The 143,731-nt window shown below is 45.0% G+C and overlaps 3 protein-coding genes and 3 non-coding genes across 7 annotated transcripts; 3 read left to right on the forward strand and 3 right to left on the reverse strand.

Annotated features, from left to right (window-relative positions):
• The first annotated feature begins 9,819 nt into the window (after positions 1-9,819).
• Positions 9,820-35,094, forward strand: CHRNA5 (cholinergic receptor nicotinic alpha 5 subunit). Of its 2 annotated transcripts, none has more exons than XM_029065806.1 (6): positions 9,820-9,873; positions 26,072-26,223; positions 26,713-26,757; positions 27,512-27,621; positions 29,338-30,169; positions 34,449-35,094. In XM_029065806.1, the coding sequence occupies exons 3-6, from the start codon at positions 26,731-26,733 to the stop codon at positions 34,608-34,610; spliced, it is 1,131 nt and encodes a 376-aa protein (XP_028921639.1). In that variant the 5' UTR covers positions 9,820-9,873; positions 26,072-26,223; positions 26,713-26,730; the 3' UTR covers positions 34,611-35,094. The 2 variants fall into 2 exon arrangements, with proteins under 2 accessions (XP_028921639.1, XP_028921637.2); XM_029065804.2 differs by lacking the exon at positions 9,820-9,873 and adding an exon at positions 21,616-21,742.
• On the reverse strand, positions 30,240-30,365 carry MIR1383 (microRNA mir-1383). Its single transcript, NR_034821.1, has one exon. It is a non-coding gene; the product is annotated as a microRNA mir-1383 (primary transcript).
• Positions 35,095-37,660: 2,566 nt separating the features above from the next.
• CHRNA3 (cholinergic receptor nicotinic alpha 3 subunit) lies at positions 37,661-65,461 on the reverse strand. Its single transcript, XM_039912190.1, has 6 exons — positions 65,437-65,461; positions 51,576-51,718; positions 51,421-51,465; positions 43,915-44,024; positions 39,810-40,821; positions 37,661-38,494 (listed from the first exon to the last, which is right to left on the reverse strand). The coding sequence occupies exons 1-6, from the start codon at positions 65,459-65,461 to the stop codon at positions 38,366-38,368; spliced, it is 1,464 nt and encodes a 487-aa protein (XP_039768124.1). The 3' UTR covers positions 37,661-38,365.
• Positions 65,462-68,547: 3,086 nt separating this feature from the next.
• Positions 68,548-92,957, reverse strand: CHRNB4 (cholinergic receptor nicotinic beta 4 subunit). The gene is made up of 7 exons (XM_029064573.2): positions 92,741-92,957; positions 90,991-91,035; positions 82,430-82,575; positions 77,979-78,023; positions 77,755-77,864; positions 73,549-74,503; positions 68,548-69,479 (listed from the first exon to the last, which is right to left on the reverse strand). The coding sequence occupies exons 1-7, from the start codon at positions 92,793-92,795 to the stop codon at positions 69,339-69,341; spliced, it is 1,497 nt and encodes a 498-aa protein (XP_028920406.1). The 5' UTR covers positions 92,796-92,957; the 3' UTR covers positions 68,548-69,338.
• Positions 92,958-120,084: 27,127 nt separating this feature from the next.
• Positions 120,085-120,222, forward strand: LOC114812367. The gene has a single exon (XR_003760023.1). It is a non-coding gene; the product is annotated as a small nucleolar RNA SNORA7 (small nucleolar RNA).
• Positions 120,223-122,562: 2,340 nt separating this feature from the next.
• Positions 122,563-122,700, forward strand: LOC114812462. The gene has a single exon (XR_003760114.1). It is a non-coding gene; the product is annotated as a small nucleolar RNA SNORA7 (small nucleolar RNA).
• The last annotated feature ends 21,031 nt before the right edge of the window (positions 122,701-143,731 follow it).

A 143,731-nucleotide genomic window follows, 5' to 3' on the forward strand; every position in this document is an offset into this window, starting at 1 on the left:
TATTTGTTGTCCACTGACAATATAGGTAAGTTTCCATTTTAAGAATTTGTCCTGTAAAGAGGTTTGTGAAATCCATCCGCATCCAGTGAGAAAGTTTTACCCACTTCATACTCATACTCTGTACTTAGACTCAGTCTCTTCATACTTTGTATATATAGTTACCCCACTTTTTTGCGTAATTTTCGTAACCTTCAAGCAGGAGTGGCCGCTGGAGGAGGTGGCAATTCTAGGTCAAGTGAGTCAAGACAACCGCTAGAGCAAGAGGACGGGAAGTGGACAATTATAACTGCATCTCTTCTAGCGCACTCTCTGAAGTCCGGCACTCAACAATTAACTCCCCAGAGCCTGAGTTTTCACCCTGGTGGGGACATTTCTAAAGAGTTACCTCTCTCCACCTGAGTTATCAAGTTCCCACCCCTCCTGCTTCTCCTCTGGTGCACAGTTATCACTGCTTATAGTTAAGTGGTAGAAAAAAATCATACTCAAAAACTGAGGTGGGGCAATTATGTGAACAAACGCAGTACAGCCGTCGATTGCCGTATTCAGAAATGTCAAAGAGCCTGCACGTACTCTTTCCCTTCCGCCTTCAGATTGTACACTCTGCGAGTCAGAGATAGCGTCGTTTTACCTATTGAGCCTAGTTCAGTGCTAAGGATATAGTAGATGATAAATGTTAGTTGACTGGCATTCCACTACTTGGATGCGTAAATCCGTTAAGGATATCAGGAGAGTTGTATTTTAGTCACCCTATTTTTAAGAAGTCTACAAAAGTAATGGTCATTTGTACTCCTAATTGTATAACAATATATATTTGAATAATTCTGGGATTGTAATGCTTCCCTTCCCCTTACAGGCCTAGGTATCTCTTAGAACTAAGCCCATGGTAACAACAAAAGAAAGAGGCCAGGGTGATGACCATTTCTGGAGAAGTTCTGCGTGTTCTAAGAAAGGTATTGGATCTTTGGGAGTTCTCTCCATCTCTCCTGTACCTTCCCTCTCCCCTAAGAGAATTTTAGCTCTCTTCTGACCCTTGTTTAAATCTTGGTTAGCGTTAATATTAATAAATAGGCCTGTATCTCTAGTCATTGTAATGAGCAAACATTCCTTAATCAGATTTAGTAAAATGGTAAGCTATAATTAATCTTCAATCATTAGATTGAATCAAGTGCTTAGTACAGTGCCTTTGCACACAGTAAATACAGTTGAATGAATCAGTCCTGCCAAATTGTTTTCTCTTTTGATGGTAAATGAACATTGTTGATCACAGAGGAAACGATATAAACTAAAGTTCGCCGGTTAGCCGGGTTGTTAGACTAAGCTTCATTTTAATGGTGGCTCACTTTGTACTTTTCCCAAATCTAGATATGCATTGTACATCTCCTGGATCCCAGGGCTAGCACTCTCTCCAAACTGTCTTAGGTCACCTCATCACCAACAACTGTTTGGGAATACCTTCCTGGATGCAAAACACTGCAAATAAGCCAGAAGTAAGGCAGTTACAACCTGGGAGAACTTTCATTCTAAAGGAAGAGGCCAAAATCAGTCATATTTGAGTGCTTACAGAATGCTAGATGCTGTGCTAAGTAAGCGTTTAGGAGCCTACATAAGTCCCTTGCCCTCAAGGTGCTTTCAATTTAATGGAAAAAATTTAGAGTTGGTGAAAGTAGGAGGAACAAGGATAAAGTACAGGATAAAATAGGCACATAGCTGAAGTTAGAGAAAAATGAGTAATTTTTTAGTAGGCAGGAAGCAGCACAGCCTAAAGGATAAGCAGAGGTCTTAGGAGCCAGAGGACCTGGGTTCTAATTCCAGTTCCAGCACTTGCCTTCTGTGTGACCTTGGGCAAGTCACTTATGTAATCTGGGCATCAGTTTCCTCAACTGCAAAATGGGGATTCACTATCTGTTCTCCCTCCTACTTGACTGTGAGCCTTGTGGGACTGGGACTGTCTGACCTGATTAACATATAATGTATTTGTTAAGCACTTACTATGTGCCAAGCACTGTTCTAAGTACTGGTATCTTCCTCAGTGCTCAGAACAGTGCTTGACGTATAGCAAGCACTTAACCATAGAAAAAGAATTAATATGTACCTGAGGGGTGAGGATAAGAAAAATAAGCAAGTGGATATACGTTTTCAAATATACTGCAATGAGGAGCAGTGTGGCTTAGTGGATAGAGGGCAGGCCTAGTAATCAGAAAGAGCTGGGTTCTAATCCCCGCTCTGCCATGTGAGTGACGTGTGTGACCCTGGGCAAGTCACTTTCTGGGCCTCAGTTACCTCATCTGTTAAAAATGGGAATTAAGAGGGTGAGCCCTATGGGGGACAGGGACTATCCAACCTCATTGACTTGCATCAACTCCAGCTCTTAAACAGTGTTTGGCACATAGTAAGGAATTAAGTACCATTACCACTAAATATTATTGTTAGGTTAAAAAAACCACAATGAAATACTAAAGATTTTATTAGCCACTGAAGAATATGAGTGGTAAAGTGGCATCGGCAGAAAGGCAGAGGATTAGTCAGGTAATTCCTCTTAGAGGAAGTGGTTTTTTAGGAGGCTTTGAGCAGGAGGAGGGATGGGGTGTGGTGAATTTGAGATAGGAAGTTCGACACGGGAAAACCGTGAGAAATGCATCGAAGACAAGGATGCCGGGAGCGAGGCGGTCAGGTTAGCTTGGAAAGAATATCAGCTGTGATGTAAAATGTGATAGGTAAGGGCAGGCAATGTGCTTAATCAGTATAGTGTCAAATTCTTGTTCACAATGGAATAGTTTACTAGTTTTGGAGGTATAATACCAGGCCAAAGCATCCACGATCTGTGTAACGTGTACTTTTTTCAGTTAAATTTAGTTAACACCTTCCTCATTTTGGGTTTTTTTTCCAGTTAGTACTAGAGTACACTAATACTTGATATACATCTGGTAAAATTGTTAAAATATTCACCCCTCTATTCTCCCCGTTTGAAGAAGCCCAGATTTGTTGTATGAAGTCAAAGTTAATTTCCTCATTCCAACCATTATTAAAATGTTAATTTTTACAATCTCAAGAATACCAACTGTTAAATTTCTTTTTTTCCATTTTCTCCCGCTGTCACTTCTCTCATCCCTTCTCCTTTTACCTGTCTCTATTATTAACCATAATAATAATAATAGTACTTATATGCTTATTATGTACTGAGCACTCCACTAAACACTGGGGTAGATACAGGAAAGGCATGTCTGATACAGTCCCTGCCCTACGTAGGGCTTACAGTCCGAGTGAAGGAGAACAGACATCGAATCCCCATTTTGCAGATGAGGAAACAGGAACGGAGCAGCTAAGCAACTTGTCCAAAGTCACACAGCATTCTACTTATCCATTCTCTCTCTCTCTCTGTTCTTTTTGTCCTCTTTTCCCCTCCAAGTGTTTTCTCTTTTCTCCTTATCTTTTTCCTTTTTGTTCATCAATGTTCCTCTTTGTCTTTCCCTGTTCCTGTAATCCTCAGTCCCTGTCTGTAACCCTCTTCTGTACTTTTCAAGACGGGGGAAGCGGGGTAGGAAGCCTACTTGCAACTAAAAAAGACTAAAAGTAGGAAAATTTAATGTTCTTTTTTAGAGCTGACCAAATATACATACTTTTAAAAATACTTATTTTTGATTGCTATGTCCAAGCTTATTTTAACAACGCTTTCAAACAAGACTTTTAGGAGTTTTTGGAAAAGGTTGATTTTGGTAGCCTATAAATATTCACTAGATTTTTTTTTTGGTAAGATTTTCTTCATGATGTATGTTTCCTTTCTCTAATAGGAATGTGAGGCTCTCGTTTTTATCTTTAATTAACTTCGCAATTTGCCTTCCATCTAAAAGAACTTTCATTTGACAGCGAAATGTATTACTAGACAGTAATTGAAGTGCTGAAGGAAAGAATCAGCGAGGGAAGATGTTCTTCACAGTTCCACTTTTGGTACGTCGACCTTATTTTTTAAAATAAAAAACAAATTAGAATGAAAGACAACTCGTTCACAGACGGTTAAGTTGATCTGTGACTGTACTGTAACGCCATTCGGCCTAATACTAATTCGTCACGCCCTCTTTCCCTCCAGAGCTGCAGTGGACATCATTGTGGGTGCTGATGTATGCCAGGCAAGGAGAGATAAGAATTGAGTCGTGATTAAACATCGGCAACATCCAATCTTGGTTTTTATAGAATTAGAAAGATTACGAACTTTGTGGTCTTGAAGTGAAGGGACACAAAGATGAGGGGAATCTAGTCTTAGATGTCTTTTCATCCTTACCAGTGTTTAGTAGGCACTATCGTAGGCAGAGAATAGTATTCTATTTGGTACTATGGTCAATTTCAAAAAGAAGACCTCTCAGGAAACACTTCTGATTGATTAAGGCACAGTCCCTACCATCAAGAAGCCAGAGTCTGAGGAGGGAAATGAGACAAACTACAAAACCGCTAATACGCAATTCGATTGAAAAGGGCATGGGTCAGTGCGTTAACGATGCAAATAAAACTGGGATGGACAGAGATATACACAAGTGCCATAATAGATGACATGACCACGTTTGGAGGTTTACTCTAGGAAGGTTTCATGCTAGAGCTGGTTATTAAGTCGTCGAAGGAGGAGAGAGAGATGGATAGGTGAAGAGAAAGGAGGGATTTCCATGGAGGGGGAAAATGGGCGTAGGAGACTGTGAGTAATAATAGTAATAATGTTGGTATTTGTTAAGCGCCTGCTATGTGCAGAGCACTGTTCTAAGCGTTGGGGTAGATACAGGGTCATCGGGTCGTCCCACGTGAGGCTCACAGTTAATCCCCATTTTACAGATGAGGTCACCGAGGCCCAGAGAAGTGAAGTGACTTGCCCACAGTCACCCAGCAGACAAGTGGCAGAGCCGGGATTTGAACTCATGACCTCTGACTCCCAAGCCCAGGCTCTTTCTCCTGAGCCACGCTTGACTGGCCAGAGTGGAGAATTTGAGCTGAGGTGTAGCAGGAAACCTTTTGGTACAATCTATCTCGGTACCATACCGCGCCCACTCACCGACTCGGTCACACCCTCGATCTCGTCATCTCCTACCGCTGCACTATCTCCTCACTCACCAACTCTGAAATCCCTCTCTCGGACCATAACCTTCTCACCTGCCTCATCTCTCACACTCCCTCCCCCTGCAAATCTTCGCTACTGCCCCACAGAGACCTCCGCTCTCTCGATCCCATCCGTCTTTCCAACATCATCTCTCCTCACCTTGCCGCCCTGTCCTCTCTTCCCACTCTCGACGATCAGGTCTCCGCTCTCAACTCCACCCTCTCTACTCATCTCGACTCTCTCGCCCCCCTTTCCCTCCGCCGCTCTCGCTCCACTAACCCACAGCCCTGGATCACCTCCTCCGTCCGCCTCCTACGCTCCTATGCTCGAGCTGCTGAGCGCCGCTGGCGAAAGTCCAAGCACCGAGCCGACCTCACACACTTCAAATTTATCCTTTCCTGCCTTAACTCTGCCCTCTCCTCCGCCAGGCAAGGCTTCTTCTCCTCCCTCATCGACACCCATGCCCGTCACCCCCGCCGATTGTTCCGGACCTTTAACTCTTTCCTTAGGCCCCCTGTTCCTCCCCCTCCCCCATCTCTCACCCCTAATGATCTGGCCACCTATTTCCTCACGAAAATCAACACGATCAGATCTGAGCTCCCCAAAGTCACCCCTCCGCCTCTCCCCTCCCCCCCAACAACCCCCTCCCCTACTTTCCCATCCTTCCCTGCAGTATCCTCAGAGGAGATCTCCTCCCTCCTCGCAAGTGCCACCCCCTCCACCTGCGCCTCGGACCCCATTCCCTCTCACCTTCTTAAAACCATCGCCCCTGCCCTCCTCCCTTCCTTAACTTCTATTTTTAACCACTCAATCTCCAAGGGCTCCTTCCCCTCTGCCTTCAAACACGCCCACGTCTCCCCCATCCTAAAAAAACCCGCTCTTGACCCCACTTCCCCCTCCAGTTATCGTCCTATCTCCCTACTACCCTTCCTTTCCAAAATCTTAGAACGAGTCGTCTACAATCGATGCCTAGAATTCCTTAACTCCCATTCTCTCCTAGACCCCCTCCAATCTGGCTTCCGTCCCCTCCACTCTACCGAGACTGCTCTCTCTAAGGTCACCCATGACCTCCTTCTTGCCAAATCCAATGGCTCCTACTCCATTCTGATCCTCCTTGACCTCTCTGCTGCCTTTGACACTGTCGACCATCCCCTCCTCCTCCATACCTTATCTCACCTTGGCTTCACGGACTCTGTCCTCTCCCTGTTCTCCTCTCACCTCTCTGGCCGATCATTCTCGGTCTCCTACGCTGGAGCCTCCTCCCCCTCCCATCCTTTAACTGTTGGAGTTCCTCAAGGGTCAGTTCTTGGCCCTCTTCTGTTCTCCATTTACACTCACTCCCTCGGTGAACTCATCCGCTCTCACGGCTTTGACTACCATCTCTACGCAGATGACACGCAGATCTACATCTCCGCCCCTGTCCTCTCCCCCTCCCTTCAGGCTCGCATCTCCTCCCGCCTCCGGGACGTCTCCACCTGGATGTCGGCCCGCCACCTAAAACTCAACATGAGCGAGACTGAGCTCCTCATCTTCCCTCCCAAGCCCGGTCCGCTCCCAGACTTCTCCATCACCGTGGATGGCACGACCATCCTTCCCGTCCCGCAGGCCCGCAATCTCGGTGTCATCCTTGACTCGTCCCTCTCGTTCACCCCACACATCCTATCCGTTACCGAGACCTGCCGGTTTCACCTCTACAATATCGCCAAGATCCGCCCTTTCCTCTCCACCCAAACGGCTACCTTACTATTGCGGGCTCTCGTTATATCCCGGCTAGACTACTGTGTCAGCCTTCTCTCTGACCTCCCTTCCTCCTCTCTCGCCCCGCTCCGGTCTATTCTTCACTCCGCTGCCCGGCTCATCTTCCCGCAGAAACGATCTGGGCACGTCACTCCCCTTCTTAAACAACTCCAGTGGTTGCCTATCGACCTCCGCTCCAAACAAAAACTCCTCACTCTAGGCTTCGAGGCTCTCCGTCACCTTGCCCCTTCCTACCTCTCCTCCCTTCTCTCTTTCTACCGCCCACCCCGCATGCTCCGCTCCTCCGCCGCCCACCTCCTCGCCGTCCCTCGGTCTCGCCTATCCCGCCGTCGACCCCCGGGTCACGTCCTCCCGCGGTCCTGGAACGCCCTCCCTCCTCACCTCCGCCAAACTGATTCTCTTTCCCTCTTCAAAACCTTACTTAAAAATCACCTCCTCCAAGAGGCCTTCCCAGACTGAGCTCCTCTTCCCCCTCTACTCCCTCTGCCATCCCCCCAAGAGGCGTTCCCAGACTGAGCTCCTCTTCCCCTCTACTCCCTCTGCCATCCCCCTTTACCTCTCCGCAGCTAAAGCCTCATTTTCCCCTTTTCCCTCTGCTCCTCCACCTCTCCCTTCCCATCCCCACAGCACTGTACCCGTCCGCTCAACTGTATATATTTTCGTTACCCTATTTATTTTGTTAATGAATTGTACATCGCCTCGATTCTATTTAGTTGCCATCGGTTTTTACGAGATGTTCTTCCCCTCGACTCTATTTATTGCCATTGTTCTTGTCTGTCCGTCTCCCCCGATTAGACCGTAAGCCCGTCAAACGGCAGGGACTGTCTCTATCGGTTGCTGACTTGTTCATCCCAAGCGCTTAGTACAGTGCTCTGCACATAGTAAGCGCTCAATAAATACTATTGAATGAATGAATGAATGAATAAATGTACATGTCCAGCCCTGATCTCTCTCCCTCTGTTCCCTCTCTGCAGTTTCACATTTCCTCCTGCCTTCAAGCCGTCTCTACTTGGATGCCCCGCCAACACCTCCGACTTAAGTCTAAAACAGAACTCCTTATCTTCCCACTCAAACCCGGCCCTTCCCCCGACCGTCCCTTCACTGTAGACAGCACCACCGTCCTTTCTGTCTCACGAGCCCGTAACTTTGGCGTTATCTTTGACTCCTCTCATTCAACCCACCTATTCAATCCATCACTAAATCCCGTCGGTTCCACCTTCGCAACACGGCTAAAATCCACCCTTTCCTCTCCGTCCAAACTGCTACGACATTAATCCGAGCATTTATCCTATCCCGTATCGATTACCGTATCAGCCTTTCTGACCTCCCTGCCTCCTGTCTCTCCCTACTCCGGTCCACACTGCACGCTGCTGCCTGGATCATTTTCCCACAACAAATAATTCAAGCCATTTCCCCCCACTCCTCAAGGACCTCCAAGAGAAGCAGCGTGGCCGGCTGGATAGAGCATAGAGCTGGGAATCAGAAGCCTTCTAATTCCAGTTCTGTCACTTGACCGCTGTGTGACCTTGGGCAAGTCACTTCGCTTCTCTGGACCTCATCTGTAAAATGGGGATTAAGACTTTGCGCCCTGTGTGGGGCAGGGACTGTCCAATCTGATTAATTTGTCTCTCTCCCAGCATTTAGGACAGTGCCTGGCACATGGTAAGCGCTTCACAAATACTATTAAAACCCCCCAACAAAACACAGGGTCTCAAAGATACCACCATAGTCACCATCTTCAAGAAGAAAGAGCAATTTTGTAGGCATCTCGTGACTTGTACTCGTGATTACTGAAGACTGTCCTGGAATCACAGTATTGCTAGATGCAAGTGCTAGAATATAATAATAATAATGATAATAATGTTGATGTTTGTTAAGCGCTTACTAGGTGCAGAGCACTGTTCTAAGTGCTGGCGCAGATACAGGGTAGTCAGGTTGTCCCACGTGACGCTGAGAGGGGGAAGCAGCGTGGCTCAGTGGAAAGAACCCGGGCTTGGGAGTCGGAGGTCCTGAGTTCGAATCCCGGCTCTGCCCCTTGGCAGCTGGGGGGACTGTGGGCCAGTCACTTGACTTCTCTGGGCCTCAGTTCCCTCATCTGTCAAATGGGGATTAACTGGGAGCCTCACGTGGGACCACCCGATGACCCTGTACCTCCCCCAGCGCTTAGAACAGCGCTCTGCACCTAGTAAGCGCTTAACAAATACCAACATTATATTATCGCTGGCTTCCTATCACAGACCCGGCCCCGCCCCCTCATCGCCCGCCTCCAATCACCGGCCCGGCCCCGCCCCCTGGTCGCCCGCTCCCTATCACAGGCCAGGCCCCGCCCCCTCTCCAACCTGGCCCCGCCCCCTTATCGACTAACCCCTCCCAGACCCAGCCCCGCCCCCGCCGGCCCGGCCCCGCCCCCTCACCGCCCGCCTCCAATCACCGGCTCGGCCCCGCCCCCTCGCCAGCCAGGCCACGCCCCCGCAGACATGGCTCCGCCCCCTTATCGCCTAACCCCCAGGCCCGGCCCCGCCCCCGCCGGCCCGGCCCCGCCCCTCATCGCCCGCCTCCAATCACAGGCCCGGCCCCGCCCCCTCGCAGACATGGCCCCGCCCCCTTATCGCCTCCCTCCCTTCCCCTCCCAGGCCCGGCCCCGCCCTCCGCCGGCCGGGCCCCGCCCCCTCACCGCCCGCCTCCAATCACCGGCCCGGCCCCGCCCCCTCGCCGGCCCGGCCCCGCCCCCTGGCCGCCCGCCTCCTATCAATCACCGTCCCGGCCCCGCCCCCCGTGTCGGCGGGGCGGGGCGGAGCGGGGAGCGGGGAGCGGGCGGGCGGGCGGGCGGTGGGTGTCGGGCGAGGCGGGCTGCGGCCGCTCGGTTCCCCTCCTCGGCTCGGGCTCCATGGCCCCACGCGCCTCCGCCCGCGCCTCCGCCCGCCGCCTCCCGCCGCTCCTCCTCCCGCCGCTGCTGCTGCTGCTGCTGCTGCTCCCGCCGCCGCCGCTCCCGGGGCCGCGGGGCCTGGCCGGAGCCGCCCCCAGCGCCGCTCCCACAGGTCAGGCCGCCCCCCCCCGTCCCCCCCCCCCTTTTCCGCCCCCCTTAGGGCCGCTCGCTCTCCCCTAAGCGCTGGGGACAGGACCCCGCGGCGGAAAATGCGGATAACCGTGCCCGCCCCCCACCGGGGAGGAGAAGCAGCGGGGCTCAGGGGCAAGAGCCCGGGCCGGGGAGTCCCAGGGCGTGGGTTCGAATCCCGCCTCCGCCCCTTGGCAGCTGGGGGAGCGGGGGCCCGGCACTTCGCTTCTCTGGGCCGCGGTCACCTCATCTGGAAAACGGGGATGAAGACGGAGAGCCTCCCCTGGGACCACCCGAGGACCCTGGATCTCCCCCAGCGCTTAGCACAGTGCTCCGCACAGAGCAAGCGCTTAGCAGATGCCAACATTATGAAGTCACTTGACTCCTCTGGGCCTCAGTTCCCTCATCTGGAAAATGGGGATGAAGACCGGGAGCCTCATATGAGACAGCCTGATGACCCTGGATCTCCCCCAGCGTTTAGCACAGTGCTCCGCACAGAGTAAGCGCTTAGCACATACCAACATTATAAAGTCACTTCCCTTCTCTGGGCCTCAGTTCCCTCATCTGGAAAATGGGGATGAAGACGGAGAGCCTCCCGTGGGACCACCCGATGACCCTGGATCCCCCCCCAGCGTTTAGCACAGTGCTTTGCACAGAGTAAGCGCTTAGCACATACCAACATTATGAAGTCACTTCACTTCTCTGGGCCTCAGTCCCCTCATCTGGAAGATGGGGATGAAAACTGGGAGCCTCCCGAGGGACCACCCGATGACCCTGGATCTCCCCCAGCGCTTAGCACAGTGCTCTGCACATAGTGAGCGCTTAACAAATACCAACATTATTATTATCCTTCTCTGCAAAACCTCCTACCCCACCCTTGCGGGGGCCTGAAATTGTTCCTGGGGCTAAAGCAGAGCTCTTCCTACCACGCGATTTATTTATTGTGAGTAGCTTTGCTGATACCTGAAGGTAGGTGATGATGATGATGATGGTCTCTGTTAAGCGCTTACTATGTGCCGAGCACTGTTCTAAGCGCTGCGGGGGAGACGAGGCCGTCGGGTGGCCCCACGTGGGGCTCACGGTTTTCATCCCCGTTTTACAGATGAGGAAACTGAGGCCCAGAGAAGTTAATCGGTTGGCCCGAGGTCACGCAGCAGACAAGGGGCAGAGCCGGGATTCGAACCCATGACCTCCGACTCCCAAGCCCGGGCTCTTTCCACTGAGCCAAGCATTTATAAAAATACATATTATACATATATAATATATATATATATACTATATATAATATAGGCACACACATGTATACTCATTCGTATGTGTGCATGCCTTTATCCTTTAAGTCCCAACCCTCTTTTCCAGTTGGGCTAGGGTGGATTTAGAAGGAGCAGGTGTATTTTAAAAACTGGAACTAAAAACCCTGAAAAGAATGGAGACCGAGCTTGGAGATTTACTAATAGCGGCAGTTGCGGGGAGGGTGGGGGACTTTTTTTTTTTTTTTGGCTAATTAGTATCACACTTTAATTGGTGTGGCATTTAATTGGACCTTGAAACTATTACTTAGAGATGTTTAATGTTAGTCTTTAGAATGAAGAGAAACGTTAGGGCTCAATTATGCACCGATAATGGTTTTTGTATTGCTCCTTTTAGGGGAGGAGGTGCTGATATCTAAGTGCTGTAATTTTGGATTCATTTATTTTAGACTGGTTCATTTATCCAGTGGATGGAGGCTTTCCACCCTCTCTTCTCTTGTGCTTTCTCGTTGCTCTTCTCTCTTCCACTTTTCTCTTCCTCCCTTTTCCATTCTCTCTCTGTCTTGAGAGTTTTTTTCCAAAGCTATGTCTGTTTGCAGGAACTCTTCATATAATAGCCATTCGTATCTTTTTCCCCTTTCTCGGGCATGAAGGTAAAACTTTGTCTTAAGTCTATTTATCATGCAGTTGCTCGGAGGAAGAAAATAGACTGGCTTGTTGACTAAGTAAAAGATCGTAAATGCTATTCCTACTCCGCTACTTGCATCTTATGAAACCCGGGCAAGTCATTTGATTTTGCCCTTGCCTCACCTTTCTCAGCCAAATGAGGATAGAGATATCAATTTATCTCATAGAGGTGCTGGGGAAAATAATAACCCAAAGGTATTTGCACAGTAGTTTACAAATATTAAGTTTTTTTTAAATATCATTAACCACTGTTGTGATTCTAATTGTTTAGCGTTTGCCAAGAAATGTCCTTAGGAAGAAAAACCTGACAACCTGAAAGCTCGATATTCCTATGGTTTCAAGTTTATCTGCTGTATGAATGTTTAAAATCAGGACATCTGTCTCCTTTGGATGAATTTTTAATAGTCCAAAAACGTTTTTTGGAATCTAGAGGATATTTCAAACCAGAAAAAGTTAGTTTATGCTTAATCTTTGGAAGTAAAGAGGTGGGAGGGTCAGGATTTAAGATAGGAACATCAATGGGAGACCATTGCCCCGTGTCGGGGGTAGAGTCGCCTTGGTTGGTTCTGGTCCCGGCTCGGATTGAGCTTTGGGATCGTCCTAAAACCAACCACGTCTGGTCGGAACTGGAAAGACGCTTAATCTTTGATCCCGAGTGGTTCCGCTACTCATAATCTAATAATCTCTGGGAATTGTGGAAGCAAAACATCCTCGTGTCACCCCGCAATCTGAACCCAGCCCCGATTGGGAGCCAGTGTCAGGGTACTGGAGGTGTTGGAGCGTGGTGGGTTTTGGGGGAGCTCAATTTAGCCTTCGGGTTCAGCACCACCAGCTGACCTTGTTAAGGCAAACAGGGCTTCAACAGAAATCCTTCTTTATCCAGTTCTGCTCTAGCCGGCAGATTTGGAGGCAAGCTTTAGAAATAAATAGCATCTTTCGGATCGTGGTGGGTTCTTTGAAACTTTTGAGGAAGGCCCAGTTATCTAGAATCTGCATACAAAAAACAAGTTTTCAGTAAGGATTTTGGAATTGCCCGGCTCCGACTTCGATATAGTAGTTGTGATTTACCCTCCGATTTCAGTTTCTGTTGAATAAACAGTGCCTGTCGTTCCAAAGTATTACCAGAAAGAGCCTATGCGTTTTACAGAAGCGGATGCATGCAAACCATGAAATTATAAAAATAAAATACTGAAGTATTATAAAAATAAAATACTGAAGTACGGTCCTGATTTTATACTCGGCTTTGAAGATTTCTTTTTCATCGGGCAACCTTCAATATAAAAAACTGAGGTGGACTAAAGAATTGCAGTTCTGATGTAAATGAAAACATTTATTTTGAAAACGGGGGCAGGGGAGTGGGCAGTGAGTCCTTGTCCCAAATCCAGACTGCAGTTTGAGCCCAGACTCTCATGGAAAAGGAGCATCACTGTACTAAATATATTTAGTGCTTTGGTTATTACTATCAAGTGCCGTCGAGTCGTTTCCGATTCATAGCGACTCTGCGGATGTATTTTCTCCAGAACGTCCCGTCCTCTGCCATAATCCGTAACCTTTCTAACGGTTCTTCCGTTAGCATTGTTAAGGTCTCTCTCTAGCTGCTGGTCTGCCTCTTCCAAGTTTTCCCTGGACTTTTCCTAGCATTGGTGTCTTCTCCAGAGAATTGGCTCTCCTGATTATGTATCCAAAATATGCTAATCCGAGTTGAGTCACTGGCCTTCCAAAGACCACTTGGGTTTAACTTGCTCCAAAATCCATTTGTTTGTCTTTCGGGCCGTCCGTGATGTTTGCCAAAAGCCTTCTCCAACACCCCGTTTCAAAAGAATCGATGCTTTCTCTATCCTGTCTTTTCACTGTCCAGCTTTCGGATCCGAACGTCGTCACTGGAAGCACCATACAACACCACAGAGAAGCCGCGTGGCTCAGTGGAAAGAGCCCGGGCTTGGGAGTCAGAGGTCATGGGTTCGAATCCCGGCTCTGCCACTTGTCAGTTGTGTGACTGTGGGCAAGTCACTTCACTTCTCTGTGCCTCAGCTACGTCATCTGTAAAATGGGGATTAACTGGGAGTCTCACGTGGGACAACCTGATTACCCTGTATCTACCCCAGCGCACAGTGCTCTGCACATAGTAAGCGCTTAACAAATACCAACATTTTATAGAATTGAAAATCTGTATTTTTGTGGCAGTTGTCAGATCAGCACGTTTCATGACCTTTTTTCCAGACTCTTCAGAGCGAGTCTGCCTAACGTTAATCTGTGGTGTATTTCTTGACTACTAGTTCCATTATTATTGATTATCGATCCCAGGAGAGAAAAATTGTCAACTATTTCAGTCTTCTCTCCATCCACTACAAATGTGTTTCAAACTTCCAGTTGTCATGATCTTTGTTTTCTTGACCTTCAGATGTAGGCTCATCTTTTTACTCTGTTCCTTCACTTCTAATAATAAGCCCTTTAAATCTTCTTCACTTTCTGCCAGTAGGATAGAAAGTGCTATGGTAGAAAATTGGAAGTCCACTCTGTTGGGACCACTCAGTGTGTGTGGTAAGGAGTTTTGCAGAATTTAGCAATGTGCCTAAAGGGGCTACTGACTTGAAGCCTGGGCAGAGCTGGTTTTGGGGTGGGTGACCAGTTGGGTCACCATCGGCTGCCTTACTGAACCCCGGACAAGGAGATCCATGTTACGGTGCAAAAGTTATCTTGGGTGTGCAGCGTATGTAATGAAATCGGAGCTGCCATTTTGCGCACCTTCAGCGATCTCACGTGATCTCAGAGCGCTTCTCCAAGAGGATCCCCGAACCTCCTACCTGCTTCCAAGCCTTTGAGGTCTCCTCCCAGGTCAGAATGAATCTGGCGCAGCTCCCAAACCGTGAAACTCGAGGCAGGAGCAGTGACAGAAGGAGGCTCGATTCCAAAAATGGAAAAAAAAAATGGACATAAAAACATCTGGTACTATAGCACAACCAGACAAGGGAAGCTATGGCCCTGATATCCCGCTGACGGTGGAAAGGTTCCCCCATGCGACATTCCCTGAATAGCTCATATCCAGGTGAGCAGGGGATCCGGGGCTGCCAGATGGATCTCAGAAGGGAAGAAAGGAACTGGCCGTTCGGGAGAAGCCATGAGAGTCTCACCTGCTGAGTGTCAGACTGGGAGTTGTGGATTTTGGATGTTTGAAGATTTTTAGACACTCTTAATAGTAAATTTCAACGGTATGAAGTACAAACCATTTAGACTGTAACCTAATCAGATTCTGAACTCGGATTTGCGGAAATGAGAATCACTAGTCTATTATGCTCATCAGTTATAATAGACAAAATTGTTGAAACTTCATTTTTTTGTGTTCTTCTTTAGCTCAGTTCATAATTATAACAATGTAAAAAGCCACTGGACTAATTTTGGAGAATTGTAAATAAGAAAATCCATGTTTTGCCATTGTCTTTTCCCAAGTGGTAGAGCTTTTTCTACCTGAAAAGGGTCCCTGTACTGTGTAGGAAAAAAAGCAGGGAGATGTGTGGCACTGAGACCAGACGAATCTAGAGTAGGAGTGCAGAGTGTTCCAAACGGCTGTTTGGTAGGACAGTTATCTCCTAAATGTTTGCTCCCTGGCTACTATCTTGACATTTGCTGAGTACTTTCTGAAGTTTCAGTGTAGAAAAATCAATCAGTCGTAATTATCGGGCGCTTACTTTGTGCAGACACCGTAGTAGATGCTTGGGAGAGCAGAAAATATTCGTTAAGGCTGCCCAAAGCATTGTTTGGGCCTTCAGTGAAATTATTACTTTAAATACGTTTGCAGCCCCAAGGATATTTACTATTTGATTGGTGAGAGTTTGATCTAAGACACGATTTCAATATGAAATCAAGTTTGACTGCCCTGCTGATGTGAAAAAGCAAAATGTCTCTTGAATTTTGGTTTGACAGAAGATTTCAGTATTATTCATGTTCAATAAATTGATGTGAAGTAGAAGACTGTACTAGGAAATCAGCTCTTAGTCCGGGAGTAGCTAAAAGATGATCAGATCGGATGCAGTCTTTGACCTACACAAGCCTAACGGTCTGAGGGCAAGAGAACAGATATTTTATCCCCATTTTACAGATGAGGGAACTGAAATATAAAGAAGTTTAAATAACTTGCTCAAGGTCACACACAACCCAAATTTCCAAATTCCCTGCCATTCATTTATTCATTCAATCATATTTAAGTGCTTACTCTGTGCAGAGTACTGTACTAAGCACTTGGAAGAGTACAATATAACAATAAACTGTGGCAATCCCTGCCCACAACATACTCAGTCTAGAAGGCGGGAGACATCCCGGCTCTGCCACTTGTCAGATGTGTGACTTTGGGTGAGTTACTTCACTTCTCTGTGCCTCAGTTCCCTCATCTGTAAAATGGGGTTAAGACTGTGAGCCCCACGTGGGACAACCTGTTTACCTTGTATCCCCTCCAGCACTTAGAAGAGTGCTTGGCACATAGTAAGTGCTGAACAAATACCATCATCATTATTATTATCAATACAAATAAACAGACGTGAGTAGAAATAAAATTCCTGTGCTGTTTGTATGAGGCTACACTGCTTTCCCCTACTGCCCGACTAGGTAAATTGGGTTTAAAACTGAGAGATGCTAAAGAGTCTGTCTAGATGACCCTTCCTCCTTTCTCAGTTCCTTCCCTATAATTGGCTGCCTTGTAGATGATTTTAGCCAGTGGTGTTGACATCCTGTGTATAACGACTTTCCTTTTGGGTGGGGTCCTAACGAGTGAGTTGTTTCTCTGTTCTAGAAACTTCTGGGCCTCCCCCCCCTTATCTATGTGGTAGAACTTGTCTGGTTTGGACGGTCACAGTTCTCTGAAGATAGGTTAGAGACCCAACTTCCTGGAATGGTCACAGTTCTTTAAAAATAGGTTAGAGACCCAACTTTCTGGGATGGTTTAGGTGCAGTCCAAGGCCTCCTTCATGGGGCTTTACCTGACTAAGCCCTCACTTCCGCTTCTCCCCCTCCTTTCCGCATCACCCTTTCAATTGGATTTGCTCCCTTTATCAACCTCCCCCTCAGCCCCACATCACTTACGTACATATCCGCTATTTATATTAATGTCCGTCTCCCCCTCTAAACCGTAAGCTCACCGTGGGCAGGGAACAAGTCCGCCGACTCTTGTTATATTGTACTCTCTCGAGCGCTTAATACAGAGGTCTGCACAGAGTAAGCGCTCAATACGTCCGATTGCCGTCGGAGATGAATTAGATGACTGGTGGGGATGACTCGTAAGGCCCATAATTGTATGGTTTTTGTACATTCTCACTTGAAGAACTTTAATGACCGCTCCTCAGAATGGCCTCAAGAGCGGGGCAGAGCCTGAGGAGGCCATTACTGAGCCACATCCCACTGCAGGTAATGTTGGCCAGACGGCAACGGGGCAGGCTGTGCTACTTCTGTGCCTCGCCGGGAATTAAGAATTGGCAGGCCAGTGGAGATTTGGGGGGAAGAGTTCCAGAAGAGGGACCCATAGCAACCACTGCCATGGTTTCCTTTTGGAGCCGACATCCTCACTGGTTTCCTCTGACGAAGGCATCCCTTCCCCGGGGGCCGAAACAGAAGAGCCAGGGACAATTTAACAGCTCGCTCTCCCTCCTCCCTCCCACCGTCCTCTAGTCCTACTCATGTTCTTCAGCCATGTTGAAGATTTTTATTTGTATTCCCAAATAAATTGGATTTTGAATTCCTCAGAAGAAAGGTGCTATGTCAGTTCTAGGCGTCGATAGAATTATTTTGCATACACCTTTTTCCCGTGCTTAGTACTGGGCCTGGCACTTAGTTAAGTGCTTAACAAACAACATAATTGTTCTTCTTAGTTGGAAATCCTTCATCCACACGGGAGTATTTAATTGGTAGGTAATAAACTAGAGGCTTTATGGAATACATAGGATTTGCAGAGGGAATTTGGAGGGGATGGGAAATAAAGGATGGGAAAATTTCTTATAGACACACACGACAGCTTCAAAGAATTAAGCAACTTAAAAATTTGAGTATTGAAAGCATATACTTAAATGAAGGGTATACTGTTTAATTTTAGTGTAAAACGGTCTCTCCTGGCCCGCAAGGAAACTATTGATTGGAACTAAATTTAACCCAGCTTAAGGTTATAAACAGCTGTGTGTTCTAGCAGGTTGACAGGGAAAGATGTTAAATTAAGTTTGCTAAAGACTATTTCAGTTGCGGAGAAACTTTTTATTCTAAAATGCCAGAACAAAAATCAATATTAAGTGTGATAAAAATCTTCAAATCTGAAAACTACTGCATTTTATTTGCAGCTCATAATAGCTTTTAATAAATGCACTTGTGGTCCCATTGGAATTAAGCTTATAAAAGAAGTACATGTATTTTATTCTACTTATAAAATGCTCACTCTACCGAGCTAATGTTTTATTTAAAACCTCACGGTGTTGATTTTTGAGTAAATAGAATATTAATATGCCTAGGGCATATAAGATTTGAAACATACTTGTAAAATGTTGTTACATTTGCGTCTCTGATTTAATGAAAATGTCATCCACTATTTTTTAAGATAATCCATTTTCCTGAAACCATTTCTCAATTACTGGTACAGTGTAAGTTAGTAAAGGCTCTTATTTTTATTAAAACCAATTTTAAAGCTCATTAGTTAATATTAAAATAATTTTCTGCATCTGGATGAATGAGACATTTTTTTGAATGTACAGTAAGTACATCATGGTGGATTTTTAAGGGTTTAATTTTTAGTAACCTGAGAATGAAATTCATATGTTCTCTAAGTATTTTCTCTGAAAGGCTTATACAGTCAAATCTTTGCTAAATACCCCCCAGAATATTGGTGCAATATTTTGAACGGAGAACCAGTTGAAGTCTGTTAAGCTGCAGTTTCTTTGTTTTTTTCCCCTTATACTTTGTGTTGAATATTTTACCTTTCAATTTTTTTTTAGAATACGGTAGTTGTCCTGCTGTCCTTTCATATTTATAGTCTTCTAAGACAGCTTCTCTTTGAAGTCATTTGTTTTTCTCTCTTTTGCTAGTTTTACATGGCTCACTAGAAAGTTATCTATATTGGGTTTGGATCTCCCAGATTTATTTTGAAGTGGGCAATGAGTTACACTCCGTACGGCTGCATTAAGTCACTGACAGTCCATCAATTAATGGTGTTTTTTGAGCTGTTACTATGGACAGAATAATGTACTAAGCGCTTGGGTGAGTACAATGCAACAGAGCTTACAGTCCACAAAGAGCATATAGGCTAGAGGCGGAGGAAGACGTTAATAGAAATAATTTATAGATATGTACGTAGATGCCGAGGATGGGGTGAATACCAAATGCCCAAAGGGTGAAGATCTGAGTGCAGAGATGATGCAGAAGGGAGAAGGAGTTGGGGGAAGTAGGGCTTAACTGGGGAAGGCCTCTTGGAAGACATATGACCTTAATAAGGCTTTGAAAGTAGAGAGAGTAGTGGTCTTGCATATAGGGAGGGGAAGCATCTTCCAGGCCAGAGGGAGTTTGAGGGAAAAGGGTTGGATGAGGAATAGGCGAGACTGAGGCACAGTGAGCAAGGCGGTGCTAGAAGACCAAAGTGTATTCCTGGGCTGTAGTAGGAGATCAGTGAGGTAAGTTGTTTTCTGTGCCTCAGTTCCCTCATCTGTCAAATGGGAATTAAGACTGTGAACCCCACCTGGGACTATCTGGTAGCCTTAGAGAAGCAGCGTGGCTCAGGGGAAAGAGCATGGGCTTTGGAGTCAGAGGTCATGGGTTCGAATCCCAGCTCTGCCACTTGTCAGCTGTGTGACTGTGGGCAAGTCACTTAACTTCTCTGCGCCTCAGTTACCTCATCTATAAAATGGGGATTAAGACTGTGAGCCCCATGTGGGACAACCTGATTCCTTTATGTCTACCCCAGCGCTTAGAACAGTGCTCTGCACATAGTAAGCGCTTAACAAATACCAACATTATTATTATTATTGTTATTGTGTCTCCCCCAGTGCTGAGAACAGTGCTTGACACATAATAAGCATTTAACAAATCCTGTTATTATTATTATGTATTTAGGAAAAAAAATTATAGCCCTTTGGTTTTGATAATATTAGAGTCTGCTTATTTGCCAATTTTGCACATCCAAAGCATTCTTTTTTGAGGAAAGCAAGATTTGGAAAAGTTATCCGACATCCCCGGGTGATCATGAAAGTTCTGGATTAGACAGAGACAGTGTGAATATTCCTGGAGTGTTCCCATGAACAGTCGTTCAAACATGCCTCAAGACTTTTTCAGGCCTAGCATGGCACATTTTAGAAGACTTGGATGCTAAAATAGAGTTCACTAGGATGCACTACTTGGTTAAGAGTGGAAAAGCTGTCCTAGGTTCTGCATCTAAGAATGACCAATTAATCCTATAAACATGTAAGAAACCTCAAAGTCAGGTGTGCTTAGGTAAGACCAGCCTTGGATGTTTCCAAATTGAGGTCACTTAATCAGACATACTAGAGAAGCAGCTGGTAGAGAGCTCAAAATGCCAACGGTCATCGAGGAAGAAGGGGTAAGATTAGGGTTATTGGGATGGAAGAGGAAAGGAACAGGGGCTAAGGTGACTTTTAGATTGTAGGCTGGAAGCTCATCCTCTAAATTGTAAGCTTGCTATTGGCAGGGAAATAAAAATAATAGGCGCTTACTGTATGTCAGCACTGTTCTAAGCGCTGGGGTAGATACAAGGTCATCAGGTTGGAAAGAGTCCCTGCCCCACAGGGGGCTCAGAGTCTTCATACCCATTTTACATTTATTCAGTCATATTTATTGAGCGCTTTTTGTTTGCAAAACACTGAGTTAAGCGCTTACAGATGAAGTCACTGAGACACAGAGAAGTGAAGTGACTTGCCCAAAGTCACACAGCAGAAAAGTGGCGGGGCCAGAATTAGAACCCAGGTCCTTCTGACTCCCAGGCCCATGCTCATATCCATTAGGCCTGCTGCCTCTCCAAGTATTTTCCAACTCTGTAGTGTTTTATTCATTGTCAGTCAGTCGTATTTACTGTGTGCAGAGCACTGTACTAAGCACTTGGGAGAGTAGAATTCCACAATAAACAGACACAGTCTCTGCCCATAATGAGCTTACAGTCTAGAGGATTGTGGTATTTAAGTGCTTACTATGTGCCAGGAACTTTACTAAGCGCCGGGGTGGGTACAACTAAATCAGATTGGACACGGTCCCTGTCCCACCTGGGGCTCACAGTCTCAGTCCTCAGATTACAGATGAGGTAACTGAGGCCCAGAGAGGTGAAAGGACTTGCCCAAGGTCACACAGCAGACAAGTGGCGGAGCTGGGATTAGAACCCATAACCTTCTGATTCCCAGCCTCGTACTCTATCCGCTATGCAATGCTGCTTCTCTCCCAAGCACTGAGTACAGTGCTCTGCACAGGGTAAGGACTCAATAAATACCATTGATTGATTCTAGGCATTTGATAGCACCCAAAACAACATCTTTTTTGAAGTTTACCACAGGTATGTTTTGAAATGGGACTGCACTAGAGTATAAAATCAAGCTTAAAGGATTTTTCAGTCCCCAGAAGAGAACTTTTAGTTTTGAGGTCTCTTTCTGCTGTCTGATTTTCAGGGCTATCATCCATACTTTACCCTATGACTCTACCAGTGTAAGGTGAACTATGGTTTAGAATTTAATTGTTACTTATTCTGTCTTGTCATTCGATGACAGAGAGAACCCGAAGATGACCATGTTGATAAAAATCAAGCCTGGAGACAGATTCTAAGATACGGTGGTAATTTCTCCATGTGGGTAGGGAGTGTGTCAACTCTACTGTATTTTCTCTCTCTCTCGCACCTAATACAGTGTTTAGCACCCAGTAAGCACGCAACAGATATTATCATTGGATATGTTGTTGGTATGTACATATCGTTATATTCTGCCATTTCCCCTATCTGTACTTTATTTTAATGCCTGTCTTCACATCTAATTTCTAAAGCTCCTTGTGGGAAGAGACTGTGTCTACCAACTCTAATGTATTGTATTCTGTACTTAGCACACAGTAAGCACTTAAGAAAAGCCACAATTATTATTATTATTATTACTAAGAGTGAGGAAAAAAAACTGATGATAGTATGGGAAGAAAGGGGGAAAGGATGGCAAATGAGATCGAGAGGGGAAAAGTTAAAGAGGAACCTGGGAGGTTGAGGAGATGTGAGAAACTAATTTTTTCAAAAACAAAATGTTCAAACCTTAGTGATTTTTTTTTAAGAATATGTAGGAATATGTTATTGAAGAATGATGAGGAAAAATGGCTCATAGTAAGCACTCAATAATATTTTTAATTGGTTGATTAACTTAAGTAAGCCTTATTCATATTCATCTTTCATTTTCCATTCACCAAATAAATGGAAGTTATCTTCAGTAACCATAGTGACCAAGAGGGGATCAAAAGGATTTTAATTGCCTCACTATAAAAAAAACCAGAAAAAACAAGCAAAGTTGAAGATTAGGAGAAATGGGTTTTAGTAGGTTACTTGAAAACTGAAGCTTGTATAGAGAGCAGCGGTTCAGTTAGTGGGATTTAGGAAATTGTGGAAATCTCTTGTCCTGAGTTCAAATCTTCTCACTTCAGTTTACTTGAAGGCCTTGCCTTTGATTTTCAAGATTTTCCGAGATAGGACTTACACTCCTTTTCACTTTTATTTTGTATCTTCTATTAACATTTTTAATGTTTGACAATTGAATGTTTTTAATCACTGTCCAATTGTGTCTTGGAGGCTCTATTCTGATCCCTAAAGATCCGAATCGCCAGCCATAAGAAGAGGAAAGCAATAAGACGCAGAATAAGAGCAAAATGCATTCTAATCTTAGGAAAGTTCTTGAATCCCTCCAGCCACTGGTGGGCCGATCAGAAAATTGCAGTATATTTAACTTGTGACCTTGGCATCTTTGCATTATGCATAATCAGCTGTTGTGAATCTTCCCATGCATATATAGTGAGCTAAAAATGTATTTAGAAAGGGGAAAATTTCAAGAGCCAGCTCTTAAGATCTGTTATCTCAATATCATTCAGCTGTGCTTACTTTTTTCTAATTCCACAGTGTGCCCGTAACTGTTTAATGTTCAATGCTGTTGATGAAGTAAGCAGTGAATTAAAATGCGACTTCATTAACACTTTTTTCCTCTATCTTAAAATCAAATGCAATATGCAAATTTAATTTTCGCAAAATCTTCTTTTAAAAACTGTAGGAACTTTAGAGATGTTTAAGAAATCCCGTTTTTAGTTGAAATTTTAAGGGTTATGCATCTTTTTTTAGTAATGCTTAAGGAAGTACCAAAAAATATATAATTGTAAAATCAGCTTTAAACCGGAAAAAAAAAATTGCAGCGTCGGGTGTGTCTGCCAACTTTGCCTAGCACTGTATGTCCAGACAGAGACTGTGTCTACCAATTCTGTTGTTCTGTCCCGATCGCTGAGTACGGTGCTCTGCACACAGTAAGTGCTTAATAAATACCATTGGTTAATTTGTGCCGGACATTTCTTTAAACTTTCATTCAATATTACTATTTTTATAATACTGGTTAAGCGCTTACTATGTGCCAACTACAGTACTAAGCACTGGAGTAGATCCAAGGTCCCTATCTCACATGGGGCCCACATTCTGAGGAAGAACAAATATCTAATTTCCATTTTTCATATGAGGAAACTGAGGCCCAAAGAAGTTAAATGACTTGTCTAAGGTCACATAGCAGGCAAATGGTAGAGCTGGGATTAAAACCCAGGTTCTTAGTCTCTCTGAACTCTTTCCCCTAGGCCAGGCTGCTTCTCGTGGCCTCGTGTACTGTGCCCATCACCTTTTATAATAATTACGGTATTTGTTAAGCGCTTACTATGTGCCAAGCACTGTTCTAAGCACTGGGGTAGATGCAAGGTAATCAGACTGTCCCACGTGAGGCTCACTGTCTTCATCCCCATTTTACAGATGAGGTAACTGAGACAACGAGAAGTTAAGTGACTTGTCCAAAGTCACACAGCGGACAAGTGAAGCAACACGGCCTAGCGGAAAGAACATGGGCCTGGGAGTCAGAAGATCTGGTTCTAATTTCAGCTCTGCCACTTGTAACCTGTTCTGTGATCTGGGGAGCTTCTCTGTGCCTCAGTTCCCTCATCTGCAAAATGGCTATTTTTTAATGGTATTTGTTAAGCACTTACTATGTTCTAGACACTATACTGAGCACTGAGTTAGATACAAACTAATTAAGTTGGAAACAGTCTGTGTCCCATGTGTCCCCGTACTACAGACGAGGGAACTGAGGCCAGGCGAAGTGAAGTGACTTGCCCAAGGTCACAGCAGACAAGTCGCGGAGTCGGGATTAGAACCCAAGGTATTCTGACTCCATGCCTGTGCTCTATCCAATAGACCACACTTGCTTCTAAAGGATTTAATGCCTGTTCTCTTTCCTGCTGGGACTGGGATCTCCGTGTGGGACCTGATTATCTTGAGTCTACCCAAGCTCTTACTACAGTGCTTGGCTTGCAGTAAGCGCTTAACAGAAGCCATATTAATTGTTATTAAGGGTGAGAAAAAAAGAGAACTGATGATGGTGTGGGAGAAAGGCTAGCAAAGGAGATGGAGAAGGAAAAAGTTCAGAAGCAACCTGGGAAGTTCAGGAGTGTGAGAAACAAAATTTCTGCAAAATTTTCACATCTCAGTGATTTTTTTAAAATGTATATTTAGGTGGTCCCAGAAAGAACGATGAGGAAAAAATGATTCACAAAAAGAAATTTCCTAAGGAACCTCTTTGGCAGAATTTTTGATTCATTAAGAGATTTAAGAAGGTCAGAAGGTTAAAGGTGTTGAGAGGTCATTGAAATAGATATCGATCTTGTCATCTCCTTTCTCTATCTGATTTTCAGTACTTCAGGTAGATAGAGGACCTTTCAAATGATGAAAGATAGAAATCAAAATACTTTGCCGAACTAAATAGAGGGAAAAGTTCAAAAGTGTTATTTTAACTTCTGACTCTAAAACCACTCTTTGGTGAGAACAGAGATATTCCAATATCAAACTGAGACCAAATACCTCCAGTCCTCTGATGTTCTGAGAAATAAGATCATTAAGGGAAGAATGACCTTAAATTGTAAAGCATTTCATAGATTAAATTAGAGGCCTTCCCAGACTGAGCTTCCCCTTTTCCCTCTGCTCCCTCTCTGTTCCCGCTTCACCTCCCCTCAGCTAAGCCCCCTTTCCCTCTGCTCCTCCCCCCTCCTTTCCCCTCCCCTCAGCACTGTGCTCATTTGTAGATATTTTTATTACCGTATTTATTTTGTCAATGAAGTGTACATCCCCTTGATTCAATTTATTGTGATTATGTTGTCTTGTTTTTGTCTGTCTCCCCTGATGAGATTGTAAGCCTATCATTCGGTAGGGATTGTCTCTATCTGCTGCCAAATTGTACATTCCAAGCGCTTAGTACAGTGCTGTGCACATAGTAAGCCCTCAATAAATACTATTGAAAGAATGAATGAATTAAATTGGAATTATCTGACAGTCATGAAACATTCTGGAAAGTTTCCTCATGTATTCCATTCCTCTTCCTCGTGGCCATCTGGTCACCTTTTCTCCCTGTCTTGTCCCCTCATCCCATTTCTAGGTCTCTCCCCGCTCCTCCGGATTCTCCTCCGTCTTTCTTCAGGCTTTTCTGGCCCTTCCTAGTTCCTTCCCGTATAATCTCCTGGATTTTTTCTTTTTTCCTCTCCTTGCCACTCCTGTTCCTCTGCCACCATGGTGGTGCCTGCTTACCGTAACCTTTAAAGCATTCAATCACCTGGCCCCCTCCTAGTTTACCTCACTGAATTCCTATTACCACCCTGCCATTTGATCATATCGAATTTTAAACCTCTCAACATTTTTCAATTTTTTTAAAAAAATTACAATCTGGTAGAATCGAACTAATTTAGGAAAATACTTTTGCTGTACTATGCTTTCCCAAACAGATAATCTAATTCAAGTTGTACTAAAGCACTATAAGTGAAATGTACGGTATTATTCCTCATTTATAGCATAGGTTCTTCTGTCAATTGTAATGTTTTTTAAATGGCAGCAATAATCTAAAACAGTATAATTTTAGCACTTTTCTAAGCAATCCTTTGATGAATTAATGCTGTACACTTCTTGAATATAGGTTATGCAGAATGGGATAAAATGCTAGGTACTAATTTCTTTATGTTTGTTTAATGCAGGGATATCGGAGCCGTCCTTTATTGCGAAAAGTGAAGATAATTTATTTAAGGACTTATTTCAAGACTACCAAAGATGGGTTCGTCCTGTGGAGCGCCTGAATGACAAAATAAAAATAAAGTTTGGCCTTGCAATCTCCCAATTAGTGGATGTGGTATGTGGTGTATATTTTTACTGATATGTGGTAGTATTTATTAAGTGCTTACTTTGTGCAGATCACTGTGGTAAGTGCTGGGAGGGAACACACAGGTGGTCTAAACCGCTCACAGGGATTCACACTATTTAAACTTTTGAATGAGAAAATCTAAGGGAAAAATCAAGGATATCAAAAGGGAGAGAATCAGAAAATATTAGATGTCAGGGGCCTGAAGAGATAATCAAGTCCACCCGCCCAACTTCAGGCAAGAGTGACATCTAAACCATTTCAGAAAGATGAGCATCTTTAGGAGTAGAGGTATTTTCACAGCTTCTCTCAGTAACCCATTTACTACTAGAATTCCCCAAAACTTTTAAAAAATTCTTACCCCCCGCAGATTACTGGAGACAAGAATAGTAGAGGGGAAATGTATTTGCCCAAAAATATGAAAGTGCTATTGGAAAGGTAAAATTTGTTGAGTAAATCTGCCTTATTTTTATTTTACAGGATGAAAAAAATCAGTTAATGACAACAAATGTCTGGTTGAAACAGGTATGTAGAAGATTCAGCGTCACAGGAAGGCATAGGCTCCTGGCTCCTTTCCCTGATCCAATAAAAGGCCATGTGGTTAGCCGTTTCTGACCTTCTTCCTCCCTATTGGTAGTTGGTATTTTGCGGATCGTTGTTCCTCTGGTGGTAATAGTAGGAATGTAGTAAGTTGTAATTCTCCTTCCAGCTATTTATGTTCTCTTAATGCTTTGCTATGGCATAGTTTCCTTCCCAATTTACCCAACTTGTTTGGGGTTGTTCTTTTGTTTCCTCACTACCTTTATTCCCTGCGATGCCCTACAACTTTATCATTTGGCTATAAGAAGAAGTAGGCCCTTGGCAGGGACTGGTGAGCAAGGGGTTCACACACTAGGAAATTATAGGGTTGTCATCCCTTTTATCAATCTAAGAAATTTCACAGTCATAAAAACAGATTTAATACACTTGGAGCTCATTTTACCCTCCTCTGAGGAAGCAATTTGGGAGGGAAAAGAGTAGGCCTTTATTACCCTGTGATGGAATGAGCAGAGACGGGTGGCAATTATTTCATGAGGAAAGGGAATGCCTTCCCCCTTCCCTGTCGTGAATAGGGTGGGTAAAAGAGGCTTTTTAACTCTCTGTACTTAGAAGGGCACATATCCTGTGTCTCTTGTCTGAAGTTGGACATTAAGAGCCCATTGTCACTGAAATAAATTCCTTGTCCATTTTGTAGATATTGAGATTTTCCTTATGATGTGTGGTGTTCTTTATTTTTAAGGAATGGATAGATGTAAAATTAAGATGGAACCCTGATGACTATGCTGGAATAAAAGCTATTCGTGTCCCTTCAGACTCTATTTGGATTCCAGACATTGTATTGTATGATAAGTAAGAGTGATATTTTTAACATATTTGTGTATCCAAAGTAGAACAGAAAGCTAATAGTGATGCTTAATGTATACTTTTTTCTTGCTTTTCTTCTTTAGTAGAGCTTAAAAATTTCAATAATTTTTCAGCTGGATCAAAAAGCCATCCATCTATATTAATAAGTTCTGAAACCTTCTTCTTTCATTGTTATCATTGGATTTAAAATGGGCTGTTCAGTTTACTTTGCATCTGAGACATTCTCTAGCACCTAGAAGCTTACATACCAAATATTTATAAATGATATATTCATTTACCTAACATCGCATACCCTTTTATTTCTATACGTTTATATTTTTGGTTTTTTCTCATTCTATCTTTTTTTTTTGTCTATTGGTGTTTTTTTTTGGTAGATGTGATGTGGACATTATAGAAGAATGATGTTTTTGAGAGAAATGTTTGGAGGTATCCTTAGGATATCAACATTGGGTTGACGTCATATAGAAAGTGGATTCCGATTAGAGTTGTGGATAAGGGGATAGTAGTGGCCAGATGGGTGAAGCCATCCTGAAGTTTCGAATGAGAGCAGATTAAAAGGATCAAGAGAAGTTTACTTAGTGTAGTGAGGAGAAAGAGAAATCCCCAGGACTGCCTTTAGGCATTTGGTCATCCAAAGATGGGGAAAAATTCATCCCATCACCCCATTCCTGTTGCTCATGGAATCACTGTATTATGTTGTATGCTTGTCCATACAATGTAACAATGATATATCAAAGTTCTCCCAAATTCTTGAGCCCCTGAATCCCTGTTTTTATTTCCCAGCTGTTAAATTGTCTTCCCAGGTCCCTGTTTGGGCAAGTCACTTAACTTCTCTGTGCCTCAGTTACCTCATCTGTAAAATGGGGAATAAGACTGTGAGCCCCATGTGGGACAACCTACTTCCCCTGTGTCTACCCCAGCGCTTAGAACAGTGCTCGGCACATAGTAAGCGCTTAACAAATACCAACATTATTATTATTATTATAGTTGTCACTTCCAACTCGGATAGAGGGCACTTTCAGATTTTTCACTATGGCCGCCCTCCCTTGTTGGGAGTCACTGCGTGGGCTGCCTTGCTGACTGTTTGAAGCTGGCCCTGGAAGTCCCACCGTGAAATGAATTCCCCAGTGAGGTTTGCCTTACTTCCGAATTGGTTCCCAATCATTTGAGTTTCTGGCTAAGTCCAGGCCAGCTCCAGGAATATGGATCCAGTGATGTGGATGAGCTTTCATTATACCTGGGCTGGAGGCTTTGCTACACTGGGATTAAGTGACTTTCTTGGGCTACTCCTAGGCTGCTTTGAATTTGTCCCTGTAAATTTCAGTCAGTGCAAGGAATTCATACTTAAATTACATCTACCTCTCTGGAGAAACATAAGTTCAGGGCCCCTGCAGCAAACTAAGTTCCTGCATTGGAGAAAGAGATCCACTTGAATGCTTACAGAAAGCTAGAGGAAGCTGATCAGTTAAGTGTTGATGTCCCTTAAATATATGGCTCAATTTTTCAGAATTTAGATCGAATGGCAATTAATGCAATTAATTTAATTAGCATTTTAATAGATTTATTGTACACTCCCCAGCGCTTCGTACAGTGTTCTGCACACAGCGCTCAGTAAATACCATTGATCAATTGGTACCTTCTTAGATTTAAGATAAATATTCGGTCCCCCTCCGTAATTAATTTTTTGTCTGTGTTTTTCAGCGCTGATGGCCGATTTGAAGGGGCTAGTACAAAAACGGTCGTGAGATACGATGGCACCGTGGCTTGGACTTCACCAGCGAACTATAAAAGTTCCTGCACCATCGATGTCACATTTTTTCCATTTGATCTCCAAAACTGTTCCATGAAATTTGGCTCTTGGACTTATGATGGATCACAGGTTGATATCATTTTGGAAGACTATGAGGTAGACAAGAGAGATTTCTTTGATAATGGAGAATGGGAAATAGTAAGTGCCACCGGAAGCAAGTGGAACAGAACTGATGGAGGTTGCTGGTATCCGTACGTTACGTATTCGTTTGTAATTAAACGTTTACCTCTCTTTTATACACTCTTTCTCATTATACCCTGCATCGGACTCTCCTTTTTAACTGTTCTCGTCTTCTATCTCCCTTCAAATGAAGGTGAAAAGATTTGTCTCTGCACTTCAGTGCTTGTATCTTTGACCGTCTTCCTTCTGGTCATTGAAGAGATAATACCGTCATCTTCTAAAGTGATACCGCTTATTGGGGAGTACTTAGTGTTCACCATGATTTTTGTGACGCTCTCAATTATGGTAACCGTCTTTGCTATCAATATCCACCATCGCTCCTCCTCAACACATAATGCTATGGCACCTTGGGTCCGCAAGATATTTCTTCATAAGCTTCCGAAACTACTTTGCATGAGAAGTCACGTAGATCGGTACTTTACTCAGAAAGAGGAAACCGAGGATGCCGGTGGGTCGAAATCCTCTAGGAATACCTTGGAAGCAGCTCTTGATTCTATTCGATATATTACCAGGCACGTCGTGAAGGAGAATGACGTCCGTGAGGTCTGTGATGGTTATACTGTATTTGATTTCAAACTGATGTAGAGGGTCACACTTGGGTTTAAATTTTTGGTTCTACATGAAGGCCTGCGTTTCTTTCCGGGGGGAAGGGGACCAAGGAAAAACCAGTGAGCCAGGACTTATGGCTTCTGATACCCTCCCCATTATGAAAAAAGGCTCCATTGTGCCTTAGTGAGAATAGGGTGTAATATATATGTATGAAATGGGATGGTGTTTGACCTTTACCTGTGGAATTTACCAAAGTATTGGAAAATTAACAAGTCAGTTTCTTTCAAGTCTATGTACAGTTGTATTGCATCATCATCTGATGAAATGCTAGGCTGGTTCACTCATATTGCAAGAACACATATTTGAATAGCTTCACAACTAACAGAAAATTCCAAAGTAATTAGTTCTCACTGGTTTTGCCTAGTTCCATAAATTGTACTTGTTTGGAGAAGAGCCATTCTTAATTTTAAATTTCATTTCTTTTAGTTGCTTTTCACTTTTTAACTTTATAAAAAGTTGGTTCTGAACATGATTTGGAATGTTGCATTACATATGGGCTACTTTTGTCTAGCACATAATGAGTTAATACATATATTTTTATGCTTCTGGTAATTTTTTTTTAGGTTTTAGGGTTCAAAGGGATTATTGTATTATCAACCCGACTAGACCCAAAAGTTTTATAATCCTGGAAGGATCTCCTTAAGGAAATTTCTAAGAATTTATTAAGACTATGTGGATGCCTTTTCACATATGAGAATTAATTTCAAACCTGGGCAATATTTTCAATTAATTGAGCAAAATGTTATGTGAAACTGAGGCTGCTTTGGAACAAGTGTGTGTGTGTCTGTGTGTTTTCAGAGCATTTAATTTCAATCCTATGACTTTTTTTCCCAATTAACTGTTTGGAATTAGAATGATGAATATATTAGAAAGTGACTCTATGCATGCTAGGAAAGTTAATGTTTGAGCTTTAAAATGTAAAAAAAATCTTAAATGTCCTGGTCCAAGAATATGTATATCTCAATTCATCTAAATTGCAGTAATATTTCTATATCCATAAATAGGTATTTGATTAGCCGCCTTAAATTTGACTAAGCTTAGTTTTAAAACATCCAGTAAGGCCTGAGAAGAGGGATAAAGATTCAGCCCAAGGACCTTAGGGAAAGGAAGGAGGGATTAAATATAAAACTAAAATTAGAGTGGCTTGCTTGCCTTTTAAGCTATAATGATCAGATAACTTTATGGAGTGCCTCAAATAATGTTTCTGATTTATAAAAGGTTTTTCTAGATGTCTTAATATTGTTGAATAGAGATTTCAGATGCCGTGTGGGATTTTTTTTTTTCATAAATCCTGTGTGTTCTTGAGTTGGAATCACTGGAAGACTTTTATCTGGGGACAGTGATCATTACATCATCCAGAGATAAACTAGTAGGGCCTGAAACTACATTTGGTGACTCTTGAGAATAAAACTATGCTTACTAATTTATGGTGTGGTCTGTTGGTTTGGGCTTATTGAATTTGGATGAAAATCTTCCCAATGAAATAACCAGAATAAAGATAAGAATAAATCCAGAATAACCTGGGTTCAATTTCCAACTCTGCCATGCATCTGCTGTGTGACCTTGGGCAAGTCACTTAACTTCTCTTTGCCTCAGCTACCTATAAAATGAGGATTCAATTCTAATTTCTCCTTACATAGACTGTGAGTTCCATGTGGGACAGGAACAGGGTCCAACCTGATTGACTTGAATCTACCCCAGCGCTTAACACAGTCCTTGGCACATAGTAAGTGCTTAACGAATGTCATAAGAATAACAAAGAAATTAGATAAAATATTTTCTCCATATTAATCTTTTAGGAATTTAGATCGCTAAATACCCTTGCTGTGAATTCATCAGCAGAATTTAGCTTTCTAAATTAATAAAAGGTGTTCATCAGGCTAAAATCACTAGAGACTTGTCAAAGGCTAAAATATGTATTGTACTGGCAGTTAGAGTCAGTAGTAGCGTATTAACGGGGATAAGAGGCTAGAATGGACGAGAGTGATATGAAGCAGGGGTAAAAAAGAAAAAAAAGTGCTTCTACGGCATAATTTGTATGAATGATTTTTTTCCAATTATAACAACTTCCACTGTGAATCGTACCATTACTCTACAGATATTTTTATCTAGATTATTCTGCAGCATGTTGAATATTATATTTCATTTTAATGCACAATAGGGGCTCAGTGCCACTGAGTCTTTTCCTCACATGAGCAGGGAGCAAAATCAATCATATTTATCGAGCACTTACTATGTACAGAGCACTGTACTAAGTGCTTGGGAGAGTATAATATAACGTAGTTGGTGGACACGTTCCCTTCCCACAATGCGTTTACAGTCTAGAGGGGGAGACAGACATTAATACAAAAATAAATTGTGGATTCCTACCTAAGTGCTGTGGGGCTAAGGGAGGGGTGAAAAAAGGGAGCAAATCCAAGTGCCAGGGTGTTGCAGAAGGGAGTGGGAGAAGATGAAATGTGAGTTTAGTCAGGGGAGGACTTTTAGAGGAGATGTGCCTTCAGTATGGTTTTGAAGGTGGGGAAAATCACTGTGTGTCAGATACAAAGAAGGAGAGCGATCCCGGCCAGAGGCAGGACGTGGGTGAGAGGTCGTCGCTGAGATAAGTGAGATCGAATGTAGCGAGTAGGTTAGCAAAATGTATACTAAGTCTCTGGTGTGCTTAAGAGGTAAGATGTAAAACGAGGTAAGACTTTGTCAGTACCTGGTAGGGTGGCCAAAAGCCCAATATGCTATGGCTAGTCCAGTTTTCCTATGGCTTGCCCCGTCTGGCTCTGATACAGAACTAGACCTTTTCTGCCCAGTTTTTTTAAAAAATTTTTTGTTTTGCTTCCCCCAACACTCAGCCTCTCTGTGCCAAGACTCCTGCCACCGAATTCCACAGCTCAGATGCAATGCCAGACTTCACATGACTGGGAAGGCATTCCTAGGGGACAGAACATTGGCCTGGGAGTCAGAGGATGAGGGGTTCTAATCTCGGCTCTGACATTTGTCTGCTGCGTGACCTTAGGCAGGTCACATAACTTGTCTGTGCCTCAGTTCCCTCATCGGTAACATGGGGATGAAGACCGTGAGCCCTATGTGGGACGGGGACTGTGTCCAACCAAATTATCTTGTATCTGCCCCAGCACTTAGAAAAGTGCCTGGCACCTAGTAAAAGCTTAACAAATATCATTATTATTTTTATTATTAATGTAAAGCAGGAGATTCAGTGCCCATCCCCAGAGAAATGTGAGGGATTGTGGGAAATCTGTGTTATTCTAGAAAACAGCACCTGTGACACCATCATGTTATGCTATTTAGACAGTGAAGTGCATGTGATTTAACCTGCATCTCCTGCTTAGGATCATTCTAGTGCCTATGTGTACCAGTAAGGATAAAATCCTACCTTCACCATTGCGTATTAAATAAAACACGATGCCCTCACGTATTCATTTCCATTGAAGTGAAAAAGTATAAGACTTTCATTTAAACAACACAAATAATATCAGTAATGGTATGGATTTGAAAAAAATCTCCAAATTACTTAACTTACCAGAGACAGACATCAAAACAAGTCAACAGGCATACATCCCTTCCAAATGTTCAGTCGTCACCTTAAGTTCCCATGTTTAGATGTCGCTCCATTTTAAAGGGAAGCAACTTGGACCTTAGTATTGGCTGGGGAGCTTAAGGTTACCACCATATTTTCACAGAGAGAGGGCAACAATGGACAGTAGCCAAGGTTACGGGTGATGGAGTTAATTAATTATGATATTTGTTAAGCGCTTACGATGTGCCAGGCACTGTACCTAAAGGCTGAGGTGGATACAAGCAAATCAGGATGGGCACAGTCCCTGTTCTACAGGGGACTGACAGTCTCGATCCCCATTTTGCAGGGGAGGTTACTGAAGGACAGAGAAGTGAAGTGACTTGCCCAAGGTCACACAGCCAATGGCAGAGCCAGTTTTAGAACCCATGACCTTCTGACTCGCAGGCACGTGCTCTATCCACTACACCATGCTGCCTCTCTTATCAACTCACCCATAGAAACCATGCTTCCCCAAGAGCTTAGTACAGTGCTCTATACACAGTAAGCGCTTAATAAATATGATTGAATGAAAGAATGAATTTTAGGCTATGTGAAATGGTGAACAGAATTGATTCTGAAGGTAGACTTTAGTAGAATAAGAATGTATTCAATACGTTTAGCAATTCTTTTTTTTTTTTTCAGGTTGTTGAAGATTGGAAATTCATAGCCCAGGTGCTTGATCGGATGTTTTTATGGATTTTTCTTCTGGTTTCAATAATCGGATCACTTGGTCTTTTTATTCCTGTCATTTATAAATGGGCAAACATAATTGTGCCACTTCATATTGGGAATGCAAATAAGTGACGGTTTCCGGAAGACCCAATCTTTCATGAACTTGGTGGTCAGAAGGAATCTTCCGTAATGCAAAACTGTGAAAATATAGGTATAGTAAATCATGCTAAACTTTTAAGCTTGATATTTTCTTGTCTGCTGTAGATACTAGCCTCGTAATTAAAATCAACATCTTTCTTAATAGTCCTATAGAAGGTTATCTCTTTGCACGAATAGGGCACCAAACAGTATTATTTGAAGAATTAAGATATGAGATGCCAAGTGTTTAGCAAATTGTAATTTGAACCAGTAATTTACTGAGTATTCATCACTTGCATCCTAATTGTCCATTTATAATTGTAAGCCTATTTGGTTTTTTTAAAAGAACGACTCTTCTTTAAAATGAGCCAGCAAATGCCACTTTTTCTTTAAAGAAATGGATTTTTCAACAGTGTATTAAATCATTTTGATGCATTTGGTAACTGGATGCGCATTAAAAAAAATTGGGTTGCTTTTATCCTTGTCTTCATTTGGAAAACAGTGTTAAATTTGTCTATAGTGTCACTGGGCTGAAAATCTTGTCTGATTGTGGAAGCTGAACAGTCCAAAGCGCATCAAATCCCAACATGGATGACCAACCTGAAAATTTGGCTGTAGTTCCCCCGAGTGGATACAGGCAGTTGGACTTGATGATCTCATAAAGTTCTTTCCAGCTCTGTTAACACCTATGAAGGAACCCTCTAGATTGTCATTTTTATTTGCTGAAAAAGGGTGTACTGGCATACTGGTTTTACTCTGTAAAAATGAAGACATTTTAAATACGGGGAAATAGGAAACTTGCAAGTTCCCCCCCCCCCCACTTTAAATGCTCAGCCTGCTGTTCACAGTCAATCAACCAGGGTATTTATTGAGCACCTCGTCTGTGCAGTGCACTGTACTAAGCATTTGGGATAGTAGAGTAGAATTAGTGGACATGATCCCTGCCCTCAAAGTTCTTACAATCTAGCAGGGGAACTTTATTTTCATAGCTACACTTGTAAATCAAATAAATGCTGCACTGTGAAAGAGGTTAACCTGGAAGGAACACACATTTAAATTCCCTTTTCCACATTGTTAGGAAAATACATCCATATGAAATTAGCTTGCACTGAAGACATCAGCATGCTACTAGCTTGGTCTGACTCATCCTGCATCATTATTATATCTTTATGACAGACATCAAAACAAGTCAACAGGCATCAATATAAATAGACTTATAGATATGTACATGTATACATAAGTGCTGCGCCGGGGCCGGGGAGAGCAAAGGGAGCGAGTGGAGGTGACAGGGAAGGGAGGGGGAGCTTATCAAATGGAGGTTATCAAATGGATTCAGTCCCTGTCCCACACTGGGCTTACAATCTATCTTAAAATTGATTTCTTGAGATTTGTTAAAAGGGATTTATGGTTTTCAAATTTTATTATTTCATGGGAAAATAATGGTTCATAGTTAAGGGAAGGAGACAAAAATGTTCATTTTCCATCATTAGTAATATCTTCATCAGCAAAATGGCAAGCTCAGGAAATTAAGAAACACGGCTGCTCGTTTCTTGTCGTCACAGTTTTCCTTACCACTAAGAAATAGAATATTTTTAAGGACAAAATAAACTCAACTAGACTTGACTCCTATCTGGCAATCCTCATCCTTGACCTACCCTTTTCCAGAAGGCTAGTGTAACGATTATGCTACTTTATAAAGGGTTTGAAGTCTTTGAAAGATACTTTACAATTATTATCATAAGTGCTACTGCTGTAGGAATGTCGAGGGCTATTGCTCCCATGTTTTCTATTGTGGGGTCACATAAAAGGTTTTTCCCTCCCCACATCTTTTGAACTTGACTCCCAACCTCGTTCATCCTACCAGGTCTTTGAGAAGACCTGATGGAGACCTGAGAAGAATCGGACGCACTTTTTCTCCTCCAGACCTTATTTTATCACCACCCATGATGCCCCTAATGATGATTTTTTCATTAGGCATCATTACTCCAATCAGCTGAAATTTTTGCTATCTATACTTTTAACCCAGAACAGTCCCTTGAATATTTTAATTGTTTTCATCTATATCAAGCTGTATTTGATAAGCTTTAACTCTGCAGAAGTCCATCGGGTTTTATGAAGCGGCATGGCGTAGTGGATAGAGCACAGGCCTGGGAATGAGTAGGCCAAGGGTTCTAATCCCGGCTCCGCCCCTTGTCTGTTGTGTGACGTTGGGCAAATCACTTCTCTGTGCCTCGGTTACCTCATCTGTAAAATGGGGATTGAGATTGTGAGCCCCACATGGGATAGGGACTGTAGCCCCACATGGGACAGTGTCTGTATCCAACCCAATTTGCTTGTATCCATCCCAATGCTTAGTACAGTGCTTGGCACATAGTAAGCACTTAACAAATGCTATTGTTATTATTAAAGGAGAGAGAGAGGCAAAAAGTTGAAATGTTCAGTTTCTGCATGGGAAGTGCATCTTGGAGAATTTTACTTCTACAAGAAAAGATTCATTTTTCCTTTAATACTCAACAGGGAAGTTTCACACTAAGTGCTTATCTAATAGAGTGGAATCATGCAAAATTAACATTAATGGAGTTAATGTTAGGACCTCTGGTCCATAACTTTGAGTCCTAGCCTGCAACCCTGATGTTAATGATAATGTTGATGTTAATCTGCCTAATGACACGACATTTATTGATCACTGGCAGTGTGCAATCACTGTATTAGGTGGTTGGGGAATATACAACAAGTGAAGTGAAAGATCTCATGCTCTCCTTGAGTTACAATCCGGTGGTATTGTGTGTAGCCAAGGCTAACAGCAAAGATATGCCTTGTTAGAAAACTAAGGCTACAAAATGGAAGACTTTCTTCGATAGTCGATTCTTTGATTCTCCCAGTTGAAAACATTGCGTTCCAGGATGTTTAACGGTCGCTTTCTCCGATTGGTTCCCCTCAGGCAGCTTCTTACTGTTAGACTTAATCTCAGATGCCTTTTGCAGCCTTTTACCAATTCTGTTATTCTGTACTTTCCCAAGCACTTAGTAGAGTGCTCTGCACCCAGTAAATGTTCAAATATGATTTTATTATTAAAGATCTGATTGGGGGAAGGGAGAAGAGGACGGTGGCAGCTGCAGTCTTTTCTGGTAAGAGATTTTGAGTTTCAAAATTTAAAATGTCCTAGATTCCCTGAAGAAACCGAAATCAGGGGTTTGTTTTAAAATGTGCAGTTACCAATGAGGAGTTTGTATAAAGAAACCCTCCTGTGGCACTGATGGATGCTTTTTGTCTGCCCCAGCCCAATTTACAATTTTAAAATCTTATTGGTTCCATTTGTGCCTCAAAATTATTATTGTAAAGCCTTCTGTTCATTAATGAACTTGTTCATTCTAGTGCTATTAAAAAAACCCAACAAAAACTGGTTGGTTCCATGAACTTTTTCACTCTACCATCAGGTTTGCTTATGCAGATATGTGCACGGTTTTTCAACCCAGGACCCATATTTTCATATTATTACAAATGCAAACATTACTTACACTGTTGTCTCTCTCTTTTCTTGAAAGATACCTAGGTCCAACTCTGTTACTTCGCGTTAACATTAACGTTTTGGAAAGAGAGGTTATTTACAGTGAAATGAAGAGAAATCTTTGTGCTACTAATGGAATATTGAATGCGGAGAGAAACTTTATGTCATATACCGACCTAGAATGTGAGCTTTTGTCAGTGGGGGTAGCAACAGCCTTTTATAATTCATGTGTTTTAAATATCTACATTTCCTCTCCTGCCATCAGGGGTTGCAAAAATAACCCTGCTGTTCCTAGAATACATACCAGAATAAAAACCCATAAAAAAATGCGATCGATTACCATGGCAACGTATTTCCAATCATCTTGTATCTGAAAAACATAAATATGGAATTTAAGGCCAACGCCAAAATACGTATACTTTCACCGTTTAAACTACAAAATTGGGTAAAGTATGAATAGTTTAAAATCTGATTTTCTATCTATAGAAATATAGGTGCTACATACAGAATGGTATAGGTTTTTTTTTTCAGAAGATTTCTCATTCCAACTCCATGATCTCTGCTGTAGAAATTCCCCACTTTTAAAAGTTCATCTTGGGAAACTTTCATTAGAGAAGCGGAAATGTAAAAAGTATTTGATAGTTCAGAAGTCTTCCTCCACTTTGTAAAAAAGCTTTCATACCTTGGGAAAATTGCTTAGATGATGAGCATAGAACCTACTTTCCTAAATTCAAAGCCAGAATTATAAAAAAGGAAAAAGGAGAGATCTGTTCTTTTTAAACTATTGTGACTTAAATTGTGAGCCCCAGGTGGGACCGGGGACTGTGTCCAATTTAATGATCTTCTGTCTACCCCAGCGCTTAATACAGTGCTTGTCACGTAGTAAGTGCTTAGCAAGCACTCATTATTATTATTACTGGCACTAAGGGCTCAAAATATAGAGTACTTGACTCCTTGAAAGCAGGAATTGTGTCTGCCAACTGCATTATATTCTCCCAAGCACTTAGCACAGTGCTCTGCACAAAGTAAGTGTTCAGTAAATACCACTGATTAATTCTGGAGTAGCTGATGAAGGTAAAGGCTAGAGAAGTGCTTAGAATAGTGCTTGGCATGCGGTAAGCCCTTAAGAAATACTATTATTATTAATAATAACTAGAATTTGGCCATTTTAGAATTAGCATTTGCTTTCCATTGAAATTTTACAGCGTCCCTTTATGGCGTTCACGTTTCCAGCATATAAAATAGGCTTCCATTTGAAGAACATTTTCTTTACTTTAGAGAAGTTTGTGATTAACTTGTCAAAAAAATCCTTTTATACTTTGCCTTCAGATGGGTTTATGGAGGAATAGATTAGGTACAATTAGAGTGATGCTGGATATGAACAGATCAAATGTAGAGAAGCGGAGTGGCCTAGTGGATAGAGCACAGGCTTGGGCATCAGAAGGACCTGGGTTCTAATTCTGACTCTGCCACAAGTCTGCTACGTGACCTTGGGCAAGACACTTCACTTCTCTGGGCCTCAGTTACTTCATCAATAAAATGGAGATTAAGAGTGTGAGCCCCATGTGGGACAGGGACTGTGTCCGACCTGATTAACTTGTATCTACCCCAGCGCCTAGAACAGTACTTGGCCCATAGTAAGTGCTCATCAAGTACCGTAATGATGATTATTATATTAGGCTTACCTCTTTGGCCTCATTTTGCATTTTCATATTTTCCGCAATGTACTTGACACTTTCAATGGCTTCTTTCATTTCCGGTGACAGGACTGAAATGGAAAGCAGAGCATCAACAGATTCAGAGCTTGAGCTTCGTGTGATATTGGCACTATAGTTAGAGATCTTTATCCGCTGTTGATGGCAGTAACTGCATGCCGCATCCTGGCAAATAAAACCTTCCTTGCAGCACTTCGAACCCGAACCGCTGAAGCAGTTTAAATTCGCAAGCTCAGCACTGTAGAGCGGCCTCGACTTCTGTGCGTTCCATTCGTTGCTTCCTGGCCTGGTCATGAACATTATCTTGGGCAGCAGGTTTAAGAATATAGTCTTCACCCACTGGGGCATCGTGTGGGTCTTGGGGGTTCGGTAATGCACGTTCAGAACAAATACAGTGATGACGATGGACAGCGTCACGAAGATCATGGTGAAAAGGAGGTACTCTCCAATCAGGGGAATCACCAGAGACGTGGAGGGGATCGTTTCGGTGATCACCAGCAGAAACACAGTCAAAGACAAAAGGACCGATATGCACAGAGTCACCTTCTCCCCGCAGTCTGAAGGCAGGTAGAACACCAGTACAGTCAGAAAAGAAATCAGCAGGCAGGGAATGATCATGTTGATAGTATAGAACAAAGGCAGGCGTCTGATGTAGAGAGAGTAGGTGATATCTGGGTAAATCTCATCACAGCAGTTGTATTTGATGTCGTGTTTGTATCCGGGAGCTTTGATAATTGCCCATTCTCCACTCTCCCAGTAGTCCTTGAGGTTCATAGAAGAGCCTATTAAAACTAAGTCGATCTTAGCTTTATCGTAGGACCAGGAGCCAAACTTCATGGTGCAGTTTTGGTAGTCAAATGGAAAATACGTCACATCTATCTTACATGAACTTTTAAAAATTGCCGGAGGAATCCAGGTCACTTCTCCGGTGTATTTCAGCAAGGCCTTGGTCTTGTCATCTACCTGGAAATCTCCAACTGCACTGTAAGGGAAGAAAAAAAAAAGATAAGGAATGTGGAGCAATGAATGATCAAATTTCCCTTTACAATCAATAGTTCAAAATCATTATCATTATTGTTTCAGTTGTAAAGATGTTTTGCAAGATTTCCTCTGCTGAAAATATCTGAAAAAATAGTCAATATCTGTGAATGGTGAAGGCACTTGGAACTGCCTTTTTTTTTTTTTTTAAAGAATTATGAAAGCAATGAAATTGCTCAAACCAGCTAGTCCCCAGTTGGGTAACAGGTGCCACATATGGTGGACATTTTGAAAGAAGCTGTCAAAGAAAAGGTGTCTTTTCAATTACTAACAAGTGAAAGTTTTTTTTTTTCTGTGATTGAGGGTGAAATTTCTGTCCTGTGTGTCATAAGTTTCAGCTTTTCAGATTTGTCCCTTGCACTGAATGTGCCATTTGGAATTTTCTTTTCCCTTCCAATTCTTAATTAGGACTTAATTCAGTACAATGTACCTTTAGTCTTAAAAAAGTCCATCAAATGATTTTGAATAGAATGGAATAGTAGCTGCTAGGTTTCCACATTTTTAATTTTTTTCCCTTTATAGCTCATTGTTCTCTTTCTCCCCCCTCTCCTCCCTTCTTCCTCAGTCATCTTTTTGCTCCTTCCTTTCATCCTAAAGGAGTCTTGATGTTGCTCCATATCAAGAAAAGTCTATTATGAACTATCACGATGACTTTTATTTCTGAGGTTGTGATAATGTTGTTAATGCCACCATATGAAAAAAAAATCAGTAGTTCCAAGAACCGTCAAATTATGTCCTGGGTGCGACTAATTCAATCACCCAGTGATATTTATTGAGGGCTTACTATGTGCAGAGCACTGTACAAAATGCTTGGGTGAGTACGGTACAACAATACCAGTTGTTTCCTGCTCATAACAGGCTTACAGGCTAGAAGGGGAGTCAGACATGAATGTATATATTCTTCTGTATGATTTTCAAGCCCTTCATGTTTAATGCAATTCAGGGCATTAATTGGACTGTGTCCAACCCAATTTGCTTGTATCCACCCCAGCGCTTAGTACAGTGCCTGGCACATAGTAAGTGCTTAACAAATACCATAATAATTAATGATATTATTAATGCCTTTGAAAAGAGAGCACCAAAGACCCTTTGAACCTGGTTTAAGAAAGAAATTTCATTCAATTTGATTCCTTGGATGAAGATGCATGAATTTCACTGAAGAGGCAAAATAGAAAGAAAAATGGGTTTAGGGAAAAAGGGAGGGGAAAGAAAGCCCAGCTTTTTTTTTTTTTAAGGAAGATCAAGTAAGAGGGAGCCTAAAAATATTTTTCAGGTTCTGTCGAGCTGTTCTTTGGTTCAAAGACAACACTGCTGACAGTGCGACCCATGAGTGTCGCACAGAGGCTCTGATTACGAGCTCAATCTGACAATATGCTATGAAAATAGAGTAGAGCAATGGTTGAGAGAAAACATATGTCGTCTTCTCAAAGGGCCTGCACTTGAGTTGTTGTCACAGAAGTGGTAATGATTTGCGCTCGGTCACACACACTCTTGCCCGGTCCCTTACAACCACTCATTCCCATTGCAAAATGGCAGGCAGGATGAACAGATGCAAGCTGTGGTCATAGAACACAATAACTCTGAGAACAGAAAAGCGGCCCACACACCCTGGACCCTCACTGACTTCATGAATCATCTTTAGGTCTTACCCTTAAGGGTACCGAGACCAAGGAGAGGAGAGGACAATTGATCAGTGAGTACAGGATTCCCCTAGCACCACCATATGAAAAGAAATGGTGGAATTTTTTATGGTGGCATTAACATATAGAGCTCCCACTCTACTCTTGCTTCAGTCCATCCCAGAAAACCCTTTAAGTCAGGCCTCTCAGATCCCTCTCAGTGCCTTGTTTTGTTTTTGGTTCTCTGGATTTTTTTCTGGGATTTGTTAAGGGCTTACCTTGTACCAGGCACTGTACTAAGCGTAGGGTAGATTCAACCTAATCGGGTTGGACGCAGTCTGTGTTCCACTTGACTCTCACAGTCTTAGTCCCCTCTTTGCATATGAGGTAACCGAGGCACAGAGAAGTTAAGTGATTTGCCCTCGGTCACACAGCGGACAAGTGGCAGAGCCAGGATTAGAACCCAGGCCCTTCTGACTCCCGGGCCCGGGCTGTGTTCACTAGGCCATGCTGCTCCTCCTTTGCTCTCCGCTTTATCCCTGGGCTATTTAGAAGTATGTGGGGGCAGATAATATAGACAATAAGGGGAAATGAGTAAAGGTTAAAGGAATTGGGATTGTTAAACTTGAAGAAAAGGCTACAGGGTGCTATTAATCCTCTCCAGCCATTGAAGAGTGTTTAGAGCAGGATCCTGACCAGTAGTTCCGAATGTCACCAGAGGACCAAACCAATGGAAATGGGTTGAATTTACAACAGAGAACCAGTGTGGCCTAATGGATAGAGCACAGGGCTGGGAGTCTGGAGGATCTGGGTGCTAATCCTGTCTCTGCCACTTGTCTGCTGTGTGACCTTGGGCAAATCACTCCACTTCTCTGTACTTCACTTACCTTATCTGCAAAATGGGGATTAAGACCGTTAGCCCTATGTGGGACAGGGACTGCGTCCAGCCTGATTAATTTATGCCTACCTCAACACTTAGAATGGTGCCTGGTACACTGTAAGTGCTCAACAAATACCATGAAAAACAAAAAGGAATTTCGTTGGAAACATGAAGAACTCCATAATGATTAGGGTAATAAAAGAGTGACACTGGCACAGATGGAAAGGTGAGGTCTCCATCCTTTGGGATCACAAAGAAAAATGGCTATAAAACCAAATGTAATGTAATATCGCTGTATTTGTAATATTCGTACGGGATGATTTAGAAATTTATCACTCTACAGAGGGGACTCCTAGCTCCATTAATAAAAGATGAATTATCTAGCCCTGCTTTTTTAACATCTATATTTCTGCCTCATTGGCTAGGACTGAGAATGTAATGAGGGTACTATTGAAAATTAAATTCCATCTTAAATGTAATTTTGAGATGTGATTGATTTTCAGCAAACTCATATTAAAATAGCCCCAGGCATCCTTACTTGTTGTACAAAACAATATCCGGCTTCCAAATCTTTTTAGAGGGAACACGAATAAACTCCGCCCCGCTGTAATTGGCTGGATTCCACGTCAGCTTGTAATCGTTCCATATCTAGTGAAGGAAAGATTTAAAATGACAGTGATTAAATTATGCAGTAATATTCCTCTCCCCCAGCTTTTCATGCGTTCGCATCTCAGGAACTTTGCTGACTTTGGTCCTGTATTACTCTTCATCAAACAATTGAGATTACAGCTTCTGTCCTGTAGACCCATTGGCCGGATCCTGCCGGGTGAGTAAAATACTCCTTGGAAACAAGGGAGGGATATTGATTTTTAGACCGCTAGGAACATACTTTGTATTTTGCACGTGGGTTTGCACTTTGATTCACCCCATCCTCGGCACTTAGGTGCATATCCGTAATTTATTTATATTATCTGTCTCCCTCTCTAGATTCTAAGTTTCTTGAAGGCAGGGAACGTATCTACCAACTCTATTATTTTGTATTCTCCCAAGCACTTAGTCCAGTGCTTTGCACTGTAAGTGTGCAATGGATGATTGATAGTATTCCTATCCCAAGGAGCCTTCTGCTGTGGGCCTCCCTGTTGTAATTTAATGGTGTAAAATGTAATAATAATAATAATAATAATGTTGGTATTTGTTAAGCGCTTACTATGTGCAGACCACTGTTCTAAGCGCTGGGGGAGATACAGGTTAATCAGGTTCTCCCACGTGAGACTCACAGTTAATCCCCATTTTCTAGATGAGGTAACTGAGGCACAGAGAAGTGAAGTGACTTGCCCACAGTCACACAGCTGACAAGTGGCAGAGTGGGGATTCAAACCCATGACCTCTGACTCCCAAGCCCAGGCTCTTTCCACTGAGCCATGCTGCTTCTCTGTCTTTCCCACCCCGCCTCCTTCATCCCCACAATTGTAAGATCCTGAAGGGTAGGGATCGGGTCTGCCAACCGTTTTGTACTCTCCCGAGCGCTCAGTATAGTTCTCTGCCCACGGTAAGCACTCAATAGATACTTTTGATTGATTGATGGATGCTCCCCTCCCAAGGACACAAGTTCTGTAAAAGATAAAAGCCAACCCATCCAAAGGGAGATCACAAAGATCTTCCGTAACTTCTATTTTTGGACAAGCAAATGATGAAGACTGGTTAATCACGAACACAGTTGCAGGTCTGTAATTGGATACTTTCAAGATGAAGTTGCAGGTCTATAACTGGAGACTTTAAAAGATGTAGGCCCTGCATGAAAATCCAATTAAATCCATCGTATTTAGTGAGCACTTTCTGTGTGCAGAGCGTGGTACTAAGCACTAGGGCAAGTGCAATACAATAGTATTGGTAAATATGATTCTGGTTACAGACTACAGAGGAAGGCAGACGTTAAAATAAATTACAGATAAGGGAAATAATAAAATGTAAGAATATATGCTGTGGTGCTGAAGTACGTGTCAGAGTCCTTGACGGGTACACAGACAAGTGAGTAGGTGAGGCGGAGGCGGGGACAGCACAGAGGGGAAATGAGGTTTTAGTCGGGGAAGGCCTCTTGGAGGAGATACGATTTTAAGCGAGTTTTGAAGGTGGGGAGAGCGGAGGACCGTCAGTTACGAAGGGAGAGGGAGTTGGAGAAGCAGCGTGGCTCAGTGGAAAGAGCGCGGGCTTTGGAGTCAGGGTTCATGAGTTCGAATCCCAGCTCTGCCACTTGTCAGCTGTGTGACTGTGGGCAAGTCACTTAACTTCTCTGTGCCTCAGTTCCCTCATCTGTAAAATGGGGATTAAGACTGTGAGCCCCACGTGGGACAACCTGATTCCCCTATGTCTACCCCAGCGCTTAGAACAGTGCTCGGCACATAGTGAGCGCTTAACAAATACCAACATTAACATTAGTTCCAGGTCTAAGGAAGGATGAGGGCAAGGTGGGGGCAGCGGGATAAAAGAGAGTTAAGTTCAGACTGTGGGTTGGCATTAGAGGAGACCAGAGGGCAGATGGGTTGTAGTAGTTTGTAGCAGGGTAGGCGAGGCCTCATTTTCTCAGGAATCCTAACGAAAAATCGATAGAAAGATATTCCGTGGGATGGTGGAGAGGAGATTTGGTATGCGGCACAAGGGTGTGCTTGTAAGGTGATGGTATGTTCACCGTACTGGAATCTGATTTGAGGAGTCTGTTTCCCTGAGCCGCTCTTCTATTTGACAGGAGTTAATGATCTCCTACTGCTCAGGGATGTTCAACAGCATGACAGTAAAATCACTCCACAACCGTGACTGGCTGCTTACACGATCGCAACCGTTAGAGGGGTCTGATAGGTCTAGGAAAGAGCAGTCGTGCTTTAAAATTTGTTTCTCAAAGTGAACAGAAACAACGGAGCGCTTTTGAAAAGAAGAGCTTGTGGGCAAGTTGTAGAAGATGGTCCGGTAACAAGAGAGGCGTATAAAGCAGACTACCCTTTGTCTCGTGGTCAAAGGCACGGAGCCCAATAGGTCTGCAAGCTAAGAACCCACGAACTCAGCACAGTGCCCCAGCACAGCCTGGGGAAACTGAAATGGTCAGCAAGAAAGACAATGAGCTTTGGTAAAGGGCTTATCAACATTTTGCTTTTACTAGATTATAGGAGAATTTTTAAAACTCTGTTCCATTTCTGTGTGTATTTGGTTAAACTATCAAAACCTAGCCCGCACACTTCACTCTTCCCAAATACCCATCTCACTGTGCCTTGTACTCGACTCTTCCTTCCTCATGCCCCTGCTCATGTTCTTCTTCCTGCTTGAAACTCTTTCCCACTTCAAGTCCACCGGACCACAGCTCTCTCCATCTTCAACGTTCTCCTGAAATCTTTCCTCCTCCAGGAAGCCTTCCCCGATCAAACTCTGCCCCACATTGCCTCCATCCAACTCCTGCCTTATCACTTAAATTTGTTAACCTATGGTCGGCATTTCGGCATATTCTCCTCAAATTAATTTACACTTATTTATCTTTCTGCACGTCTGCTATCAATTGTTATAGTGCTATTTTTTTTCCCTCCAACTTTTTGTGAATGGCTTGGGTCTGTCCATCTCCTTGTGGGCTCCCCGAGAGCGGGGACTATGTTCTTTTACCCGATTGTACTGTCCCAAGGGCTTAGTACAGTATTCTGCACAAAGTCACTGCTCAGTAAGTACTATTGATTTAGCTCTCATCTCACACATATTCTATTGTTTCAAGGAAGGAGGAAGGAAACTTCCATATAGGACTTCCTAGTGACCACCAACACTCAAATTCAGCAGGCAGTGGTTAAAAGGTGAGGTTTAAGTACAGCTAAATTACTATTTGATATGAACTACTTGGGAGAAAGGTAGATAAATGCACATTATTGAAGGAACATGGGACTGGGAATGAGATCTGGGTTCTAATCCCATTCTGTGACTGGTCTAACCTGTGACCTTGGGCAAATTACTTTGCCTTTCTGTGCCTCTGCTTTCCCTTCTGCTAAATGGAGATAAAATGCCTGCTCTTGCCTCCTCTTAAATTGTGTACCTTATATGGGACAGGGGCTATCTGGTCTTTAATAATAATAATAATGATAATGTTGGTATTTGTTTAAGTGCTTACTATGTGCAGAGCACTGTTCTAAGCGCTGAGGAAGATACAGCATAATCGGGTTGTACCACGTGAAGCTCCCAGTCTTAATCCCCATTTTACAGATGAGATAACTGAGGCACAGAGAAGTGAGGTGACTTGCCCACAGTCACACGGCTGACAAGTGGCAGAGCTGGGATTCGAACTCATGACCCTTGACTCCCAAGCCCATGCTGTTTCCCCTGAGCCAGTCTTAAATGTCTACTACGGTGCTTGGCACATTTAAAGCCTTTAATGTTTTACGTATCCACTCTCTTTCCCCTCAACTCTAAGCAAATAATAATAATGATAGTAATGATGGTATTTGTTAAGGGCTTACTAAGTGCCAAGCACTGTTCTCAGCACTGGGGTAGGTACAAGGTAATCAGGTTGTCCCACGTGAGGCTCACAGTCTTATGCCCATTTTGCAGATGAGGTAACTGAGGCACAGAAAAGTTTAGTGACTTGCCCAAAGTTACACCGCTGATGTGACGGAGTCAGGATTAGAACCCAAGACCTCTGACTTCCAAGCCCAGGCTCTTTCTACTAAGCCACATTGCTCCTCTGCTCTCCTTGTTCCTCCCAAGGTAATTTTTAGTTATTCCTCACTCTCAAAGCTCCCACTTCCGTCCTCTCCTACTCTTTGACCCAGCTTGGAACGCCTTCCTCCCTGTAAGCTGACAGACCACAGCCCTCTCTTTCTCCAGTAGCGTGGCTGCTGAGATCCAGCGTGGCCTAGTGGGTAGAGCGCGGGCCTGGGAGTCCCGAGGACCTGGGTCCTAATCCCAGCTGCGCCACTGGGTTCAAATCCTGGCTCTGCCACTTGTCAGCTGTGTGACTTTGGGCAAGTCACTTCACTGGGCCTTAGTTACCTCATCTGTCAAATGGGGATGAAGACTGTGAGCCTCACATGGGACACCCCGATGACCCTGTATCTCCCCCAGCGCTTAGAACAGCGCTCTGCACATAATAAGCGCTTAACAAATACCAACATTATTATTATTATTGTCTGCTGTGTGACGTTCAGCAGGTCATTCCACTTCTCTGTGCCTCAGTTCCCTCACCTGTCAAATAGGGATTAAAACTGTGAGCCCAAGTGGGGCATGGACCTTTCCCAACCTGATCAGCGCGTATCCACAACAGCGCTTAGTACAGTGCCCGGCGCTTAATCGGGGCTGAACAAATAACCATAAAAAGGTAGTGGCAGGACTGACTTTTCTTCATCCCACCCTCTTCTATTCACGCTTTCTGCCAAATCAAAATCTAACAAAAACCACTTGGTTCCGCCAACTAAAATTCTAACCAAGCGGGGCCATTCGGCTCCCATGGACTAGTACGGTCCTTTCGAGAACAAGCGCATTTAGAGGATGCCCGCGAGAGAGTGGGGTTCATCAGGTTTTATCACCCTGCCTCATCACCTCCCACCTAAGAGCCCGGGCTTGGGAGTCAGAGGTCATGGGTTCGAATCCCGGTTCTGCCGCTGGTCAGCTGCGTGACTGTGGGCAAGTCACTTCACTTCTCTGGGCCGCAGTTGCCTCATCTGTAAAATGGGGATGAAGACCGTGAGCCTCATGTGGGACAACCTGATTCCCCTGTATCCACCCCAGCGCTTAGAGCAGTGCTCTGCACATAGCGCTTAGCAAATCCCAACATCATCATTATTATTATTTTGTCTGCCTTTTTCAACAGAAGGAGAGAGGAAGGAAGGAATAGGATCATCCGGGATCCTATTTAGCTACTTGTTGCCAAACCCAGGAAAGTCTCTAGATGTCAGCCTTGCACAAGGAAAGAATCGAGTTCCCAGGCTGGCGGCTCTTGGGCTTCCCAACCTTCCCGTTTTCCTGCCTTTGGAAAATTTCCCTTCCAAAGGACTATTTTAGGAAACCTGTCAGACATTTCACGAGCTAGTTACGGAGCTGCACTTTTATTTGTGATGAAGCTCGGAAATCGAGTCTTTCAGTGAGTGGGCAGCAGTGTTTAATAAAATACTTCGAAATCATTCTCCAATTGTCTGTAATTAGCAGGGTGGCCGGTGAAGGCAGTCAAAAAAAAAAAAAATAAAATAAAGCCAAGACGCCCGTGACACTGGCAAGCAGCTTCAAATGATGGAAGCAGCGTGGTTTAGTGGAAAGAGCCCGGGCTTGGGAGTCAGAGGTCATGGGTTCATATCCCAGCTCTGCCACTTGCCAGCTGTGTGACTGTGGGCAAGTCACTTAACTTCTCTGTGCCTCAGTTACCTCATCTGTAAAATGGGGATTAACTGTGAGCCTCACGTGGGACAACCTGATGACCCCGTCTCTACCTGAGCGCTTAGAACAGTGCCCTGCATGTAGTAAGCGCTTAACAAATACCAACATTATTATTAACCTGTATCTACCCCAGAGCTTGGAACAGTGCTTGGCACATAGTAAATGCTTAACAAGTGCCATTATTATTACTGTTTTTATTACTAGGATGCCATTTTTGCCAAAGTCTCCCTAAATTTGCCTGAACATAGAGCACATTTCTGGTGTACCGTGACCTCCCCCTCCAACACCTTCTCCAGATCCTTTGCATTCCCTTCCTACATCCAAGTGAATTCAGACATTACATTTGAGCCACTTAACTTGGCAGGAGAAGTTGCAGGTGAGCTAGGCTGGTTGCTGACAGTTAAAAAATCACACAAAAGGATGACCAATTCAAAATCTGTCTTGGGCAGGGGATAGATCAGTTGAAAACTGAACTGCCTGGTTTAAAACAGGATGAATGGCCACGCTGATGTCTGGGATCTGACTTAAATTCAAGGGTCCCACAGTTGGCAATAGATAATTTCTGATTTTTCTGGGTCCCATGGGCAGCGTTCAGGAACTAAAGTGAGGTGGTCTAGAACCAGCCACAGAAAGGTTCTTGTGGATCCTGGTATAGCGGCGGTCCAACAGTATTAACAGTAATAATAATTATGTTTGTTTAGCGCTTACTATGTGCCAGACTGTTCTAAGCACTGGGGTGGATAGAAGCAATCCGGGTTGGACACAGTCCCTGTCCCATGTTGAGCTAACAGTCTCATTTTACAGACGAAGTAACTGAGGCACGGAGAAGTGAAGCGACTTGACCACCGTCACAAGGCAGATAAGTGGCGGAGCCGGGATTAGAACTTATGACCTTCTGGCACTTTCGGGTCAAAGTTCACCTTTCATCCCAGAGCAGTTTCTGCAGTGGAGGTAAGAGCAAGGAGGAGATAAGAATGGAGAGGAGGCATAAAAAAGTGGTACTAAGATGGCTGCAGGAGATACGATGGCCATTCATCTGGTTTTATACTGGACAGCCTGGTTTTCATCTGGCTTGTTCCCTCATCCATTATGGATTTGGCAGTGGGCACCCTGTATGTCTAGTATTTTGATTTTCAGGACTCAGCCTTCCCCTGCCTCGACTGTTGTCGCTGGATTGGCCATAGCTCAGAAGAGAACCTTGGTTTGCAGGTACCCGGGAGAGGAAGAAGACAGCTCTAGAGCAACGTGAAGAGGTGGGGGATCCCTATTAACACATTCAACAGCTAAAGACGTTCTAAGAATTTCCCCAAAGAATCTTTTCATGTGTGCCCTTGTGATACCGAATGTTAAACTGCAAGTTACATTACAGGGTCCAGTATTCTTCAGTGCTGCCCGTGACCTCCCTAGCCGGAGGTCTCCTTGAGAACAATCGCTCCGTTTGCCCACGGATTAAAGCGGCCCTGCTGGGCTGGTATGGGGGGAGCAGTGGGGAGTCTGGATGAGCTTTATAAATTAACCCAAATATCCCCGCTCTGGGCAGCGCAGACGTTAAACCATTTTATTCCTCAGCCACGGAAGCTGATCCGACACCCTACGGGAACCCAAAGTTGATGAAAGCCATTTGGGTGGAGTGTGGTCACGCATCTCAACTTACGTGTTTCAACCATAGGTTTGTCTCCATGATCTGGTTCACTTCATCCTGGTTTTAAGGGAAAGAAAGGAAACTATTCAGTTGCATGACTATAAGCTACTCCGGCCTCTCCTGCCTTTTCTTCCCCAGAAGGCAGTAAGAAGTGGTCCGTTACTCACCACCTTCACCAGCTGGGACATGGACACCTCAAACTGAATGATGACTGGATCCGACACGTTGGCTACGGGCCGGATCATGTCGTTGTACCCATTGTTAAAGAGCTTTTCAAACAGGCGGTGCTCAGCTTCAGAGCAACCCCCACCTGGAGAGAAGGCAAGAGGAAAGGTGAAAATATTAATGTGGCTTACAAATAACCATGCCTCAGGACAAAAAACAAAACAAAAACATCACTGGTCCCGTCCCCAGGATAGAGGTGCCCAGAGAGCGGGAATCGGGAGACTGATCCTTCGTGTTTAATAATTGTGGCATATGTTAAGTACTTACTATGTGCCAGGCACTCTACTCAGTGCTGGGGTAGATTCGAGATATTCCTGCCCCACGTAGGGCTCACAGTCTTAAACCCTGCTTTACAGATGAAGGAACTGAGGCACAGAGAGGTTAAGTGACTTGCCCAAGGTCACACAGACAAATGGCAAAACTGGGATTAGAACCCAGCATTTCTGACTCCCAAGCACGTGCTCATTCCACTAGGCCATGCTGCTTTTCTTGTTTGCCAGCCTCAACTGGGTGTGATTGTTGGCAGGGTTACTCCAGGGTGGGAAAGTCAAGATTTACTGTTACCGTCTCTTGTGTGGGACTGGAAACAGAGAAATCAGATGCAGGGGAGAGGAGGGCTGCTTTCAATGCGGGAGGTTTGGGAAACCCACTCCACCCTCTGAGCCTTTCTCTCCAACCCCCTTTCCCTCCTCCTCCTCCCCATCGCCAGTATAGGCTTGAAACACCACGGCCCCTCGTGCCCCACAAATTCCTCTGGGTCTCCCACCCGTCTCTTCAGTTATCATTCCTGCTTCCAAAGTAGCCCAATCTTGGATCCCTCCCCCAGCCCCTGCAAATGAAAACCTACAACCCAATATCATTCACGACCCCACACATTCAAACACCCACCTCATTACATTCACATTCTTATTAGACATGCTTATTCACATCTATACGCATTTGTAAGTGCAAGAAGAAAGGATGAGAAATGAGTAAAAATGAGAAGACAAAGTGTGGGGAATGAACATTATTTGGTAGGTGAAAATATGTAGAGTTGGGGGGAGGTAATGAAATAAGACGATAAAACCCGATGAATCCCACTCTCTGATGGGTATCCTCTAAATGTGGTTGTTCTTGAAATGGCTGTACAAGTCCTCACGTGGTGTCCATGTGAGCTGAATGGACCGGCTGGTTAGAATTTTAGTTGAAGAATCCAAGTGGTTTTTATTAGACTTTGATTTGGAAAAAAGTGTCAGTAGAGGAGGGTGGGATAAGGAATGGGAAGGGGGGTTGGTGGGGGAAAAGGGGAATGGGGGGATAAAGGTTGGTTGGACAGTCAATGAAGTAAACAGTCAGTGCTGGTATTTTATATAAAAGGCAGCTAACATCGATGGGAGAGGGTATCAAAAATGTTGTTAGGGACCACGGGCTGCCCGGGAATACACATTCTCTAGTTTATAGAAATGCCGTGGGATGGAATAGACTATTTGAAACCCTCTCCACCCAAACTCCACGAAGCTGAAGGAGAAAATAAAGATGAAGCTGAGGGCAAAGTTGTTGGAGAAACTGAGGGAAAGGAAAGAATGGCATTGGTAGAGCGCTCCACCCAGTAGCCTGACAGAGAAGCCTCGATGGGCCTGCTCCAAAGAGACAGTCCAGTGTGAAGATCTGATTTTTGAGGGAATGAATGGTCTCAAACCCACTACTGACTGGGACACTTCTCCAGCTTTTGCACAATTTCCACAGAGAGTTCGTTTACCGTCTTCCATTTTGTGAGTCGAGGTCTCTGGGCCTGGCCTCAGATCAACTACTGCTTGATCTGAGGGGGAGACGAGGAGGGAAAGGCAGCGACGGCCAGAAGCCTTTGGCCAGTGTAGACACTGCATAGAACGCGCTTCGAAAGATTTAGTCAAACACCCATTAAAGCGAAGAGGACATTACTGTAACTCTTAATAGAATAAGCAGGAAGTTCAGTGGAATCCCTCCCTTTCCACTCATTGGAAAGTGAGTCTGTGGATCTAAGTTTGTTGAGGGATCCAGAGCTTTCTGCTTAGTTTAAAGAAATGGGAGAGGCAGATCTGCTCAGAGGCCGCATTTAACTGGCACCCGCTGTGTACGGAGCACAGTACAAGGACCGGGCATGACAAAATTATCTTTTACTTGTTCAAACTGGTTTTCAGGAAGACTTCAGCCAAGGTAGGAGCTGATCCTTGTCCCCCTAGGTCCTCTTGCAGGAGTCTTGGCCTCAGACCGATAGGGAGTTTCCGATAAGTAACTACTGTATAAATGAAGAGATTATTCATTCATTCAGTCGAATTTGTTGAGCACTTACTGTGTGCAGAGCACTGTACTAAGCACTTGGGAAGTACAATTCAGCAATTCAGATTAGCTCATTTAAATATCACTGAGGGGTGACGTGAACTCCTTTTTTCTCCCTCCCACAACTATGTGCTCTGCCCAGGGGTCTTTCAGGTAGTACTGTAGTTCAGGTCACAGAGAGAAAGAGAGAAAGAGTGCCATTGACTCCCTCAGTGCTGAGATTCTTATTGCTTCTCAATCCTTTTCTGATCTCTAGTAAGGGTGGGAGGGCATGGTTTACTTCTAAGCAAGACTGTTCCTGAAAAGGCCAAATTCTACCTTGGAATTCAAGGGACATTGACCATCCCAAAGATTATAAGGCCTTATCAAACTCCTCCAATCACTGAGAGTTTTAATCCCAAAATGGCGGTGATGGAGGTGAGGGTATGAGGGAGGTCAAGCAGGGAGGGGAATCAGAACTCTTCCCATTTTCTTCCTTCTCTGTTCTGAGATTCTTCAGGGTCTACATCAGTACCACATATCCAAAGCAAAGTTCCCCATAAAATTTGGAATAGATTATGCAAATGGTGTTGGCTTCTAGTCCTCATCCTACAAACAATTGAAAACTGAGGAATGAAAAAATCTGGGAAAGATAAGATAACTATTTTCTCATTAGCCAAATATCCTACATGGGTCAATTTGTACGATTAGGAAATGTGGTGTTCTTTTCAGATGAACAAGCCTCATGGGTATGCACCTTATTCTTTGGCAAATCATAGCCCTAATGGTAAATTGCCTGAGAAGGATGGGATTTTCATCTTTTGATTCCTTTTCCTAAGCTGCTTCAACTGCATTTCCTAAGTACATTAACCACCTCCTCTCTTTCTTGTACTTCCATCATCTTTCTGGGTATTAGATTACTCTGTACCCCAAGGATGTGTGCATCTTTTAAGTTAAAATACCTTGCCGTTAGTCTTCAAGTTTGAAAGGGACCCAACTAAAGAATAGTATTGCAAGGTTTAAGCGGCTAGAAAAAGGAGCTCCTTTCAGTATTCTAAGCTTCTAGCAACCTCGAATTCCTCCAAGCTTTGGGAGAACAGGACTTCGTTTCTAAATAGTAGGAAATTAGGATGCTATAACAATAAAAACATAGGCGGCAAGAATCCTGCAGGCATCATATAATACCAGCCGTTGCTCATCGAAGTCTCAGTAAACTCTTCCTTCACCACTAAACCCGGGGCAGTATTACAGACAATTCCCACCGACATAGAGTTGCAATTAAAAAAAAGAAAGAATAGCTAAACTCCACCTGGACTCCTTCCCACAGTCGCTTACCTTTCAAGGAGAAGGAGATCAGGGTAAGTAGAAAAAGCCAGTGACTGTTTTCCATGACGGGAGAGATTCCTGCTCGTCAGTACAGACTCCCGGAGTCGTGCTAAGCTGCAGGGCTTCTCTGCCGGCACTGGGAATACAGACAGACCTGCTTTTCTGTGGATCAAATCACAGGGAGGCACACTGCAGGAGTCTGAAGAACATTTTGCCTGATGAAGCTCCTATTAGAATCAGGTCCAGCCCCATTTCCAGCTGCCCACATAGTCATAAAGAGAGGGAGCGACAAACGCAAAATAAATTGCGGAGAGCAGGAGATATAGTTTCCCTAGGGTAGAAGTAAGCATTTGGCAAGAAACACGGGCAAGAGACCATCAGATGATGAGCCTGCTAATCTGATCATCCTCAGCATTTCCTTCTCTCTCTTCCTTCCCGCCCCCTCATCAGGACTCTCCTGCGTGTAGGTAACTTTGGGTCCAAGCCTGGACAGAAGGCCCAGTAAATGAAATCCCCATTATAACTGGATTTTGGGGCGGTGGGTATCGACAAGGTAGTCATTGGGCGATCATTCGGCGCAACTCTCCAGAGGATGCAGGCTGCAGCTTCTCTGAGGGACTCATTCATCATTAATGGTCTTTATTGAGCACTTACTATGTGCAGAGCACTGTACTAAGCTTGTGGGAGGGTTCCTCCTCTCTCGCCCACTCCAGTCTATTCTTCACTCCGCTGCCCGGCTCATCTTCCTGCAGAAACGCTCTGGGCCTGTCACTCCCCTTCTTAAACACCTCCAGTGGTTGCCTATCGACCTCCGCTCCAAACAAAAACTCCTCACTCTAGGCTTCGAGGCTCTCCGTCACCTTGCCCCTTCCTACCTCTCCTCCCTTCTCTCTTTCTACCGCCCACCCCGCACGCTCCGCTCCTCCGCCGCCCACCTCCTCACCGTCCCTCGGTCTCGCCCATCCCGCCGTCGACCCCCGGGCCACGTCCTCCCGCAGTCCCGGAACGCCCTCCCTCCTCACCTCCGCCAAACTGATTCTCTTCCCCTCTTCGAAACCCTACTTAAAACTCACCTCCTCCAAGAGGCCTTCCCAGACTGAGCTCCCCTTCTCCCCCTACTCCCTCTACCGCCCCCCCTTCACCTCTCCGCAGCTTACCCTCTTTTCCCCCCATTTCTCTCTGCTCCTCCCCCCTCCCTTCCCATCCCCTCAGCACTGTACTCATCCGCTCAACTGTATATATTTATATTACCCTATTTATTTTGTTAATGAGATGTACATCGCCTTGATTCTATTTAGTTGCCATTGTTTTTACGAGATGTTCTTCCCCCCGACTCAATTTATTGCCATCTTTCTCGTCTGTCCGTCTCCCCCGATCAGACCGTGAGCCCGTCAAACGGCAGGGACCGTCTCTATCTGTTGCCGACTTGTTCATTCCAAGCGCTTAGTACAGTGCTCTGCACATAGTAAGCGCTCAATAGATACTATTGAATGAATGAATGAATGAATACAATACCACAGAGTTGGTAGACATATTCCCTGCAACTTCGAAATCCGAGGATGTTCTTCCTGGGCACCACCAGGTGCCATGACATTCTTGCATTTTTATTTTTATTTTTAAGGAATTCTCAACTCAGGTTGCCATTTGATCGTGCCCTGAAGTAGCAGAAACTGGTTAGCCTGTGAATGAGTGTGACTAGGGTATCTTGCATCTGCTCCTCCACTTTACACTTCACCCACCCTCTTATGACAAGCTGGTCAGCCAAGACGTAAATTGGAGTCTAATTCCCTAAGCTTCTCTGGGCTAATGCCGTTCCCTGCCATCACTTCTTAGGACAATTAGTGCTATAAAGGAAACAGGCTGGACAGAGTCATGAAAACAATGGAGGCTAAGCAAGTTTTGGATCTCTCCCCTAAAGTCCCGTTAGGTCACAGGGAAGGGATCCCTTGGGGAAGAAAAACAGCTTTCTAAACTCAAGCTCCTTGTTGTGGTCCTTTTTTTTTCTTTTAAATGGTTTTTGTTAAGGACTTAACTACATGCCAGGAACTGTACTAAGCACTGGGGTAGATAGAAGTTAATTGGGTTGGACACAGTCTACATGGGGCTCACAATCTTAATGCCCATCCTACAGATGAGGGAACTGAGGCACAGAAAGGTGAAGTGACCTCCCCAAGATCACACAGCAGACAAGTGGCAGAGCTGGGATTAGAACCCACATCCTTCAGACTCCCAGGCCTGTGCTCTATCCGCTAGACCACAGTGCTTCTTATAAGGCAATCTGCAATATTGAGTCCAGGTTAATCAGTGGTCTTGGAGGAGCTCTTGCTGAGGGCCAGGCACTAAAAACACTTGACAAGATGCATTCCCTCCCCTCAAGGAACTTATAGTGGGGAAAACAGATCAATATTATTTATAGAGAGTGAAAGCCGGAGGAGCAACAAGGGTAAGGCAGGAAGCAGGTCAAATACATCATAAAATGGCAAAGTACTAATAAAATATTTAAAATACTGGATAGGTACATGAGTGCTGGGCATAGGAAAAAAAATCACACATATGGCCAAGCTGACATGCTGGGGATGTTGTGAATTAATTGTTGTAAATTAATTGGGGAAGGCTTTCTGAGGCTCTCAGACTACAGTTCCTCCTCTTTAATTCCCTGCAAATACTTTGGGCTGAGCTCATCATTCCTATCCTAGTCATACCCTACCAGAGAAATCTAATATAGCCTCCACCCCCATTCTACTGCCCATAAAATTGCCCAGAAATGGATTCACACTGAGGACAAGCTGAATAACGTAATCAAGGGGAGTGGATGCCTTCCTGTGCTAAAAATAATTCGATAATAATAATTAGATTATAATAATAATAATTGTGGTATTTGTTAAGCACTTACTGTGTGCCAGGCACCCTTCTAAGCGATGGGGTGAGATAATTGGGTTGGACACAGGCCGTGTCCCTCAGAGGGCTCTCGGTCTTAATCCCCATTTTCCAGAAAATTAAGTGGTTTGCCCAAGGTCACAGCAGACATGTGACAGAGCTGGGATAAGTACCGAGGTCCTTTTGACTCCCGGACCCATGCTCTAATCATAGGTCATGCTGCTGACCTTGATCTTTTACATTTTACAGTTTACTGTCTGTCTTCCCCTCTAGACCGCAAGCTCATTGTGGACAAGGAACACGTCTACCAGCTCTGTTATACCGTACTCTCACAAGCACCTAGTACAGTTCTCTCCACACAGTAAGCCCTCGATTAATATCATTGATTTATTTGATTGTCCTTTCTCCTCTTTCCAGACTCCCCTTACTGTCTAGGAGCTCATTCTAGAAGGGGCTTGGCTTAGTGAGAAGCAGGGTGGCTCAGTGGAAAGAGCACGGGCTTGGGAGTCAGAGGTCATGGGTTTGAATCCCAGCTCTGCCATTTGTCAGCTGTGTGACTGTGGGCAAGTCACTTAACTTCTCTGTGCCTCAGTTACCTCATCTGTAAAATGGGGATTAACTGTGAGCCTCACGTGGGACAACCCGGTTACCCTGTATCTCCCCCAGCGCTTAGAACAGTGCTCGGCACATAGTAAGCGCTTAACAAATACCAACATTATTATTATTATTAGTGGATAGAGCACAGGCCTGAAAGTCAGAAGGACCTGGGTTTTAATCTCGGCTCCGCCGCGTGTCTGCTGTGTGACCTTGGGCGTGTCACTTCACTTTTCTGGGCCTCAGTTCCCTCATCTGTAAAGTGGGGATAAAGATACTTGGATCAATGTGGGACAGGGACTGTGTCCAACCTGATTAACTTGTAGCTACCCCAGCACTTAGAACAGTGCTTAGCTCACAGTAAGCACTTAGCAAGCACCAACACAAATAATAATTATTAGAATATCATTTTGTTTTTCAAAATCACCCCCATACTCTCTTCAGCTGACCCTGTTTCTCACTCTTCCTGTCTCCTCCGACATTAGACCTGACTGTCCTTCCCATCACTGGTGGTGCAGGAATATTCTCAAAGCTTCAAGACATTTTCTTGTAGTAATTGGGAGCAGTGTGATGGATTAAGGGCTTGGGAAAGTTCCTGCACACAAGGATTTTATTCCCTAAAAAGGGAGAATCTTCTTATGAGGTTTTTAGGGAGGAATCAGTGCTAGAATTGGCTAAAACTCAGCTCTGGGAGAAGAAAGATTCTTGTTGAGGCTACCCTGGAGGGGGACCCCCTTGCCTCTCCCCTTTGCCCCCCAGAAAGCTGAGCAGCATTCACTGGGGCAGAGGGTAAAGAGGTGGCCACAACTCCACTGGCATTCTGGTTAGAATTTTTTTTAGCTTTCCATTCTGGAGGTTGGGGGTAGGGAGGCGGGGTGCAGAAGGACAAATTTAAGGCAAATTTCCTTCACATAATTTCCTCTCTTGTATAGGCTAAAAATTATTTTATAAAGATTTTTCAGTAGTTATGAATTTTTATTGTTATGTAAACACTGTCTCTTGCTTTATTGATGCATGTGCTACTTGGAGAAGGGTTTTTTTGGTTGTTGTTTTGCTATAATAGCTCTAAAAGATGGATGGATGGATGTAACACAGACACTACTGGTACAGAAAATGCACATAGCTTATTCAATTTTTGTCATGCTTATTACATTTTTGTCATGCTTACAGCTTAGCTCTGGATGATTTTTATGGAATTTGTTAAGCGCTGGGATAAATACAAGTTAATCAGGTCAGACACAGTCCTTGTCAAATAGGGGGCTCGCGGTCTAAGAAGGAAGCAGAACAGGTATTGAATCCTTATTTTGCCGTTGAGCAAACTGAGGCACAGAGCGGTTAAGTTACTTGTCCAAGGTCATACAGCAGGCAAGTGGCAGAGTCAAGATTAAAGCCCAGATCCTCTAGCTCCAGGCTTGTGCTTTATCTACTAGGCCATGCTGCTTCCCCTATTTTCATATCAGAAAAATATCATTTTCATATCAGAAAAAATCCATTACTTGGCCAGCTCTTCTATTGAAAGGTGCCACCTGCTCTTTAATGTAGATTTCAAGTGCCCGGTTCAATGCTAGGCCACCCAAGAACACTCAATATATCGATTTTGGTGGAGGAAAATTCATTTAAAATTGTGAGTCCCAAATGTATTCCTGCCAGAGACTGTGGTAAGCACCTGGAGGCTTCCTCTTGGAGGCTGATGAGGGAGTGGGAAAAAACCTTTCCCCCAAAGGGGGACGAAAGCTAGCCCCTCGGAAAGACCTTTCCTCTCTTGCCCCAGGGGTGTGAGGCCTGGCTCTGGGGCAGTTAGGACAGTGTAAGGGAGGAGTTGAAGAGCAGCGATGGGTGTCGGCAATTCTAACGTGAGCACTGTCCCCAGAGCCCCATGGTAAAGAACAGCCGATGTTCACTAAAAAGACGCTCTGTATTATCAGATGCTTTGGAGAGATGTATAAGAGAGCCTAAAAAAATGATTAAGAGGACCTGGATGGCTGCTACTGGTGATGTTATGAGGTGCCACTGGGGATTTACTTCATCACATGGAATACAGTACATATGCTCATAATGATGCTCGTGCATCATATTACAGAGCTAATTTGGAACACATAAACCAGATGCCTAGAGGCATCATCAGTCACATGGAAACTGTCCACTTGCCTATTGTCAACCTCCTGTCTGACTCTGTTAGACCGTTTTAGGGCAGACCTGCTTGGGAGCAGTGGGAAAGCACAGTCGCTCAAAATGTGCAGTCCTTTATAATCACAGCCCTTAGTACCCGAATAGACTGGGGAGTCAACCTGTACCCAGTTACAATCACAGTCAGACGATATTTTTCTTTGGCTGTACAGATTGATAGGATCTCCTGTACGAATAGTTGAATCCTTCACTGTCCAGAGCATTTCCTTCAAGAGCCAAGAACAGCTATATGGAATCGCTCAGATCATCGCTCTGCCCCAGCAGATGTGATGTTCAGTGCTCAGTATATTGCTTGGCTCATAGTAAGTGACTGGTACACTATTCTGCACACTGTAGAAGATCAGCAGAGTGCTCTGCACACATTGGGTGCTCAATAAACAGATTTGTGGACTTAGTACAGTGCTCTGTAACAAGAAGTGCTTCGTCAATACCGGTAGAACTGATATTAACAGTCGTAATCCAGGAGGCCTTCCCAGACTAAACCCCTCTTTTCCTTTGCTCCCCCTCCCCTCCCCATCGCCCCAACTCGATCCCTTTGTTCTACCCCCTCCATGCCCCACAGCAATTGTATATATTTGTACATATTTATAATTACAATTCTATGTATTTTTATTAATGATGTGTATATATCTATAATTTTGTTTATTTATAATGATGCTACTGATCCCTATTTACTTGTTCAGTTGTCTGACTCCCCTCTTCTAGACTGTGAGCCCTTTGTGGGCAAGGATTGTCTCTATTTGTTGCTGAACTGTACTTCCTAAACGCTTAGTACAATGCTCTACACAAAGTTAGTGCTCAATAAATATGATTGATTGAATGAATTAATCCTTTACTGAGCGCTTGCTGCGTGCGGAGCATTCTACTAAGTGCTAGGGAGAGTGCAATATAATATAGACAGTAGACATGTGCATCTTATAGTCTAGAAACAAGCTAATACTAGTATTTTACTTTTTCAACAATGAATGGTGTTGAATCAGTACGTCAATCAATAATATTTATTGAGTGCTTACTGTGTGCAGAGCACTGTACTAAGAGTTGGGAGAGTACAGTATAATAATACAACAGAAACATTCCCTGCCCACAACAAGCTTACAGTCTAGAGGGGGAAAGAGACATTATTATGAATAAATAAATTACAGATATGTACATAAATGCTGTGGGGCTGAGAGGGGAGGATAAATAAAGGGAGCAAGTCAGGGTGATGCAGAAGGGTGTGAGAGAAGAGGAAAGGAGGGCTTAGTTAGGAGAAAGGAGGGCTTACTTAGGGAAGGCCTCTTGGAGAAGGTGTGCCTTTTTAACAGGCTCTGAAGGTGGAGAGAGTAATTGTCTGTCAGATATGAGGAGGGAGGACGTTCCAGGTCAGAGGCCAGATTTGGCCGAGAGGTCGGCAGTGAGATAGATGATACTGAGGTACAGTGAAAAAGGTAGCATTAGAGGAGCAAAGTGTGTGGGCCGCGTTGTAGTAGGTGAGTAGCAAGGTGCGATAGGAGCCGGCAAAGTGATTGACTGCTTCAAAGTTAATGGTGAGGAGTTTCTGTTCAAAGTGGAGGTGGGTGGCCAACCACTGGAGGTTCTTGAGAGAGTGGGGAAACATGGACAGTGAGTTTTTGTAGAAAAATGATCTGGGCAGCAGAGTGAAATTTGGGCTGGAGTGGGGAGAGGCAGGAGGCTGATTCAGTAATCAGGGCGGGGTAAAATAAGTGATTAGATTATTGTGGGAGGATGATGCTTGGATGGAGAGGAAAAGACAGATTTTAGTGATGTTGTTCAGTTGGAACCGTCAGGATTTAGTGATGGATTGAATATGTGTGTTGAATGAAAGAGAGGAGTCAAGGATAAAGCCAAGATTATGGGCTTGTGAGACAAGAAGGATGGTGGTGCCGTCTACAGTGATGGGTTACGGAAAGGACAGAGTTTGGGTGGGAAGATAAGTTCTGTTTTAGGCATATTAGGTTTGAGGTGACGGGAGGAGATCCAGATGGAAATATCTTGAAGGCAGGGGGAAAAGTGAGACTGCAGAGCGGGAGAGAGATCAGGGCTGGAGATGTAGATCTGCGTATTGTCTGCAAAGAGGTGGTAGTTGAAGCCATGTGAGCGGTATGAGTTTTCCAAGGGATTGGGTGTAGATGCAGGATATAAGGGGAGCCAGAACTAAACCTTGAGGGACACCCACAGCTAGGGGTTGGGAATCAGAGGGGGAGCCCATGAAAGAGATTGAGAATGAGCAGCCAGAGAGATAGGAGGAGAATCAGGAGAGGATAATGCCAGTGAGGCCAAGTTTGGATGATGTTCCTAGGAGAAGGGAGTGGTTGACAGCATCAGAGGCAACTGAGAGATCAAGGAGGATTAGGATGGGGAGTACAGGCCGTTGGATTTGGCAAGAAGCAGATTATTGTGATCTTTGAGAGGGCAGTTTCTATGGAGCGAAGGGGACAGAAGCCAGTTTGGAGGGGATCAAGGATAGAAATGGAGGAGAAGAACTTGAGACAGCGGCAAACCACTCAAGGAGTTTGGAGAGGAATGGTAAGAGGGAGATGGGGTGATGACCGGAGGGAGCTGTGGGGTCAAAGGAGGGTTTTTTTAGGATAAGGAGACATGGGCATGTTTGAAAACAGTGAGGAAGAAGCCACTGGAAAATGAACAGTCGAAGATGGCAGGGAGGGAGGAAGGGAGGGGGCAAGTGTTCTGACAATGTGCAAAGGAATAGAGTCGGATGCGTAGGTGACGAGGTTGGATTTTGAGAGAAGGTAGGAGAACTCCTCTAGAGATATCTCTGGGAAAGATGGGAGAGTTGAAGAAGGGGTAGGAGGAGGGAGGGATTGGGGAGGGACAGGAGAGATTAGAGGGGGATTATGCCTGATAGTGACAGGGACTGTATCCAACCTAATTCATTCAATCATATTTATTGAGCACTTACTGTGTGCAGATCACTGTACTAAGCGATTGAAAAGTACAGTACAGCAATAGAGACAATCCCTGTCCACAGTGGGCCCACAACTCAACCCTGAGAACGGTGTTTGACACATAGTAAGTGCTAAACAAATACAATAAACGAAAGGTAGCAGAAATCGTCTCTGATACCTGGGATTCTGTAGGCTGCATGGGTGTAGGGTGAGAGGAAGCCATCTGTGGGGGTGATCCAGGGTTGAGGCTCAGGCTCTCCCTCTAGGCTGTAAACTCACTGTCGACAGGGAATGTGTCTACGAACTCCGTTATACTATACTCTCCCAAGTGCTTAGTACAGTATAAATAGGATTGATTGATTGATTGTTTGGGGATTGCAGAAGCAATAGAAGGAGGAGGAGGTCTAGGAAACACAGGAATGGGGAGGAGATGGAGGGAGGGAGTGGAGGGAAAAGGAGGGGTAGGAAAAGGGGAGGCAATGAGGAGTGTGGGTCTAGGGGTGCATGGCTCGGGATCCCAATTTTTGCAGCCCCTCGACAGGCTGAGCAGCATTCGAACCCTCCGCCCTGTGGATTGGCTGTTAGGGGTCTTCAATCAACTGAGGTCCTCGTGACCTGTAACCCCCCCACCCCCACAAAACACTCACATATACACACATTTTGGTGTGTGGGGGGGGTCTGTGGTGAGTCCCTTGGGTGTCAGGCAGATCCTCCCTCTTCACCCACCACTGCTGGGGAGAAGCCCATTCCTCACAATTTGGAAAGGTTGAGGCAATTTGGACCAAGGAGAGTCTCTCCTAAAGTGGTATCTGTTAGTATTATTAATAAGTAATAATAATGGTACTTAATAATGATGGTATTCGTTAAGTGCTTACTATGTGCCAGGCACTCTACTAAGCGCTGGGGTGGCTTCAAACAAATGGAGTTTTTCACAGTCCCTGTCCCTTATAGGGCCCACTGACTTAAACCCCGTTTTACAGATGAAGTAACTGAGGTAGACAGAAGTGAAGTGACTTGCCCAAGGTCACACAGCAGACAGGTGCAGAGCCGGGATTAGAACCCATGATCTTCTGACTCCCAGGCCTTTGCTCCGTCCACTAGGCCATGCTGCTTCTCTTACTTCTCTACTACTTGTTAAGCACCTCCAAGTGTCAAGGAGTGTTCTAAGCACTGAGGTAGATAGAAGATAACCAGGTTGGACGCAATCTCTATCTCCCACGGTCTCATAGTCTAAGAAGAGGCAGTAGGATTTAATCCCTATTTTCCAGATGAGGTAACGGAGGCACAGAGAAGTTGGAGACTTGCCCGATGTTACACTGCAGACACAAGGCGGAACTGAGATTAGAACCCAGGACCTTCCGACTTCCAGGCCCATGTTCTATCTACTGAGCCATGCTGCTTCTCTAAAGCTATGTAGTCGTGCGATCTTTTCTTCAAGGTTTCCAGATATCGAGGCATCAAAATATGTCCTCCTGTCATCCCCTTCCCTTCTTCCCATCTCCTTCCCCAGCATAACCACCAAAGCCTTCCCCACACACCGAAGTCATTTATCTTTGACCTTTCTCTTGAATCTATTTAACCCATTCCTGTCCCCCCCTTGTCCTAGGGCATCATTTCCAGGCTCCAGGCCGGTTACCTTCCAGTAATTCCTCTAATTCCATTACGCTAATGAAAATGGGTTTTACCTTTGCTCTGATCCTATCCTCTGGTGACCAAGGGAGACATTTTTACATCCCTGAATGGTGACGCACAGTTGGAATTATTGGAACTCTTTCCTGGGGGAGATTATCGGCTTCTCCAAGGGTACTCTTTCCTTCCTGGTTTAAAACATAACTCCTCTCCCAGGAAAATCTCTCTAGAGGGTCTGATTTCAGTTAGTGTAGAGAAACCTCATTTACTTTTGGGACTTCACGCTTTATTGGACCACTCACCACAGGTATGACTCCATTAGTGGTCACGGACAAATGCCTTGGCCCATTCCTCTCTGCATCGAGCGGAAACTCTGGACTGTCGGTTTTTGAGGCACTCAATTAGCTCTCTCCCTCCTGCTTATCTACTTTATTTTCATCCTACACCCCAGCTTGAATTCTTCGTTTCTCTAAAGCTAATGGACTCGCTGTGCCTAATTCTCTTCTCTCTTGCCAACCCCTCGCTCGTGCTCTGCCTCCTACCTGGAACTCCCTCCCTCTTCCTATCTGGCAGCTCAATAGCTCTTCCCATTTTCAAACCCTTCTGAAGACACATCATCATCACCATCATCATCATCATCACTGGTATTTATTGAGTGCTTACAGTGAGCTAGAGCACTCTACTAAGCACTCGGGAGAGTACCGAAGACCTTCCCCGATGAATTTCTATTTTCCCCATCTCAACCGCTACACCAGTACTTCTGTGCACTTAAACAATGCTCCTTCCTTCTAACTATAATTTATGTTAGTGACTGTCTTCTCACTAGATTGTAAGCTCCTTGAGGTCATGGATGGTTTCTTCTGATTCTACTGTTCTCTCCCAGGCCTTAGTACAATCTTGGTATGTAAAAGGTATCCAATGAATACAGTTGATTGATTGATTGATAAACACAATAGAGATGGTTTATGGAACTTCTAGGGTCAGTGTGGGTAAAGAAGCACTTATGCTGCTATATTTCTTCTCCTTTTGGCAGCTCCCGTCATAGTCCGAGCCTGCTTTTCATTATACACCCACCCCTCCCTCTTCTTCCACTTCATAAGGGTGAGCCTAACCCAGCAGTTTTTTTGTTGTTGTTTTCTCAGTGGTACTTGTTAAACTCATCTTATGTGTCAGGCACTGTAATAGGAATGGATAGATACACAGAAGTAGTGGGGCTAACAGGAGAAATCACAGAGAGGAGGACTTAATCCCCATTTTTTTAGATGGTGTAACAGGCATAGAAAGGTTGAGTGCCTTGCCCAAGGTCACCCAGCAGGCAAATAGCAGAACCAGGATTAGACCCCAGCTCCTCCGAGTCCCAAGCTCATGCTCTTTCAACTAGACCACACTGCTTCGCCTTGGCAAGAGTACACCCAGCAACCTACTCCGATGTCTTGCTTCCACTCTACTCAGCTCCAGCGCACCCCCAGATGGGAGTTTACAGGGGGTGCTTGCTTGGTCTAACTCAAGCCAAATGGCAGAACTGGGTTTTACAACTCACCAGAATATTCTGGGGCAGCCAGATCCATGAAGGTCAGAAAGCTCTCAAGACCTAGACCCTTAACTCAGTCATCCCATGGCAAAGATCTCCCACCCTTCTCCCAGAGCCCTCTGTAGGGCATTAAGAGTGGTTCTCCCACCCCCTAATATCTGAATGGCTTTCTGACAAACACCACTGGAGCAATAGCTAAGTGACACGGGATGAGGGACTTATGAAGATTTCCAATAGATTGAAGTCTGGTTTCTGTCATCTTCCAACTGGGACACCAGCTGTGAAGAGGGGAGGGTGAGGTGTGTGTCGGGGGAGGATATTATAGGTGAGTGTATTTTTTGTTTAAATCTTGGGTGGAATGGACTGTAGAGTTGCTCACTTTGGAGCTAGAAATTCATTAAATAGAGTAACAGCAGCATGGTGGTTAAAGACCTGAGCTTTTTATTATCCTGAAGCAAGTTCCGAGCTCCTTGTGGGGAGGGTTAGCTCGTTATCGCCAGGGAACGTGACTTCTAATTCTGTTCTTTGTACACTCCCAAGTGTTTAGTACAGTCCTCTGCACATAGAAATTTTTAATAAATACCATTCATGGATTGATTGACAAGGGTTCATGGAGTCCTTTCACAGAGATAATTCCTGGGGCTGCTAAATCATTTGTTGGCCCAGTCTAAAAAGTTATTAGCAAATGTTAAAATCCACGAGCAAATCCCAACTGACTGTGTAGAGCCAATTCACATAGGCGAATGGGGGATTTGGCTTTCAAATAGCTTGGAGCCATGTTAGGTTTCCACTGGCTTCCCCAGAAGAGGATTGGCTTTAATGTCACGATTGGGATTCCTCCAGTTTCCACCATTTGGGGCAGGCTGGTGAAGCCAGCCAGAAAATGGATGCCAGTGTTCTGATCCTGAAGTGTTATATTTCATCCTAATGGCAGGCAGAGTCTTTCCAAGGGAAGCAGCCTTGCCTTGTCCATTCTGAACCCACTGACATTTCCATCTTCCTAGACTGGAGACCCCTCCTAGATCAGTCAGCTTATTCTCTCTACCAGACAACATCGGGGGGGTTTTAAAAAATGGTATTTACTACGTGTCAAACACTGTTACTACTACTAATAATAGTGGTATTTGTTAAGTGCTTACTATGCGCCAGGCACTGTACTAAATGCTGGGGTGGATGCAAAGAAATCAGGGTGGACCCCATTCCTGACCCATATGGGGCTTACAGTCTCAATCCCCATTTTACAGGTGAGTTTAACAGAGGCACAGAGAAATGAAATGACTTGCCCAAGGTCTCACAGCAGACATGTTGCAGAGTCAGGATTAGAACCCATGACCTTCTGATTCCCAGGCCTGTGCTTTATCCACTCTGCCAGGCTGCTTCTCTGGTTCTAATCACTGGCGTACACACAAGAGAATTAGGTTGGACGCAGTCCCCGTCCCACTTGGGACTCACAGTCTAAGCAGGAGAGGGAACAGGGGACTTGAGGCATGGAGAGGTTAAGTGACTTGCCCAAGGTCACACAGCAAGCATTTGGCAGAGCCAGGATTAGAACCCAGGTTCTTTGACTCCCAGGTCTGTGCTCTTTCTTCTAGGCCATGCTGCTTCTCCGGTCTGTGCTGGAAGGGTTTTTTTAGATCAGATGAGGGTGGGGAGGTGGGATAGGGTCACAAGTCGCTGAGCCTTTTAGTGGATAGGGCACTGAATTTTTTCCAGGAAGTCTGGCTTTCCCAGGGCCTTTACTTACTCACTAGGTGGCCTTGGACAAACTCTTTTACTTTCTAGTGCCTCAAATAAATAAAACCAGCCCCATTTCAGGGATGAAAACAATATAATAAAGCACTTGAACTCTTGGGAGGAAAGATGGTATAAATGCAAGGTCTTCCATGATTTAGGCTGTGGTCTTTCTTCCTGAGATTTGTGGTATTTAATCTTTGACAGGTTGTTTGGGGGGGGTCATCGCTCGGTAGATTTTTTTGGCTTTATCTAAGAGGACCCCAACTGGGGAATTGCAAATGGTACGGTTGTTGTCTAGCAGTGACTTTTCAAAGTTTGATCTTTGAATATCTATCTAGTGTTGACTCGCTTTGAAGGAAACAAATGCCCTTAGCAATAGTTTTCTATAAAATAGCGATCTTGGGGTAAAATTGTCCCCAACAGAGTATTAAAGTAGCTTTTTCATTTCTGCTGTCATCGAGCATTTTAGCAAATTGGGTCATTTTTGTAGCTCAGTTACATTTGGATTTTAATAAGATTGAAACAATGTTCCAGAGGGGTCAGTTTCCACTTTTTATGGAAAATGATGAAATAAATTTCCAGAAACCACTTATAGTACACAACGATATGCATCTGTCCGAATATTTTGCAGGGTGAGATGTGGGTTATGGGCTCTCTGGTGGAGAGTGATTCTGAAAGAGGGGTGGCAGGAATAAACCAACTGTCCCGAGGACACAAACAAATACAAATATCCAGAGAAACAGTCTATCCACTACCATGGCGACATATTTCCAATCTTCAATGACCTGGAAGAGAAACAGAGAAGGGTTAATAGCACTTAACAAATTTGCATTCATCTCCGGCTAAGGTTTTTCTTCCTCTCAAATGGTCAAGATATTTATCACTGCTAAAATAATTATAAATGGCCTTGTGCTCTTTTCTAGACCACATTTTGGTTTTTACAGGCTGCAGTACGGGCCATCAGATCCCATTTGCGGTGATGTAAGATGATTGCCTCCAGGGATCGCAAATACACTTACCCTCTGTACAACACTGCAAAATTATCTACTGGTTCTCCCCACGCTAATCTTAATCTGAAAAATCGACTAGGCCTGGGCCAAAGGGAAGATCTCAGATTTTACCAACTAAAAAGGTCGTTTGGGGACCCGGTGCTCCATTTGCTAAACACCTGAAAGTCATGGCTGTCATCACCATCATCCTCTGTGGTATTAATTGAACGCCTACTGGGTGTGAAACACTGTACTAAGTGCTTGGGAGTCCTGAGCGGGACTGGAACTGTGACTGACCCAATCGTTTCATATCATGTATGTCCAGCTTTTGGGACATACATGAAGCCTAGTAGGTGGTTAATTACCATCATTATTAAGCTCACCTAATTTTCCATCAATCAATCGTATTTATTGAGCACTTATTGTGTGCAAAGCACTGTACTAAGTTCTTGGGAGAGTGTGCTATAAAAGACTTGGTAAACATAGTCCCTGCCCTCAATGAGCTTACAGTCAAGAGGGAAAGACAAACATTAATATAAATAAATTATGGGTAGATACATAATTGCCATGGGGCTGAGGGAAGGGTGAATAAAGGGAGAAATCCAAGAGCAAGAGTGATGCAGAAGAGGAAATGAGGGTCTAGTCAGGGAAGGCCTCTTGAAGGAGCTGTGCTTTCAGTAAGGCTTTGAAGATGGAGAGTAGTCCATCCTTAAAAGAGCTTACACCTTAAAAATTGTTAATTGTGAAACTTTAACATATTCTGATTGTTGGTTCAGTTGAGAGGGATGAACTTCCAGCTCCATTTTAATTCTGTTCTCAAACCCAGACATTTCCAGAGGTCACTAGTGCTTCTGTAGGTGGAACTGGGATTTACAAATTCCTGCCCAAAGAGATCATGTTTTGAGGAAAAAAATCACAAGTGAAAGGAACTCAAACTATTTCTCATAATGCCTAGGTCTCCTTCCCTTTCAGTATATCACTGTCCTAATCATTCTTGGCATTTCTCTATAAATGAATTTATAGAACATATGTTCGCTTCTACATCAGATCAAGGAGTACGTTTCTTCACGTGACATTTCTGTAACTTCTTGGCAGCCATAATGGGTCTTGGAAAAGAGCACACGAGTATGTGGAAAGAAATAACGGACCTGAAAAGCCAATAGAAAAGCCTGGATCTCAAAATTTGGAATCTAAAGAATAAAATTCCAAGTTTCTTTCAAGCCTTCGAGAGGTGCGATGCTCTCTGGGCTCACAGAGTCTCACACTGCATTATGCCATCATTCAGTTGCCACATATTTGTGTGGCAGGACAGACTGCAGAGTTTTTACCATTGGGTTGAAGAAGAAAAGTACAAAAGAGGGACCTCCGAGGGTTTGCTTAAGGACTGAGAAAGATCAGAAAGAAAAAGGTTGTGGCATTTGGAATGGAGTTGGAAAAGATGATTAAACTCAAATATAGAAAGGTTATATGAAAGAGAGGAGGAAGACAAAAGAGTGCAATTATCTCTATCAAAGCCTGCAATCTTTAATGACTGCCAACCGTGTGTTCGGAGATGACACTTTATTAATGGCTCAGAGAAAAGGAAATCCCGTACAAGTGGATTTGACCTGAATGAAGTCTAGGATGGTGTTATTGGTTATGCTGTCTTGCCTTAATTTAGATGCTATCAATATATCTCTTCCTCTCTGCTCCCTCACCTCCCAAAAACAAGTTTGGGTCCGAGGCATGGTCAGAGGGGGTCTCTTGCTAATTAGAGAAAAATATTGACCCCCCCCCCCCGAGGAATAAGAGAGAGGGAGACAAGAAAGACAAGCCAGTGCAAAGAGAAAATAATCATTTTGTCCATAATGTGAGAATCGCATTAGGGAAAAATCATGTTATGGTTGATATGCCTTGACTGCTATGCATATGCACAGAGTTGTTTTTTTCTGTCATCGCATCACGGTCTGTCCAGACAGATGTGTCTCATTGGGAGAATGTTTCCTAGTTCTCTAAAAGCTTCCTTCATGTGTAATGAAAATGCATGTTATAGGAGAATGGCCTGTAAGTTCTTTTTGGGTAGAAATCATGTCTACTGATTCCACTGTATCGTATTCTTCCAAACACTCAGCACAGTGCTCTGTACACGGTAAGAGCTCAATAAAAAGTTTTGCTTGATAGGAATAACAAAGTGCAAGAAAAGGTCCATCATCTGAACACCGGGTATCTCAAACTGGCCGGTGATTCCAAGTGAAGTAAATTTGGATATCCAAGGAGAGAAGTTTCAGATAGCCAGACAAAATTGGAGAAGTCCTCATCTGAACATGGTTGAATTATTTGAACGGTCAGAACTAGGGAAACTGTTTTTCTCACTGCTGTATTCATGGAACAGATTTAGAAAATACATCTAGGGAAAAGCAAAGTGCACATCTTCTGAAAGAAAGAGAAAGGTCCCTGAGCGTCAGTGAAGCTAAAAGGAATCACTGGATGATTGCAGCCAACTAGATGTGAACGGTGAGATCGGAGATGGAGGCGAAGAATGGACACAGCTGAAACCTATGTCAGAAGGTAGGAGGAAGTGGATCAGTGACAGAATCTAGTTCCTTTAGTTAAAACACAAGATTTAGGTGTGTTCCATTTAGTCCACAGTGAGAGGAACCAAGTTATTTTACTCGTCATGCCTTGCTGTCATCTCTCCCACCTCAGACCTCTTGCTTGCAGTCTCCCCGCTGCCTAGAACTCCCTCCCCCTGCACATCAGACCAACCTTCATGCAGGCAAAGAGCACTCCATTTCCAACAGTGTCAGCAAAAAGGGGCAATTTTGGGGTTGTTTATACTATCTAAGTGATTGATGAGCGGGGAAAGAATTTCAGAAGTCATTGGTTTGATGGAGCTTTGCTACAATTGCAGGGGGAATCTTCACAACACTGCTAAAATCCACCCTTTCCTCTCCAACCAAACTGCTTCCATGTTAATACAATCGCTCATCCTATCCTGCCTGGATTAATGCATCAGCCTCCTTGCTGACCTCCCTGCCTCCCGTCTGTCGCCACTCCAGTCCATATTTCACTCCTCTGCCTGGATCGTTTTTCCATAGAAACATTCAGGACATGTTTCCCCACTCAAAAAACTCCAGTGGTTTCCCATCCACCTCTGCATCAAACAAAAACTCCTCCCCATTGGCTTCAAAGCAGTCAATCATCACCTTGTCCCTTCCTACCTCACCTTGCCACTCTCCTACTACAACCCAGCCCACACACTTCACTCCTCTAATGCTAATCTTTTCACTGTGCCTTGAACTCGTCTATCTTGTCGCCGATTCCTCGCCCACCTCCTGCCTCTGGCCTGGAACGCCCTCCCTCCTCAAATCTGACAGACAATTACTGTCCCTGCCTCCAAGGATCCTTCCCCGCCAAAACCCTCCTTTCCTCTTCTCTCACTCCCATCTGCATCTCCCTGACTTGCTCCTTTTGTCCTTCCCCCATCCCAGACCCACAGCACTTCAGTACATATCTGTAATTCATTTATTTATATTAATGTCTGTCTCCCCCCATCCCTAGACTGCAAGCTCTTTGTGGGCAGGAAATGTGTCTCTTTATTGTTGTATTGTACTCTTTCAAGTGCTTAGTACAGTACTCTGCACACAGTAAGCGCTCAATAAATACAATTGAATGAATGAATGAACCTCTGGGTAGAGATTCTGAGCTCAGAGAAGGTTTCCGGATGCCTGGCCGAGGCTGGGAGAAACGGAATGGAGCAGATCGGTTATTAAACTAAATATTTTGGAGGATAAGCTTTCGGAGTGCGGAGTTCGAGTGCAGACTCTTCCCAGAAGTGAGGAATCTGATCTCTTAGCTGGAGCCACCCCGATCCGCCACTACTTACGCTCTGGTCACTGTCGTCACTTTTCATGTGCTCCGCTATGAAGCTGACCCCATCGATGGCCTCCTGGACTTCAGGTTGATATTTCTTCGACGACCTTAACCGGAAATCCCGCTGGCCCCCAGTGCCGTCGGCGGTATCTTGGATCTTCCCGGCCGAGGCCGGGTTCACAAAGTACATGGAGTTCTTGTAGAGCTCCGCTGGGCTGGTGGCTTCAGCCCTGTTCCTTCGCCGGGGGCCGGGCCTTTGTCTGGCTGGGTGATTTTCGGGACGATTCATAAACAGGAACGTGGGCAGCCTCTTGAGGAAAACCAGCTTGACCCAGGGAGGCATACTGTGAGTGCTGGGAGACCTGTGGTGCACATTGAGGACGCAGACGCTGGTAACGATGGAGAAGGTCACCAGCACCATGGTGAACATTAAGTACTTCCCAATCAGCGGGACGTCCAGAGATGTCGGGGGGACGATTTTGGAGATCAGGAGCAAGAACACCGTCAAGGCCAGCAACACCGAGATGCAAAGGGTCATCTTTTCCCCACAGTCTGAAGGCAGATAGAACACCAGAATTGCCAGAGAGGTGATCAGCACGCAAGGAATGATGAGATTGATGGTGTAAAACAGCGGCTTTCTTTTAATGATGAAATCGTACGTCACGTCGACGTAGCTGGGGTCGAGCGGGTTGACGGTCCGCCTCCCGGGGAGGGCGACGATGTCCCATTCCCCGCTCGGGGTGAAGTCGTCCATGCTGGCCATGGCGTTCTTCAGGACCAAGTCGATCTCGGTGTGGTCATAGGTCCAGGACCGAAATTTCAGGGTACAATTTTGTTGATCGAAAGGAAAGTGCTTGACTTCGATTTTGCAGGCGCTTTTGTAGATGGCTGGGGGTAGCCAGAAGATGCTGCCGTTGAATCTGACCACTGCATTCGTGTACAGGGAAACTTCGTATGTGCCATCCGCACTGAGGAAGAAGGAGAGAGAAAATAAGGAAAGGGAATTGAAGACATACATCCGGAGTACCGCCCTCTCCCCCCAACCCCTGGAATGAGGAAGCCAAACTTGTCGTCTGTCCGTTATGTAAGTTCTCTCCCCCTCTTTCCTCTCAGGATCAGCAAAATCGGCAGAATCGGTCCTGTAGTTCTGGGAAATCTATCGCCAAGTCGGAGGGAAACCGTGTAGCTTAGTAAGTAATCGCTGTGGCATTTGTTTAGCACTAAGCACTGGAGTTAATACAAGGTGATCGAGTCGGACAGAATCCTTGTCCCACAAGAGGCTCGCGGTGTAAGTAGGGAGAACGGGTTTTGAATCCCCATTTTACGGATGGGAAAACCTAGGCACAGAGAAGTAAAGAGACTTGGCCAAGGTTACACAGCATAAAGTGAGGAAACTGAGGTCCAAGAGAAGTTAAGTGATTTACCCAAGGCCCCAACAGCAGGCCAGTAGGAGAACTGTACTGAAGCCCAGGTCTCCTGACTCCCAAGTCTGGGGTCTTTCCGCTAGGCCGAGGTGTTTCTCTGCTTCTCCGGTGGAGAGAGCACAGGTCTGAGGGGCAGGAGACCTGGGTTCTAGTCCAGTTCTCCTAATGGCCTGCTATTGTGACCTTGGGCAAGTCATTTAACTTTCCTTGGGCCTCAGTCTCCTCATCTATTAAATGGGGATTTTTAGATTCTGAGTCCTATCTGGGACAGGGACCGTGTCTGATTTGAGAATCTTGTACCTATCCCAACATGTGGTACCTATTAAGGCCTTAATAAATGCCACTATTATTAATGTTCATCTTTCCCCATACAATCCAGATCCAAGTTTACTTTCTTCTAGCAATGAGAATTGGGTCCCACTGTTTGCTGGGGGGAGGTCCTGAGACTCCAGGCTGTAATAATAATAATAAAATTGTGATATTTGTGAAGCACTTACTATGTGCCAGGCACTGTACTAAACACTGCGGTAGATACCAGATATTCAGGTCCCACATGGGGTTCACAGTCTAAATAGGAGGGAGAACAGGTATTGAGTCTCCACTTTGCAGATGAAGAAATTGAGGCCCAGGGAAGTGAAGTGACCTGCCCAATGTCACACAGCAGACAAGTGGCAGAGCTGGGATTAGAACTTCTTTCATTCAGTCATACTTATTGAGCGCTTACTGTGTGCAGAGCACTGTACTAAGCGCTTGGAAAGTCCAATTCGGCAACAGATAGACAGTCCCTACCCAATAACGGCCTCTGACTCCCCTGTCCGTGCTCTATCTGTAAGATTACTTTGCTTCACTAGTGTAGTGCAGTGTAGGCTGTAGTGGCAGAAATGAGTCCATGACATAGGATCGTGGACATCGTCTGTGCTCCACTGGCTAAGACCAGCAACTGGGTTTTGTGACCCTTCTTGGATGACGAGTGGGCTTAGCAGTCCTTATGCTTTATTATTATTATCGTTCTTTTTAAGTTCTCATTATGTGATAATCACTGTTCTAAATTAGAGTCCCTGTCCCATATGGAGCTCACAGTTTAAGCAGGAGGGAGAACAGGTTTTGAGTCCTCATCTTACAGTTGAGGAAACTGAAGTACAGGAAAATTAAAGACCATGGGTCTGGGAGTCAGAGGACCTGGGTTCTAATCTCGGCACTCTCCCCATCTTCAAAGCCTTTTTGAAGGCAAATCTCCACCAGGAAGTCTTCCTTGACTAAGCCCTCATTTCCTCTTCTCCTTCTCCTTTCTGTGTTATCCCTCCCTTCCGCTCCACAGCACTTATGCTATATCCATAATTTATGTATGTGTCTGTCTCACCCACTTGACTGTAAACTCGTTATTGAGGGGAGACCCTGTCTACCAAGTCTGTTATATTGTACTCTCCTAAGCGCTTAGTATAGTGCTGCGCACACAGTAAGCACTCAATCAATATGATTGATCGATATGATTTACTGTCTGCTGTGTGACCTTGGCAACTCACTTTAGTTCTCTCTACCTCAATTCCCTCATCTGTAAAGTGGGGATTTGACTGTCAGCCCCATGTGGGACAGGGACTGTGTCCACCCTTATTAGGTTGTATCTACCCTGGCTTTTAGTACAGAGCCTGGCACATTGTATGCCTAACAAATAGCAATTAAAAAAAAGTTGAGTGACTTGCCCAAGGTCACACATCAACTAAGTGGTGGAACTGGGATTAGAACCTAGATCATCTGACTCTCAGGCCAGTGCTCTTTCCAGTAGGCCACACTGCTTTACATTTCCTTTCTTGGACCCTCCTTCATCCACTCACCCAGCTGAGGGCGGGGGGGAGGGCAATTTAGGAAGGAGGCAGTGGATTGATTTCTTCAATTTTGATCCCCAAATCACCGGAGTTAGTTCTGGGTGAGCCTCTCGAATCTCCTGAGGACCTTTCAAGCCACTCAGCCCCTTCGTGACCTGGTGTGATTCTAAGGCAGTTCAATCCCGCCAAACAGGGGTAACTCTCTGGCACTTAGATATCGCTGACTGACTTTCCAGTCAGAATAATTAAGCTTTTGGCAACCGACGTCTTGCTTTCCACAGGAATATTTTATGAGCCTAAAACATGTCCGGCCAGTGACCGAGGTTGCCAAGTATAAATCTCCATCATTATGAAATGGCTTTATAAATGCCATTTAAGAAATGATTCTTTGTAAATTGCTACTTAATGGACATATTAGAGGTTGGAGCCTCTTCTATGGTCCCCCTGAGGCTCCTTTCCCAAATGCAGCTTTCAAAACTTGGGCTGACTCCACCTCCTCCTCCCTCTCCTGCCAACCCTTCTTGCTTTCAAAGTGCTCGGCCACCTTTAACCTCTAGGCATGGCTAACTGCGTCTCTTCCCCCACGTTGGAAACCGCACCCCGTCTGAGAATCTGCGACCCCTGCATCTGCCGAAAACTCTCCTCTCCCATGCACATCGTAATCCTCCTGGCAGCGATCTGCCCCAGATATTTCTTCTCAGCTCCCAGACTTTTTTATGGACCGGCAGTGGGTCAAGCCAACTCCACCATTCCAAATCGACAGAGAGGTCAACCAAGATTCAGATTCCTGGTTATTCTAACTGGACCCAGGGCCCTGGTTTTCCTCCCCGGACTCTAGACCTCGCTGTTGTGCTGTTACTTCGGTCGTCTAATGCCCGAAACTTGGACTGTACCTCTGATTGCCAAATCTCACCTTCAGCTCTGATTCCTGCCCCCTCCCTGCTCCGTTGGAATTTAGGTCTCATCACTTACTTATTGTAAAGTACAATATCGGGCAGCCAGATACACTTGGCGGGGATCCTCAGGATCTTCACTCCCTGGTATTTACTCGGGTCCCAGGCCAGACGATAGTCAGTCCACTCCTGGGTGGGAAATGGCATGTCGTTATTTACGAAGCGAAGGGGTCGACCGACACTTCGAAGGCAAGGGCACTGATGATCCGGGAGATGGTGCTGGAGTCCTTTTCGGACACGTACCTGTTTAAGCCAGACGTTTGTGGTCATGATCTGTTCGCGTTCATTCTAAGGGAGGAAAAGGATTGGTAAGCGTTCCACCAAAACAGTGCGTTGGTTGGGATTCATTCATGAAAACCTAATGATGTCGTCAGATTAGCAATTGTAAGATTTTAAAAAAAAACTCCCTTTGGCCACCACTGAACACTTGCCTCTTGGTGCTCCTTGACAGGGAAGCAAAACCAACCAACAGCTGAAGGGGAGATGGAGGGAAATGGGGAAACAGCTGTGAAGTTAGGGTAGAGAACAGAAAAAAAGATCAAAGGAGCAGCGGAGTGGCCTACTGAACAGAGCATGGGCCTGGGAGTCAGTCGGACCTGGGTTCTCATCCTGGCTCTCGCATTTCTTTCATTTTTTAAAATGGTATTTGTTAAGTGCTTATAATGGGCCAGGGACTGTACTAAGCGCTGGGGTAGGTACAAGATAATCAGGTTGGACACAACCTGAAAATGATCAAGAGGTCATCTCCTCCAGTCCCCTGCCTCCAGAAAAAACAACTTATTCCACCCATCCAGAGGGGGATCTCTTCTGGCTTTAAAGACCTCCAGGTGATTCCTTCTCAAAGACATTTCTGCTGCCAGCAGCACTCACTGACTGCAAGATTTTCCTTATGTCTACCTGATTATTAAATCTCTCATGCTGCAACTCAAGCCTATTTGCTCTGTCAGGATAAAATATAGCCTCCATAGCCTAGAGGAACAGGAAAGGAGGTCGTCTGATCCCACGAGAGTGCTCGCTAGTGGCTAGAAGCTTGCGTACCTATCCGGAAGGAATTTATATTAATGTCTGTTTCCCCCTCTAGACTGTAAACTCGTTGTGGGCGGGGAATGTGTCTGTTATGTTGTTGTTCGTACTCTCCCAAGCACTTAGTACAGAATCCTGCATACAGTAAGCGCTCAATAGATGAGATTGATTGATCGATGAGGATACCGAGGTACAGAGTAGTGAAGTGACTTGCCCAAGGTCACAAAGCAATCAGATGGCCAGAATTTGAAACCAGGTCTTCCGACCCTAGGGCCCATGCCCCGCTCAGTTCAGGCCAGGCTGCTTCTCACATCGAAATGAATTAGTCCCCCTACCTCGTGACCAGACATGCTGAAAAGAACCCCTCCTTCGGTGCTAATAATAATAATGAGGATGGTATTTGTTAAGTGCTTACTAAGTGCAAAGCACTGTTCTAAGCGCTGAACCTCTGACCCAGTAAATCCTCCCCGGATTGTTTGCTATTGCCAGTGGTAACTCCATTTAGCTAATCAAGACAATTTCAGAGCAGCAGCTGTAGCCTCTTTCAAATGGTCTCAGCAGCCATTAAGCAAATGGTCCTTGGCTAAGGCTAATGTGGCTTACATACCCGCCCTGGCTAAGCCACTCGGGTCTTTTCAGAGAATAGCTAAAGGACTTGGCAATTCAGTAGGGAATAGCCTTAATCGCAGACTTTAGGCCGGGCGTATAAAATGTGGAGGAATAAGCAAAGACTTTCTTTTACAAAAGGAGAACGTAGTGAATTTTAGTTTTTTATTCCCCTCAGAACTGAATTCATTAAAGTATTTTAATCCTTTCCTCATTTTTATGCCAACAACTCTGGGTTTGATCCTTCCAGGTGAGAAAGCAGTCATTGATTCTCCCTTGGAGGTGCATTTTTCCATAGCAAAGGTGATCACTTCCCTGACCTGCTGTTTTTACCGGAGTTTGGAGGTAGTAGCTGGAAGGCTAGTAACTGGGAAGAAAAATGAATGGGGGAATGCATTCCTCTTGACTGTAAGCTCGTTGCGGGCAGAGAATTAGTCGATCGACTCTGTTATATTTTGCTCTCCCAAATGCGTAGTACGGTACACAGTAAGCGACCAGTAAATCCCATCGACTGGTTGACTGGAGGAGGTGGGACTTCAGGAGGGCTTTGAAGATGGGGGAAACCATATGTACAAGCAAGACTTGTCCCTCATTATGCTGTCAGATTTGCTTCCTGCTGTTCCTGGTGCCATTTTTGAGTCTGCCTTTCAGTAACATGAACGCCAAGTGTTTGTTCTGAGAGTCTTTCCATTTCTCATTTCCACACCAAGGGTTGGTCCATCTGTCGTTGGCCAGCTTCCAGCTAATCACAGCTGACAGTGTTTTCCTCTTCTTTTCCTCCCTCAACTTCAGCTCATCCAGTAGACTTTGGAGTATTTTGCTGTAATCTCCTCGCTGGCAGGGATCATGTCTACCAACTCTGTCGTTTGTAGTCTTCCTAGCACTTAGTACAGTGTTCTGCACAGATTAAGCGCTCAACAGATACCATTCATTGATGGATTGTACATTCTCTTCCCAGGTCCTGACTAGAAAAAGAGGTATCGCTATAAGAATCGCTTCAGTTTTGGTCTCCTGACTTCATTCCAAGGCCTCATTGTTTGTGGGAATGCCTTGCCATTTGATGTTCTGTATAATGGGCAGACAGCAGTGATGGAATGACTTTGGAAATCAGAACCTGCTGCTTAGTAAGTCTAGGTCTCACAGTCAAAAGGAAGATTGAACATTACAGTAGCTTTGACTTTATAGACCTTCAGTTAGGCATGAAACCTGCCATGATGACACCAGATTCTGTGAGTTTCTTAAAGGAAATGGTGACCTTTTGATACGGTCTTTTCTGCTTCTTGATCTATCCTTGTGTAATGGGACAAAGTGCTGCCCAAATAGCAGAATTCAGGGGCATAACTGAATCGTCACCAATGGAGAGCCTTATTTGTAAGTACTGGCTGGTACATTATCTAGGTTTCCAGCCAAATTTTCAATCTGTGATGTTTGCTAATTCTAAAATGTGCTTCATAATCATTAGTGGGTTTTCTTGCAGGTGTCTTTCTATAGCACAGGGATCAACATAGGTCTAATTCAAGGACTTTCAATGATGTTATTAAAGTTTTCTTGGAGGACTAGATTCATATTCTTAAACCATTCCTTGTGGCTTCCTCGGCTTTAGCCGCCTCTATTAGGTTGAACAAAAGTACACCTACTTTAGTCCACTGCCTCCTTCATTCAGTTGTATTTATTGAGCGCTTAGTGTGCAGAGCACTCTAGTAAGTGCTTGAGAGAATACAAAATAACAATGAACGGGCACATTTCCTCCCCACGACGAGGAGGAATATACCTGTGGTCTGAAGACACATTCATTCACACATCCCTCTGTGGGGGAGGGACTATGTCCATTCTTATCATTTTGTGACTGTCACAGCACTTAGTGCAGAATTTGATAGCCAGTAAGCACTTAATAAATATCATAATTACTTCAATTGAGGAATGGCATGTTTTCTTTTTAATGGTATTTGTTTATCACTTACTGTGTGCCAGGCACTGTACTAAGCACTGGGGTAGACAGACAATAATCAGGGTGGACACAGTCCCTGTGCCACAGAATCCTCACAGTTGTAATCCCTATTTTACAGATGAGGGAAATAGGGCACAGAGAAGTGAAGTCTTAGGTCACATGACGGACAAGGGCGGAGCCAGGATTAGAACCCAAGTCCTGTGATTCCCAGGCCCCTGCTTTTTCCACTAGGCCATGTTGCTTCCACCAGATTGTAGGATCCTCAAAGGGTAGCGATCATGTCTTTTCATTTCACTGTGCTCCCCACTGTGCTCATCCCAGAGTAAGCACTCGGTAAATTCAATCGATCGATAGGTTGGCTGGTTTAAGAGAACTCTGCCTAGGATCTTGCCAGTGCTGGAGAGCAATGAGAGTTGTGTGATTACTACACCCGGATTCCAAGGACCCACTAACACCTCAATCACTGGTAGGACTTAATCCAGTTCTCAATACCTGCCCCCTCCTCACCTCCAGCTCCTTCACTCACTCTCAGGTATCAGGTTCATTACATAAAGGCTAAAATGGCATCTTCTTGTGCAGACCTAAATATGTCCCCTGATATTTGGTGAGTCTTTATTTTATGTATATCCTGAAACCTCCCCTCTGCCTTAGAGATCTCTAATCACAGTTTTCTTAATTGCGAGAAACGGCGTGGCCTTGTGGATAGAGCATGGGCCTGGGAGTCATTAGGACCTGGGTTCTAATCCCATCTCCGCCACTTATCTGCAGTGTGACCTTGGGCCGGTCACTTAACTTCTCTGTGCCTCAGTTTCCTCATCTGTAAAATGAGGTTGAAGACTGTGAATCCTCTATGGGCCAGGGACTGTGTCCCATCTCATTAACCTGAATCTACCCAGGACTTAGTACAGTGCCTGGTACATAATAAGTGCTTAACAAATACCATTTTTTAAAAAAATTAGGAAATGTAGGCCTCTTTCTTGGCTAGGGTTGTCCATTTTCATTCGACTCCACGTATAAAATTTCAGCCTGCTAAATAAAAAAAAAACCACTCTGTGAATGCACATTCACAAAATGCACCCGTTCAATAAACAAAATGGCAGAGCCTCCTTAGACTTACCACACTGATGAGCTGGGCTAGTGACACCTGCAACTCAATAGACACCAACTGTGAGGAGTTGGTAGCCGGGCGAATTAATTTATTATATTTTTGCTCCTTCAGAAGGAAATCCATGAGCTTCTCTTCTGTGTTGGTTTTGCTGCTCCCTGTAATGTAATAATAAATAATGATGGTATTTATTACATACTTACTATGTGCCAAGCACTATGCAAAGAACTAGGGTGGAAGCAGTAGAGTTAAACTGGACGCAGTCCCTGCCCCACGAGGTGCTCAGAATCTACAGAGGGAGGGAGGACAGGCATTTTATCCCCATTTCACAGATGAGGCACAGAGACATTAAGGGATTTGGGCCACATAGGTGGAAGAGCTGATATTGGATGCTCTTTTCACCAGACAATGAAATATCAAATAAACAGGGAAGGGTTTGCTACTTTAAGTCAAAAACGGACTCAAATATTCCATCTTTGGAGGAACTGCCTGCCTCTAATGTTCCCTCCTCATATCTGAGAGACGATGACTCTCTCCCACTCAAAGCCTTTTGAAGGCACATCTCCTCCAAGAGGCCTTCCCAGGCAAATCCCTCCTTTCCCCTTCTCCCAGTCCCTTCTGCATCGCCTTGACCTGCTCCCTTTATTCAGCACCCCCTTCACCTCCTAAGCAGGCTCAATGGAAAGAGCCTGGGCTTGGGAGTCAGAGGTCATGGGTTCTAAACCCGGATCCGCCACTTGTCTGCTGTGTGACTTTGGGCAAGTCACTTAACTTCTCTGTGCCTCAGTTCCCTCATCTGTAAAATGGGGATTAAGACCGAGTTTCACGTGGGACAACCTGATTACCTCGTATCCCCCCAGTGCTTAGAACAGTGCTTGGCACATTGTAAGCGGTTAACAACAAATACCATCGTCATCATATAATTTATTTACTTCTATTAATGTCTGTCTCCCCCTCTAGACTATAAGTTCGCTGTCGGCAGGGAATGTGCCTTTTTATCGTTGCATTGTGCTCTCCCAAGTGCTTAATAATAATAATAATAATGTTGGTATTTGTTAAGCGCTTACTATGTGCAGAGCACTGTTCTAAGCGCTGGGGTAGATAATCGGGTTGTCCCACGTGAGGCTCACGGTTAATCCCCATTTTACAGATGAGGTAACTGAGGCCCAGAGAGGTTAAGTGACTTGCCCAAGGTCACACAGCTGCCAGGTGGCGGAGCCGGGATTCGAACCCATGACCTCTGAGTCCCAAGCCCGGGCTCTTTCCACTGAGCCACGCTGCTTAGTACAGTGTTCTGCACGCAGTAAGCAGTCAATAAATAATATTGACTGACTGACTGACCAACGTTCTGCCTTGGCCTCTAGGGCATGCAGCAGCGATATATCATGGAAGTGCCAATCTCTGGCTCGGGCTAAAGCACAGTTTCCCACATTAGGTGTAGAGGATAGAGCCCGGGCCTGAGAGTCATACGTTCTAATCCCTCCTCCATCACTTCTCTGCCGTGTGACCTTGGTCAAGACTCTCCTCCTCCTCTGGTCTCCACTTGGATAGCGGAGGTGCCTTGGAGAGGTCTGGGGCTGAGCCCCAAGCTTCGGGTGGGGAGACCCACCCGGAAACCGCGATCGAGCGGCAGAAGCAGCAGCTCGAGCATATGCTGGACCGTTTGAGGGAACCAAATAGCTATCGTTGCTTCAAGCTCACGCCTCCTGGAATAATCGGAGCAGTCGGAGGCAGTAACCCAGATGGAAACACTTCCAGTTGTGTGTGTGTGTGTGTGAGCATGTATGTACACGTGCAGTGTCTTCGTATATGCGTCGGTGAATCTATTATACACCTCTCTCTATAGACAAATGTACACTTTGGGGAAGGAGGTGATATTTCCACCCACAAGGGAGAAAGGGAACTGTGTCCAATACGTGGATTTTGTATCTAAGGCTGAAATTTGTTTGCAGGTAGGTGTGTAGAGTGAAGGACTATACAGACTGAACAAGCCCGTTCCAAAGATCCGTCGTGCCCTTAGGTGCACGAGCCATGGAAACGATGCAAAATGCAACAGTTTGTCAAGCACAGGGAAGATCTGTACGCAAGAGTTACCCTGTGGCCGGCATCCCATTTTGATCATGGGACAGCAAGGGACACGTCCTTGGGCTCGACTCTCTGGGGTCGGGGCTGGTGGCACCTCTCTTCCCTCCCCGCCCCTTCTCTTCTCCTTCTAATTTGTAAACTCCTGCATTAGGCTGTAGCTCTCTGAGGACAGGGATTGGGTCTGCAAATTCTACTCGACTCTCCCCAGCGCATAATAGAGTGCTCTGTGCTCAATAAATATCATTCTCAACACCGCGGGGCTGGCAGGGTTGAAAAGGGGAGTGAGTAGAGAATGTGGGAAGGGAAAACTTTGGCTTGGGCGGAGGGCCTACTGGCCTTCTTCTGCCCAAGGCCTAACCCTCGAGAAGCAGCATGGCCTAGTGGATAGAGCACGGGCCTGGGATTCAGAAGGACTTGGGTTCTAATCCTGGCTCTGCCGCTTGTCTGCTGTGTGACCTTGGGTAAGTCGCTTGACTTCTCTGTGCCTCAGTTACCTCATCTGTTAAATGAAGATTAAGATCGTGAGCCCCACGTGGGACAGGGACTGTGTCCAACCTGATTTGCTTGTATCCACCCCAGAGTTTAGTACAGTGCCTGGCACATTGTAAGGATTTATCAAATACCACAGTAATGATAATTACAGTTCCTGGCACATTGTAAGTGCTTAACAAATACCATAACAAAACAAAAACAACAGGAAAACCAGGAACCTCTGGCCATAACCCTAGGCCCTGCTGGCTATTTCCTGCCTGACCTGCTTGCTGTGGAAAAATCAACCTACCCTCAAGGTAATCTTTGCTTTCCTTAGGACAAGGACAATACGGTATTACAGGCTGCGTGGGTCAAAACCAGCTTTACCTCAGTCTTAGCCTGGAGAGCTTCTCCCAGTGATTTCCTCCGAAGACTGTGTCTCAAGACTCTGAGGAAGAGGGCTGTCATAATAATCATGGTATTTGTTCAGTGCTTACGATATGCCAAGCACTGTTCTAAGCGCCGGGCACTGTTCTAAGTGCTGATCGTGTGTTCTAATCCCAACTCTGCCACTTGTCTTCTATGTGGTCTCGGGCAAGTCACTTTACTTCTCTGTGCCTCAGTTCCCTCATCTGTAAAATGGGGATTAAGTCTGTGAGCAATATGTGGGACAGGGTCCTTGTCCAACCCGATTTGCTTGTATCCGCTCCAGCACTTAGCACAGTGTCTAACACATAGTAAAAATTTAACAAAAACCAACACTATTATTATTGTTATGTCCTGTGCTTTGATTGCACAGCCCACCTCAAAGTTGTGTGCTTCAGAGAAGTCTGAAATTAGCTAGGAAATTGGAAAGATGGAGTGTTTTCCAATGGTTTGTTGGTCTTCACTCCCACAGGGCAGCGGGAACATGGAATTTGCGAGTGTTGGGTAGTGGGCTCATTTCATTTTCTCCCTAAGTTTGGTGCATGAGATCAGGGATCGTGACACCTTCATTGCCTCTGTTCGATAGTTAGTGAGAAGCAGTATGGCTTACGGGAAAGAGCATGGTCCTGGGCGTCAAAGGACCTAATTCTAATCCCAGCTCTACCGCTTTATAAAAATAATAATAATGCTGATGGTATTTATTAAACACTTACTGTGTGTCAAGCACTGGTCTAAGTGTTGATCTGTTAGATACAAGATCATCAAGTTAGACACAGTCCCTGTTCTACATGGAGTTCATACATGGAGTTCGCAGTCTGACTGCTGAGTGACCTGGGGCAAGTTACTTCTTGGTGCCTCAGTTTCTTCATCTGCAAAATGAGGATGTCTATTCTCCTACTTAGATTAGAAGTCCCTGTTCTACAGGAACTTGTGTCTGGCCTGATTATCTTGTCTTTACCCCAATGCTTAGAACCAAGCTTGACACATAGTACACCCTAAACCATTACCACCGTTATTATAGTGCCTAGCAAAGGGTAGGGGATCAATCAGCGCTCACTGAAGCTGACGAGAAGGGACTGCCTAACTGAATGTTCTCGGACTTTTCTGCAATTTCTGCTTCATGGAGTATTTAGGCCAAATGCAATATTTATTGCTTTGTGGAAGCATTTCCCAAATGTTGCTTTTTCTTGCCACTTAACTTCTTTAGCTGGTATTGACTAACATGTTTAAGGTGGAAGACAACACTCTTCTTTACTTCTTGGGAATCAGGAGGCCAGGGCTTTTGTTTTGGTTCTGTCTGAAGCTGGCTAATATAGGTGAAGACCTCACGTGCTTCACAGCGTACCGCACTCCTATCCGCCTATGGTTATGGTATTTAAGTGCTTAAGAATCTCCCCTGTGTTGGGCAGCAGGGGCACGGGAGAGAGTCGAGGGTGGAGACTCAAGTTTACTGTGAGGAAGGAGGCATCGGTAAACCACTTTCAGATTTTTACCACAAAAACTCTACGGATCCACTCCCAGAAAGATCGCAGATGGAGATGGGGCCGTCTGGGAGAGATGTGTCCATGGTGTCGCTATGGGTCGGAGATGACTCGACAGCATTAGTCAGAGAAATGTGCCAAGCATTCTACTAAGCACTGGGGCAGATACAAGTTAATCAGGTTGGCCACAGTCCCTGTCCCACATGGAGCTGACTGACTAAGGAGGAGGGAGTAGGATTTAATGCCCATTTTACAGATGAGGAAAATAAGGCACAAAGCAGTTAAGTGACTTGCCTAAGGCTACACAGCAAGTGGCTTCTTTATTTTCATGCCATCCAGCAGAGGCCTGTTCTAACAAGAAGGTAATAAAGTCATTTCACATCCCCAGAAAGCTATATATAACAATGAGTCTCGCATAGAGCAATCTTCTCCTCTTAGATGGAAACTTTTTCAAAACATTCGATCCGGCAGTTAGGAAGCAGCATGGCCTAGGAAAAAGACCACCATCTTGGGAGTCATAAGACCTGTCTTAATAATAATAATAATGCTAATAATAATAATTATGGTATTTGTTAAGCACTTACTATGTGCCAAGCACTGTTCTAAGAGCTGGGGTTGTTACAAGGTAATCAGGTTATCCCACGTGGGGCTCACAGTCTTAATCCCCATTTTACAGATGAGGTAACTGAGGCCCAGAGAAATGAAGCGACTTGCCCAAAGTCACACAGCTGAGAAGTGGCGGAGTGGGATTCGAACCCACGACCTCTTACTCCCAAGCCCCTGCACTTTCCATTAAGCCACGCTGCTGCTGGCTTCTAATCCCGGCTCCGCTGTGTGGCCCCGGGCAAGTCACAACTTCTCGGTGCCTCAGTTTCCTCAACTCTAAAATGGGGATGCCCACAGTGAACTTACAGTCTAGAGGGGGAGACAGGCATTACTATAATTAAATAAATTTCAGATATGTACTTAAGTGTTGTGGGGGTGGGAGGGGTGGTGATTAAAGGGAGCAAGTCAGGGCGATGCAGAACGGAAAGGGAGAAGAGAAAAGGAGGGCTCACTCGGGGAAGGCCTCTTGAAGATGTGCCTTCATTAAGGCTTCGAAGCCGGGACGAGTAATCGTCTGTCGGATAGGAGGAGGGAGGGCGTCCCAGGCCAGAGGCAGATGTGAGCGAGAGGTCAGCAGTGAGACAGAAAAGATCGAGGTACAGTGAGAAGGTTAGCATTAGAGGAGCGAAGTGTACGGTCCGGATTGTAGTAGGAGGGTAGCAAGATGAGGTAGGAAGGGGCAAGGAGATTGAATGCCAATGGCGAAGAGTTTTTGTTTGATGTGGAGGTGGATGGGCAACCGCCGGAGGTTCTTGAGGAGTGGGGAAACATGGCCTAAACGTTTCTGTAGAAAATTGACCCGGACAAAGAGGGAAGTATGGCCTGGAGTAGGGAGAGACAGCAGGCTGGGAGGTCAGCAAGGGATGTAGGCATCAGAGCCAACTGAGCCAGGTGAAGGACTAGGCGACATGAGCAGCTTGGCATAGTGGATAGAGCACGGGTCTGGAAGTCAGCAGGTCATGAGTCCTAATCCCAACTCTGCCACTTATCTTAGAATGAGAAAGTGGGGTTTAGGTCCAACTTCTCTGGTCGCCTCCCCTCCCCTGATACATATATCATGGAGTTGTCCTATCTTTTGCCTACAGGGTCATGAGACAAGGGGTGAAAAGTGAAAATAGTGCCAGGTCCTACAAGCAACGAATAGGACATCAGAGCAAAGGGTAGCTATTGGGGATGCATAATGTGGTCAAGACTGGGGTCCCATACTGACTTTGTCAGGCACATATATAACACACGCCATGGGGAAATTTCACTATCAGTAGTATCTTCTCAGAGGACAAAAACCAGCTATGTATACACATTGTGGCCATAAAAATACAGTATTGGATGCAGCATAGTTTAGGGGAAAGAGAATGGGGCCTGAAAGTCAGAGGACCTGGGTTTTGATTCCGGCTATCCCGCTTGCCTGCAGTGTGATCTTGGACAAGACGAGAAGTTCTCTGTGCCTCAGCTTCTTCAGCTGTAAAATGGAAATTCAATGGCTATTTTCCCTTTTATTTAGGTTGTGAGCCCCTTGTGGGACAGGGACTGGGTCTGGCTTGATTACTTTGTATCAACCCCAGCACCTAGTATAGTGCTTGGTACGTAGTAGGTGCTTAACAAATGCTACAATTATTATTAAAGTAGTACTGTCCCTTTAGATTCATGAAGATCATGCATACTTCATCAGTACTATGGTGCTATTTTAAAAATGCTTCTCAGTATCTGCTTTCCCTCTGACTTGGGCTGTGAGCACCATGTGGGACAGGGACATGTCCAGCCTGATTATCTTGAATCTACCCCAGGGTTTAGTACAGTGCTTGGCACAGAGTTAGCACTTAACTGATATTCGTATTATTATTATCATTAATAGCAGCCCCTGAAATGTCAGGGAAGAACATTCGGAGTTGGAAATGTACAGGCCGACCGAGGAGGGAAAGACTGAAAGTGGATCTGGGTTGCGGAGGGCCTCACTTTGCCTACCGCCCATTAGAAACTTCATTTGGTCTGGGGAAGAGCATCTAGCGCTGACTCTTGTGCAAGACAATTCGGGGCCATGAGCATTCACTCTCCTCCACTGCCCATGTTTCCCCACTTCTCGAGAACCTCCAGTGGTTGCCCATCCACCTCTGCGTCAAACAGAAACTCCTCACCGTTGACTTTAAAGCACCCCATCACGTTGCTCCTTCCTACCTCACCTCGCTACTCTCCTACTATAAGCCAGCCTGCACACTTGGCTCCTTTAATGCCCACCTATTCACTGTACCTCGAGCTCATCATCATCTCACCGCTGACCTCTCGCCTACGTCCTGCCTCTGGCCCGGAATGCCCTCCCTCTTCTTACCTGACAGACGATGATCTCCCCTCCCCTTCGCAGCTTTGTCGAAGGCACATCTCCTCCAAGAGGCCTTCCCTGATTAAACCCTCCTTTCTTCTCCCTCTCCCATCTGTGTTGCCCTGACTTGCTCCCTTTATTCATCCCCGCTCCCAGCCCCACAGCACTTACGAATATATCTGTAATTTGTGTATTTATATTAATATCTGTCTCCCGCTCTAGAGTGCAAACTCGTGGGTAAGGAATATGTTTGTTTTAGTATTGTATCGTACTCTCCCAAGCACTTAGTATAGTGCTCTGCATATAGTAAGCGCTCAATAAATACTATTGACTGACAGTAACCCAGACATGATCAGGAACAAGGGAGAGACTCCTGCGTTAGAAAGAGAGACGCAAAGAAAACCACTAGATGTCAGCAATCACTAAAGGATACCCAGATAGCGTTTCCTGAGCGCTTTACGGGGATCTGAAACTGTGACTGCTTTTTTGTAGATTTCCCTTGCATTTTCTATGCAAAGTGCTAATCAACACTGGCCCGGCACTAGGTAACCCAGAGGGTAAAAGCCACCGGCGCGTACGTCCGCAAGATCACCGAGAACATCTCCAAGTGTCATTTTCGGCAACTGGAGTGGAGCCGCGGTTCTTTTCAGCCGGACAGGTCAGTCAGTCGGTCAGAAGTATTTATTGAGTACTTTCTGTGTGCAGAGCACTGTACTCGGTGCTTGGGAGAGTATAATATAACAATATAACAGGCACCTTCCCTGTTCACAATGAGCTCACAGTTTAGACGGGGAGACAGACGGTAATATAAATAAATGAGTGACAGATGAGTACATGAGTGCTGTGGGCCTGGGAGGGGGATGAATGAAGGGAGCAAGTCAGGGTGACACAGAAGGGAGTGGGAGAAGAGGAAAGGAGGGTTTAGTCAGGGAAGGCCTCATGGAGGAGATGTGCCTTCAATAAGGCCTCGAAGGAAGGGAGAGTAATTGTCTGTCGACGTGTTTGAGACACTGGTCAAGCAGACTGTTAAGGCCCTGCCCATCCTGGTGGACCATAACCACCGGAATATACTCTGCTGAGGCCTGTGAGGTCAAGAGGGCAGTTTCCCATGCAGCCCTCTTAAAGGCAAGACGTTTAACACCCTCACGTTCTGGACGGAAGGAAGCAGTCAGTTATGTAGCTTACTGTACCTGTGGGAGATGAGAGTTTATCCTCATTGTAGCATGAATTTCCTCCTGGAAGAAGAAGGGACAGGTTCAGGTGCCAGTACAAGGCTTCTCTTCTGTGCTGGGGGACTGAGGTTCAAAATCAGTCATTCAGTCATTAGAAGATGCTAGCAAGAGAGTGCTGGTCTAGGAGAGCAGGGACCCTAGGAGCTGAACAAACCACTATAAATGGAACCCAGAAAGCTGAAAGCAAATATCCCGTGGACTTCTCAATGCACCACCACTCTCCAGCCACCCGTTGGACCTGCTTCGACGGTTCGGAGGTCCACATCTGGATGTATTTGGAGACCTCTGTGATTCTTGTTCAAGCTGGATGGTGACCCCTCGCTAGATTCTCCTCCAGCCTAGATGGAGGAGGCAGGGTTCCAAAGCTCTCTTCCTCCAGCCCCCACCCTCTATCCTCAGATATCAAATGAACAGGGAAGTAGTGTGGTCTGGTGGAAAGAGCCCAGGCCTGGAAGTCACAGGACCTGGGTTCTAATCCTGGTTCTGCCACTCATCGGCTGTGTGACCTTGGGCAACTCAACTTCTCTGTATCTCGGTTTCCTCATCTGCACACTGGGGATTAAGACTGTGAGCCCCACGTAGGACATGGACTGTGTCTGACCCGATAAGCTTGTATTTACCTCAGTGCTTAACACAGTGCCTGACACAGATACCATTTTAAAATCCTGTTATTTAGCTAAATGATAAAGAATCAAATTCTGTGACATGAGGAGCTTGTCCGGCAATGACGTCGCCCCACCCTCCGCTGCAGGGTCGTGAGCGGATTTAGTTCCTAGGCACGTTTGCCATAGAAGGATGGTAGTTCTTCCATCCACAGGAATTGTTAAAGGAAAAACCTTCAGTCTCTAAGCTTGTTGTGGGCAGGGACTGTGTCTGTTTATTGTCATATTGTACTCTTCCAAGAGCTGAGTACAGTGCTCTGCACATAGTAATAGCTCAATAAATACGATTGATTGACTGACTGACTGAAAAACACTCAGCCCCTGGTCAGCCATTTGCAAAACCAGCTTTCCTTTTTCCTTTCATTTAGACTAGGCCTCAGATGATGACATTTTGTAAGGGGAATTACTCGCCCCCAAATGAAGTCTGAAAGTCGCGATACCTTGCTAGATCTAGAAGAGCTGGTTAAAGACATGAGAAAGGTGAAGGCAAAGCGTTCGTTCAGAGCTCTTCTTTCGCACCCCTGGTCAGATAGCTAGATCACAGATGAGAGTTTTTTAAACTCCGTGTCAAACCAAGGTACCTAAAAACGTCTGGGGGGTGCCCTCTTCCTCAGGACAGACAAAACCAGACAGAGCCTGCTATCTTACAGCGGCTTTCGATAGTAAATGTTGCCAAAGTGCTGTTTTCATGCAGCCGGGAGAATTTCAAGTTTTGACCGGTGATGCTCTGCTGTGTTTTCTTCTATTGACATTCGCTCTCCCGCACGGCCCTGTCACTAGCTGACCTCTGTGGCCAGGCGGGCACAACCGTTTGGGGGTGGGGGACTGACACCTGGGCTTTATTCCGAGGGCCCAGCCTATCCTCGCCCCAGAACGGACACCCCCGCTGTCTCACAGCCCAAATGGCTCAGAAGGATCGGTCGCCTCCCCCGTTTCACGCCAACGGGCTGTCAGCGTGCAAGTTAGTCCAGATGCATTTCGAATGGCCCTCTCCTGCGGCCCCTCCCTGCCCTCAAAAGGGAATCCAGACGACGAGGAACACTCACCATTCCAGAAGAGGGAAACCACGGCAAAGAGAAGGAGGCGGTCTGTCTTCTCCATGGCGGGGAGAAGGGGCCGAGGGGGACGGTCCGCCAGGAGGAACTGCAGAAGATGGGCTCAGCTGTCAGGATGGTACAGGCATGAGGAGTAAAAAGGGACCTGAGCTTTGGAGATATTAAATCCCTGGACCAGGCGGGCAGTAGGACCCTGCAGAGCAGCTGTGTGAAACTCAGCTTGCATGAAGGCTGGGATCCCTCCCTTTTAAAGGGCCTTGGTGAGAGGAGAAACTCAGCTGCACAGGGGAGCCGACAGAGCCTTGGTATGAGCCAGAGGAAAGCACGGCTAGGAGAGGCATGGTCCTCCCACTGCCCCCCATCCCCGGGGCCTGCACCTGGGGCACAGGTGATTCATTCCGTCAGGGCCCTGGGAAGGGTGTTCTCGTTTAACAGATGCACAGGGGCCAAGTCTGGGCAAAAGGATGGGGTTGACTCTGGGCCGGGCCTTTGGTTCAAGCTGGGTTAATGGGCACCAGCTACAGTAATTATACCATCCGCTGACTCGAGGGAAGGTACCTTTCGAATCACGGGGACGTTGGGGGATGTCGTCCCCGTGGCTTTCTATGGTCCTGGGGGCCGGACGCCTACCTTGCTCACTCCGGGTCTCTTGTGGGCTGGGGACGTGTCTGTTTATTGTTCCACTGTACTTTCCCAAGTGCTTAGAACCGTGCCCGGCACGCAGTAAGCGCTCAATAAATAAGACTGAATGAACCAATGAATGAAAGGATGATCCGACTGAACAGCTTTTGAGGCCTGGAAAGGTCCCATTTCATTCATTCATTCATTCAATAGTATTTATTGAGCGCTTACTATGTGCAGAGCACTATACTAAGCGCTTGGAATGTACAATTCGGCAACAGATAGAGACTGCTTGCCCTGTGCCTAATGTTCTGACTCCTTTCCTCCCGTGCATTCTCACCAACAACTACTTTCTGCACCCGTGTAGGGAATACGTCACTTTTTCTTTTTAGTTTTTTTATTTATTGTATTTTTAAGATCTTACTATGTCCCACTGGGGTAGATACAAGCTAATCAGGTTGGAAAGTCTATATCCCACATGGGGCTCACAGTACTAAACCCCATTTTACAGATCAGGTAGCTGAGGCACAGAGAAGTCAAGCTACTTGTCCAAAGTCACACAATGGACAAGTGGCGGAGCCGGGATTAGAACGCGGGTCCTTCTGAACCCCAGGCCCATGCTCTATCCTCTGTTCTACTTATGCACCTATATGAACGGCTAAGCATAATAATAATAATAATAATTGTGGTATTTGTTAAGCACTTACTATGTAACAGGCATTGTACTAAGCGTTGTGGTAGATACCAGCAAATCAGGTTGGACACAATTCCTATCCCACGTGGGGCTCACGGTCTCAATCCCCATTTTACATTTTACATTTAACTGAGGCCCAGAGAAGTGAAGTGACTTGGCCAAGATCACACAGCACACAAGTGGCAGAGCAGGGATTAGAACCCGTGACCTTCTGACTCCCAGGCCCGGGGTCTACCCACTACGCCAAGCTGCTTACAGCATGACATTGGGTCACCCAAGACCCCGGCCCACCTGCTTATGTGCCGGTTTCCTGCTGGGAAAATTAATGTCTCTGAATACCAGATCCATTCCCAATTCTGTAAAACAGGGATGATGTCATGGAGCGACATCAAAAACAAAACATTTTTCTCTCCCAAATCCTCTCTGTGGAATCTGACCTCAGAAACATAACAAGAACTCAGGCAAGCTAGTAAGGGGTGAGGAAAAGTATGATATGGTGAGGATTCGGTCCCTCCAAAAGAATACACCAAGTTTGCTCTGGGGCAAAACCAGAAGAATGAGGTACTGCGTCACTTCACTTCTCTGGGCCTCAGTTACCTCATCTGTAAAATGGGCACTAAAGCTCTGAGCCCCATGTGGGACCTGGACTATGTCCAACCTGATTATCTTGTATCTACCCCAGTGCTTAGTACAGCACATAGTAAGCACTTAACAAATATCATTAAAAAAAGTTTTCCCCGGAAAGATCAAACGTTGACCTTGAAATTCTTTGGTTTCGCCTCTTATAAGACATGTAGAGGAGAAGCAGGGTGACCTAGTGGATCTGCTTGTTCTGTGACTTTGAGCAAGTCACTTAACTTCTTCGTACCTCCGTTTCCCTCATTTGTAAAATGAGGATTAAATACTTGATCTTCCTCTCAGACCGTGAGCCCCATGTAATAATAATAATAACTGTGGTATTTGTTTAGCACTTACTATGCGCCAAGCACTGTACGAAGCACTGGGATCGATACAAGATAATAGGGTTGGGCACTGACCCTGTTCCATGTGGGGTTCAGAGTCTCAATCCCCATTTTGCAGATGAGGTAACTGAGGCACAGAGAAGTAAAGTGACTTGCCCAAGGTCACGCAGGAGACATGTGGCGGAGCTGGGATCAGAACCCGTGACCTTCTGACTCGCACACCCGTGGTCTATTCACTGCGCCATGCTGCTTCTCAGCATGTGGTATAGAGGGACGGTGATATGATTGTACTGCACCTAATCCCAGTGTTCGGCACAAAGTAAACGCTTAACAAAGACTACTGTTGTTATTATGTCTACTGCACTCCACCCCAGAGTCGACTACAGCTCGAGAGTAAGGCTCTAGGTGCTGACACTGGTGTGTATAATGCTGGGGCGGAGAAACCCAGAAATCTGTTCTTGGCTCTGATAATGGCTTTCCAGGGGAATCGAAGCAGCCTCTTTGGACTTCAGTTTTTCCATTTTTAGGTGGAAAACTAGTACTTAGCAAAAGTTACATGGAAAAGTCTTGCCGATCCTAAGGGAGAAGCTGATACATCATCACTGAATAGAAATTCCAAAATTCCAAATTCCAGGAGCAACAGGAGAGGAAATATCCCTGTCTAAAAGCCACTGGAATTTATTTTCCAAAGCTCTTTTTGGAAAAAAAAAGATATTTAGGCACGATGTTATGGAAAGGAGAAATCAAAATATTAGAGCGGATGATCATTATCGTGGTATTTGTTAAGTGCTTACAATGTGCCAAGCACTGTTGTGAGCACTGGGGTAGGTACAAGTTAAGCAGCTTGGACACAGTCCCTGGCCCACAAGGGGGTCACAGTCTAAATCGGAGGGAGAACAGGTATTTAATCCCTATTGTACAGTTGATGAGACTGAAGCACGGAGAGGTTAAGTGACTTGCTCAAGGTCACTCAGCAAGCAGTTGGTAGAGGTAGGATTGCATCCCACATCCTCTGACTCCCAGGCCCGTGCCCTTTCCACTAGGCCACACTGGGTTAACGAGAGATGGAGGCCTAACTCTGAGGATGGCAGGGATCATTTTCTTCGACCCCAAATGGCAAAATTCCTGTCATCCTTAGAAGGGCAGAAGAGGTGAACTGTGAAATTGCTTTGGAATCGTAAAGGAGCAAAGTGCCTGTCAACTCATTAAAGTGATGGGGAACTTGCCGAGGGTTTGAACTGAACGGTTCACCTAAGTCAAGTGTGCAAGCCGGCCCCAGAGAGGGCAGAAGGCATTTTCATAACAAAATGTGGTCCTGGGAGCTATTAAACATCTATAATCTCCACAGGATCCTGTGGAAATGTCCTTCCTGCCACAGTTAGGGTGGGTATATTCACTCTGTTTTTCACTTAAAGTAAAACTTTGAGCATCAAAGACTTATCGCTCCTGGAGGATATTTCAATGGTCTCAGCCGCCTACACAAACTCATTTATCTGTCACAGATTCACCCCTTTTTCTCTTGCATTTTCTGGTGATCGTCTGTTGCAATAATACCAACCTCTCCAGACTATTTCATTTCCTGCTTCCGGGCCTGACTCTATTAATTCCTACACTCTCCCACTCGCCTTTTGCCATCACTTTAAATTTTTGACTCGTAAAGGTCAGTGCTCCAGAAATAAGAAATCTGTTTGCCCTGAATTCCTGAGGGGTTTTCATCTTTCCTACTGACATGTTAGAGACGTGACCGTTAAATATTCCACAGGATTCCTTCAAACTCCACGCCCGGGAGAATAACTGAGGAGAAACTACGTTTCATCCAGTTGAGTCACGTTCTAGCAAAATCTTGCTAATGGGAAGACTCGCACTGAGGTGCTCACCCGCTCCGTCGCCACACATGCGAGGAGTTTCTTCGTTAATGCCGCACCCCAAGACCAAGCGAGCTCGTGACTTGGAAGCAAGTTCCCAAATCCCCTAATTGTGTTCTAACCAAAACATATATCGAAAGCGCGTGCTGAGGGCAGAACTGAGTGTATTCCCACGTTTCTCTTTGGATTTGGGATTTTCAGGGAGCTTCAGTCCCACTGGCTTTACTCCCCACACCCAGAAGGTCATCGATACTACTAAGATCGTTATATGTTGTGACCAGGAATCAACAGCCGCCCCTGCAGCACCATCTTGCAAATGAAACAAAATGAGATAATTTCATTGGTTCAACAGGCGCAATTTCCTTCATTTCACTAATGCTACTGACTTCTTTTATAAGGCTTTTCTTTTGCTGTCATTTCAAACCCCTAGATCCCACACTTCTGGTATCTGATGACTCATAAGGGCCTAACCAGTGCCCGGATTGTGCTTTTGCCTTGAACCAGCCTCTCTCCGTGACAATCATTGTTGTTACCTAACATAGAACTATAAAGTCTCTTTATATTTGGTTTCCTGAAGCTCCTTTGATGCCTCAGGCCCAATCATCATCCAGAGTGGAAGGCACTAATTTGAGCTGATGTTCCCTAACTGCCCTGTAGAAAAAAAAAATATGTTGTCTTCTAGTCAGGGAGAAACATCTATAATTTAGGACAATAATGGGACTTAATTCCTGGCGCCTTGAAGCTGACAGAATTCTCTATCATTAGAGATGGCTCAGGGTCTCTGAGTGCAGGTATAATGAGTTGTGACTGGAAGGGTGTTGTTATTCCCTAATTAAGTCTTCATTTCGCCTACTCTGTCTCCCTTCTGCATCACCTATGCACTTGGTTCTGTATCCCTTAAGCACCTCACCCTCAGTCCCACAGCACTTATGCACATATCCATAATTCATCTTAATATCCGTTTCCTCTGTAGAGTTTATCGACTGATTGATTGCACCTGCGGTCCGCAAGCAGTAATTATTCTACTACTAATGGTAATGGTATCTGTTAAGAGCTTACTATGTGCCAGGCACTGATCTCAGCATTGGAGTAGATACAAGATAATCAGGTTGGAAACAGTCCCTGTCCCACAGAAGGCTCACAGTTCTAATCCCCATTTTATAGATAATAATGTTGGTATTTGTTAAGCGCTTACTATGTGCAGAGCACTGTTCTAAGTGCTGGGATAGATACAGGGTAATCAGGTTGTCCCATGTGAGGCTCACGGTCTTAATCCCCATTTTACAGATGAGGTAACTGAGGCCCCGAGAAGTGAAGTGACTTGCCCAAGGTCTTAAAGCAGACAAGTTGTGGAGCCAGGATTAGACCCTTCTGCCTGTGTGGCCTTGGGTAAATCACTTCATTTCTCTGGGCCTCAATGACCTCATCTGTAAAATGGGGATTAAGACTGTGAACCCTTTGCGGGACAGGGACTGACTCCAACCCAATTTGCTTGTATCCACTCCAGCGCTTAGTACAGTGCCTGGCACATAATAAGCACTTAAATAACTCATAGAGTCTCCTATGAAGAACAATTACTGAACCTCAATTCTTCTTCAGGACCAAGAGCCTGGAGGGAGGAATTGATTATGGGGCTAATAATAATAATGGTGGTATTTGTTAAGCGCTTACTATGTGCAAAGCACTGTTCTAAGCGCTTGGGTAGACACAGGGGAATCAGGTTGTCCCACGTGGGGCTCACAGTCTTCATCCCCATTTTACAGATGAGGGAACTGAGGCCCAGAGAAGTTAAGTGACTTGCCCACAGTCACACAGCTGACAAGTGGCAGAGCTGGGATTTGAACTCATGACCTCTGACTCCAAAGCCCGTGCTCTTTCCACTAAGCCACGCTGCTTCACCTAATGATTTATGAGGCACAAACTGGCACAGTGTGGTCCCTGCCTGCTGTGTACCTTCTAGGCCATGAATGCAGGAAGCAGGTAGGGAGACAGGTGACACCTATATTTCTAAGGGCACGCAAAGGCTTTTTCCATGTCGGACCCATTTGCGGCTGCCGTGGCGGCGGGCAATGGACTGTAGGACCACAGCTTGGCAAGATGGTTGCCTTGGTCACCACTGAGGGCTTTGCCACTCAGATTAAGTCAGTATTTTTTGAAGATTTCCGATGGGGCCTGTCCATCCTGCGGAAAGCCTTAGGTGGTCCTTCAGGCAAAACCCTTCATAATGATAATAACCGTGGTGTTCGTTTAAGCACTTAGAGTGTGCCAAGAGTTGTAATAAGTGTAGGAGAGTTACAGATAATCAGGCCAGACAAGGTCCCTGTCCCTGCCACACATGGGTCTCGCAGTCTAAGTAGCAGTGAGAACCGGTATTGAATCTCCATTTCAGAGATGAGGAAACTGAAGCACAGGGAAGATAAGCGACTCGCCCAAGGTCATACAGCAGGCCAGTGGCAGAGCCAGGCCTCTGACCCTCAGGCCCATGTTCTAGCCACTAGCCCACATGGCTTTTCCGTTGCCCAGGCAATCCACTACTTGTTGAGTCAGGACTAGAGCCCAGGTCTCCAGGTGAAGCTTGACTAATTCAAATCCACAGACACTTCAAACTTAATCTTTGCCGACAAAATCGACTTCTTTTCCCACCATTTCCTCTCCCAAGAAACACTAAGCAGCAGAATTGACTGATATAGGTCTCTCCTCTCTTTCTTCCCTTGACCTTCATCCCCTCCTCTGGCCAAGAGGGTTAATGAGTAGTCAAATGGCCCAAAAGTAAAGAGCTGGATGGGAAAAAGAGAAGCTAAATGCCGGGATAATCTGCACACTGGCTTTTCAGTCCCTGGATTATCACCATGAAAAACAGTCTTTATAGACCACCCACAATCCAACATTGGCCACACTTCAGTGGGAGCTCTAAAGGTTCATTCTTGTGTGTCAAATTAATGCCAGATTGTAAATGACTATAATCTTTTTGGATGAATATCCACATAGCAACCAGCCATGTGCACGAAAACCTTGTAAAATATTTTTTTCCAATTCCGACTAAGGAACATTAGAGATGAAAAACTACCAGGTGAAACCTGCATGAGCTATTATTCAGGAAAAAGAAAAAAAATGTGTAATTGTATCAATGAGGAGCCTAGGCAGCCAGAAGGAAACAGAAGAAGCACCTGGAACACCTGAAACATGATTTTTTTTTAAAAAGTGCTAAAGGGAAAATGACCAGGGATTTTGCCCTATTTATTTTTTAACACTATTCAAGAGAAGTGAAAAGCATAAAGCAAGGTGTTCAGGGAACAGTCAACACCTGGCTAGCGAGAGCTACATGGGATGTGGGTGAGAGGGAAAGAGAGGAGCTTTTATTAAAAAAACAACCCTGCCTCTGCTTCTGTGGAACAGTTGTGACTACCCGGCTTGTCTGCGAGACCAAAACTGTTAAGAATTTTCATAACCAGCACACAGGCTTCCCACTCAAGCTCATACATGGATATTAGTCATCTGGGACCTTTTTTATAATAGGAAAAAATTAAATATAGTAATTATCAAGAGACTAAAGTGGTTCCCCTGAACTCAAATGCTGAATGTTCTTATAAAGTTCCTTATCATTAGCAATTTATATAGTACTTATTTCCTTCTAGTTATTTAAACACCCTTCAGACATTATGTCATTCATCACTCATCGTCACAGATCTGAAAGAAAGAAAGTGGTGGGTAAGGCAGCTTCTATTAGGAAATCTCTCGAGTGTGGTGAAAGTAGCAGAAGCCTCCCTGCCCCACCCTTGTTTAGCTTTCCATGGCTACATCTATAGATGCAGTGCTTCAGTAGGATGACTCTTCTCCAAACATCTTTCCTTCTCCCATCCGCATTCCCAGGTTCCCTCAGTTTTAGTTCCCAACTTCCACTTTCAGAAGTAAGCAGGAAGCAGTGTGGTCTAGTGGAAAGAGCAGGGGCCTAGAATTCAGAGGTCCTGCGTTCTAACCCCAGCTCCACCATTAGTCGGCTGCGTGGTCTTGGACAAGAGACTTAACTTCCCTGTGGTTCAGTTTCCTCATCAGTAAAATGGGGGTAAAATCCTACTCCTTCCAAATTTAGACTGTGAGCCCCAAGTGGGACAGCGATTGTGTCCAAAATGATTACCTTGCATCCACCTCAGCCCTTAGACCAGTGCTTGACACATAGTAAGCTCTTAACGAGTACCATAATTAATATTAATAGTAATGGTATTTATTGATCTCCTAGTGAGTGCTGTGTGATGTTCAAAACACTTGGGAGAGTACAGGAGAAGCTCACCCGAAACCCGTCCCCTCCCTACAAGGAGTTTGCAATTTATCAGGAGGCAAAGTAAAAGTGGTTACTGATGGTACGGTCACCATACATAGTTGAATGAACAAGTAGCCGGGATCTTGATCTCTGAGGAATGAACAAGAGAGATTGTGGCAGGGTAGAGTTTGATCAGATAAAAGGAAGAACTTCTGGATTTTTAAGGGGGGAATCCAACTCAAACAGGTTACCAAGGGAGGTTGTAGAAATTACATCCCTCAATATATTGAAAGATAGGGTGGCCACCATCTGCTCTGAATGAAAAGCCTAGCGGAAAGAGTTAAGGCCTGGGAATCAGAAATTGTGGGCTCTAATCCCAGTTCTATCATTTGCCTGTTGTGTGACCTTGGGCACATCACTTGACTTTTCTGAGCCTCAATTTCCTCATATGTAAAATGGGGATTCAATGTTTGTTTGCCCTCCTACTTAGACTCTGAGCCCTACAAGGAACAGGGACTGTGTCTGACATGATTATCTTATATCTACCCCTGTGCTCAGTATGGCACTAAGTACATAGTAAGTGCTTAACAAACTCCACAGTTATTTATTTTTTTTAATTTAATCATTCCCTGGAGGATCAGTTCTGATGGTTATTTGAAGTCCCTGTCAACTTTTGGATTCTAAATACCCTTGCCCAGATCCTCTCTTGGGCCTAGAATTCCCTCCCCCTTCACATTTAACAGACCGCCACTCTTCCCACCTTTCAAACCCTGCTAAAATTACATCCCCTCCAAGAGGCCTTCTCTGACTAAGCCCTCGTTTCCACTACCCACCTTCTCCTCTGCATTGCACTTGGCCATGTACCTTTTGAACGCTTAGATACTCACACCACCTTCACGGCATTTATGTAAATGTCCTTTTATTCTATTTCCCCTATGACTTATTTTAATGTTTGTCTTCTTTAGTAGACTGTAAGCTCCATGTCTGCAGGGATCATCTCTCTCAACTCTATTACATTGTACTTTCACAGGTGCTTAGTACAGTGCTCTGCACAAAATAAGCTACCAATAGATATCAAAAGAAAATCTTCCAGATCGATGGACTGTGAAACAGTCATCATTAGCCTCTCGGTCCATGTCAGCTGGGCCTGGAGTCTTAAAGCAGGTTCAGCAAGGTAGCATGTTCTGGGGTCCAGTGCCTCAGACCCAAGAGAGAGGACCATCTTCGCCAACCCAGGAGGGGTCTTTGACTGAAAAGTCCAATGAAAATGAGTCACAGAAGGTGTCAGAGGTGGCGAGTCAGGGTCCTGCCCCCGAGGCCCACCCCCAACTGAGAGGACAGAACTATAACTGCTTTTGATAAATATATCCCATCTCCAAAACATAGACATTCTGGAGCAGAAATCGGTGTCAGCCTGTGAGATGTTGAAAGGATCTGATGGCAGCTGGCTGGAAATGGTCCCAGGACCATCTCTTTCTTGAGGCTGGCACCATTCTCCATTTGACCCAAGCAGCTCCTGAGGGAACTATTAACGTTGGACCTTAGAATTCTTTCTTCCGGCTGCAATTTCTTTAAATGAGGAATTAGAAGAACTGAAAAGTGACTGTTGAGGAGGAAGATTTTATGAGGCAATTCAATGAAAGGAGCCCATCCCCGTGCCTGTTTCTAAGTGGAATCTAAACTCAGGCACATTTCCAGATCCAGAATGACCATCCCAGAGGAGGTCAGACCTGCAGCTAGGTGTTTTTTCCAAATACATTGGGATTTGAGCTAGCACTCTCCTTGCAAAGGGAAAGAAAAAGTAATTTTTTCCTTCCTGGCTTAAGAAGCCCCACTGGAAAGGAGATGTTGCAAACTCACCACCCCTTGGGATCCATAGGGATTTCAAAGCAATATTTAAGCTAAATCGTTCTCGGTCAGCCAGGCGATCAGCATCCTCAATCTAGCCAGAACCACAGGGGCAAAGGGCAATGGTGGAGTGGAGCAAGGGGCTAATTTATCAAATGTTTGGTGGAAATCGATTCAGAATGGCTGTAGGCCATCTCCCACATCCTGCTGTGATTCTGAAAGGATTTTGTAAACGAGATCACATATTTAGTCTCACCAAAGTCAGAAAGTCCAGGCCCTGTGACCGACCACCCAGAGACAGCCTCCAACTCTGCCTTTTCACCCAAAAGTGGGGCTCGAAAGCATACAGGAGACATTTCTTCAGCCCAATAGTCAGTTGCCCAAGAAGAAACATGGAACCAAGAAGGTCAAGGGTATGGGTTTTCTAAAACTGCAGGAGTCCATTGGACGTTTCTGTTCAGCAGGAGAAAAAGAGAGACAGAGAGAGAGCAAAGGCTGGAACTCTGTTTTGGTCTCAGTGCATTCTAGCAGCAAAATAATAATAATAATAATGTTGGTATTTGTTAAGCGCTTACTATGTGCAGAGCACTGTTCTAAGCGCTGGGGTAGATACAGGGTAATCAGGTTGTCCCACGTGAGGCTCACAGTTAATCCCCATTTCACAGATGAGGTAACTGAGGCACAGAGAAGCGAAGTGACTTGCCCACAGTCACACAGCTGACAAGTGGCAGAGCCGGGAGTCGAACTCATGACCTCTGACTCCGAAGCCCAGGCTCTTTTCCACTGAGCCACGCTGCTTCCCAGAACCCGCATCCCCAAAAGCAGTGGTAGCGGGGGCTGCTGAGAGTAAGGGGGTCTCTTTCCACCTTCAAAGCCCTCCTAATATTCCAAAGGCCTTCCCTGATTAACTCCCCGAATCCGTCACATCAACTCAGCAGCCATCTCTAGTCACTCAGTCGATTGCATTTATTAAGCGCTTATAGTGTGCAGAGCACTGTAGCACTTACGGTTACGTTGGAATACATTTGAAAAGCATACGTTTGAAAAGCACTGTTCCCTAGTACGAGGAGCACAGACCTGGGAGTCAGAGAACCTGGGTTCTAATCGCTGCTCTGCTACTTATCTGCTTGTGACCTTGGGTAAGTCATTTAACGTCCCTTTATCTCAATTACCTCATCTGTAAAATGGGGATTAAGACAGTGAGCTCTAGGTGGTACTGCGTCCAACCTGATAATCTTGAACCCCCAGTGATTAGTACAGTGTCTGGCACATAGTAAGCATTTAACAAATACCACAAAAATGTATTTATACCCTCAACCTTTATGTGCTTCCAATCAGTTGAATAGCCAATTTAGTTCTGATTACTCCAGTTGTAAATATTTTTGGGTCTGGCTCCCCTGTTAGAGTGTAAGCTCCCTGTGAGCAGGGAACATGTCTCAAGCTTTCGCTGTACTTTTCCAGGTCTTCATTCAGTGCACTACACCCAGTTGGTTAAAAAATGCATCTGCTGTTACTTCAATTACTACTACCAGTGACAAATTCCAGAGCAGGATCGTCGGGTACCTCAGAGTCCACTGTTCCTCCAAACCTAAGGTGTAGAGCCACATATCTCCACTCATAAAACGCAGTACACTGCCAGAAGCAGCGTGGCTCAGTGGAAAGAGCCCGGGCTTGGGAGTCAGAGGTCATGGGTTCAAATCCCGGCTCTGCCACTTGTCAGCTGTGTGACTGCGGGCAAGTCACTTAACTTCTCTGTGCCTTAGTTGCCTCATCTGTAAAATGGGGATTAACTGTGAGCCTCATGTGGGACAACTGATGACCCTGTATCTCCCCCAGCGCGTAGAACAGTGCTCTGCACGTAGTAAGCGCTTAACAAATACCAACAATATGTTTGCCCAGTTACAATTGTTAAATTTAAATTCAATCAAAATGCACATAGTAAGCGCTCAATAAATACTATTGAATGAATGAATAATAATTAAGGTATTTGTTAAGCACTTATTATGTCCTCATCAACGGATTGATTGATCTATTGATTGTCTTGTCTTATGCCGCCGACTTGTCTCTGACCCATGGACACATCTTTCCCAGAATGCGCCATCTCCATCTGCGGTCGTTCTGGTACTGTATCCATAGAGTTTTCTTGGGAAGAATATGGAAGTGGTTCACTATTGCCTCCTTCCACGTAGTAAATTTGAGTCTCTGCCCTCGACTCTCTCCCATGCCACTGCTGCTCGGCTCATGTGAGTTTTGATTTGTAGCAAATTGCCTAGCACTCGCTAGGCACTGCCCAAACTAGGAATGGAATGGGTAGGTCTCTGCTTGACTCTCCCTCCTGTAGTTGAGACTGGTAGAGTACTGGAAACTCTCCAGGTGTGATCCTGAGAAGGGTGATTGATTGATTAGGACATAATAAGCGCTTAACAAATACCCCAACTGTTAACATTTCAATTCAATTTTAATTTAACGTTTATAAGTGGGCACATGCACGATATAACTAGGCAATCAGTCAATTGATTGATTGACTGAACTAGGGTATTTGCTTAGCTCATTCATTCATTTACTCAATGATATTTCTTTCTATGTGCCAAGCACTGTACCAAGCGCTGGGGCAGACAAAGATGACCCAATCAGACTCAATCTCTGTCTTACATGGGGCTCACCAGTCTAAATAGGAGAGAGAATGGGTATTGAATCCTCATTTTCCAGATGAGATTCCATCTACTGTATAACCCTTTCTTTGAAAAGCATCACTTTTCCCCAAGAGGCACTTACTGAGCAGTCCTGTGGGCGGGTAGTTCTTTACTCGGCATTTTAGAGGTCCCTGAAAAAAGACGAAAAGCAAACCTTGCTCCCGAGACGTTCATAAGCCCCCCTGGAGCCAGAGTCCTAAGAGCCAGAGAAAGGACTGATTTCCTAGGGCAGAGGAAGATCAGATGGGCTCTGGATGAATGGATGCGAGGCGGCTCTGGACTCTGGGCTGGGCACTGCAGAAATCAATCAATCTTATTTATTTAGTGCTCCCTGTATGCAGAGCAGTGTTCTAATCGCTTGATAGAGTACAATATAACAGATTTGGTAGATGAGCAAGCAGCAGATTGTAGTGGATAGAGCACGGGTCTGGGAGTCAGAAAGTCATGGGTTCTAATCCCCGTTCCACCACTTGTCTGTTGTGTGACCTTGGGCAAGTCACTTCGCTTTTCCCTGCCTCACTTGCCTCATCTGTAAAATGGGGATTGAGATTGTGAACCCAACATGGGACAGGGACTGTGTCCAACCCAATTTGCTTGTATCCATCCCAGGGCTTAGTACAGTGCCTGGCACATAGTAAGCACTTAACGAATACCACAGTTATTGTTATTATTAAGGAGCTTACAGTCTAGAGGAAGCTGGAGCCGATGTATACCGAATGCATTGCTTCCAGCACTTTCTCTATTCCTTGAGGAGCTGTACTTATTTTTCACTATTGAGGAGCTGAGGACCTTTATGTCTGGGCTGATTTAACTAAAAATAATAATAATAATAACTGTAGTATTTGCTAAGTGCTTATTATACACAAAGCACTGAACTAAGTGTTGGGGTAAGTGCAGGATAATCAGGTTGGACACTGTCCTTGTCCATCATGGGGCTCACAGTCTAAATAGAAGGGAGACGAGGTATTGAATCCTCATTTTACAGGTGAGGAAATGAAGGCCCAGAGAAGTGACTTGCCCAAGGTCCACAACAGGCAAGAGACCTTCACTGACTAAGCCCTTCTTTTCCTCTTCTCCCTCTCCTTTGTGTGTCACCCTGACTTGCTCCTTTCATTCATCCCACCTCCCAGCCCTACAGCACTTATGTGCAGATCTATAATTTATTTATTTATATTAATGTCTATCTCCCCCTCTAGAATGTAAGCTCATTATGAGAAGGGGATGTGTCTATTTATTGTTATACTGTACTCTCCCAACTGCTTAGTACAGTGATCTGCACAGAGTAGGCCCTAAAAACTATGATTAAATGAATGAAGGATTGAATAAATAAAAGGTGACGGAACCAGGATTAGAATCCAGGGTCTCTGGCCCCCAGGCCTCTGTTCTTTCCTCTCAGCAGCACAGCTCTCTTAGCTGCCTCCCTTCAGTTAGGAGAGAGGAAGAAAAATTGTCACTTTGGTTTTGATTTGATGAGGGCAGAAGGGCATAAGCAATTCTCCTTCAGGGATGTTGGGCATATCCTTCTGCAGGTGCTGGGGGCCAGTTGGAGAATATTCCAAAATTCCATTTCCTTCCTTCTCCTCTCCTCTCCTGACCCTGGCTCCTCTGCTCCTCTGACTCCCCAGGATAGGGTTGAACAACTGCCATCATCCAGGTGGCCAGGGATATTCTGGGATTCCAGGCCCAGAGAGCAGTTAGAGGGGCCGGTGACTCCTGCTCTCACTTCTGGAAAAATATCCTAACTACAGTTTACTCCATACACCTACAGAATTCCCTGTAGCCCAATCCTTCATCCCCTCTGATTCCCACCACCTTTCCCTCTGGGAGACAACAAGGCAGCAGAAAATTAGCATGGTCTAATGGATGGAGCTCAGGCCTGGGAGTCAGAAGGACCTGGGTTCTAATCCCGGCTCTGCCACTCATCTGCTGTGTGACCTAGGGCAAGTCTCTTCACTTCTCTGGGCCTGTTACCACATCTGAAAAATGGAGATTAAGACTATGAGCCCCATGTGGGACATGGACTGTGTCCAACCTGATTAGCTTGTATCTTCCTCAGTGCTTAGTACAGTGTCTGGCACTTAGTGTGTGCTTAACAAATACCTTTTTTAAAAAAAATAAGTCCTCAGGAATGCTTGCTGAATTCACAGGGAGGCCCACCATTCCTGGAGCCACTGCCGGCTAGTGCCGTAAGTGATTTTGGACTTTGAGACCCCATGTTTTTGCTTTGCTCAGAGCCTCCTGCTTCCCTTGGGCTTTGCAATTCAGTTACTGCAGTACTGCTGCTTGTTTTCTGTCCCTTGCTATGACCCGGTCAAAGATAAGCACTAATCATTTCATCAATCAATGGTATTTATTCATTCATATTTATTGATATCTTACTGTGTGCAGAGTACTGTACTAAACACTTGGTAGGGTAAAATATACCAATAAACAAACACATTCCCTGAGCACTCACTCTGTGCAGAGCAGTGTACTAAGTACTTGGGAGAGTACAACACAACTCAGTTGGTAGTCACATTCCCTGCCCAGGACGAGCTTCCAATTTGGAGGTGTTAACAAACCAAAACAAACTAGTATCAAGAATGACTCTTCTGGTCTTGTCTTTCCGCTGTTGATTATTTTTTTCTCGTTTTAAAAATTTAAGCTCCTAACGTCTAATCCTATTTTGTTCCTTCTCTTTTGGAAATATTGATTCACATTCCGTCACCCACATCCCTCCTCCACTGTGTTTTGAATTGCAGGGAGCAAAGAGGCTGTTTTGTATTTAATGCCTGGACTTGGTTAGATTATTTTATCCTGATGTTTTATAGATTCCACAAAATCATGGACTGATTTCGAAGAATAGTGAGCCAGGGAAAGGAGAAGCTTATGTGCCTTTAAATCAGATTTATGTTCCAGGATATATCTCAGCTCTGGTGTCTGTGCTTGGAGAGTTCGGCTATTGTTTTGTGGCTGAAGAAAGAATGAGCTGGAAATGTTCCTAAGCCCACACGGGGAATTGAAAGAATCAAAATCTATTTGTTTTTAGCCTTTAAAGCCCTAGATGGCTTAGCTGAAAGAGCAGGGAACTGGATGTTAGAAGATGTAAGCTTGCTCTGGGCAGGGAACGTGTCTCCTCATTGTTATACTGTACTCTCCTAAGCGCTTAGAACGGTGCTTTGCACACAGTAAATGTTCAATAAATACAGTTGAATGAATGAATGAATGAATGAATGAACCAGGTTCTATGCCTCTGGCCTGTTATTTGGTCTTGGGAAGGTCACAACCTCTTTAAGCCTCGGTCTCCTCATTTGAAAATTGGGGATAAGGGATATCTGCTCTCTATCAGACAATCAATCGTATTTATTGAACACTTACTGTGTGCGGAGCACTCTACTTAGACTGCAAGCTCCCCTGTGGGACAGGGACTGTGGCCTGATTATCTTGTATCTTCTCCAGCATTTAGCGCGTGATAATCAGCCAATGGTACCAATTGAGCATTTGCAGAGCACTGTACTAAGCATTTTGGGAGAGTACATTACAACAGCGTTGGTGGACAGGTTCCCTGCCTTCAAAGAGCTTACAGTAAGTGTTTAATAAATCTCCTGGTTAGTATCTGTAAATTATTTTAAGGTGTCTCCCTCCGAAGTCTGTGAGCTCCTTGTGGGCAGAGATCACATCTACAAACTCCATTGTACTGTACTTTTCCAACCGCTTAGTACAGTGCTCTGCACACAGTAAATGCTCAATAAATACCATTGATTGATTGATTGAAGCAAAGTTGGGGATGAGGGTTTTTATTTCTCCCTTTGGCTGTGACCTTGATTTGTCTTATGCTGTGATGTCGTTTCCGATCCGTAGCGACTCCGTGGAGGCCCCACTTCCACCTGCAATCGTTCTGGTGGTGGATCCATAGAGTTTTCTTGGTAAAAATACGAAAGTGGTTTACCATTGCCTTCTTCCACGCTAGTAAACTTGAGTCTCTGCCCTCAACTCTCTCCCACGCTGCTGTTGCTTCCCAGCACAGGAGAATTTTGATTTGTAGCAGATTGTCTTTCCACTCGCTAGTCACTGAAATGAGTATGCCTCTGCTTGACTCTTCCTCCCATAGTAGAGACCGTTAGAGTATCGGAAACTTTCCAGGTGCGATCCTGAGAGGGGAGGCCATAACCTAGGCACTCAAAAAATTTTGACTCCAAATTTACTTTTACGTTTCTGCACATAAGCCACAAAGGTCCCGCTCTCTCACGGACACTGCCATAAATGTACCAGGCTGGCTTTTCTGACAGCAGTTATGGCTGAACAGACTGAAGATGAAGAACAGATGAGATTTCCTGAGTCCCAAAATGTATTTATCTGTTTACTGGGTAGATATCCTCCCTGGAATCAGTTTATGATCTCCATCAATTGCCAGTAATCTAGCTCTGTTTTTCTGTATAGGGAATGTGATTTTATTTCATCGGCAAGCTGTGCAAGGGGTGAAGTCGTTGATCCAGAATTTCTACCGAGGGGAGTTAGAGGAAAGGGTTGGAGTATGTACAAATTGATCCAGAGGATATTAGCAGAACATTAGGGAAGCAGCATGGTCAAGAGGAAAGAGCACGGGCCTCGGAGTCAGAGCTCCATGACTTGTCTGCTGTGTAACCTTGGGCAAGTCACTTAATTTCTCTGTGCCTCAGTTCCCTCATCTATAAAATGGGGATTAAGACAGTGAGCCCCATGTGGTTCATAGAGAATATCCAATCTGATTAGCGTGAATCTACTCCAGCGCTTAATGCAGTGCCTAGCATACAGTAAGCACTTAACAAATCCAATTAAAAAAATACAAATTCATTTCTGGACATTTCACAGTCAGGAGAAGGCCTCAAGTTGGACCCTAATATTCCAGACAGGCTTGTCTCTGGGTGCTGCTTCATCATCAACATCAGGAAATCCTGTTCGAGTACCCAGAGGAGATCATTCCCTTCAATCAGTCAATCAATCAATCTTATTTTTTGTGTGTTTACTATGAGCAGAGTACTAAGTACTAAAACGCTTGTGAGAATACACTATAACAGAGATGGTAGACGTGTTTCCTGGACAGAGCAAGCTTACAATCTTCCTTTCAAAGTGTGCAAGGGGCATCTAACAGTCACTCGGCATAGCATATCGAGTACCTTCTGAGTGCAGAGGATTGAACTAGACTTTTGATTGTAAGTTCCTTGTAGACAGGGAACATGCCTCCCGACTCTGTGGTATTATACTCTCCCAAGCATTTAGTACAGATCTCATCACTCAGTAAGTGCTCAATAAATGCCACCGATCGATTGATTGAACTAAGCTCTTGGAAAGCACCACAGAAACAAAGCACACATCTCCTGCCCTCAAGAAGCTTGCAGTCTCAATGGGGAGACTAATGAATATGATCTGCAACAGTTGCAAGGCGGCTCGATTTACTCCCAAGATCCCTCGGTCCCCAGAGCGAGCTGCCATCCTGATTCAGGATCACCATTTGGAGCTTGCAAATGGATCTGAGTGAGTGATTTACTACCGGGGCTGGTAGGAGCCACAAAGACTCCGTGGCCATTCTGCCTCTGGAAAAGCACACAGCAGAACACTGAGCTGGGGCTACCAGCCAAGCGATCCCTCCAGTTTTCCTGGTTCACGGAACACCCCCGGATCTGCCCTCCTCTCCGCTTTCCACTGAGAAGCAGCATGGCCTAGTGGAAAGAGTACAGACCCTGGGAGTCAGAGGATCTGGGTTCTAATCCCGGCTCTGCCAGTTGCCTGCCACGGGACCTTGGTCTAGTCACTTAACTTCTCTCTCCCTCAGTTTCCTCAGCAGCAAAAATGGAGATTAAAAAAACCTATTCTCCCTCCTACTCAGACTGTGAGACCCCAGTGAGACAGAGACTGTGTCTGACCTAATTAACTTGAACCTATCCCAGCGTTTAGAATGACGTCTGACGCATCGTAAGCACTTAACCAATACCACCAAAAAAATGGGCTCTCAGTCTCTGGGCCACCTCCAGCCTCAGCACAGCCTGGGGAACTGTGTCCTATATGGACTGATTTTGGGGGAAGGGATGTGAGTCCTCCCCTTCTCGCTTCCGCTTCCCCTGCCCCTCACCCCAGGTGCTTGATAATGTAAAGAGGGAAATTATCCAAGGCCCAGGAGTGGTTTGACTCAGGCGAGCTGATGGCAACCTGCTGGGCATTGGCAGTATTTAGCATCCAGCTGGGAAATCGAAGCAGAGACGGAGCCGGGAAGACTGTTGCTGCTCTAGGAAATCCCGGCAGTGGGTGAAACGAGTTTGTTTTTCTGAGCTTTTTGAGGAAAAAGCTCTAGCTTTCAGGGCTGCAAAGGCTCATCGATGGGTGACACTTGACGCTTTTTAGCCAAGCAAGTCTGTTTGTTGTAAGGGAAGTTACTGTCCTGTACAAGGTATGTGTGGGCAACTTTTATCCTCAACATTTTGCAGGGGTGGAAATTGAAGCAGAGCGCAGAGAATGGTTTGTGGGGGTGTCTGTGTATCTACTACAAAAAAAAAAAAAACAAGTCAGTCATATTTATTGAGAACTTACTGTGTGCAGAGCCCTGTACTAAGCACTTGGGAAAATACAATACAACAATAAACAGTGACATTCCCTGCCCACAATGAGCTCACAGTCTAGAGATGGGGAGACAGACATCAATACAAGTAAAAAAAAAAGAATGATAATGTGCTTCCTCTTTGCCAAGCCCTGTACCAAATACAAGATAATCAGATTAGACCCCATTCCTCTCCCATAGGACTAAGAGGAAGGGAGAGCAAATATCACCTCCCTTTCATGGATGGTAATAATTGTAGTATTTGTTAAGTGCTTACTACGTACCAAGTACTGTAGTAAGTGCTTGATAGGTACAATATGAGCTGCCCAAATGAGGAAAGTAAGGCACAGAAAGGGCACAAGACAACCCCGAGATCAAACAGCAGGTCAGTGTCAGAGCAAGGGGCCCAGTCCTATTCTCTTACTACTAAGCTGCCCTGCCTCCCTTGAATTGTCTATTCTCACCCTTTTTATCCAAACCTCAAAATCAACTTCAAACAATCATGACAGGTTGTCCTCCTCTAGGGAAAGAAATATTTCCTGTCATTTTCTTTAAAAAGGTCCTTCATTTTAACTTTTTTCCCACCCAAATATGTGTTTTCAGCCTTGGAACAGAACACTTTTTGCTATTGATTTTTGTTGTAAATTTGTCTCATCTTGGCCAGATTCACAGAAACGGCTTTAAAAATGACTTTGGCTGTGGCAACTTCGGGTTGGGTTCTTTTAGAATCCTATTAGTCATTTCCGGTAATTTTCCTACTGGGGTAATAAGGGGGCCATTGGTTTCAATATTTCCAAAATGCATGGAAGACCCACGGTTCGGCGGATCTTGAGTGTGGAGATTTAGTCTCCAGAAAGGGTTTTCATCTCAGGAATGAGCATAGAGGCTACCTTGAGTTGGTTCGAATTTCCCTTCCAGTAGCTCTAAACGCCTAAAACACTGGAACGACGCCTCCGTGTACGGCCAGGGTTAAGAAACAGCAGAGTAGAAACAGATGTTTGGCTCACAAGCAATTAGAGGTGGCATTACCGTTGCGTGTCATTGAATGACGGTGCTCCTGGAGTCCTGCCAACTATTTGACAAAAGCCAACACACTCCTCCCTGTGGAATAGTTCAGCTCCACCAAAGGCCCAGGAGGTTCTCGAACAGGAGCATTCCAACTGGGAAGCACAGGCCAGAGACAACGATGAGGAAAATTGCTTCCAAGCCAGGCCGTCTGCAACCTGCAGCCGGGGATATTTCAACCTCCTGGAAAGAGTCAAATTAGGGATGAATTCTCCCTTCTTTTAGGTTGGTTTTTTTAATGGTATTTGCTAAGCATTTACTATGTGTCAGACTCTGAACTAAGTGCTGGGGTAGGTACAAGTGAAAAAGGTTGAACACAGATCCTACCCTACATGGGACTCACAACCTTAATCCCCATTTTACAGATTAGGTAACTGTAGCCACAGAAAAGCTAATGATAATAATAATAATGATGTTGGTATTTGTTAAGCACTTACTATGTACAGAGCACTGTTCTAAGCGCTGGGGTAGATACAAGGTAAGCAGGTTGTCCCACGTGAGGCTCACAGTCTTGATCCCCATTTTACAGATGAGGTAACTGGGCACAGAGAAGTTAAATGATTTAAGTGCAAGGTAAGTGACTTGCCCAAGGTCTCACACCAGACATGTGGCAGAGTCAGGATTAGAACCCCTATAATAATAATGATGATGTATTTGTTAAACGCTTACTATGTGCAAAGCACCATGCCAAGTGCTGCAGAGGATACAAGGTGATCAGGTTGTCCCATGTGGGGCTCACAGTCTTAATCCCCATTTTACAGATGAGGTAACTAAGGCACAGAGAAGTTAAGTGATTTGCCCAAAGTCACACAGCTGACAGGCGGCTGAGCTGGGATTTGAACCCATGACCCCTGAATCCCAGGCCCGTGTTCTTTCCACTAGACCACGCTGCTTCTCAAAAGACTCCGACAGTCCTTTGGGAGCAGAGCAGAGCCCAGGGTTCTCAGGGCAAGTGAAGACCTCTGGCAGACACAGTGATCTCAGCCCATTGGCTGAGCATAACTCTACGCTGTTGGAGGACTGAAAAATGGTGTGCTTTCATATGCCACCTCTGTTGAGATCTTAGGGGTGAGAAGGGAAGCTGGAATTTTCATGTTCCCTTCCCAGAACAGGGATCTAGACAGCAAGTAGCATGGTGTAATGGACAGAGCACGGGCCTGGGAGTCAGAAGTTCGTGGAATCTAATCTCGACCCCACCACTCGTCTGCTGCCTGACCTTGGGTAAGTCACTTTACTTCTCTGCATCTCAGTTACGTCATCTGGAGAGTGGGGATTGAGAATGTGAACCCCCGTGGGACAGGGTCTGTGTCCAAACCGATTGGCTTGTGTCCACCCCGGTGCTTAGTACAGTGCCTGGCATAAGAAAGCGCTTAACATGTACCATAATTTTTATTATTATTCAGTAGATACAGCATGGCCTAGTGGAAAAGTCATGGGTCTGGAAGTCAGATGACCTGTATTCTAATCCCAGCTCTGCTAGTTGCTTGCTGTGTGATCTTGGGCAAGTCACTTCACTTCTCTGGGCCTCATTTATAAAATGGGGCTTAAAACCATGAGTCCCACATGGGTCGTGGATCGTGTCCAACTTGATTAGCTACCCCAGCACTTAGTACAGAGAAGCAGCACGGCCTAGTAGAGATGCAGTGTGGCCTAGTGGAAAGAGCACGGGCTTGGGGGTCAGTTTTCTCGGTAAAAATCTGGAAGTGATTTACCATTGCCCCCTTCTGCACAGTAAACTGGAGTCTCTGCCCTCGATTCTCTCCCATGCCGCATCTGCCCAGCACAGGTGAGTTTTGACTTATAGCAGGTGGCCTTCTACTCTCTGGTCTCTGTCCAAGCTAGGAATGGAATGGATATGCCTCTGCTTGACTATCCCTCCCATAGGTGAGACTGGTAGAGTACTGGAAATTCTCCAGGTGTGACCCTGAGGGGGGCTTGACACACAGTAAGTGCTTAACAAATACCCTACTTACACATATAGGGGTGTGTGTATATATATATATATATAGAGAGAGAGAGAGAGTATATATAGTAATGCTTTACAAATGCCTTAAAAAAAGTATTTTAGTGCCTTTCCTGACTCTAGGCCAGTTCCTTTGTACTTCCCCAGGTGTTGACAGGGGCTTTTCTAGATGCTTTGAGAATGAAGAGTTCTGAGCCTGCCCGAGGGAAATTCAGCAAAATCTATTTCTTGAACAAAGGACTTCCCCAAGCACACGTGTGCATGCACACACACACACACAGAAACACACACATACACAAACACACACACCCCTCTACTGACACAGACAGTGGCATGTCTGTGTGACGAGTAGGAGATGTTGGAAGCCTGCATGTTAATTTAATTAAGATTTTGGAGAGGCCTGTCACATCCGATTACTGTATTACTTCCAACCATCCCTCTGACAAGCCGGAGGAAACTGACAAGTAATTTTCCTTCTAAATCGATGGCTCTATTGGCTGAAATTGCTTTCCCCCTCCACCCCCAGCCTTGACAGCTGATGAATAAAATGGATAATAAACTGGGAATATCTGCTGAGTTTTCAAAGCTATGAGTGATGTTATTGCAATTCTAAGGAGGGAGATGGTCTGTGGAAATAAGGCAGTGAGGATTCAAATAAAAATTATTTGAATGAACCTGGGTTGTTGAAGATAGTTAAATGCAAAAATGAACTAGAAGCAGACCCCAAAGCTCAGGCGTGTACCAGAGCTTTGCCGTCTATCAACCAATCAATTGTATTTATTGAATGCTTACTGTGTGCAGAGTATTATACTTAACATATGAGAGAGTACAATTTAGTAGTTAGAAGACATGTTCCTTGCCCACAAGGAGCTTACAGATATTCAGCTTCTCTTTTTCCTCAATAATACTGATAACCCCTGTTTTATATAGTGTTTTCATTTTGCCTAAAAGCTCTTATATTTTATCTCATTTCATCCTCACAACATTCCTGATGTTTTCCTCCATTTTACAACTGGGGAAACAAGCCCAGAAGGGTAAATGATTTGCCCTAGGTCACCCAGCAGGCCAGTAGCAGAGCCAGAACTCGAACCTGGGTTCCCTGACTTCAAGCCCCGTGTTTTTTCTACTAAGTCACACTGCCCAAGTCCATCATTTCATATCAGTTGAACATCTACTGTTTACAGAGCACTGTATTAAATGCTTGGGAAAATACAACAGAGGTAGAGGACCCTATCTCTACTTTCGAGGATCTTAAAATCTAGTGAGGAACTTACAATCTAGTTCCTACAATTCAGTGTCCCAGTTCAACATTACCCTCCAGAGGTGGCCGCTGGGCCTCTTGTGCTGGATGTGCTGAGACAGAGAGGAGGGAATAATTACAATATTAATAATATAATGTAAAAATTAATTGTGATATTTGTTAAGCAGTTACTATATACCACTCACTGTACCAAGCACTGGGGTAGAGACACAGTAATTGGCTTCCACGTGGGTCTCATGATCTAAGTAGAAAGGAGAACTGCTATTGAATCCCTATTTTGCAGATGAGAGAACTGAGGCACAGAGAAGTTAAGTAACTCGTCCAAGTTCACACAACATGTAAGTGATGAAGCTGGGTTTAAAACAGGCAAATTGAAAAAAACAATATATATAGTATGCATTTTGTGTATATAAAGTGTCCAATTCATTCTCTCCTGTACTTCTTATCCTGGAAAATGTCACTCTTTTCAAATCCACTCTCCAAGACTCTAACACCTCCAGAGTACAAGAATATCTATGCCCAAGGCCTTTTCACAGTACTAAGAAGGGAGAGAAATCATCCCGATCTCACACTTCTTTCGTTCCCGATGTCCATGTTCCCCTCCGGCTCTGCCACATTTGTCTCCTGCCCAACCATCTCTCGAAACCTTTACGCAATATTACCACCGGCCACGGCTGTCACCCCCTATCGCTCCGGGCACGCAGATCACACTTCCCAAGTCTCATCGCCTCAGCATGCCTCCCTCATTTAGAAACACACATATTTCCCCTGTTGCTTTGTTACTTCACTGCCTCCTCGTTCGGCAATTATTTATGATTTAACTCTGTCATCGCTTCATTTAGCTGCAAAGCCTTAAAGGATCCGGCTTCTTATGAAAAGCATTCAGATGACTCAGTTCCCTCAGGAACATCACTTTCAGCAATATTTATTGCAAATCGTAAAGTAAGTTAGAAAAAATGAGCCGAAAGTTCCAGTCTATGCTCTGCAGCCACCTGTTTATCCGTTCATCTCTGAGAGAGATTCAGAAAATCTGGCCGAGTTCAGTTATTTACTTTAGTTGAAGCAGACCGTTTCCTCTCAGAATAGTTTAAGACTAAGTTGTGCTTTACTGATTTGACAATCATGGTATTTATTAGGCATTTTCTATGTGCCAGACACTGTGATAACGGAATGCGTCTGTTCATTGTTATATTGTACTCTCCCAAGCGCTTAATACAGTGCTTTGCACAGAGTAAGTACTCAATAATTGTGATTGAATGAAAGTAGCTTGTTTAGTTTGGGATCCACATTGTGAAAAGGATATGGTGAAACTGGGGAAGATCCAGAAAAAAAGCTAATTATTTTCAATTTGCTTGTTATTGCCGTGGTGATGAACTCGGGACTTATCTTCAGCCCATCTTCAGCTTTGAGCTTCAACAAAATTAGGGGTAATTATATTGCAAGTGAATCCCAACATTTCCCCAACCCTTCTGGACACCTGGAGGGTAATTATGGCTTTCTCTAAGTCTGAATGCAACATGCTGAGGAAAGCTTTAAAACCTAATTTACTCCCTTCAGAATTGACTTCACTACATATTTCCTTAATTCCAAGGAGCCGTTTTGAAAATTGCTTGAAGCTCATTGTCTAAGCCAGTCTTGTCCCGTAAAAGCTGCTTTTCATGTCCTTCTTTTATTGGCCCACGAAGAGCTCTATACAGTTGTCTTCTCCAGGTAAAGAAATAAGTTGGAAATGGATGGTCGGTGTCATGAGGCAAAACGCGATCTACTTTGCCAACTCTGGCCATGATTTCTGAGATGCCTGCAGATCTTTCCAAGACCTCCTTCCTTTCCCGTCCCCCACATCCTCACCCTCAGAAGAGGAGCAGGGGTTGAGATCCAGTGACCAGCACAGAATTCCCGGCTCCGCCGCTTGTCTGCTGTGTGACCTCGGCAAGTCACTTAACTTGTCTGTGCTTCAGCTTTGTCATCTGTAAATTGGGTTTAAGACTGTGAGCTCCATGGGAGATGTAAACTGTGTCCAATCTGATTCACTTGTATCTACTCCAGAGCTGAATAGAATACTTGGTACATAGTAAGCGCTTGACAATTACCATAAAAAATGAAATTTAACAAACTCTCCTGATGTCAGTCAGCAGAACGGTAGGTTGAGTGAGCCTGTTGAAATTTGTACCCAGCTGGAGGCCCAAATTATCTTCTTATTGGCCTTTATGGCTGTAGGGTTAGTAGAATGAAAAGAGAGATAACATTTTTCCTTCCTGTAATGCCTCCACCACAAAGTAGAAAAAAAACCTCACCCACATCAACTGGAACATACTGGAAGGTCAAAGCAGCAACAGGACTCTCCTTCAACTCCCCTTGAAACAGTTTCCCGGAACCAGAAAAGTTTGACGTTGCCATTCCCTTTGGTTCCTGCAAAAAAGTTGTCCCAGAAGCACCCGAATTTAACCACTTCGGGTGCTCCAGTGACCCATGTAGTCTGCAGCTCCCCTCGCCCCCTGATCGGTCATGGTGGAGAAAGGTGACCTTCCCAGGATTTGGGACAGTGGGAACAGGGCAGTCTAGACTGAACAGGGGAGGAAGGCAGTGCTGTTTGTTTTTTTTATGGTATTTGTTAAGCATTCACTGTGTGTCAAGCACTGTTCTAAACTCTGGGGTATGTACAAGTTAATCAGGTTGGACACAGTCCCTATTCCCACATGGGGCTCACAGTCTGTCGGAGGGGGTTTAATCCCAATTTTGCAGTTGCGGAAACTGAAGCATAGAGAAGTTAAATGACTCTCACAAGGACACACAGCAGGCAAGTGGCAGAGTTGGGATTATAACCCAGGTCCTCTGGCTAGATCCATTAGGTCACACTGCTTCCCGTTGTTTCAAAACGGATGAAAATGGCCTACCGGTTTTTCCCCTGTGGGTCTGGCCTAACCCCTGTCGAATTGCCTAGGGTGGACATTGGTCCAGTTTTGGACCAAGTTGCTTCACCCACAGTCATTTTTCAGCCGGTCCGATATCAATATAAAACCGGGTGACGTCGAGCCCAGTAGTTTTATTTTAAATGCCCGGTCGCTTCCTGCATCGGATCCTTTCGCCAAGTCCCACAGCTCGGAAGCGGCACTTGGGTTCGCTGGGATCCGGGAAGGGGGAGTGAGGAGTGGTGGGGGGGTCCCCCTGGAGAAACGCTCTAGGTTTAGGCAGGCTCCCACAAAGTGTTCACTATGCTGTCAGGCTGCTGTAACACCAGGTGCCATCACGTGTCTGCCGTCGCATGCCCGCCAACCGCAAAAGCCACCACAGACCATCCTGTCTGCAGTGATGATTGTGGAATTAGCTCAGTGCTTGTTATGTGCCAAGGGGTGTTCTAATTAATAATAATAATAATTGTGGTATTTGGTAAGCTCTTACTATGCACCAGGCACCATAGTATTTCCCGGAATAGATACAAGATAATCAGGTAGGACAGTCCCTGTCCCACATGATGATGATGATAATATTTGTTAAACGCTCACTCTGTATCAAGCACTTTCTAAGTGATGGAGTAAACTCTCTCAAGCGCTTAGTACCCTCTCAGGATGGTATCTGGAGAGTTTTCAGTACTCTACCAGTCTCAGCTACGAGAGGGAGAGTCAAGCAGGGACATACCCATTCCATTCTTAGCTTGGGCAGTGGCTAGTGAATGGAAAGCAAGCTGCTACAAGTCAAAACTCCCCTGTGCTGGGCAGTAGCGGTATGGGAGAGAGTCGAGGGCGGAGATTCAAGTTTACTGTGCGGAAGAAGACAACGGTAAGCCACTTCTAGATTTTTACCAAGAAAACTCTACGGATACACTACCAGAATGATTGCAGATGGAGATTGGGGCATTCTGGGATAGATGCGTCCACGGAGTCGCTAGGGGTCAGAGACGACTCAACAGCATAAGACAAGACAAGAAGCACTTAGGACAGTGCTCTGCACACAGTAAGCTCTCAGTGAATACAGTTGACTGACTGATTCGATGCTGTGCTCTTGACATGGCCATCTAGCAGCACTCTCCCAGACAGCAAAGGCTTGTATCCCCCCCACAAAATGCTCTCAATGACTCCCGTATATCAAAAAGAGCAATGTCTGGAACAAGAGTCTCTGAGTAAAGTGAACATAAGACCTCTTCGGGGCAAAATTGCCATTGTCCCTGATTACTTGTGACATGTACTCCTACCCATTCTCCATGCCCTCCTGCCACAAATTCACACAGTAACTCCAAGGGAGCAACAAGAAGGAGAATCAGCAGGCCTAGAGAAGCAGCATGGCCTAGTGGATAGGGTATGGGCCCGGGAGTCAGAAGAAGCTGGGTTCTAATCCCGGCTCTGCCATTTGTCCGCTGTGTGACCTTGGGCAGTTCAGTTCACTTCTCTGTGCCTCAGTTGCCTCATCTGTAAAATGAGGATTAATAATAACGTTGGCATTTGTTAAGCGCTTACTATGTGCAGAGCACTGTTCTAAGCGCTGGGGTAGATACAGGGGAATCAGGTTGTCCCACATGAGGCTCACAGTCTTAATCCCCATTTTACAGATGAGGTAACTGAGACACAGAGAAGTTAAGTGACTTGCCCACAGTCACACAGCTGACAAGCGGCAGAGCTGGGATTCGAACTCATGACGTCTGGCTCCCAAGCCCGTGCTCTTTCCACCGAGTCACAGAGACTATGAACCCATGTGGGACAGGGATGGGGACCAACCTGATTAGCTCAGTTCAGTGCCTGGCTCAGAGCAAGTACTTAACAAACATTTAAAAAAAGAAATATCAAAGAGAAGAGCATGGTCTAGAGGAAAGAGCATGGCTCTGGAGTGAGAGGACCTGGATTCAAATTTTGGCTCTACTACATTCCTGCTAGGTGATGCTAGGTATTTGGTATCCATCCCACCCCCTGCTCAAACATTGCTTACGTACATATCTGCAATTTATTTATATTAATGACAGCCTCCAGCTCTACAGTGAAGGTCATTATGGGCAGGGAACTTGTCTACCAACTCTGTTGTATTGTACTTGCCTAAGCATTTAGTACGAGCTCTTCACACAGTAAACACACTATCACTAATTGATTCTCTAGACCTCAATTTCCTCAACTGTAAAATGGGAATTCAGTACTTAGACTGTGAGCCTCATGTGGCACAGAGACTTTGTCCAACCTGATTGACTTGTATCTACCCCAGTGCTTCGAACAGTGCTTGACACATAGTGAGTTCCTAACCAGGTCTGTGATAATTATTACTTTAATGATAATAATGATAATTAGTATTATTATCAATTTCTGTGAAAAGGAGGAGGCAAACCATGAAATATTTATTTCAGATCAAATGTCTAACTGCCTTTAAATCCACTTCAACTTCTTGAAGGACTTGCTTGGGCAGACTTTTACTGGCAGCCACTGCATTTCTGCATGGTCTTAATCCCCATTTTAAAGATGAGGTAACTAAAGCACAGAGAAGTTAAGCAATGTGCCCAAGGTCACACAACAGAGGTAGAATCAGAACCCACATCTGCTGACTTCCAGGTCTGTGCTCTTTCCACTAAGCCACGCTGCTTCAAACCTCCCGATCCCTCCCAGGTAAACCCCGGAAAGAGGAATTTCTCCTTAGCTAGTAGCTAATGAGTTCCAGCTGTCTTCCTCCCACGATTTATTTAATCAGAGTCCAATGGGCTGATGTTAGCAGCTATTAGCCTGCCCTGCATCGCAGCAACCCGCCGGATAGTAACTGTTTTTGACAGGGGAAATCTCTTTCTTTGCCTGCATTCTTCTGCCCCTGAGGTCCGGAGCTGATTAGGCGTTATGACAAGAATTTGTCATTTATGCCACCAGGTTGTAGCTTGTGGTTCTGGAGAAGTCTGAAGAAAATACTCTAAGGTTTCAAAAAGCTATGGTGAACTTGATCAGGAAAACGTGCTAGGAGCAAATTAGAGTGTTAAAAGCTTTGATTCATTAGAGATGCAGGTTCTCTCCTGCAAACACAACTGATCCAGGGCTCCTCCATCCACCCTGGCACACTTAGGTTAGCCCGATGTCGCTCTCAGGGTTGCTCCTGGAGAGTTTCAAGTATTCTACCGGTCTCGACGATGGGAGGGAGAGTCAAGCAGAGGTATATCCATTCCATTCCTAGTTTAGCCAGTGGCTGGTGAGTGGAAGGCAATCTGCTACAAGTCAAAACCCACTTGTGCTGGGCAGCAGCAGCATGGGAGAGAGTTGAGGGTGGAGACTTAAGTTTACTTGTGGAAGGGGACAGTGGTAAACCGCTTTCATATTTTTAGCAAGAAAACTCTATGGATACACTACCGGAATGATTGCAGATGGAGGTGGGTTGTTCCGAAAGAGGTGTGTCCATGGGGTAACTATGGGTCATAGATGACCGGATGGCATAAAACAAGACAAGATGCTCTGGGCAGTGCTGCAGGGTGGTAATAATAATAATAATAATGATGGTATTTGTTAAGCACTTACTATGTACCAAGCACTGTTCTAAGCTCTGATAATGATGGTATTTGTTAAGCGCTTCCCAAGTGCCAAGCACTGTTCTAACTGCTGAGGTAGATCCGAGGTTATCAGGTTGCTCCATGCGGGGCTCACAGTCTTAATCCCCGTTTTACAGATGAGGTAACTGAGGCACAGAGAAGTCAAGTGACTTGCCTAAAGTCACCCACCTGATAAGTGGCAGAGCCGGGATTAGAACCCATGACCTCTGACTCCCAAGCCTGGGTTCTTTTCACTAAGCCACGCTGCTTGGATTTGGGGTATCCTGAGGTTTGAAGACGTGGGGCCAAATTGCAATTTGGATCACCAAATACTGGTTAGAGGTCCTACATTAAAGTGTTCCGGTTGCCCAGGGGGATTGTCCAAAATGCAGGAAGGAGACAAGGACATATTGAGATTCCAGATGTGACTGTGTATTTGGCTTTCTCAACCCCAGGGAAACGAAGGGAAAGCCTTCTCAATTTGATGTTCCTTCGACTGTGGAAAAGCAGCATGGCCTTACGGTTAGAGCAACAGACCTGGGAGTTGAAGGATGTGGCTTCTAATCCTGTATCTGTCATTTGACTTGTGTGTGACCTTGGGCAAGTTATTTAAATTATCCAGGCCTCAGTTTCCTCATTTATAGAATGGAGATTCAACATCTGATCTCCCATCTGCTTAGACAGTGGCTCCCATGTGGGACTTGGGCTATGTCCAACCTGATTACCGTGTGTCTACCTCACTGCTCAGTATAGTGCTTGGCATGTAATAAGCCCTTAATAAATCCCCAAATTATTATTATCATACTGTAGCCTCTCTTCTCTCTAAATGATATATTTTAAGTGCTTAGTGTATGCTATACATTCGTGTAAATATAATATTATTCCAGTCCTGCTTGGGGCTTACCGTCTCCTCATATCTGACAATTACTCTCCCATGTTTCAAAGTCTTAATGAAAGCAAATCTCCTCCAAGAGGCCTTCTCTGACTAAGTCTTCATTTCCTTTTCTCAGTCTCCCTTCTGCATCTCTTGATTTGCTCCTTTTATTCACCCCATTCTCAGCCCCATAGCATTTATGTACATATCTATAATTTATTTATTGATATCAATGTCTGCCTCCCCTCTGCACTGTAAGCTTGTGTGGGCAGGGAATGTATCTGTTATATTGTTATATTGTACTCTCCCAAATGCTTAGTACAGTGCTCTGCACACAGTAAGTGCTCAATTAATGCAGTTGATACAGTCCAAGAGGTAGGGACAGCAAGTAGCTTATCCCCATTTTGCAGATCAGGAAACTAAAGCACAGAGGGGTTGAATGACTTGTCCAAAATTGACATAATGGACCAATGGTGAGTTGGGTCCAGAATCCAGTCTCCTGACTCTCATTCCCAAAGTCACCATCCCAATCTTCCTTAGAATTGTTTGCTGGCTGCTAGGTTGCTCAAGATGCTGGTGGTTGGTGACATGGAGAACAGAAGGGTTTTTTTTGGTTTTGTTTTATTTGGTTTTATAAAATTTTTCTCTTAAAAGAAGCTCACCCAAACAAAATTTCATTAGTAAACTCTTAAAAACCTGAACAGTACTCCTTTATTTCTCCTGTCAGTCAACTTGCCATTCTCCCCCTTCCTCTCTCCAGCCTGGAACTTCCTCCCCCTTCATATACGACAGACCATTACTCTCCCCACCTTCAAAGCTTTATTAAAATCATACCTCCTTCACAAGGCCTTCCCTGACTAAGCCCTCAATTCTCCTCCTCCCTTGCCTGTCTGTGTCATTTCTGCACTTGGATCTGTATCCTTGAAGCACTTGATATTCACCCCACCCTAAGTCCCACACAGCACTTACGTACATATCTGTAATTTAATGTCTGTCTCCTCTCCTAAACTTGTGGAGAGCAAATGTGTTTGACAACTCTGCTGTATTCTCCCAAGTGCTTAATATAGGGATCTGCACACAATTAAACACTAAATAAATACCACTGATTGCTTGAATGATTGATTTACTTCATATCCATCCATGGGCCTCCCTCTATGAACCTCCTCATTCTGGTTCTCCCATAAAGTATTGCCTCCTCCCCGCCAAAGCGAGCCTTGACTGCAATTCCCATTGCTCGGTTTTAAAGTCCTCCTGAGTTTTTTTTCTCGTCAATTAATGTCCCCCACTCTCGCTCCTCCAAGCCCCGCAGAAGTCTTTTTGCCACTTGACATCTGGATAAAAGATGGTCATGTGTTTTTAATCCTTTTTTCCTCCGAGGGGACTCGTCCGTGTGTCCCTTGCTCCATTTCAGGTAGATTTACTCTTAGCCAACAATACCACATCTTTTTGTCTCCTGCTCAGATGCAGCTTATTCAATCCACTGAAGGTTTCATTCTTCTCCTTCTTAATCAATCAGTGAAATTGATTGAGCTCTTCTTGGGTCCCGGGTCTGGTTCAGACAACTGGGTCATCCAGATGGGGGCAGCAGCTGCTCGAGAAACAACATGGCCTAGTGGCTAGAGCACGGGCCTGAAAGTCAGAAGATTGTGGGTTCTAATCCTGACTCTGCCACTTGTCTGCTGTGTGACCCTGGGTGACTCACTTCATTTCTCTGGACCTCAGGTGTCTCATCTGTAAAATGGGGATTGAGACAGTGAGCCCCATGTGGGACAGGAACCGTGTCCCATATGATTTAATAATAATGTTGGTATTTGTTAAGCGCTTACTATGTGCCGAGCACTGTTCTAAGCACTGGGGTAGACATAGGGGAATCAGGTTGTCCCACGTGGGGCTCACAGTCTTCATCCCCATTTTACAGATGAGGGAACTGAGGCACAGAGAAGTTAAATGACTTGCCCACAGTCACACAGCCGACAAGTGGCAGAGCTGGGATTCGAACTCATGAGCCCTGACTCCAAAGCCCGGGCTCTTTCCACTGAGCCACGCTGCTTCTGATTTACTGGTATCCACCTCAGTGCTTAGAACGGTGTACAAACAACTGTAATAATAATAATAATGTTAGTATTTGTTAAGCGCTTACTACGTGCAGAGCACTGTTCTAAGCGCTGGGGTAGACACAGGGGAATCAGGTTGTCCCACGTGGGGCTCACAGTCTTCATCCCCATTTTACAGATGAGGTAACTGAGGCACCGAGAAGTGAACTGACTTGCCCACAGTCACACAGCTGACAAGTGGGAGAGCCGGAATTCGAACCCATGACCTCTGACTCCAAAGCCCGTGCTCTTTCCACTGAGCCACGGTTCCAAGCACTTAGTACACACTAAGTGCTCAATAAATACAACTGAATGAGTGAACGGTGCCTGGCACATAGTAAATGCTTAACAACACTATTATTAATAGGTGCTGTGGGTATTGGGTCTTATGATTACTGAGTAATAATAATAATTTTGGTATTCGTTAAGCGCTTACTATGTGCAGAACACTGTTCTAAGCGCTGGGGTAGACACAGGCTAATCGGGTTGTCCCACGTGAGGCTCACAGTTAGTCCCCATTTTACAGATAAGGTAACCGAGGCACAGAGAAGTTAAGTGACTTGCCCACAGTCACACAGCTGACGAGTGGCAGAGCCGGGGTTCGAACCCGTGACCTCTGACTCCCAAGCCCCGGCTCTTTCCACTGAGCCATGCTGCTTCTCACAGGTAGTACTCACAGGTAGCCAGGACTAGCCAGTTTTCTAGGAAAGGAATACAGTATATCTTGTAGTCAAAACTTCCGATTAGTTGAGTCAGTTTTTGAAGAGTCAGGGGTATCCCTGACTAAACGGTAAACTCCTTGAAGGCAGGGATCAGGTCTGCCAACTCTACTGTATTGTACTCTCCCTCGTGCTTAGTACAGTGCTCTGCACACAGTAAGCGCTCAATAAATACGATTGAATAAATAAAATACAGTGTTTTGTGCCCTGCGAATGCTCAAGAAATACCACTGATAGATTGTAGCAATGAGAAGTTGCATGGCCTAGTGGGTAGAGCACCGGCCTTGGAGCCAGAAGGACCTGGGCTTTAATCCCAGCTCCGCCACTTTTCTGCTGTGTGACCTTGAGCAAGTGACTTCACTACTCTGGGCCTCAGTTACCTCGTCTGTAAAATGGGAATTAAAACCTAGAACCTCATGTGGGACGTGGACTGTGTCTGACCTGATTAATTTGTATCTACCTCAGTGTTTAGTACAGTGCCTGGCACAGAGTGAGCACTTAACAAATGCCATTAAAAAAACTGCTTTGCCACAGTTATGGAAGTCAGACAATTAAGGGCACCGTTCTAGATGCCAAGGTAGTGTTGAACCACCAGCTGACTGTGTTAGTTGTATACTGGTTCATTCATTCATTTAGTTGCATTTATTGAATGCTTACTGTGTGCAAAGCACTGTACTAAGCACTTGGGAGAGTTCAATACAACATTCCCTGCCCACAGTGAGCTAACAGTCTAGAGGGTTGGAGGAGAGTCAACATCAAATGGCAAATGAGATAGTAATAAGAGTATTTATAAAGTGCTTATTGGTTAGAGACCACTGTTCTAAGCGCTGGGAAAGAATACGCAGGTCGCAATTAGTCTGCGAAGAAACAGCTCTGCCCAGAACACACAGACATGCCAGATGGAGAAAGTGACGTTAATGTACACTGAGCCCATAACCTTCAGTTCAGGGCTCCATTAAGTCAAGAATTGGATTCGGAACCTCGCCTCTTCCACTCACTTGTTGGATCCTGTTATCTAGATTAAAATGTGTGAATTCAATTTTGGATTTGCTCAGATTGGAAGCTGGAGACGTGAAAACCATGTTAGCTCACTTTCAAGGCCCTCAGCTTATTTCCCTTGGGGTGGGCCTGTCCAGGTGGTTATCATTATTAAATTCACGGGGGTCTGCTCACAGACATCCATCACAGATGCCTCTAAACAGTTAATCGTGTAAATGCGCGTTCGTTGGGTAATAAGAATTGACGGGGTGAAAATTAAGGTGTCATAATTCTTGCCCCGGTGTAGCACTGGACACGAAGCTGAAAGCCAAGTGTTGAAAGCTCTAAGCATGAATTACTGTACTATAATTCATATTCCCACAGACTCACTGCAATTATAAAATAATATTAAAGTTTAAGGAGCTGATTTAGGAAAAGTATGGGACTGTGCTTCGAAACCATCACTGCTTCGTGAAGTAGGGGAAGATAGAATTAAAGAGCCTGACGGAATCCTGAAACTAATAGATATGGACAGTCGTGGGAAAGGAATGTGTCTATCAACTCTACTGTTTTTGACTCTCCCAAGCACGTAGTACGGTGGTCTGCACACAGTAAGCGCTCAGTAAATACCACTGACTGACAATGGCTTTCTAAGAAAGTTCTTCAAAGAACAAAAGACCAAGCTGGAAAAATCAGTTAAACTTAAATTATGCTCCTTTTTGAATGACGAAGGGACTCAAATGAGTTTTCTATTCGTGTTTTTAGCTACGGGCTTATGAGAAGCCAGGAATGTAGAGTCTCTTAACAGAGCCAATATCTTATTGAGAGTAACCTGGAGGAATGATTACTATTCCTTTATCGTTAGGGTATTAAGTGCTTACTATATGCTAAGCCTGGGGTAGATCCAAGAAAGTCAGATCGGGCACAGTCCCTGTCCCAAAATGATTCACATTCTAACAGATAGGCAAACAGGATTCTTATCCCCATTTTACAGATGAAGAAACTGAGGGTTAGAGAGGTTAAGTGACTTGCCCAAGGTCACACAGCAGAGTTGGGACTAGAACTCAGGTCTCGTGACTCCCAGTCCCCATGCTCTTTCCACTAGGACCTGTTGCCACTGGCGATGCTGTCTAAAATGCATTTTCTTTAAGCTTCTACTCAATCGATCCCTTCCTTTTTTCCCTATCATCAACCCAATTTTCTGCTGCCCAGTTACTCGTTGGTCATAAATTAGGCAGACAGGCTTTCCTTTGCCTGTATGTACAGTTCCTTTCGCTTGAGGTGTCAGGAATGTTGGGGGAAGCTGCCCCTCTGTTTGGTGGCCCCTGAGGAATTAGGAGGTAGCTGTTATTTGGGTAGGTTCAGGTCAGTGCTGGTCTGTCTTCCCCGATTAGACCGTAAGCCCGTCAATGGGGAGGGACTGTCTCTATCTGTTGCTGATTTGTACATTCCAAGCGCTTAGTACAGTGCTCTGCACATAGTAAGCGCTCAATACTAGACTGTAAGCCCATCAAAGGGCAGGGACTGTCTCTATCTGTTACCGATATGTACATTCCAAGCGCTTAGTACAGTGCTCTGCACATAGTAAGCGCTCAATAAATACTATTGAATGAATAAATACTATTGAATGAATGAATGCATGAGATGGCTATTCATCTGGTTTCATACTGCTCAGTCTAGTTGTAAGCTGGATGGTTCCCCGTATAAAATGGATATTAATAAAAATGATGATAAAAATGATAATTACGATAAAACAATAACAATAATATCTGTTAGTTGCTCACTAGGTGCCAAGCGTTGTCCTGAGCACAAGTGAAAAGTAAAAGATAATAAGAGGGAGGGATAATAAAAAGAATGATAATTATGATATTTGTTAAGTGCTTATTGTGTGTCAAGCACTGTTCTAAGCACCGGGGTAGATATCGCGTAATCATCTTGTCCCACCTGGGGCTCACGGTCTTAACTCTCCCTCTACAGGGGCGGTAAATGAGACACAGAGAAGTGAAGTGACTTGCCCAAGGTCACACAGCAGACAAGCGGCAGAGCCGGGACTAGAGCCGGGAGGCAGAGAGGTCAGCAAGGAGGCTGATGGGGTAATCAATGCGGGATTGGATAAACGCTTGGATTAACACGGTAGCAGTTTTGATGGAGAGGAAAGAGTGGATTTTAGCAGTTTTGTGAAGGTTGAACTGACAGGATTCAGTGATTAAATGGAACCGATAGATGGAATATGTGGATTGAATGAGAGAGAGGAGTCAAGAATAAAACCAAGGTTATGGGCTTGGGAGACAGGAAGGATGGTGGTGGTGTTCTACAGTGATGGGAAAGTCAGAGGAGGACAGGGATTGGATGGGAAGATCTGTCTCGAACACGTTAAGTTTTGAGGCGGCGACAGGACCATCCAAGTAGAAATGTCTTAAAAACAGGAGGAAATGCGAGACTGCAGTAATTGGGATGAGAATTCAGACTGCAGAGAGGGAGAGAGATCAGGGGTGGAGATGTAGATTTGGGAATCATCTGCACAGAGGTAGTGGTTGAAGCCATGGGAGCGAATGAGTTTTCCAAGGGAGTGGGTGTAGATGGAGAATTGAAGGGGACCCAGGACGGAACCTTGAGGACTCCCACAGTTAGGGGATGGGAGATAAGAGGAGGAGCCCACAGAACAGAATGAGAATGAGTGGCCAGAGAGATGGAAGGAGAACCAGGATAGGGCAGTGTCAGTGAAGCCGAGGATGGATAATGTTTCGAAGAGAAGGGGGTGGTCCGCAGTGTCGAAGGCAGCTGAGAGATCAAGGAGGATTAGAATGGAGCAGAGGCCATTGGATTGGGCAAGAAGGAGATCATCTGTGACCTTTCAGAGGGTGGACACCGTGGAGAAAGGGGAGCGAAGCTATATTGCAGAGGGACGAGGAGGGACCCGGGAGAGAGGACCTTGAGACGGCAGCTGTAGACAACTCGCTCGAGGAGTGAAGTGATGTGACTTTCCCAACATCATCCAGCAGGCAAGTGCCAGAGTGAGGATTAGAAGCCGGGTCCTCTGATTCCTTAGCCTGGGCTCTTTCCACCAGGCCACGCAACTTCCCAAGAGCCGTGGAAGGAATGCGCCAGGTTAGAACTTTTGTATCAGTGGGTTTCCCTGACCATGCCAAAGGGAGTAGAAAAGCCATGACTACTCCAACACAAAAGAGAATCCTCGTTTTGCAGTGAACCCTAAAGCTAGAGGTGCAGTGGATGCTGCTTTTAACCTTACCAGTCTCCATTTGGTGTCAACAAATGGAGTCCGTATGTTAGAAGGCATCTATGTTACCAGTGCATGGGCTCCAAAGAGTTTCAAACTATCTTCCAGTGCATTACCACCCCCCCTACCCCCCAATGTCTGGGAATGTTCCAGACCCTAGGAATTCTGATCCTTTCCAGACCCATGCAGTTATCTGTATGTAAACTGGGTGTCACTCATCCTCCCGACTCCTAGAGAAGAGTGGCTAAGACATAGCTTTGAAGTAGGAAGAACAAAGACTCACACCCTCCTCTCTGAGTGAGTCTGAAGTCCATAAAACGGATCCATTACTCCATTAAAGTTTCATTGGCATTCACTCAGAGGGGAACTTCCATTTTTATAGCTATAGAAAATACTTAATTTGCACTAAGTGGATTAGAGAAAGAGCCGATCACAGTGGAGTGAGGACAGGCCCAGAGCTTGTGCCATCTGACTTTCCCACAAGAATTGGATGGGATACCAGTGGCCCCATCTAGCACAAAGAGGATGATTTTTGCCTCACCCCATCCCAGCCTTTTAGGCCCCTCTACACTGTAAACTCGTTGTGGTCAGGGAACGTGTCTGTTTATTGTTATATTGTATTCTCCCAAGCGCTTATTACAGTGTTCTGCACACTGTAAATGCTCATTAATACGACTGACTGACTTCCTCCTGCTCCCTCCCCTTCAATCCCACCAGTCCAAAGCTTGAACCAACTTCAAACTACTCCTGAAAATCCCACCTCCTCGGTTAACTACCTTCCCCACAAGCTGTATTGTTTAGCAGGCACTCATAACACTTTTGAATATATCAATTTACTCTTTAGGGGTTTATTCTTTCCCACTGGTAATTTACTCAGTGTCTGGGGCTCCCCTGTGAGATTGTAAACTCCTTGGGGGTGAGGATCATGCCTTTCACTTTTTTTATGTGATATTTGTTAAGTGCTTACTATGTACTACTCTTTTTTGTTGTTTTTTTAAATGGTATTTGTTAAGCACTTACTTTGTGCCAGGCACAAATGCTGGGGAACATACAATGTAATCAGGTTGGACACAGTCCTTGTCACATATGGGGCTCACAGACCTTATCCCCATTTTACAGACAAGGTAACTGAGGCAAAGAGAAATTAAGTGACTTGCCCAAAGTCCCACAGCAGGCAAGTGAAGGAGCCAGGATTAGAATCCAGTCCTTCTGACCCCCACGCCTGTGCTCTACACACTAGGCCACATTGTTCTAAGTGCTGGGGTAGATATAAGTTTTATCAGGTTGGACACAGTTCCTGTCCCACATGGAGCACACAAGCTAAGCAGGAGGGAGTAGAATTTAATCCACATTTTACATTTGAGGTGACTGAGGCGCAGAGAAGTTAAGTGAATTGCTCAAGGTCTCACAGCAGACAAGTGGCAGAGCTGGGACTAGAACCCAGTTCCTTCTGACTCCCAGGCCCATGCTCTATCCACTAGGCCATACTGCTTCTCGGTTGTTAGCTCAGTTGTTAGGGTTGCTTGCTCTCCCTTTCCCCCAAAATGTGGAAGTCCTTTTCTAAATCTAACATAAACAGATCCACCCAAGCATTTTCAATTAATTGTGATATTCACTGATTGGCTTACTATGTGCCAAGCATTGTACTAAATGTTAGAGTAGATACAATCAGGTCAGACAACAGTCCATGTCTCTCGTGGGGCTACAGCCTAAGGGGGAAGAAGGACAGGTATTGAATCCCCCCTTTTACAAATGAGGAAACTGAGACTCACAGAGGTTAGGTGACACGTCCAAGGTCACATAGCAGGCAAGTGGCGGAATTGGGATGAGAATTCAGGTCCCCAGATTCCCAGTCCCATATTCTTGCCACCAGGCTATGCTGGAAATCTCTCCGGGTCACAGTGCTGGCGTCCCACAGCCAGATTGGGAGGTTGGGCTTTTTGGAACAGAAAAATCTCTGTGAAGGGCTGAGAGCAGGGCATAGGGAGCGGGAGGAGGAGGCTATGGAAAATCAAAGTTCTTTTACTTCCACTCTAGCACTAATTGGCTTCAATCAAGGAACCTCTCTCCAACATTCATGGTATCTGTTAAGCACATACTAGGTGCCAGGCATTGTACTAAGTACTGGGCTAGATACAGGCTAGTCAGGTTGGGTGAAGTTCATGTCCCATATGGGGCTCACAGTCTTAATTCCCTTTTTACAGATGAGGTAACTGAGGCACAAAGAAGTTAAGTGACTTGCCCAAGGTCACACAGCAGACTTGGGCAAGTCATCAAAATCTGGGGCCATGGGCCACCAACCCAAAATCCCTGGATTAATCCACCCCTGTTCGTGGTGGAATTTTGCCTATAGAATATATACCCCAGTTACCTCTCCAGTGGGAAGTAGCAATCCAATGGAAAGAAGATAGGCCTGGGAGTCAGGAGACCTGGGTTCATTCAATCAGTTTCATTCAATCGTGTTTAGTGAGCGCTTACTGCCTTCAGAGCACTGTACTAAGAGCTTGGGAAGGAACAATGCAACAATAAACGGTGCTATTCCCTGCCTGCAACGAGCTTACGGTCTTGTATGAGGCCCTTCGGGATGAGTGGAATGAAGGCAGCTTCTCCTGGCTCCTCCTTCCACATTATCCTCCTCCTCAAGGGCGTCCAGCTACCCCTCAGGGTCCGGCTTCTAGTACCACCTACTGGACGCCTGAGCTGAGTGCCCAATAAGCTCCGGTTATCAAACCCTTCTACTTCCTAGAGAAATAACTGTGGGGTTAACCCAAGAAAAAACAATAAAAACTCCTCTGATGATCTAGAATAACTAACCACAGTTTGTTAGGATTATTCAGGCATATAACACAGGTATATAGAAGCAGCTCGGTCGAGTGGCTAGAGCACAGACCTGGGAGTCAGAAGGACCTGGGTTTTAATCCCAGCTCCGCCAAATTTTTATAACGGTATTTTTTAAGCACTTACTATGTGCCAGGCATTTTACTAAGTGCCGGGGTGGATATAAGAAAAGCTAGTTGGACACAGTCCCTGTCCCATGTGGGGCTCACAGTCTCAATCCCCATTTTCCAGATGAGGTAACTGAGGTCCAGAGAAGTGAAGGGATTTGTCCAAGGTCATGCAGGAGACAAGTGGTGGAGACGGGATGAGAACCCATGACCTTCTGACTCCCAGGCCCGTGCTCTTTCCACTAGGCCATGTTGGTTCTCGAGTTCATCCACTTGTCTGCTGGGTGACCTTGGTCCAGTCATTTGCCTTCTCTTTGCTTCAGTTACCTCATCTGTAAAATGGCAATTAAAACTGTGAGCTTCATGTGGGACAAGGACTGTGTCCAATCTGATTAGCTTGAATCTACTCCAGTGCTTAGTACAGTGCCTGGCACAGAGTAAGAGCTTAACAAATACCATAGAAAAGTGTGAGCACAAAACTTTCTTTGGTGTAGTCGACAGTGGAGTCAAATGCATAGTAGCGGAGGCCCAAGATTGAAGTACAGGATTAATTAAGACCTATTTGAAATAGTTGGGAGTATTTCAGCATTGAGAGGTGGATTGTTTTCTCAAATGCACCCTGTTCTTTTCTGGATTCCGCCAGTAGCCAGGATTATGGGTACGGGGCTCAATCATCATAGATTGTGAGCCCCCAAAGGACAGGGGGCCGAGTTCAATTCCCACTGTGTGTATTCTCTCCCAGCTTTTAGTGCAGTGCTCTTCACACAGTAAGCGCTTAATACTATTACTTCACCATTTTAAGTTTGGATGGGCAGGGAATGTGTCTAACTCTACTGAATTTTTCTCTCCCAAGAGTCTAGTATAGTGCTTGGCACACAGTAAGCGCTCAGCAAATACCACTGATTAATTGCTCTCTTGCATTTCAGTTGCTGCAAGAAAAATGGATTCTCCCATTTTAGTCAGCCCACACTGCAGCTCTCAATTTTACCTCTTTGATGAAAGCTGGAACAAAATGGTCTTATTTATTTAAGAACGTTCAGGCTTGAGGATTTGGTAATTTCTTTTGACCTATAAAATAATGCTGTACTATGCAGAGTCCAAGACGCTGTATTGAGGTCTAATAATAGGGGTCTGATCTCTGCTCTGCCCCTGACTTATTGTGTGACCTTAAACATTTCACTTAACCTTTTGATGCCTCTGGACCGGAAATAAGAGTACTTACCCTCAAGAGGCAACTGTCCCCCACTGGAGTATTGCAAAGATGAATGAGGTTTTGAATGCAAAACACTAACGAAATCTAAGCATTACCATAACAATCATTATAATAATACTAGCAATTATCCCGAGAGTCAGTATGTGTCCATTCAAGACTCTAGGAGTTTGTTCTTCGGTTTTTTTCAAAACAGCGTAACAACTGAAATTAAGTCGGCTCCTTAAATTCCTCATTCTTTTCCTAATCTCCAGGAAATATGTTTACCCTCAGCCAAATATAGAATTTAGGCAAGAGGAGGGTCTGGGAAAGCAAATACTTGATGTAGTCAAGAGCTCAATTAGACATCGGCCAATTCGATTTATGGAACACACCCCATTGGTCTCTGTCTGGCTGTCTCCAGCGTGGAACACTAAAACATGCTCTGACAGACTGAATTAAATCGAGTGCTAGCCAGATGCTGCTTATTCCAATCGGTAATTCAATTCAGCTTCTCAGAAATTAGACCCTTATAGGTTGATATTTGCATTTCTCGTTTGAAATGACTCCAACTATAGGAAAACCTAATGCCCGAGTAGCAGCCATTCTTCCCACGAGGAGTATTCATTCTGGCTGACCTTCAGATGCCTACATCTTTAAGGTCCAGCGAAGGAAAACGCAGCTTTTGAGGATTTGGAGCCACAATTGACTCGCCTCTTCCCCAGCTCCTCGCCTCACAAGTTCCTAGCGCCTCCCTTTCTCACCACCCCACTGAACTGAGACAAAGCCCCTGGTAGGCAGATCTGGTGAATCCACCCCCAACCCACTGCGGGTGACTCTGCTTCCAATCTTCTCAGAACAAACTCCTGCATCTCCTGAGAAGCAGAAAGGGATCTCTGAGCCGAAGTGCGGGGAAGCTAGAGAGAAGAAAACCGAACAACCCACGGTTGCTTGTCTGAGGCCCTGTAGCTGCCAGTGACCAAGTAGAACTGATCTACTCCATATAATTTTTAATGGCATTTAAGTGATTACTAGGTGCCATAGAATTAAAACCACTGGACATAAAATGATCCAGTGCTGTATCCAATCCAGAGAGGAGACAGACCTGCTGAAAACCCAACTATCTGATGATGATGACGATGATAATCACATTGGCTAAACACTTACTACATGCCAGGTCAATCCAAGTGGGAGGGAAAACAAGGATTAAATCCCCATTTTCCAGATGAGGAAACTGAAGTATAGAGATATTAAATCATTTGCTCAAGATCACAAAGCAGGTCAGTAACAGAGACAGGATTAGAACCCAGGTCCTCTGATCCCCAAGCCCATCCTCCTTCCACTAGGCCACACTGTGTCTCTCAATGCCCCATACTGACAGCATGGTTTAGTGGTTAGAGCACAAGCCTGGGAGTCAGAAGGTTCTAATCCCAGCTCCACTACTTGTTTGTTGCATGACTTTAGGCAAGTCACTTCACTTCTCTGGGCCTCAGTGACCTCATCTGAAAATGGGGATTAAGACTATGGCGCCCAAGCGGGACAGGGACTGCGTCCAACCTGATTAACTTGAATCTACCTCCGTGAGGAACAGAACTAATACAAAGGAAGCCACTGTGGAGGGGGTGAGCAGGATAAGGGACTAAGCGAAGGAGACAGAAGGTTGGTTTCCTAAAGGTGACTTAGAGGAGACCTCCCAACAGGATAATAGTTTCTCCTACTCTCGCTCTTGAGCTCGGGCCATTACGGAGGTTTGCTGAAGCCCAGCAGACTATGGGCCACTCCGTCATGGCTGACATTTATACTTGGGAAATATGCCCAGGGCAGTCTGACTGCCCAGAGCAATGAAATGTGTTTTGTGGCCATTTTTCACCCTGTTCCCGGCTGGTTAACCCAACAGCTGTGGCTCAGCATTCTGCCCCTTCCACTTGCATTTCCAATTTTCCTGACGTGAAAGGTCGATCATTCACGGTCAGCCCTTCCACTGAGCATTTGTTTTCCCGATCGGCTGAATGTGTTGAAGCCAGTACCCAAACCTTCAGTAACCTAATGGGGCAAGGTAAAATGCAAGACGGTTCAGAGAGTGAGCAAAATGAAAGTCCCCAAGCAACGAAATTTAATTTGTCACTGCCCTCCTATAAAGTAAGCTTCCCTCTCCAATGTCCCTTCAGTAGAATTTGTGGGGGGGCGAGGGGGCGAAGGAACGACCACTTTGATGCAAAGAGCGGCTTGCCACGAGGGGTAAAGTGATCCAGAGTCCTAGTTGGGCAGAGCTACAAAACAGATAATCCAACAATGCTGAGGAACTGCTTCCACCAGACAGATGATTTGAGCCTTTTCAAAGCCCTGAGGAAGAGAGCTCTATGTGAACAAAATTCCAATCTGATAAGCTTTACCTCCTGTCTTTCAAAGATAAATATCACACACGAGGAAATGGTAAAAATGAGAAAATGGCTTGTAGGCTTCAGAAGGTCTATGTTGAGCTACGTTTAATAATAACCTGAACATTTTCTTTTATCTGAAGCCCCCAGAGCACTTGCTGAAGCTCACCAGGTGACAGTGTACTCATTTCACAGAGGAAGAAACTAAGGAACAGAGAGGAACAGAGGAGTTGCCTAGGGTCACTCGTGGGACATGCCTAATGATAGTTAAGATGTCTCAGCTTTTGCCTGCATAGAAAGGATGTTAATGACATCTGGCTTGTTAACCAGCTGATAGGAGGATCTGCTACAGTGATTTTTTTTTGCTATTCAGTATCAATCGATGGTATTTATTGATCATTTAACTTGTGTAGATCACTATACTAAGCACTTGAGAGTTGGCAGATTCATTCCCTGTCGGCAAGGTGCTTACAGTCCACAGGGAAAGATAAATATTAAAGTAAATTATGGATATGTATGTAAGTTCTGTGAGGCCGAGGGTGGGGTGAATATCAAGTGCTTAAAGGGTACAGATGAGGTAGAGGGGAGAAGGAGTAGGGAAAACGAGGGCTAAGTTTGGGAAGAATTCTTGGGAAAGATGTGATTTCAGTAAGGCTTTGAAGGTGGGGAGAGTGGTGGTCTATCGTATATGAAGGAAGTGGAGGTCACACAGATAGGATATTTCGCCTTGAGATTTGTAATTTATTTAGCCCAGAATCCCCCCAAATGGTGCTTATGACATCGTTGCATTACTCTGTGATCCCAAAGGATTGAGTACTGATTGTTTACTTTTTGAGAAGAGGCAATATATGTCTTGCTTCTGGCATTGTGGTATCGCAGAAGAGCATGGGACTGCCCTTGAAGGGACCTGGGTTCTAATTTCGGTTCTGCCACTTGTTTGCCGTGTATGCCCTTGAGCTAGCCACTTTATAGCTCATAAGCAGTGTGCCTAGTAGATAGAGCACGAGCCCGGTAGTCGGAAAGACCTGGGTTCCAATCCCGCTCTGTTACCTCATCTGTAAAATGGGGATAAATACTGTGAGCCACCATGTGGGACGTGGGATGTAACCAACCTAATTAGCTTGTATTTACCCCAGTGCTTAGTACAGTGCCTGGGACATAGTAAGCGCTTAACAAATACTATAAAAAAAACTGTGCCTCAGTTCCCTCCCCTGTAAAATAGAGATAAAAGGCCGATTATTTCATGTGGGGTAGGAATTGAGTCCAATCTGATCATTTTGTAGCTAATCCCAGTGCTCAGTGCAGTCCTTGGTACACAGTAAGACAGGAAGCTTTAATTTCCTCTTCCCTAAAATGGGGATTAAATCCTATTCCCTCCTGGTTAAGTGTGAGCCTCATGTAGAACAGGGGCTTTATCTGCCCTCATTATCTTGTATCCACCCCACTGCTTAGTACAGGGCTTGGCACATTGTAAGCAATTAGAAAGTATTATTATTATTTTCTGTAGAAGTTGCTGTGGGGCTGGGCATGGGTATCAAAGTGCCTCTAAGAAAGGCACACTTCTGCCTGAGTAACAAATGGACCTCACTTCCAGGCCAGAGGGAGGATGTGGGCAAGGAACATGTCTGCCAACTCCGTTGTATTGTGCTCTGAACACGTAAGTGCCCGATAAATACCATTGATGATGATGATGATGATGATGAAGGGGTCAATGGCAAGAAAGTCGAGATAGAGATATAATGAGTAGGTTTGTGTTGGAGAGCGAAGTTTGCAGGCTGGGTGGTAGTAGGAGATCACGGAGGTAAGGTAGAACAGGGAGAGCCGAGTGCTTTAAAGCCGATAGTAAGTGGTTTCCGTTTGATGCGACTATCTGAGAGCAAATACCTTATCCCGATTTTATAGAGGAGGAAACTGAGGCGCTTGTCCGAGGTCACCCAGCAGTCCGGTAGGAGAGTTGGGTCTGGAACCCACGGCTTCTTACTTCAAGGCCCATGCTCTTTCCTCTAGGCCACACTGCCTCTCATTTCCATGCCTTCATTTCCCCCAGATGGACTTAGAGAATCGTACTGCATTCAGTAAGTGAGGTAACCTTTACAGTACTCTACCACAGCTAGAGAACATTTTAAGAAGACATCTTGGAACTCAGCGCGACCTAATGGAAAGAGCCCAGGACTAGGAATCAGGGGACCTGGGTTCTAGTCCCAACTCCACCACTTGCCTGCTGTGTGACTTTGGGCGAGTCGCTTCACTTCTCTGTGTCTGTTACCTCCTCTGTAAAATGTGGATTCAATATCTGTTCTCCCTACTATTTAGACGGTGAACCCCGTGTGAGACCAGGACTGTGAATGATCTGATCATCTTGTATCAACTCCCGTGTTTAGCACAGTCCTTGGCCGATAAATAAGTGCTTAATAAATACCCTCATCAGAAAAGAAAGGTAACCGGGGCCTACTTATCAACCTGCTGTGTATGGAGCAATACTGTCACCCAATGGATAAGAATAGATTCACCAATTGAGGTTCTCTGGGAATTTTCCTCTGAGAAACCAAATTGCTTCTACCCAGAGTTTAAGCAGCTTCTCAGGAAACACCTTGACCCACCTAGGAAGGATTAATGAGCTCGGGAGCACCCAGCTAGAGGAAGAGAATGGCTGAAGAGCCTGGAGAGAGCTGAGCCTTGAATTTTCCGGTCTCCTCTCTATCAGTCGACCATCCATCCCTCCCTTTCCCTCTGCTCCTCCCCCCCCACTTCCCCTCCCCTCAGCACTGTGCTCATCCGCACATTTGTATATATTTTTATTACCCTATTTATTTTGCTAACGAGATGTACATCCCCTCGATTCTATTTATTGCTATTGTTTTTGTCCGTCTGCCTCCCCCGATTAGACTGTAAGCCCGTCCGTGGTCAGGGATTGTCTCTATCTGTTGCCGAATTGTACATTCCAATCGCTTAGTACAGTGCTCTGCACATAGTAAGCGCTCAATAAATACTACTGAATGAATGAATCCACCGCATGCTTGGGAGAGTACAGTACAGTTGAGTCGGTTAGTTACGATCCCTGTCCTTAAGGAGCTTACAGTCTGGATGGGGAGACAGATATTAAAATAAATGGCAGTTAGGGGACGCGGCAGAGTATAAGGATATGTACGTAAGTGCTGGGGGGGCTGGGCGTGAGTATCAAAGTGCCTCTATCAAATGGCACACCTTTGCTCAAGCAACAAATGGAATTTTCCTCTCAGATGGTCCGTGTATTGATCACTTCTCTATGAGAAGTGTGTGTGGAGGAAGTTAGGTAAATCCACTCAGTGCCAGTGCTCTCTCTTCCCCGGTCCTCCCTCACAGCGCCCGTTACGAGTCCAAAGCCCTGTCGCTTTCAATTAATTTCAGTTCCGCTCTTGCAGCAGGACCAGGCGAGGAATCCCGTGTTTGGTGCCGGCGTTATAACCGAGTCATAAAGGTGACAGGATTTATTTAATCGGAAAGACAGGAAAGCCAGCTCTCGCAAGGCATGTCAAATCAGAAATTGCCAGTGGAAGAGAGCAGCCTGGCCCGGAGATCCTCGTCTCTAACCTACGGCATCTCCGCTTCTCTCCCCTAACCCCTGATGTTCTTGGTTCCGAAAAGCTGCCGCTCGTTAGCCCGGTTCTTCCTGACCTGGTGTGTGCTCATGCATCTCCTCACAGCCCAGCGCTCTGGCAGCTTAATAAATATTGAATGATGAGGATGAGCAGCTGCTCACCCAGCTCAGCCGCCTGGACACTTTTTCACCATTCCCCTGGCTAGCAGCCCAAACCCACTACTGTATTTTCTGTTCCCTTTTTCCTCAAGACCACCCTGGACTTCAGGCTTGGATTTTCAGCTCTACTATTCTGATTCCTTGGGACCACCTCCTGTTCTATCCTAGTTCTTTCCCCTGCCTCCCTAATTGTAAATAATTTTTGTCTCTCCATCTCTCTGACGCAGGCTTCCTGAGCACAGGGATCATGTTGTATTCTCGCAAAGTACACGCCGTGCTTAGCACTCCATAGGTGCTCAGTAAGTAGCACTGATTGACTGCTTGGTCAGAGATATTGAAGGATGGTAACAGGAGATATTGAAGGATGGTAACAGGAGCTGGGCGTAAAGTAGGGAATAACCTAATAATAATAATAATGTTGGTATTTGTTAAGCGCTTACTATGTGCAGAGCACTGTTCTAAGCGCTGGGGTAAACACAGGGGAATCAGGTTGTCCCACATGGGGCTCACAGTCTTAATCCCCATTTTACAGATGAGGGAACTGAGGCCCAGAGAAGTTAAGTGACTTGCCCACAGTCACACAGCTGACAAGTGGCAGAGCTGGGATTCGAACTCATGAGCCCTGACTCCAAAGCCCGTGCTCTTTCCACTGCGCCACGCTGCTTCTCGTGGCGCAGAAACCTACAGGTACTCAATAACTGTAGAATAACAGAGAAGCAGAGTGGCTCAGTGGAAAGAGCCTGGGCTTGGGAGTCAGAGGTAATGGGTTCGAATCCCAGCTCTGCTGCTTGTCAGCTGACTGTGGGCAAGTCACTTAACTTCTCTGTTAACCTCATCTGTAAAATGGGGATTAACTGTGAGCCTCACGTGGGACAACCTGATTACCCTGTATCTCCCCCAGCGCTTAGAACAGTGCTCTGAACATAGTAAATGTTTAACAAATTCCAACATTATTATTATAGCTTCTCAGTGACTGGACTACTGACTTTCTTAAAACGCAACCTTGTGCAGGACAAGCTCTGTGCAGACCCCAGGGGAGATTTCCTTCTCAGAAACCCCTCTTCCTAATGCCATCAAATGGGAGTGGGATGTTCAAGGCCCCTGATTCTCCAAAAACCTAGAGTTCTACCAGGGCTAGAGTGAGAATTTATGACGCTACCTAACTTATCTAGCTTCCTAACTTAGGGAAACGGCATGGCTTAGTGGATGGAGCGCAGGTCTGAGAGTCAGAAGGACCTGGGTTCTAATCTCTGTGACCTTGGGCAAGTCATTTCACTTCTTGGGGCCTCAGATACGTCTTCTGTAAAATGGGGATTCAGACTGTGAGCCCCATGGGGGACATGAACGGTTTCCAGCTTGATTAGCTTGTACCTACCCCAGTGCTTAGAACAGTGTCTGGCACACAGTAAGTGCTTAACAGTTATTATTATTATTATTCCCAGTTCACATAACCAAAGACCCAACCAACCTGGTGGTCCACAGGCATTCTTCATCGCCTTTAAAGGCCCAGGGACTCTCAAAGGGCTACAGATGGCTCCCTAACCTTAAATGATCCTCACCAAATCCCAGAAACCACCTGTCTGTCCCAGTGCACTTCTGCTCCCAAATATCACCTCCTCCGGGAAAACTTCTGCGACTGGGGAGGTGAGATAGAAGTGTTCTATTCCAAGCTCTACTTCTACATACCTTCCCATATGTTTCATTCTCCCCATCAATCAATCAATCAGTGACATTTACTGAGCACTTTACTTTGCACAAAGCACGGTACTAAGCACTTGGGAGCGTACATCACAAAAAAATTAGCAGACACATTCCCTGCCCGTAAGGAGCTTAGTGTCTAGAGGAAAGCATCCATTCAAGTGAAATGATAGCCACCCACCAGCCTAAGATTGACCAGTGTGAAAAAGAGATGACTGATGCTCAGGCCATCTTGTACTCTCTATGTCTCTGCTAGTCATGTTCGCACCGGGACCTGACGTACAATGCGCAAATGGGTGGGCAGGGGAAGCAGTATGGCCTGGTGGAAAGAGCTTGGGCCTAGAGGTCAGAGGACCGGGTTCTAATCCTTGCTCTGCCACTTGTGTGCTCTGTGACCTTGGGCAAGTCACTTCATTTCTCTGTGCCTCAGTTTCCTCATTTGGATTAAGACTGTGAGCTTCATGTGGGACAAGGACTGTGTCCAACCCAATTATTTTGAATCTACCCTAGTGTTTAGCACAGAGCCTGGCACAGGATGAACATTTGACAAATACCACAATCATCATCACCAGCTCACTGAGAAGTCCATGTGCAGTCTCCACCTACATTAGCCAGCTGCAAGCAAGAATTAGGGCTAAAATTCAGAATTTCTGATGCCTTGAACAGGGCTCCGTCCACTGGGCCAACAGTAGGACTGGTCAACTGAATCCTCTAAATGAAGGAGTGTGGCCTAGTTGAAAGAGCACAGCCATAGGGATCAGAAGAACCTGGGTTCTATCCTGACACTGCCACTTGTTGGCTGCTTTCTGTGGGCAGGGAATGTATCCATTGATCCTTGTACTGTCCTCTCCCAAGAGCCTAGAACAGTGCTCTGCA

The sequence above is a fragment of the Ornithorhynchus anatinus genome, chromosome 5 (assembly GCF_004115215.2).
Source record: "Ornithorhynchus anatinus isolate Pmale09 chromosome 5, mOrnAna1.pri.v4, whole genome shotgun sequence".
NCBI classification, from domain to species: domain Eukaryota; kingdom Metazoa; phylum Chordata; class Mammalia; order Monotremata; family Ornithorhynchidae; genus Ornithorhynchus; species Ornithorhynchus anatinus.

Coding starts and splice junctions, on each gene's coding strand:
- CHRNA5 (XM_029065804.2), top strand. CDS start 21,631: ATGTGGGTAGGGAGTGTGTCAACTCTACTGTATTTTCTCTCTCTCTCG. Junction 26,224..26,712: donor TCTCCCAATTAGTGGATGTG/GTATGTGGTGTA, acceptor TTTATTTTACAG/GATGAAAAAAATCAGTTAAT. Junction 26,758..27,511: donor CAAATGTCTGGTTGAAACAG/GTATGTAGAAGA, acceptor TTTATTTTTAAG/GAATGGATAGATGTAAAATT.
- CHRNA3 (XM_039912190.1), bottom strand. CDS start 65,461: ATGGAATTAGAGGAATTACTGGAAG. Junction 44,025..51,420: donor CAAACCTATGGTTGAAACAC/GTAAGTTGAGAT, acceptor TTCCTTCACTAG/ATATGGAACGATTACAAGCT. Junction 38,495..39,809: donor TGCAAAATGAGGCCAAAGAG/GTAAGCCTAATA, acceptor TATGTTTTTCAG/ATACAAGATGATTGGAAATA.
- CHRNB4 (XM_029064573.2), bottom strand. CDS start 92,795: ATGGAGAAGACAGACCGCCTCCTTCTCTTTGCCGTGGTTTCCCTCTTC. Junction 91,036..92,740: donor GGTTTCCCTCTTCTGGAATG/GTGAGTGTTCCT, acceptor TTCTTCTTCCAG/GAGGAAATTCATGCTACAAT. Junction 77,865..77,978: donor CAAACGTCTGGCTTAAACAG/GTACGTGTCCGA, acceptor TTTCCCACCCAG/GAGTGGACTGACTATCGTCT.